Source organism: Amphiprion ocellaris, chromosome 11 (genome assembly GCF_022539595.1).
Source record: "Amphiprion ocellaris isolate individual 3 ecotype Okinawa chromosome 11, ASM2253959v1, whole genome shotgun sequence".
Lineage (NCBI taxonomy): Eukaryota > Metazoa > Chordata > Actinopteri > Pomacentridae > Amphiprion > Amphiprion ocellaris.
Genome location: NC_072776.1, coordinates 980 through 145,158, shown reverse-complemented (window position 1 = coordinate 145,158; position 144,179 = coordinate 980). Strand labels below are relative to the sequence as shown.

General features: G+C 40.5%; 5 protein-coding genes across 10 annotated transcripts in view; all 5 read left to right on the top strand.

Annotated features, from left to right (window-relative positions):
* Positions 1-5,739, top strand: part of otc (ornithine transcarbamylase) — an 8,859-nt gene extending 3,120 nt beyond the window's left edge. Inside the window, exons 9-11 of one of the 2 annotated variants that reach the window (XR_008603133.1) lie at positions 234-371; positions 509-627; positions 4,748-5,739. Coding sequence is in view for 1 of the 2 variants with exons in the window: in XM_023294871.3 (XP_023150639.1) it covers positions 234-371; positions 509-568 (198 nt within the window). In the remaining variant the exon portion in view is untranslated. Of the gene's footprint in view, positions 1-233; positions 372-508; positions 1,954-4,747 lie in introns of those variants that run through there. The other variant, XM_023294871.3, reaches the window with a different exon arrangement.
* A 3,261-nt stretch (positions 5,740-9,000) lies between these two features.
* On the top strand, positions 9,001-34,432 carry rpgra (retinitis pigmentosa GTPase regulator a). The gene is made up of 16 exons (XM_035941343.2): positions 9,001-9,177; positions 9,287-9,379; positions 11,295-11,357; positions 11,459-11,617; positions 11,729-11,878; positions 11,994-12,152; positions 13,534-13,689; positions 14,340-14,464; positions 15,405-15,599; positions 16,090-16,696; positions 16,831-16,895; positions 18,465-23,514; positions 24,897-25,111; positions 32,365-32,421; positions 32,645-32,898; positions 33,005-34,432. Exons 1-12 carry the CDS (start codon positions 9,042-9,044, stop codon positions 21,540-21,542), a joined length of 4,986 nt encoding a protein of 1,661 aa, XP_035797236.2. The 5' UTR covers positions 9,001-9,041; the 3' UTR covers positions 21,543-23,514; positions 24,897-25,111; positions 32,365-32,421; positions 32,645-32,898; positions 33,005-34,432.
* On the top strand, positions 24,957-50,244 carry srpx (sushi-repeat containing protein X-linked). 3 transcript variants are annotated; one of them, XM_023294823.3, is made up of 11 exons: positions 24,990-25,111; positions 32,365-32,421; positions 34,812-35,000; positions 38,088-38,264; positions 39,458-39,584; positions 39,728-39,849; positions 41,871-42,050; positions 43,560-43,693; positions 43,830-43,881; positions 49,418-49,539; positions 49,634-50,244. In XM_023294823.3, exons 1-11 carry the CDS (start codon positions 25,051-25,053, stop codon positions 49,694-49,696), a joined length of 1,284 nt encoding a protein of 427 aa, XP_023150591.1. In that variant the 5' UTR covers positions 24,990-25,050; the 3' UTR covers positions 49,697-50,244. The 3 variants fall into 3 exon arrangements, with proteins under 3 accessions (XP_023150582.1, XP_023150591.1, XP_023150575.1); XM_023294807.3 differs by lacking the exon at positions 43,830-43,881 and having other exon boundaries at positions 24,999-25,111; XM_023294814.3 differs by lacking the exons at positions 32,365-32,421; positions 43,830-43,881 and having other exon boundaries at positions 24,957-25,111.
* A 154-nt stretch (positions 50,245-50,398) lies between these two features.
* LOC129350017 (uncharacterized) lies at positions 50,399-55,591 on the top strand. The gene is made up of 2 exons (XM_055015089.1): positions 50,399-52,351; positions 53,767-55,591. Exon 2 carries the CDS (start codon positions 54,123-54,125, stop codon positions 55,125-55,127), a length of 1,005 nt encoding a protein of 334 aa, XP_054871064.1. The 5' UTR covers positions 50,399-52,351; positions 53,767-54,122; the 3' UTR covers positions 55,128-55,591.
* A 16,929-nt stretch (positions 55,592-72,520) lies between these two features.
* Positions 72,521-141,656, top strand: sytl5 (synaptotagmin-like 5). Of its 3 annotated transcripts, none has more exons than XM_055015287.1 (18): positions 72,521-74,112; positions 108,511-108,860; positions 108,949-109,164; positions 111,408-111,520; positions 111,660-111,777; positions 114,289-114,420; positions 115,456-115,558; positions 115,659-115,782; positions 122,691-122,791; positions 123,385-123,480; positions 130,375-130,440; positions 131,956-132,134; positions 132,465-132,567; positions 132,667-132,828; positions 132,909-133,017; positions 136,296-136,434; positions 137,635-137,843; positions 140,773-141,656. In XM_055015287.1, the coding sequence occupies exons 2-18, from the start codon at positions 108,742-108,744 to the stop codon at positions 140,913-140,915; spliced, it is 2,232 nt and encodes a 743-aa protein (XP_054871262.1). In that variant the 5' UTR covers positions 72,521-74,112; positions 108,511-108,741; the 3' UTR covers positions 140,916-141,656. The 3 variants fall into 3 exon arrangements, with proteins under 3 accessions (XP_054871262.1, XP_054871261.1, XP_054871263.1); XM_055015286.1 differs by having other exon boundaries at positions 115,456-115,564; XM_055015288.1 differs by lacking the exon at positions 130,375-130,440 and having other exon boundaries at positions 72,522-74,112; positions 115,456-115,564.
* The last annotated feature ends 2,523 nt before the right edge of the window (positions 141,657-144,179 follow it).

Below are 144,179 nucleotides of genomic sequence, written 5' to 3'. Positions count from 1 at the left end.
ATGACCTGCAGCACCTGTTTGCAATGGAGTCTCCCAGTGGACTCCAGTGGAATAGAAAAACAGTAAAATAACAGCAACTACATATCGGTGTCTGAGTGTAATCCAGGCTGAGTGTGGCTCTATCCCTGGGTCAAGAAGCAAACATTTAATAGATTTTTGTGCCTCCCAGTGTCTCTCCATACGTTGCTGAAGCTGGTTTTAACTCCCATGATCTGGTTACTGGTCCATTTCAGACCGGAAGCATGGCCAAACCAGACTGGACCTTCCTGCACTGTCTGCCTCGGAAAATGGAGGAGGTGGATGATCACGTATTCTACTCATCTCGCTCCCTCGTCTTCCCCGAGGCTGAGAACAGGAAGTGGACCATCATGGTGGGTAATCGGCTGAAACATGAGTATTTAATGTTCAGTTTAACATGAGTGTAGGATTAAGTTCATCCTGCTGGAATAGTCTTTGCCTCCAGTTTGAATTTCTGTCTTCTAATTGTCTCAACTGTCTTCTCTTTCAGGGTCTAATGGTTTCTGTTCTGACAGACTACGCTCCACAGACACCTCTGATGAAGTTTTAACTTCATGTGTTTAAGGTGGAATTACGTTTGTGTGCTACGCAGCATGGCGGTCCCCCCAGGTACCTCTGATGTCTAGTGTTCACCCACTCATAAACACCACCGCCAGACTACATGAATTACCCCAAAGAAACTGTGTTTGCATTGTTTAGCTTTCTGATGCCATGGTTTTCTAGTCTGGCTGTTTAATAGGAGACTAGAACATGCTGTCATTAATCTGTTTACATCTCAGCGTGTCCTCTGATACACAGTGAGAATGAAGGAAAGCAGTGAAAGTATTGGTACTAGATGTGGTTGTGTTACTGTGTGTCTTCAACTTTTTTGAAAATACATCAGAAACTTGTAGGACAAAATGCAATCAGAACAACCTGACCAACCGCTGTTCTTCTGGCCTCTACATATCTATGTGGACATCTGAGGCATGCACGTTTGTGAGAAGGTTCACATCAGTTGTTTTACTTTAACACCTTCCTGCACAGTTACCAAATGCTTTGTCCACACCACACCGCTAAATGGACATGCCACTGGTTTGTCATATTTAAGCTAGAAATCATTTTGTGCTTTGCATTCATGCAGAATATCATCTATAATAGAATATGCAGTTTACATTTTGAATGAGGGCAGTAAGAAAATCAACTTTTTTCTTTTAATTCACATTAGTGGTATGGATGACCTGAAATCCATAGTTAGGATATGGTTGTATGCCAGGAGCATCCTTGGGATCTTGTCAAACTCACCCATGTTTCTGGCCTCTTTCTAATAAAGGCAAATGCAACCAAAAAAAAGGATCTTAGGATTGCATGACATATCATTTTTAGTGTAGTGTAGTGTAGTGTTTTTATTTATTGGTTTTTCTTTTGAAAAAGCAGCTTTATTTTAAATCACAAATCCTGCACTTCTGGTCTTCCATACATACCGTCAGAGTGGAGAAGGGAATGCTCACTTCCGGTCGCACATTTAGAGCATTTTTTATAAATTACCACAATCGATGATCACTAAAGTACACAAGTTACGGTTTAAATGCAGAACGTATGGCTTTAAAGGATGATTTCACTCAGAATATACTTAGAATTTTAATGTTTTTTTTCAAGGAGTGTTCCAGTAAGTTTGTCTACAGAGGCTGCACTTTCAGGACCACATCGAGTATTCCATACAAAGTACTACTTCATATCCTACCTAGGATTTTAAAGGTTTAATTCACCCAAATAGCACTAAAACTTGTGTTAGGCAACATGAAATTTATTCGCCTTTACTCGTGTTTCGAGCCATGCTTTTATTCTGAAGGAGATGTGCACCGATACACGGAAGTGAAGTATTCTGTGAGTGGCGGAAAATTGTTGGTTGTCGTTTGATGAAGTTCCTAATAAAGATGCGGTGGTTCTACTTGTTCCATGGAGAAGCCTGGAATTAATTCCTCAGCTTGCATTTGGACAGATATTGTAATTATCAGGTAAAATAATAATGCAATTATCTGTAATGGCCTTTGTGGTGGTGAGATCTCAAACAGGGTTGGTAAGAGGCGAAACATGGACAACTCTGGAGGCAGATATAGTTTTATATCATACAATATTAAATAAAAATAAAAGGTACATACACAAACACATGATAACTCTGGAGGCAGATATATAAAAATGAAAGTTAAGTACACAAACACGCAAGTAAATTAGCTCTATGACTCCCTGACATGCATTAATACAGATGTTTATAACGTTAAGCAAAACGTTATAAAACAAACAGCCCTCCGGCTTTGCAGACTCAGTATATATATATATATATATATATATATATATATATATATATATATATATATATATATATATATATATATATATATATATATATATATATATCTCACAGAGCTCCACATTGCTCTGTAATGAGCGTCAGGAGGCCCTGCATGGAGAACAATTAATTTAAAAAATCTCATTTCCGGTTCCGCTGGTATTTGAAAGCTTAAAATTGGTAAAAACGCACAGTTTTTTTCTTTCTCTTCTTTTTGTTTTTCAAATTTTTAAACGAAAAAACAAAAAACCCAAAACGATTGTTTGTTTTTTCTCATTTTATTTTGAAACGGAAAAACCAAAGAACGAACCATCACGGATTATTCTACTAGCTTTACTATCAGGGTAACCTCCTCTAATACCAGCTTTGAATTAAAATCTGATCAGCACTGTTTTTTGGAAGTTAATGTTTGATGTAATGAGAACTATAGTAATTATTAAAGTTATGTAAATAAGTTTTCTGACTGTTTTAATACGCTAAACTCAGTGGATAGAAAGCCTCTGTCTGCTCCTACAGGGGAAAAGAACACTTGTAATCAATCGTTTTAAATGATTCGGTAGGTATTAGAACTGTTAGAACAGTATGTTTTTAAAGAAGTAGGAATATAGTTTCACAGACTGCACTAGTTCCATTCTAATCCGCTGCAGCAGCTAGGGCAGCGTTCTGAACGGGATTTAAAAGTTTGTTTTGTTCTCGGAAACATTTCACTCAAATTTACTTTAACTGTAGTCATCACGGAACTAACCTGACTAGAAATCATTAAAGTATATAAAATACTCGTGGATAATAGGTTAGAAAGATAAAGTGATTTTTAATGACCGAATCACCGACCAAAGCTACAGGAACGTTTTGGCGGATTGATATTCACGTTATTAGGCCATAGGTGAATTTTTAATATTTTTAATGGGTCAGTTGTGATAAAAGAGCTTTAAACTATCCTTTCACCAATATGTTTTTATGTGTTTTGTAATTAATATGCTGCTCACCTTTAAATATTTTCCAAAATGAGTATTTCATGTATATTTGTTACCTGTCGATAACTAGCTAACGCCACAGGTAAGGCTAGGTAGCTTAGCTTCCTGCTGGGTCAGCCCGGTGAGGAGCAGCTGTCAGCGGGGTAACGGTGGAGATGACGGGGCAGACAGGTGCAGCCGGGTGGTAATTAGGAAATTACTGTAGGCAATCTTGCTTTGTTTTACTCTGGCTGTATGCTGTTGTGTGATTGGTTGTGAGTGTGTCTGGGTGGGTACTTTTGACCCGACGAAGTGACACTGAGGAGGTGCAGGTGTGCAGGAACGTTTTTCCTCGATGGTCTGTCGGCGGAGCAGGAGGCAGAGCGCGGCGGCGTGGACAGCGTGGGTTCTTTGTGGCTTGAGAAAAACCCAAGCACAGACTCAGCAGCCCCAAGCAGGAAGCTTAGAGAACGGGGCTGAGGACATATAAGCCCAGCTGCCAGATGGTGAGCAGGAGGACGGAGGACCGACTGCGGGAGCAGTTTATGATGAGTTCGATAGGAGGCTAGCGGGGCTAACGCTAGCCCGGCGGCTAGCATCCTTCGGATTGGAATGTTTCACCGCACTCAGTGTTTTGTGGACCAAACAGCGTTGCACCACGTTGTTGCTTCAGACTGCGGACGGGTTTCGGACGTACAGTAGTGCAATTGAAGTTTTCAGGATTGGTCAGAAATAATCCATGGACACTGGGTCTTCTTCTTGAGTCCAAATGGATGTAGGACATCTTCTCAGAGTGCCCTGCAGCGCCATCATTGTCCTTGGATGTGCAATAACAGAGTCAAAATAATCCCACACATCTGTGAAAGGAATGTTCTTCATAACAATGCTTATAACAATGCATCCATATGATTCAACATGCCATTTAGCACAAAACAATTATTTGTTTCCTTCTATAATGCTTGAGCACCTTCTACAATACCTTAAATAATGCAATGTGTGCTTTAGAAAGTATCAGGTCAATCTTATCTCCTATTTTGAAGAGTCTTTTATAGTGATCAGTGTGGTAATTAATAATCACCACACTGGTCAGCACACTGGTCAGCACGAATTACCACACTGGTCAGTTTGAAACCTTTAAAATATTGAAAACTTTTGACCAAATGAACCTTTTTGGACCCTTACCTCATTTTGTTGATGATAATATCCTTAATGATAGTTTATTTATCTTACACAACATGTTATTAATTTTTTTTTCTGAGAATGTGTACTTTGTTACAACTTTATTATGTATTTTTGATACTTTTGTGGTTTCAAATTTTTCCTGCCTGGTGACTGAGTCACTGCTGCCCTATTCCAATGTAAATGAGCAGATCTCAGCAGGAGGTCCATGTCTGTGTCCCGTCTAGAAAACGTTTCCTCTGAGTTAATCCCCTCTTCGTGTCTGCAGGTCCCTTTTCATGCCAGTCTGCCCAGAGGTGCCTTCATCCCGTCAACTCTTGATTAGGCATCTGTCTAAAGGTTAAGTTTCCATCTTCCCTCATGGACTGCTGAAGGACATGACCTCAGAGTTCTCCCAGAGTCTGTCTTACTGATTTGACCCCTCACTGCTTCCCTGCTCTCCAGTGACCACATGGACATCTACATTAGTTCCCTGTGTAAATCAATTCTAGAGTCTGTTGTGTTGGACAGTGCCCTCCAATTTAAAGCCACCATCCCAACGTCATAATTTCTTCAGATTGTCCAACTCAGTCTTTTGGTCATCACTGAAATCCTCATCCTATTCCAACTCTCCATTGATGGATGTCTCGACAGACTCGGGGACAGTTTTTACCCAGAGGCTGAGAGGCTGATGGACTCGAGGACTGTTAAAGCACAGTGCACTTTAAATAAGCACTTTACATACACTTTCAGAGCTTAAATTGCAGTATTTTATGGGCTGATTACGGGCAGGGATTGTTTTAAATTCTATTTATTGTACTTTTTATGTATTTAATGCTGCTGACCCAGGACCTGAGTACAGTGTTTCGTTTCTGGGTGTTATTTATACTGAAATGACAAACTTGAAACTTTGCAACACACTCCTTTAACACATTTTTCAACCCATTTTAAAATGCACCTGTTTATGGGTTTCGAATTGATAACTGCCGACCCCTTCAATAGTTTGTTTTCCTTATAACGTTCGCGCATCATGTTTTAATTGCAGGACGGCCTATGCGTGTTCTGTATTTTTTTTGTGTGCCTTCTATAGACAATCATTCTTAAGCAGTCAATGTTAAAATGAGATACATTGTAGCAGTGTGCTGTTATGAGGTTCACTGACCCTTTTTTTCTTGAACCCATATAAACATCCCATGTAAACATTTTGAGTAATAAAATGTTCAAGTATCTGTCTCAAATGAATATGTAATATGTGTAATAAAATATTGGTTATGCAGACAACATCTGCCTTTTGATCAGTGGTTACGAATTATCTTATTTGACCCTTTTCAAGTGTAATGACTGTGTAACTGCGTTAGAATAATAAAACAACAGTGAAATTCTCAAAGGTTTACTGAACAAGTTCACAAAAGGTATCACGCACGTTTGAAGTACAAGCATATTTTAAGCAGTATTTTAAGTTTAAAGGGACACAATGTAACTTTTTGGATTCTAATGTTGTCAGCACAAAACATGCTCTTCACAGCCAGGTAGACAGGTATTTCTGGAGTAGGTTATCAAAGAATGGATTTGGAAATTGTTATTAAAATCAATAAAATAAAATTAAAGTTATTAAAATCACTTATTCAGCTACCTTTAGTCTACATTGCCATGGTAATGAGCAATAGACGTACTCACTTGCAGTAAAGTTATTGTCTAGTGCAGGGATAGGGAACCTACGGCTTGAGAACTACGTACAGGTCTTTAGTCCTCAACGAGGAGCGGCTCAGGGGGACTGGGGAAAAGTTGCCGATTTAGGCCTTGCCTCCGAGCCTCAGCAGTGCTCGTCATGACGGCCTGCTGCCGGTTCACGGGCAAAGACGCATTAACAACACGAATAACGGGGAGTGACGTTACGGCAACAAAAAATGACAAGCTACAGTAAAAAAGACAAGAAGAAAAACGCTACAAACAATACGAATAACCAAAAAAAAAAGACAAACGCAGAATCATTTTAGGTAAGTAAAAGTTGGGACGGTAATAATCACTCGCCGGTAGATAAGTGCGCCAATAAATTCAAGCGGCTTCTTCTATCCTTATTAAAAGCCGCAGAGTTGGGCGGGACGAGCGAGGAGGCCCGAATCGTCACATCCTGCCCGTACCTGATTGGGAGTCTGCGGTCAGCTCGACCAATGAAGTTCGGAGTGTGCGGTCAGTGTGCCGTCCGCGTCCAATCATAATGCCTGACAGTCCGCGGTGACCCTAGACCGGGCCTATTCAATTGGCGGCCCGCGGGCCACATCCGGCCCGCGGGCCCCTCACAACTGGCCCACCCCCCAATGACCCCTTTCCAACCATCTAAAGCAGCCCTAGCGGCCCGCGGGCCACATGCGTCCCGAAAGCAACCCTCGAGACGACAAGTTCTTACAAAAATTCCAACATTATTGCGAACATTGAATGCAACACTTGCCGTAACCTAGCAACTAACCCACAATGCATTGTGTTGAGTAGACACGTTTGAAAAGTTAACATTAGCAGTTCTATACAGGCGAAAATAGCAGCATGTCTTTTTCTATCCTGAAACGATAAATCGGCGAGGAAAACCGTCGGTTTAATCCTGCGTGGACTGACAAGTATTTATTTATTTACCACCAAGTCCGAACGCCAAACCAATGCGTTTACTCTGCAACGAGTGCTTTGCAGCGCTGAAAGATTATAATGTCCGAAGACATCACGTTGGAAAAACATGCCGCGTTTCGGACAAACTTTCCCGAGGGATGTCATGAGAGAGCGGCTATAATTCAAAGTTTGACTGCATCTTACAACCGGAGCTGTACTACAATGAAGCGGACCTGCACAGCTCAGGAAAGGGCCACGAAAAAGAGGCTGTTCACAGACTCAGAAACTGTGAAGGACTGCATGTTGGTTGTCGTGGATGAAGTTTTAACGGACGATAAAGTTAAGACGAGTGTGACATCTGCTATCAAACAGGTCTGACACGTCAAACATTCTCGCCACAGATGTCTTCGAGACATGGTAAGTGCAACAAAGCAGCGTGCTGTAGCAGACACTAAAGGTAGTTTTATGTATTTATGTGACTATTTTCTGTTCACTTATTAGAAGTTTAATATTTAAGAAAGACGTTTTGTTTTGACAGTTATTTCACTTAGTTGCACTTTATTATGCACTTTGATGTCAGCTTTATTTCGTTTCAAAGGGATAGTAACTATCACTGTGCCTACTGTTTATTTTTTTTGATTATATGCACTGAAGATGTGACTGTCTCAGATGAGACCAAATATGGACAGGGACAAACTCTGTTTTTTGTTATTTCAAAAGAAGAAAAATGTCTCAAGTTCTGAAAAGTTACTGTTAACCAAGTTACTTTTTAATGCACTTTGAGATGTGACCAAAACAAAAGATGGTGTTTCTAAACGGCACTTAGTTTTTATGTTCATATGCACCTTAACATGTGCTTATATTTACCTATCAAAACGTGCTGAAGTTGTGTGTTTGAAATGTAAAATTTAAAGAAGCAGTATTTCAGCACAGGTTTAGTTTAAGTACTGCTTTTCTATTATGTTTATGTCCTTTTGGATGTGGCAATACGTTAGTAAACATCCAGTGTCTTTGTTATCTGTTTGTGTTTATTTTAAATGGTTAACTTTGCTCAGTGTCTGCTAAAAACATCCGGCCCAGCTCATGTTCTTAATCTGAAAATCCGGCCCCAGTGAATTTTTAATTGAATAGCCCTGCCCTAGACCTTTTGCACTACGGTAGACAGAACGGACGGTGAGTAGAGTTGTGTGTGTGTGTGTGTGTGTGTGTGTGTGTGTGTGTGTGTGTGTGTGTGTGTGTGTGTGTGTGTGTGTGTGTGTGTGTGTGTGTGTGAGTGTGTGAGTGTGTGTGTATGAGTGTGTGTGCAATCATGGAGCACAGATCGATGTTCTATTGTTCGGTGATTTTGTGGAGGGCAAACATTGAGACTGTGGGGTAAACTTAGGGGGAAATATTAGCGTTCATTGTTGGAGAAAGGGATTTAGTTTTAAAAGTAACAGCGGGACTTGTCATTAAGACCATCCGGGGACACCTATCGAACCAGACAATAATGTGGTTTTTGGGAAAGTTTATGTTACTTCTGTTATGTTTTTTGACCTTTTGGTGGTATATATATTTGTGTTGTATTAAATCCGGCCTCTCCTAATGTGGCTAAAAGGGAAAAACAAACTTCTCTGGGTCTCATTTTTATTTTGATATCTCTCTCTATATATTATTTCATTTAGCTTTACGAACCCGAGCACCCACCATTCTCGGGGTAATTACCTCAACAGAGTGGCTGCATACGGGTGCTACACAGGTGTCGACATACCTGGTGAGGATCCTTCTTTCACTACTGCTAGCTTATAGCCTGGAGTTTCATGATTTCTTACCTGTACTTACCTGTCTTACCTTCTGATAACGGTTTCACATATGTGTGCGGTAGAGCTGTTGCTATTTCTGTCTTCTTGTAAATGGCTTGAGGTGTGACAGCAGGTTGGGGTTTATCCGGTGTTAAGTTGGAGCTCTGAGCAGCTGGTTCCTGTCCAGGTAAAGATCAACCACAGATGTCTCCAGAAACAGGAGCTATCTTCACGTTTGGAAAGAGCAGTTTTGCTGATAATGTGCCGAGCAAGTTCTGGTTGAAGAATGACCGTCCACTGCACCTGTCCTGTGGAGGAGAGCACACTGCAGTCATCACAGGTACACACACCTGCAGGTTTTAACGAGGAATGCTTACTTTATTTACCGATGGATGGAGTGTAAATTATTTCTAGCCCAGTCAAACTTACTCCTCTGGAATGATTTACAGAAAATGGGAGGCTGCTCGTGTTTGGTGGGAATAATTTGGGCCAACTGGGGCTGAGACTGAAGTCGGCTGCCAGCAGACCTTCTTCTGTGAAAGGTAGGGAGCTTTACACTGAGGATGACCTGGGGCCTCATTTATAAAGCTTGCGTACGCACAAAACGGGGCTAGAAAGTTACGTACGCCACTTCCAACGCAAAGGTTGTGATTTATAAAAATAAACGTGGTGTGAGAATATGCGCACCGCTGCGCCAACTTTGATGCTTGCTTACGGACATTTTGGAGACAGAGGGAACGGCAGTGCCAGACGGTGAGGTGGTGAATTGAAGCCAGATTGATCCCAAACCTTTATTGTCATCACATATTACACTTGTAGAGCCGGGGTGTTATGCAGCGTTTACAATAAGACCAAAAGTACGTTTAATTTTTTTTTTTTAACAAGATCTTTAATAGACGCGGCAATGTCAGACAGGACCTCACACATGTTGTTCATTACTGTGCGTATTTGCTGGAGCTCATCCCGCACTTCATTTATGGCACCGATGGTGTCCCTTTGTGATTGTAGGACTCTGTCTGTCAGGATCCAACCACTTCTGGGTGTGCCATGGTCTCGGGATGTACTTGTACTGGGGACAGCCAGGCTTCATGTACGCTGACAGGACACGCTGTGGTCGGAACCTCCTCGTCAGCCAGCGTTTCCAACTCTAGAGTGACGAAGGACAAAAAGCATAAGTCCACTGCCTTTTTACAAGTCCCTTTAAATATTTAATACATTTAATAAACAGATAAAACTGTACTTTACCGGTCTCCTCTGTGGGCTCTGCCAAATCGGTGTCTCCTTCCTTCTCTGACATGATTCCACACCCGCTGGCCGTCCCGAGGATGGATGCTATCCTGCTGTCCAGAGGTGTGGGCTCGGGTTTGCCTCTATCCCCACCTGTAGCAGACATGCTTTGGTGATAGCATGTCACTCTCTTCTTGGCCTCCACCTTCAAATCAGACCACTTCTTTTTCACCTCTGCCACAGTTCTCTCTGTGGAACTCACACTGTTGACAGAGGTGACAACGTGCTGCCACTCAGTGCCTTTTCTTTTGTTAGTGATGCCACTACTATGACCACCAAACAAAATACTCTTCCTGGCCTCCATCTCATCCACAAGCACCTCCATCTCGGTCTCCGAAACATTTCGTTTTCTTTTTCTGCCATGACTGAGCGTAAAATGCTGTGGATCAGCAGCTTGTTTATATGGAAATACATTCATGAGTTACTTTGCATTGACCATTCATGGTAAAATGTGGGTGTGTCGTGGGCGGGATGTGAGGTGGATCCACCTACGCAATCTTCCAGCTGGAGTGTGATTTATAAATGGGAAATTGCGTGCAGTTGTGCGTACGCACGGTTTTATAAATCAGGGTATTTTTTGGCGTACGCCTATTTCAGGTTTTCGGCGTAGTCAAACTTTTAGTGTGGATCCTACGCAATGTTTTATAAATGAGGCCCCAGCTCATTATTTTTACTGCGTCATTATCTTTTAGAGCTAATTCTATATGCTTGTGATTATTGTTTGGTCTAATCAATGAACTGTTTCAGCTCTTCTCTGCAGGGTGGGCCATAAGTTTCCATACATAGGAATGATAAACATTTTCTGTTGGACATCCGTTTTTATTTCCATAATGTGCTCTATATGATTACCATAGTTTGGAAAACACATATTAATACGTGTTTTCCAGTGTTGATGAACTTGTATCAGCACAGTTGAAGTTCTGCTTGTAATGGCGTTGGTGAAACGTTCCTGGAGATGATTTATGTCTCGTATCTCCACCTGGTCTTCAAGTGCCCCCAAAGATAGCATCAGACACATCTTCTAGGGTATCTGAATCATAAACAAATATACATTATACATTTTCCTGTGTATGGAAACTTATGGCCCACCATGTAGACTGAAAGAGCTGTAATTTGGTTATTTTGGGGGTAAATCTTAGCTGCTGTAATAACTATTTATTTCTTCTTCAGCCTTGAAGTCTGAGAAGGTGAAGCTTGTGGCTTGTGGGAGAGATCACACCATTGTCTGCTCATGTAAGATGATGAATAATGTTAAAGGTGACAGATTTTCACAGAACAGTAGTCCCCAGGCTGCTTGTTCTTGTTCTATTTAACCAGGTGTAGTGTGTTTCTAGGTGGGGGCGTTGTGTATAGTGCTGGCAGTAACCAAACCGGGCAGCTCGGTTTGGGGCACTGCAACAACACTACATCCTTTCACCTGCTGCAGCCGTTCTGTGACTGGGCTCCAATCAAAATGCTTTCTGCAGGATGCAACACCTCAGCTGCCTTAACAGGTCTGAACAACCAGAATGTAATAACTTTCCCATCCTAGCCATGATTCTGTGGAAACGCTCATATTATATCTGTATGATTTTAGCGTGTCTGTACTCTGTGTGTTTTGGTAGAGGATGGGAGGCTGTTCATGTGGGGAGACAACTCTGTGGGTCAGATCGGTTTAGGGGACGAGGGATTTGCAGCAGAACCCAGAGAGGTGATGGTTGGAGAACAGGTGATGTGGGTCTCCTGTGGGAACCGCCACTCAGCCTTCATCACAGGTAAACACAGTCCAGCCAGGAGACACACACCCAGTCTGAGTGTTCATTTCACAGATCTTCACATACCATTCATGGAATTTATTGTGCTGGGAATATTGTCTGGGCTTTGTTCCAGTGCACGGCGATCTCTACACATTCGGTGAGAGTGCAAATGGAAGACTTGGCCTCCAGGTGGAGCAGCTGTCCAATCACAGAGTCCCTCAGCAGGTGCAAGGCATTCTGGGTCGAGTCATTCAGGTGTCCTGTGGAGGGGAGCACACTGTGGCACTGACAGGTACATCAGCAGGATAAAAACACAGCAAATGACTTTTAGTTTTACATGTTTTATATCCTCTAATTTTCACTAAACATGTTTAATCTGCAGTAGTGGAAGAAGAATTCAGATAGTCTCTCACAGGTTGACCTGGACAGGTAACAATCTGTCACAGATTGACCTGGACAGGTAACAATCTATCACAGGTTGATCTGGACAGGTAACAGTCTATCACAGGTTGATCTGGACAGGTAACAGTCTATCACAGGTTGATCTGGACAGGTAACAGTCTATCACAGGTTGATCTGGACAGGTAACAGTCTATCACAGGTTCACCTGGACAGGTAACAGTCTATCACAGATTGACCTGGACAGGTAACAGTCTATCACAGGTTGATCTGGACAGGTAACAGTCTATCACAGGTTCACCTGGACAAGTAACAGTCTATCACAGGTTGATCTGGACAGGTAACAGTCTATCACAGGTTGATCTGGACAGGTAACAGTCTATCACAGGTTCACCTGGACAAGTAACAGTCTATCACAGGTTGATCTGGACAGGTAACAGTCTATCACAGGTTGATCTGGACAGGTAACAGTCTATCACAGGTTCACCTGGACAAGTAACAGTCTATCACAGGTTGATCTGGACAGGTAACAGTCTATCACAGGTTCACCTGGACAAGTAACAGTCTATCACAGGGCTACACATAGAGACAAACATTCACACCTACAGACAGTTTAGAATCACCAGTTGACCTCAGCATGTTTGTGGACTGTGGGAGGAAGCTGGAGAACCTGGAGAAAACCCACATATGTACAGGAGAACATGGAGACTCCATGCAGGAAGATCCCAGGAAGGCTGGGACACGGACTGGAGATCTTCTAGCTGTGAGGCGACAGAGCTGACCACTGAGCAGCCGCAATGGGAAGCAGCTAATGTAAAAATACTCATTAAACCTCTGCCTTCTACGTTGTCAGGGAGATGTCATCAAATATCAGAAGTACAGATCCACATAATGCCTTGAGCATTAACCCACTGGTGAGCTAATGGTAGCGCTAAATTTAAGCATTTTACATGGTGATCTCATGGAGTTTCTCTCTGAAAAAAGAATGAAGAAAACATTATTTCAATCCACAGAAATCAACTTTTTAATAGAAATGAGTGGGAGAATCCTGAAAGACACAATAAGGGATCACTGCTTTCAATCAAGGAACAATGCCACCATGTAAGGAACTGTTATGAAGTAGGTCTTTTTTCTCTTAAATTTAGGACAAACTTACAGAAGTAGAACATAGAGTTGAGTACAAGTACTTCAAGCTTCAGTACAGTAGCTGAATAAATGTGCTGCTAACTGTGGTTAATGTGGTAATCTGTTTCGCTGTGTGTTTTCTGTGCCAGGGGATGACGTGTACACGTTTGGCAGAGGTCAACACGGTCAGCTCGGACACGGAACGTTCCTGTTTGAAGTTCATTCACCAAAACCGCTGGAGCACTTTAGTAGCAGCAGCATCAAACACGTCTCCTGTGGAGAGAACCACACCGCTGTGATCACAGGTAAGACATCTGTGAAGTTCTCTCTAGTCATTGCCATAGTTAATAAAAAGTGTAATGCATGTAGCTGTGCAGGTTTTCTATGCTTCAGATGTAAAGAAGGCATCAGAATGTGTTTTGTATTTGAATGGATTAAACTATAGCTTCTTCTTCAGATCCCCAGTGGAAATCCACCTGCAGTCGTCTGCTGTTTCTTAGCCAGTCAAGAAAACCCTTTTTTTGGTTTATTAGTTAACTGTTTAGTCTAAATGTAAGATGTAAGGAAAAAGTACAAGTTTTCCAAGAAATTTTGTTCAAGTTGTGAGCCAAAACTGACTTAACAACAAAAGCAATCCAAAGATGTGATCAATGAAGTTACAGTCAGTTGACATTAATTAGGTACTACTCATTTAAGCAGAACAGCAGAACAAACCCTCATTCCTGCTTCAGTATTTCACAGTTCAAAGGTTTTATTATTTTGTATTTGCTCAAACAGCGTGCAATAAAGTGCAGCATGAAGAATAAAATAAAAAAGCATAAATATACATAACTTTTAAATGCTAAAATGTGTTCTCCTGGAGTTGGTGGGTTTTTAGTTTACAGAAAGGGAAATGTTGGAGGAATGATTGAATGTCTTGCACTCTGAATGCATTTATCCTTTTCCTCCTCCTCAGACAGCGGGCTGCTCTACACATTTGGTGATGGCCGTCATGGAAAACTGGGGTTAGGGGAGGAGAACTTCATCAACCGGTTCAGCCCGACACTCTGCACTCGTTTTCTGCAGCTCAGTGTTCAGACAGTAAGTGGAGGTGATGATCAGAGGATGTCTGTCAGCCACAGTTTAGGTTTTAATCTCTTTGATATCAACGTGTCTCAGAAGGTCTTCAGAAGCAACCACCTCCTGGCTTTAAAACGTATTAAAAATTATTTTCTTTCTGTAAATGTTAGGTATTTTTACTATCCCCTGCCTATGTTAAACAGTAACATTCGTTTTTTTGTGGTTTTTTTGTATGTGGTTCCGAGCTGTTGGGAGAAATCGGACTTTATACTCGTATGAACAACACGTGCGACCGGTGGGACTTTTTGTAGGGTTTTCTAGGAGTTTCAGTGTTGCTCAGATCTGTAGTAGAAGTCACTGACTCACAATCGACAAGTTACAGTTTTAGCAAAGACTTCTTTTAATTTATAATAACCAGTGTTTTTGTAATTTGTTAGTCCAGTCATCAGTTTTCAGCCACTAGGCCCAGGTTGGTAATTTATCATTATATTTACTTAATCAAATCAATCAGAAACTGTTGTTGAGTACAGGTGGGAAGTAATGGCAAAAATCTCATAAATATCCACACATTTATGTTTTTAATCAATAATTTTAGGATATATGCTGCCAGTCAGAAGTTTGGACACACCTTTTCATTCAGTCTTTTTCTTTTAGTTATTTTCTACATTCCAGATTAATTATGAAGATGTCAAAATTATAAAAGAAAACAAATGGAACTATGTTAAACAAAATGGTGTTAATCTTCAGTATTAATCTACAATGTAGAAAATAATAAAGAAAGAGCATAGAATGAGAAGGTGAGTCCAGACTGTTGATTGGTTGTAGATTTCCTTCTGGTTTTATGTTTAATTGGGAGATCAACAACAACAGTCCACGTACCAACACTCAGTCAGTGATGAAAGAGCGTGTGAATAAATCAGTACAGACTAATCCAGATGTTTTCTTGTGTCCTTCTCTTTAGGTGTCCTGTGGTGGTCATCACATGCTGGTCCTGGCTGCTCCCAGACCACCACAGAGTGAACTAATGGGACCAGAGAAAGGTGCAGTAAGCACAGACAACTTTCTGGAGTCCAGCTATAAAGACACTTTGATGATTGATCTAACTCCACTGGTCCCATCCTTATCTTGCTCTGCTCGAGCCCGGCACAGGGAAAAGGTGAGCACCTGCACATTTTTTTATCTTTTGTCTGATGACAAACTGTGGGAATCAATAATAATTTTATGAAAATCTTACTATGAAAATTATTTATGTTGTAAATGTTATGGGTTAAACCCTTCATCTATCAAGTTGCAGCAATAGAATTAATTGTCATTAGACATTTTTGTAAAATGCTGCTCAGAAATAATGAAAATGTGATATAGTCCCTGGTTTTCTACATGTTTTCCTTTGACTATGAAGCTATTATTAAATTGTGACACCAGAACCACTCTATGGTTAAAAAAGTATAACTTGTAAATACTTGGTTCCCGTTTCTTGGCCTTGCTTTAGATAAGTATAATTACTGTTTAACTCCAATAGGGAGCAGCGTTTCACCAAACTGAAGCTCTACTGCAGTACCACTGGGTAACATGGTGATGGCGTTCTATTGATACGTTTCAATCATGTGACTCAGTGATGCTTCTGCTGTTTTTCTCTTGTCTTTCAGGGGAGTTCTGTGGAGCTGTTTGGGGAGATGTTTCAGAACCTCCCACGTCTAAATTCTGCCTTCCTCAACACTTCTCAGCACACATCCACAAATATCCCATCCCTGAAAAAGCTTTCAAAGGATGTCTTTACTCCTTCATCTTCCCCCAAACCCCAATCAGAAGCAACAGCAAGCCCACTTCTCTCCCCCAGATCTCCTCTCTCCCCTCAGAGCCCAGCCTTCTCCTCTAAACCATCAAGCCCACATTCACAGTCATCATTTATTCTTCAGAAAAAAGCCTCCAGCACGTCTTCCAAAGAGTCCAAAGAATCCAAATCCAAAGAGTTGCCTTCTCCTTTACTGTCACCAAAGTCTATAACTAAATTAAAGCCCAAACTTTCTGTGTCTGCTAAAAAGTTAGCAAAAAACAGAGTACACCAAGCAGGAACCTCCAAAAAGGCCTTAAATAGTAAAGCGTCGTCTCCTTTACCCCCTAAAGAAAAGGCCTTCAATAGCAAAATGTCGTCTCCTTTACCCCCTAAAGAGCCCTGCAGCCCCACTAGACCCCCCACTCATGCCTCCATGAAGAGTCTCAGAGAGGAAGAGCATCCCGCCTCGCCACAAACAGGTATTTAGAACCCGTAATTTTAACCAGTGACTGGAATGTCTGTTGCTGCCGGTGTTGGTGAAGATGTGGAGATAGATGCTTAGAGAGGGATAGAAGCAGTTAAAACAAGTCTTATATATTATCTGTTCTTTCAGAGCAACAAACTGTGACTGACGATGTGGAAGAAAAAGAAGTTGATTCCAAGTTTTTGGCAAATACGGTGAGAGAAGTGATATTTAATGGTTCATTATGAAATGCTATCATTTTGATAGAGTTCATAAACACAATACGTCATCCACAAAGTCATAAACACAGTCAGCCGAGTGTCATTTTCCTCTTCAGACTTTTTACTGCTCTAGATTTTACGCGCTCCAGGGCAGGAAGTAGCAGCGTTGAACACTCACTGACTTTTCCAGGAAATGTGCATACCTCAGCATACATGGAGCGCATGCGTGTGGAAGTTTTCCACTCACTAAAACACTGAGGGGGGGATCATGAAATTAAAGTTGGTGTTTTGGTCTCTCAGTTTTTTAACATTAATTTCCTTTTTTCCAAGAATGTCTGTTAATGAATCTCTTCTGCTGTTACACAAATGTGTCTGGATGCTAGCCCTCAGATACACAAACACACACAGATACATACAACGCGCTGGGAAAGTTGGCAGCAATCTCGCCACATCTCATCAGCGTTTCCACATCCAGAGATGAAGCCAACCGTAGAGGAGTCTCCTACGGGTTCCTGCGACATGTCAGAAAGAATGAGTTACTGAATCTGCATTTGAATACCTCATAATAATAGTAATAGTCTTCTTTCTAGAGCACCATTCAACAAGGTTACAAAGTGCTTTACAACAAATTCCATTAAATATAAATAAAATAAAATCAGACAAATAATGAAATTAAATTCAATCAAATACATCAAATTCTAAGCATGCAATATAACAAGATAAATTTAAGTCAAGTTTTTCATTTATTTATATATCCATAAAACCACTTCAAGACAGCAGCAGTTGCATCAAAGTGCCATCCAGTAAAAAGCATCCTGATTGGTGTTAAAGGAACCCAACAAGTGCCATTTATGGTTTGGATATTCAGGATTAAGCCCTCAAAAAGTTACTTGAAATGCTCTTTTACGTGACTATAATACTTAATGTAGGTGAGACCCTGCAGTGTTTTTAATTATGGAGAACAAACTAACTGATGTAATATTATAGTTTAGACCCTACAGTATATAAATAACTAAACCTGAAGCCAGAATAACTGCTGTAGGATTAAATAACACCTCAGTGACCCCCAATTAACTGCCATCTGTTTATCTCCAGAAAAGAAAGAAAAATAAGAACTTCTCATTGTTTCTCAGTACTTTTATTCACCTTCTGCCTACATCTGTGCATCAAACTCACTGATTTCTTACACCTTGCCATATGTCTCATGATATTCTTGGTTTTACCATTAAAATCTACACAGTCATTTTCCATCTGCCTTAAGAAAAATGTATATGAATGTTTGAAATTATGCTGTGCAGGAATGTACATAAACGTGTAAATATATCTTATGAATAGTATCTACACTTTAAAGCATACATCTAAACAGATTAGATAGGAAGGTAAGATGAGGGTTAAAGAAGAACAGAACACATCCTCATTACGTTTGCTGCCACACTGACTGCAGGTCTGCTTTGCATGTACAACTTATCTTTTTTTAATAACAAAGTGCCATCAGACATTGACCATTTTCTGCCAGTTTTTTTCTTTTTACATCCAACCATGTCTTTCTGTGATTTACTACAGGAAAAGAAAAAGGGCAGAGCTCTTAGACAAACAGCTAAAGAGGCAGAGGCGTTCCACTCCAATGGGAAGACGGACCAGAAATCTCCTCAGGCCTTACCCTCAGAGAAAGAAGTGTCTCCACAGAGGAGTACAGAGAAAAAACAGAAAATCACATCTAAAGGCAAAGAGAATATTTCCAGTGAGTCAGTTAAAATCAAAACTCCAGAAGACAAGCAAAAGGTCTCCAATATCAAGTCACCAAAACACAATAAGAGCAAACTTTCAGAATATAGCCCAAAAGCTCAACAATCGGTCTGGAAGACACTGACCGACGCACAGCAGAAACGGCCTGAAGTGAAGGAAGCTACCAGGAAAAACAGAAATCTGAAAGCAAGTAATGTAAACCAGAAAGATGAGAAAGACGGCTCTTTAAAGAATTATGTAATCAGGACCCCAAAAAGAGACAAAGTGACATCATTAGCTTTAGACAAGACCTCTCCTGTTTATACAGGAGATGAAACAACCAGTTCAGTGTCCATAGAAAATGCAGTAGAAGAGGATGCATTAATGCAGTGTGAAAGTTCTGACATCACACCTTTTGAAATGGAGGTGCAGCCTATCAAATCAACTCCAACAAAAGATCTGCAGGTTAAATCTACACAAGGAAAAGGTGAAAGGACAGCAGTGGATGTTAAGTCATTACCAGCTAGAAAAGAAACTGGTCCTGTCACCGCACCTTCTCAGATCAAAACTAATAACTCTGTAGGTGTGAAAACTAGACCTGCAAGACTACAAGGGAAATCACAAGAGCTCAAATCCACACCTCCACACAATGATCAAAGTCAGCATGCAGAAAATCCCCTCATTGAATGCAAAGGAACAGAAGAAGGTGGAGAAACTGGGTTAAACACAGCTCAGAAAGTGAAAGGTAGAACTGCAGATAAGCAAAAGTTACTTAAAGTAAAAGACAAAAAGAAGGCTGAAGAATCCAAGACTGAACTGAAGGCAAAAACAAAACCACAGGGAGAAGAAGGAGAGCAAATCAAACGTGGAGAGGATGTTGACTATATAATGCAAGATACCACGGAGGCCAAGCTAAGGAGGAAGACTGAAGCTTCCAGCCTGCAGGCATCACAGTGGGATGCATCTACTAAAGCCATAAATAACCCCAGTTCCTCTCAAAGCCCAAAGAGAACAGAGCTGGTTTCTGTCAGCGGTGCAGAATCCCAGCAAGGCTCTGCACCTGTTGGTTCTGAAACCGACAGAGAGGATGATCAAGGCCTGACTGAGGAGAAACCCAGGTGGAGGGAAGTTCTCAGTAATGCAGCATCTTATCTTCCAGCTGTTGGGATGGCAGGAGCAGCTGTGGCAGTGCTTAGTGAGGCAGGAACACAAGTCAGAGGATTCCAGCCTGACAGTGATGAAGTTATCGCTACACCACCTAAAACACCGGGTATAGGGAGACGGTTCACCAAGCAGAGTGCAGTTACGCAATCTTCCTTCTCCTCCACATCGTCCCAAGAAGCATCAGATGAAGTAAAAGATGGTGCAAAGGACGAACTAAGTGTCTTATCAGAGTCAGGAAAAGCAGCACAAGAAGAAGAAAATAATGATACTACTCATAGTCTATCAGAACAAGAGATGGTGAAAAGTGTCACATCTGATCAGATCAGGGGTGAAGACGATGAAACTTCCCAGCAGGAACACGGAGAAGAGGATGAAGATGAGAAAACCTATAAGGCTTCAGAAGAGCCTGAAGATATGCTGTCAGACAAAGCAGATACTGAGGATGAGGAGCCGAAGGGAGATGAAGAAGGAGAGAGTGGAAGTGAAATTAGCAGTAACAAAGAGGCTGAAGAAGAGAGTGTTTCAGGAGAGGGTGAGGACGAGAAGGATAATGAATTTGAGGATGATGAGGAAAAAAGCTCCAGTAGTGGGGAAGAAGATGAAGGAAGCAATACAAGTGATGCTACAGAATCTGAAGGTGAAGAAAAAGACAGTAGGAAGGCAGCAAGTGAAGCAGGGAGTGGCTCTGAGGTTGATGAAACAGCGGAGGACGGTGAAAGTGAAGAAGAGGATAAGGAGGAAGAAGACAAAAGTGAGGAGGAATCAGAGAGTGCTGACAGTAAAGAGTCGGGAGAAGAGGAGGACAAAGAGGGAAGTGACTCTGCAGAGTCGGCAAAGAGTGAAGAAGAAGAAAATGAGGCTGAAGAAGAGGCTGAAAATGAGGAACAGAAAGTTAATCAAGACTCCGCCAAAAGTGAAGATGAGGAGGAAGGCTCAGAAGAAGATGAAGAGAGTGAAGGAGAGGAAGATGGTGATGAAGAACAAGATAGTGAGGCTCATGAACAGGAGGAAGAGCAAGGTAGAAAAAGTGATGAAGATAATGAAGAGGAGGGTGAAGAAGAGGAAGAAGACAAAGAGGAGGAGGAGGAGGAAGAAGATGATAAGGGAGAGACTGGAGAAGAGGAGGGTGAAGATGAAGATAAGGGAGAGACTGCTGAAGAGGAAGAGGAGGATGGTATGGGGGATGAGGAAGAAGAGGCTCAGGAAGATGTTGCTGAGGAGGAAGGTGAAGATGAAGAGGAGGAAAGTGAAGGTGAGGAGGAAGAAAAATCTCAAAGAAAAGATAAAGGTAAGGTGACTACCAAAAAGGTGGTGACAGAGAGTGAGGAGGAGGAAGAAGAGGAGGAGGAGGAAGTTGAAGATACAAAAATGACACAGAAAACAGAGACAAGACTTAAAAATCTGAAAGAAGAACAAAAAAGGGGAGAAAGTGAAAAAGATGAGGAAAGTGAGGAGGAGGAGGAGGCTAATGAAGGGGAATATGAGGTGAGTGAGGAAGAGGAAAATAGGGAAAAAGGAAAGGAGAGTGAGGAAGAAGAGGATGAGGAGGAAGAAGTCAAATCAACCAGAACAAGAAAGACTGAAAAGCAGAAGTTTCCTCTTAAAGCTGCTCCTCCACAAAGAGAAGACAAACGGAAAGACGCTCCCAGACCAGTGCCGAGGACGAAGCAGAGGACTACTGGGGAGAAGAAACCTGAAGACTCTCAGCAGTTCTGGAACGATGTCCTGCCTCAGTACCTGGACCTGCAGTGACGTCACAAAAAGGTTTAAAGCTTCAGTCTGGTGTTAATCCATAAATTATCAAAGGTCAACAAAACACCTGAAAACACAGAAGCACTCGGAGCACTTTTTAACCTCAGTGTTTGTGACGCTCCATTCATTTAAAATGAAGAGTTTTAAAAGCAAATGCATCCAGTTTAATTTTTGAAAAGCTCAGTAATCTCAAAACAGCCAGATACTGCAGTTTTTAGCAAATGTTACTCATGCAAGAGACAAAACATTTATCTGGGACTATTTTCAACTGCGGAGTAATTTGGAGCTCTATGGAGTATGACAGCGGAGTCATGCATTTTGGATAGACTTTAGATTTTGGGTATAAGTCTGATATTTCTGCCACGTATTTCACACAGCAGATTTTTTGATAAAATTTTTTGATAAACATTTACAAAATGAAAAGATTCTAAACTAAAGAATTGATCAAGCAGAACCTGATGTGTTCTTTTTTCTATGCACACTTTCTTCTTCCTTGTTAAAAAGGGTTACAGATTTAGGTGTATTGTGCCGGTAAAGGCTGGTAAAGCTTTAATCTACTGATCGTCAGGTGGTTCTTGTTAGTAAAATACATTCACTGGCTTTTCATGGGATTTGTTGACAGAAAACACTGAATATAACCAGACAGGTGCTTTAAAAATGTAAATGGGATTCAAAGTGTGATTGTCAAACAGATTTGTTCTCCCAGTGAGTTATTCAATCGCTATCTATCATCTGATGTTTTCTTTTCATCTGTAGACTTCATGGCTTTTTAGTTCATCTCTTTATCTGTTCCAATGCCAAAATGTTTCATAATGTGTTCATATCACTTGTTTTTGCCTAGATAATGATAAATTATAACCCATGATTCAGGTTTATTTTACACCTTTGAGACTTTAAAGTGAGTAGCAGTGAAATCTTCATTCTGCATCAGAGCAAACCTCACTAATGTGTTTGTGTGATTTTCTGCCTTCATAGTGACTCTTCCTGCAGTAATGACAGACTTTGTGTTTGGCTTTTAGAGTTCTCTTGAGCTGGATCAGCAACGGTACTTTTAAATGTGAAGAAATTCTTAAACTTATATTCAATGAAAATGGCATCTAAGTGTAAACAGCAGTTAAAGACTAAATCCAGACAGTTTCATTGGCTGTAACCACCAACCCCCCAAGCCACTTAACGGTTTCCTGACCTGACAGGTGTGTTTCAGCCCAGTCAGGCGTAACGCTTGGCTGGACCCACCTGTAATTACAGCTCTGGAGATTCTCTTCCTGTTCCCCATCAAGACAAAAAGTATCTCAGCACCTTCATGTGTGGACTCGCCTCGTCAAACGTCACAGGCTCTGGAATCAACCGGAAAATTAAACATCAATTAGTCTTTCAACAAATCTGTACTTTCACCCGCTTTTCCTGCTGTGTGTGTGTGTGTGTGTGTGTGCGCGCGCGTGCGTGTGTGATGAAACACAGTGTTAATGCAGTCTAGAAGACTGTCCTGTAAATGTCATACCAGAGATGATTGATTGGTACTCTGCTAAAACAAATCTATACACCAACACTCCTACCACATCTGTCTCTGCTATAGAAAACAACAGGCTGTGATTACAGTATGGCTGCTGTAGAATAGTGTTGCTAGGAAACAACTTGAATCCAACTTCACTTCAGGTAAAACGCTCACATCATTAGGAAACTTGTGCAGCGTTTTGAGTGAACCTCTGCTGTTGCTGCAGCTTTCCAGTGGTGATGTGTGGTGAATTAAGGTTACTATGGAGTGAAAAGGTTGAGTTTGAGTTTAGAAACAGATGCAACTAATACTAAAGCTACTAATTCTAGTGCATTGTTGTAATTGCTGAAAACTGACCCATTGTTCATGTGACATTAGTTTAACTTGTATATTTTCAGCTGTGACAAAATCTGGGTATGAGAAAGAAAGGAGCTCTGTGATGTCAAGCTTCGTTCCTCTGCCTTCTAATGGATGGGAGTAAGTTTTATCCATTTCTTGCAATGCAGTACAGATAAAAAGTGTGTTTGATCGTTTTGGACAATCTGGCTGGTTGAAGTCTGTTTTTAATGAGTAGCCTACTAGTTGTAAATTCAGGATACAACAGACTTTCTTAATCATGCTGTTTAAACTACCTTGTTTTTGCAGAACATACACAGCTTTATTGGCCAGAGGAAAATATTTTATGGTCATATGAAATATCGAACACACAAAGACTTTAATGTTGGCTAAATTAATATGAGAATCAAAAGTTCTGAATTCACAAAGGTACCAAAGTATTATATCATGTACATGTAGCATCAAAAATTAAAGCAGAAGCAACAGGGAGGCCCTGATGCATTCATTACAATTCTAAGGTTATTTTAACATCTTTATATGGTGTTAAATGGTTTATTTCATGCCTTTTTATATCAGTTTAAATAAAGTCCTGCCTGGCTGCCAGAAGAAGCATGTAGGGCTGTTAGTAAAAGTACAAATACAACATTATTTATATGCTTTATTGAAAGGACAATATCTGCATTCAAAGCCCAGGTTGAGTAAAAATACTGTGGTGTTATGAACAAGATGTTCAAAGTTGCAAAAAAGGATTATTTGATTGTTTTTGTGTTTTTACCCCAAAGGCAACAAGCAAAGGAATCTGTTAATGCACTGAAGTCGTAGATTTATTTATATCAACGGGTTTAAAAGTGCATAAAAATATATTTCCTGTAGCTCGAGGCACAAGCCTTTACGAGTTTTCTCCTCAAAAAATATGAAAATGTAGATTTTTAAAAGATTTTAACCAAAGGCATTGAGAATATAAACTAGCTGTAACATTCTCATTCTTATATAATTTGCTGGTAGTTTCTCCTCTTATACAGTAAGACAGTGGGACTAAAATTAGCCAATTATCACATTTTTGTGCAGTCTGCTTAATTATGCATCAGTCGTGTGTGCAAAGTATCATAATTCTACTATGGTAATGAGACCAATCTATGAGAGTCAAAAAGTTATTCTGAAATGTAGTGGAATTGTAGAAATATGAAAAGCCAGTCTGACATAAATAAATAGGTCATTTTTCTGCTCTTAAACAAGTGGACACAAGCAGGTCAACCCAAACAGAATAAGAGCTTTTTGTGTTTTAAAGTGTTTCATTTGTTGGATTTTTAAAAGTCTGAAGAGTTGAAATTATTCAGCACTACTTTGTCCCTCTGCAAATAGACTTTTAAAGAAGAACTATACCTGATCTTTGAGGTCAGTGGGGGTTTTCCATGCTGAGTTCTGTGTTATTGATGCTACTTATGTACTGTACAGAGCATATGAGGGAGAATGATGTTTTTAATAACTAGGTTGGTTTGTTTCCCTTGTGCTGATCCTGTCAGGAGCTGGCTCTGTCTCCCCGTCTGGCTCCCTCATGCCTGCCTGTATTAGGAGATTCCTCTCTTGTTTCTGGAGCAAGAGGCGGGCCTTTGGAAAGCAGGAATGCTCTGGAAGTTTTCCTGTGAGCTCCCCTTCACATGTTGAAGAGCGTCTGATATGGACATGTGGCCGCTGGTGCTCCTGTTGGTCCAGCTCTGCGTCTGCTCCGGGTATGAAGGTAAGGACTGATCCAGCATTAATATTATAAATATTATTATCATGAATCCTGCTGGGATTAGGAATCTCACCATGGAGCAGCTCCTCTGCAGACTGTGGAGGTGGACAGAGTCTGTATCAGTGGTTTTCTGGCTGCAGATCAGGCTCTTTTTTTTACTTTAACTGCAGTGTTTGAGGTTTCTTGCTGCTCGGTGAACCATGATTGTGTTTCCATGGAGGGGGAGGACAGCGGGGGGAGTGCAGTGTGCATCTGGGGGACGTTTCTGTGCTCAGAGCTCTAATGAAAGCCCTACAGCTGCTGCTCACTGCAACTTTAATCTGCAGTTTTTCTTGCCTCCACGCTTTATTCCCTGCTAACAGGCTGAAAACGACGCATTCATCAGCTCTTTGAATTAAACTGTTGCAGAAGACTTTCATGTTCTGTGGCTGTGGGTCTGTCTGGAAGTATGAACTGTACTTTATTAATGAGTTTCTGTCCTGGTTTTGACTCACCGGTTTGAATACAGCTGTAACAGTTGGTCGATTAAGCCAAACGACCGCTAGAAAATTAATTACCTACTAATCATTTCATGTTGCTAAAAAACAAAATAGAACAAAACAACTTTCTCCTGTTGCAGCATTTTCAAAATGAGCTTTTCTATGTGGACATTGATTATTACTGCATTTTGGACCTTTGATTAAATTAAAGAACCCCTTTATTAATGGGTTTTAGTCCTTCTGTTGACTTACACACAGGCAGCTGCAACAACTAGTCGATTAATCAAGCTTACTGCCAGAAAATTAATTACCAACCGGTCATTTCTTCTTGCAAAACAAATTTTCTCTTTGTGCAGCTTTTCTAAAGTGAATTTTTTGCTTAATGGACCTTGACTTTCATTGAACAAGACAAAACAAGACATTATACTTGATCAATTCCTTTCTGTGCTAGTGTTGAAATTGAGTACAGCAACTGGTTGATTAATTACATCAACTACCAGTCTGTGTGAACACTGATTATCATTAGATTTTGGACCTTTGATTGCACGAAACAAGATATTTTCAGCTAGTTTCTCACCTTTTATAGAGACGATCGCTCAGTAATGCAGGATGGTACATAAGAAAACATCCTGGCTGTCCAAAGAGACACACAGTCTGCAGCCTGCAGTGAGGATCTGAAAGGACTTCAGATCTCCAGTGTGGATGGAGGAGTATTAAATGTGTGTGTAGTCAGTAGATGGTTGGAGAGTGTTAACCACCACCGCTGGATGATCATACAGGCTGAAACATGAACACAAGCTGCAGAGCAGATTTATGCTGACAGACTAAAAGCTCCCTGTGGAGCTGACAGTCAGGACTCTGGTCTGGACTTGTGTGTGTGTTTGTGAGGAGTTTATTTTACAGGGGTCTGTTTGTGTTTGTTCTGGTGGTCAGTTAGCCTCTTTATTCCTGGAGGAATGCTAACATTGGCTGGCTGGCGGTGCGCCAGATTGAAATACTGCAGATATGGAGCTGCTTTTTCTCCTTTTTTTTTAAAGTAGGTGGATTTTTGAGTTTGTCCTCTGTTCTGCATCTCTCCTTACAGTTAAACCCATTTAGAAGAAGCATTTGTAAAAGCCTGATCATATTTTCCATGAGGATTCTTGTGCTGAAGTGGGAGGAAGATTCTCCTCACACAGGGAGCTACCTGGATAAATGCCAGCTGAATGAAGGAAGGAAGCCCTTTATGCTCAGGATAATCCTGAATAATTACACAACTGTGCCTGAGGGCCAAATCAAAGCCAAATGAACTGTTAATTAATTCAATTCAATTTTATTTATATAGCGTCAAATTGTCTCAAGACGCTTTACAGAACCCATATGCCTGAACCCCCAGAGCAGCCCTAAGGCGACAGTGGCAGGAAAACACCCTTTTAACAGGGAAAAAAACCTCGAGCAGAACCCGGCTCTAATGTGGGGGAACCATCTGCTGCTGGCCGGGTGGGTTGAGAGGGATAGAAGAGGTAGAGAGGTAGAGATAGAGGGATAGAGGTAGAGGGATAAAGATAGAGGGGAAGAGGTAGAGGGATAGAGGTAGAGGGGTGGGGGGGACACACAAGCACCATAAAACACACATTTTGGGTTAGGGTAAATTACCGCCTTAGACCGTCAGGAACTAAAGCTGCATGAATTGGAGGTAAAAGAACATGGGTGGTAAATAACTGACGTTTTGTCACTACATAAAGTTGCTTTTCAACAGTGTTAGCAAACAGATTTACTCCTCCAGCAAACACAAACAACCTTTAAGAGTTTTTTAACTTGTGTAGTTGGATTGTTGCTGCACTTTTAGCACTGTTTTGGTCCCCACCGCTGCCTGAGGAAAATATGTTATTCTTTAGCTGCTAACTTTGTCTGTTTGCTGTTTGGTGCTGAACAGATCCAGCTGTTTCTCTGAGAACAGCGGTTTGTGGACTGCAGTCTACTTCAGTTTCAAGCTCAGAACCTTGTTGGTCCAAAGAAACCGTGTTCCTCACAACACCACCGCCACTAGAATTAGAAATAAAGTTTTCACTAACAGGCACCACTAAAATTAGAAATAGCGTTTTCACTAACCACCGCCAGAAGAATTAGAAATGATGTTTTCACTCACAGGCCGAAACCCAGAGTCCCATTTTGTTTGCAGAGCACTCTGGCAGTCACAAAACAATACAAACATGCAAAAAAAAGCAAATATTACCTCCACGTAGCACAAAGTGTGGTCAAATTCATCAGTTTTTTCAATCAATCATTACATCATAAACAACTAAATATAACCCAGCGTGTGTTTGTGTCTTTGTGTTTGCAGGTAAAGTGTGTGCCATAAAGACAATCAAGCATATCACATCATGAATTGTATTTTTTTTGCCCTCAGAGATAGAGATGAAAAATCCTGCTGCTCTCTTTAACTTTTACACCTTCTTCATACAGTAAAAGCAGTTAAACCTTCATTATAGTGCAGTTTATAATCTGCATTCTTTCCTCACCAAAGAAACTAAGAAACAGTTTGACCCTAAATACTCTTGAGACAAAAATTTCATTACATGCACCAGATTTTTCCATGTCATTCTGTTCTTATTTCTGTTCATTCTTTTCCTATTCAGAAATGTTGAGTACTGTAAATACGAGTCGACATGCAGGTCAGCTCCTTTGCCGTGGCCTCTGACTCTCCTTCCTTTCGATTGCAAACAGCCACATAAAGGTGGCTTTTCTTTATTTTATAAGTGGAAAAGGCCCGATTGGAGTTTCACACTTTGGTGATTCATAATTATGCAAGTAATTTCTCTTAGCCGTGAATAGATGTTGTCCTTTTGATTAACACTGTTAGTCCAACAGAGATTTGAGCCTCTCTGTTTGGAGGGAGTGTGTGAAAAATGTGTGAAACCATTGAAAGAGTGTTTACCCATTTGCAAGAGAAGATGTCTGCTGTGCTACAAAGGTGATGATGAAGATCAAGTGGATCCCAGTTTTATTACTCATGTTTTAGCTGTTAAAAAAACTAATGCAGAAATATTAATAAGCTCACCTTTAAGTACAGACAGATAGATAGTGTGAAATGATAAATCTAAATGAAGCAGGCTGACCCCTACACATTGTGTGTCTCTCAGGTAATGCAATGCTTCATCCTACTCAGCTGATTAGCAGCTACAGAGACTTCACTAGGAATAAACAATAATTATTTAATGAAAAACTGAAAAAACAGATTGATTATTTCATTAAAGACACATATGCATTACAGCATGGTTAACATTAAGCCACACATTACTTCAGTGTATAACTGTATGTTTAGAAAACTCATCCCAGTTTTCATCAGTGAGCTTTAGGTCCTTCAGAAGAAGCTGCTGTACCTTTTTGAAAGTGCTAATGAAGAAAAACAGTGGTGCAGTATTGTTCCTCGGGGCCAGAAGCTGCTGAAGTGATTCTGAAAGTGTCAGTATAGAGCATAAACAAGGCAGAAATCATTAGTGCACAACAGGAATTATTTAAGTCTGTACTCATGGCGTGTTGAGCTGAGCGATAAAGAAATGACATCCTTTTAATTTCTGCTCTCCTGCTTTGTTCGCCTGTAGCTCCAACATTCACACAGAGTCTGTGGATGTTCTCAGTCATCCAGGTCATGATAAGTCTCAAGCAAGCATAAGTTATGGCAACTGGGCTAACCTCGTGTGAGTCGAGAACGTTTCACCTCTCATCCAAGAGGCTTCTTCAGTTCTGAAAGCCTGGTGGGGAGTACCAGATATTTATCCACCAGGAGGGTGGTGGCAAAAACAAGTGGACAAAGACCCGAAACCAACAGACTCGTTAGATGTAAATGTGAGTCGTTAGCCTTTGATGGGCGGTCGTTACCCCTCCCAGCCCTCTAGGAGGGTGGTTGGGGGTCACCTGACTGCAGGTGGGACAGATGGCTGCACCTCCTTGGGAGGGCTCTAAGAACGGCGTTGTAAGTGGGAGACAAGTGGTGTCTGAGGCCCCTTCCTCTGTTCAAAGATGGCCGTTCTAGTTTGACATGAATGGCTTCTTTTACCCCTCTCTCAGGGAGGATAAGAAAGACGAGGACCACAAAAAGAGAAACAACATTGTCATCCCCTATGTGGCAGGAATTTCAGAGAAACTCAGGAGGATCTTTAACACCCACCAGATCCCAGTACACTTCAAGCCCAGCAACACTCTGAGGCAAAAGCTGGTCCATCCCAAGGACAAAATTCCAAGGGAGAAACAGAGCAATGTGGTGTACGCAGTGCAGTGCAATGAGGAATGCTCTGACCTGTACATTGGAGAGACTAAGCAACCATTACACAAGCGCATGGCACAACACAGGAGGGCCACGACCACAGGCCAGGACTCAGCAGTCCACCTCCACCTCAAGGAGAAGGGGCACTCCTTTGATGACCACAAGGTGCGCATTCTAGCCAGAGAGGACAGATGGTTTGAGAGATGGTTTTGTATTTGTGACCCCCTAAGTTTCAAAAACATTTATTATTATTATTATTATTATTATTATTATTATTATTATTATTATTATTATTATTATTATTATTATTATTATTATTATTATTATTATTATTATTATATTTTTTCTTCTGGTCTTACAAGCCTCTTACAAGCAAAGGATTGGACTCAGCTGATGTGAAGCAGCCAAAGAAGAGACAGAAATATAAACCAGAAAAGACTTGGTTCAGATGACTTTATCTAGCTCTGTTTGACTTCCCAGCAACAAACCCACTAGTGTGCATCAGTGCCTTCTTTCAAGTGGATGTGATGTGGATGTGGAACCTCACTGGTTCAGCAGCACAGTGTTTGTTTTAATTTACATAATTACTGAGTGTTTGTTCACCTGGAGAAAGTTATCAAATTCTATACTTCAGTAAAATCACACTTTGCATGTTCTGCATGAAAAATGTAGCTTAAAGTATGTAAGTATAATCAGGTAAATGTAGTATGGTAGTAAAAGTAAAAGAACAAAACAAGTCCTCTGACTGTTGTTCTATAATGCAGTACACCGTATCATTAGTTTTTTTTATTTCTCATGCAGTCCATTCCCAACCCCACATCCATAAACAGTCCCTGAGCAGTGACTTTTCCTCACATGGCCAATTGTTGTACTTGTTTACAGCAGGGAAATTCTAAATAATGTTGTTTGAATAAAGAAGTAAGTGAATTATTGGCCATTTCCCATCATTAGCAGATTTTATGTTGTGCACAGTGCAGGTTGTTTTCCACAGCATCAAGCATCTCACTGTAGCTTACCCCCAAACAAATGAAAACACGTCCACTAATGGGTTAACATTTTTAGTTTTGCAGCTGAAAGCAGCGATAAATATAATGCAGCTCCTGGACTGTTTCAGAATGAAAGCCATCCCAATATTTTTCCAGTTGAATGTTTTCAGTGTGAAGCAGCAGCAGCAGCAGAATTGTGTTTCTGCATTACCACTCTGATACCGTACAAAGTGAGGAAAAGTAAACACCAAGGCTCTTATCGATGGATTAAGTGCATCATTCACTTGTTGTGAGTTCTTTGTGTGTGTCAAAGCTTAAATCCTGAGTGGGAATGCCATGCTCTGCTAACAACGCTGAAAACTTCTTTTTGCGATGTAAATTCTTAGATCCTGTTTGCCTGGAGTAGGGGCAGATTCTTCCAGAGCTGATCCTGTTCTCTGCTGCATGTGGGTCTAACTAATGTTACCGGGACAAACACACCCAAACACACCAACACTTCATCTGTAATTAGTTTCCATACATTGCTCTGCTTCCCTGCATTGCCCCATTAGCAGCAGAAACTACAGTTTTCCCATTAGACAGCTCAGTCTGACTCAGTACGTGGGTTTGCTCCGTTGAAGTGTGATCTGACTGCTGAAACCTCAAAGCTTGGTGCGTGCGTGCGTGCGTGCGTGCGTGCGTGCGTGCGTGCGTGCGTGCGTGCGTGCGTGCGTGCGTGCGTGCGTGCGCACGCTTGGTCCAGATAGCTTTTATTTCACTGACAGAAAAGCCTTGATGAGGTATGGAGACGGGAGATTTGCTCTCAGTCTCGGCATGTTGACCAACATTCAGGCTGAACACTCGTCCCTTGTGGATCCTGAACAGAGGACGCATTCACACCAGGGTTCAGAACATCCAGGGCCCAAGGTTGAACACCCTTCCCCCCCTCTTTAACCCCTTCTTTGCTCATTTCCTTCTGGGTTTATTACCTGCAGCCCTGCTCTGTCTCCCCCCATCCTCTTCTTCTTCTTTCCTAAAATAATCCTCCTCGCTCATCATTATTCCCCTCACATTTGTCTCTTAGCAGTGTCAGTCAGCTGTGTCCTCCACCAGCTCTGCAGCCACTTCTCAGGACTATTTCAGCTCTCTGGAAGCCTTATGGTCTGAATATCTCTGCTCTGTTTGATGTGTTCACTGATAAGGGATGGCTATCTGTGGTAGGTAAATCTTTGGGAACTGATTTGGAATGAAACGTTCCAAAACAGTTGTACTCCTTCCATTTTACCCAAAAGCTACAGAGGGCCACAGAGTGAATCTCTGTGTTAAACAGATTCATTCTTTCCAAACCAGCTGGAAAAAGGGCATCTTTTGAGATTTATTCCAGAAGATCCACATCAACCCCTGAAGTCTGGTTCAAATGAAAAGTTAAGCAATGTTTTAAGCTTGTTCTGCAGAAAAACGGCCCCACAGGTCAGCCGAGGACAATGCTCTCAAACATTGCCTAACAGCTTGGAACATAGCTCTTCATTGTATTAGTTGCTTTTTCTTGTTTTCTTTCACCCCCAGGGTCAGGACAGTACGCCTACGGAGACGATGAGGACTGGTATTCCCGTAGATATAAAGGTGACTGCACTTGGTTTGTCATTGCCAAAACACACGTGCATATAAATACAACACAGATAGTTTCAGTTTAGTAGGTGTTTATGTTGCAATCAAACTAAATCTATTTTCATATTACTGGACCTGGGTTGACATTACCCCATACAGAGCTACACCCATCAGCCTCAGCATTAAAGCCATCTGTCCACTTTCTTCCATTTATCTTGTTTTGTGATGGTGGCAGCAGACTGAGCAGGTCATTCCAGACTTCTCACCCCTCTAGCAACACTTTCCAGTTTCTCCTGGGCGGTGCAGTGGGTTCCTAGACCAGAAGAGATATGTGATCCCTCCAGCGGGTTTCTGATTAACACCGGGGTCTCCTGCCAGTCGGACGTGCCTGGAAAACCCCAAGGAGTCATCTCAAGTAGAAGAACAAACCACCTCAGCTGGCTGTCATTCTTTCATTCTGTCTTACGGTCACTACAGAGTTTATGACTATAGGTGAGAGCTGGAAATGAACTAGTTAATTAGTTTGGCCTCTGGCTCAGCTCACTCTCACCAATCCATCTGTCCATCTCACGCTCCATTGTCCTGTCATTCTTGATAGATCTCAGGATCTCAGGTGGCTTGAATAACACTGATCATCTCTTTACAATGGAGTGATCCTGTGGGAGTGGCAGTAATGTGGATGTTTCTATGAGATCCACCTGAACAACCATCAACTCCAGTAGGACCTGTCACATCAGGAATGACTTGAGGAACACAACCAAGACCTCAAGGCCTCCAAGCTCCCCAGAACCCAATCTGATTAGACTTCTATGGGATCACTGAACCTTCTGATCCATGGAGGCCCCACCCTGCAACCCACAGGACTCAGAAGATCCACTGCTGCTCTTCTGGTGTCAGGAACCACAGGAAACCCTCAGAGCTGCTTTTGGTGGCTGAAGGATGACCTACACAGTATTTAACAAGAACTTTTAATGTTGTGGCTCATCCATATTGGTCTGTCAAGTCTAACAAATTTCATCTATTCATGTACATTTTAGTATTTTACAGACAGGCAAAAATAATCAAAAATAGATTTTGACATTGTTTTGGAATCTAACATAAGTTAGCTGAATAATTACTTCAGGGATGCTGGATTAGAGCCAGAAATAGTATTTTTGTATTTTGCCTTGTCTTTAAAAAAAATCATAATTGAACACCAGGTAGTTGAGCCAGTTTTGCAGACAGACACGGTTACGTCAAAGTGGCTTCCAGCTTTAAATTCAGAGTCAGTTCGACATGGAACATTATTATCGAGGCCAAACCAAACTCTGCTCTTGTGTAAAAGCTCAAATATAGTATTATTTTCTTTTACTCGGTGGCTGTGGAAACTTTGCACACACAGAGAGAGAGGGAGCTGTGTAATGAATGCTCATTTTATTCCAACTGGAAATCAGCCTGAGCTTGTGTGTATCTTCCTCTCCAAGTGTGTTCATCCTGAGCCAGCAGGAAGTAAACTGCAGATTTTGATTTCCCTGAATTGGAATAAGAACCTTGGGGCCCCTGAAACTTGGCATCAGACAAGGAACTTTTAGACAAGCGTTGTAGAGATGGGCAGCGATCCAGGCTTAAAGGACACAAGTTGAAAGGTCTTAAAGGACCAGTTTGACATTTTCTGGAATTACGCTTTTCTGCTTTTTTGCTGAGAGTTTAATTAAAAGTCTGATATCATTTTCATCTTTTGTGATAAATGTGAAGCTACTGCCAACAATCTATCTGCAGAGATTACCTTTGGAAAGCTAGCTGTTTATCCCTGTTTTCTGTATTCAGGGTCAGTTAGTCGAACTGTCTGGAGCTTCATACTTTAACGTACACCGTCAGTCATCGCATTTAATTCCACAAAGAATGCAGAAACGTGCATTTTCTGAAATTTCAAGCTGTTTTTTATTAGAGCACCATTATTCTCGTCTAAAACAGATCTTTCTGTGGTCAAGCTGAGAAAGGAAATGGAAATGGATCCAGTGGACAATAAACAGAGATGATAGCTAAATCACTAGTGTGATAACTATCAGTAAAGAGCTTCACTCTCAAAGCAGGCTTTTATCTGTGATGACTTTCACACTCTGTAGCACTCCCTACACATAATTATCTGTCTTCTCAAGTGTAGCTATCTTCTTTTCCTCCTGAGACACTGTTGGATTGTGGAAAGTCGCAGATAAGGTAATGAAAAATCCACCATATCTGCCTGTGCTCGAGGTGATGGGTGGCTTTTTCCATTTTCACACTAATAAAGTCTTTCTAGCCTTCTGTAGTCTTCAGGTAAGTGGTTATTATTCAACCTTTCCTACTCCAGGACCACCGTAAAGTATATGAACTTGCACCGAAGCTGTAAATTAAAGGTCAGTGCTGTTCTCTGCCTCGGTTTTCAGGAACCCCGTGGTGCGCACCCATTAAGCTGAAACATGGAGCCGTGAGCTGCCGCACGCCCAGAGGAGACCACCACAGGAACGTGATGGGAACTCGCTGTAAAATCCGCTGTAACCAGGGATACGAATCCCAGAGCTCAGAGGTGGTGTGTATGGCTAGCAAGCACTGGTCCTCTAACTATGCCTGCCGAGGTGAGAACCAACCTGAACGCACATCAGATCTCGGTTTAAATACACCTGTATGTTAACAAACACATCGAAATCAGAAGCCTGAAGACGAACACTTCTGTTGTGTTGGCTTCATGAGAACCCTAAAAGTCCCAATGACAGGTTTACTAGATGAGAACCATCCATCATCTATCCACTGTTTAATCCTCATCAGGGTCATGGGGGCTGGAGTCTATCCCAGCTGACACCTGGACAGGTAACAGTCTATCACAGGTTCACCTGGACAGGTAACAGCCTATCACAGGGCTACACATAGAGACAAACATTCACACCCACGAACAATTTAGAATCACCAGTTAACCTCAGCATGTTTGTGGACTGTGGGAGGAAGCTGGAGAACCTGGAGAAAACTCACATGTACAGGAGAACATGGAGACTCCATGCAGGAAGATCCCAGGAAGGCTGGGACACGGACTGGGGATCTTCTAGCTGTGAGGCGACAGTGCTAACCACCATGCCACTGTGCAGCCCAGATGTGAACCAGCATTTATGTATTTTATCAAAACAGACTTAACATTGATAGTGGCATTGATGCATAAGTACGCCCAAGATTGCAAAATATTGACTATCAAATCTCATGCATGCAGCAAATATTGCATTATATTATTATATTATTATACACTATATTGCCAAAAGTATTGGCTCAGCCATCCAAATAATCAGAATCAGGTGTTCCAATCACTTCCATGTCCACAGGTGTATAAAATCAAGCACCTAGGCTGCAGACTGCTTTTACAAACATTTGTGAAAGAATGGCTCGCTCTCAGGAGCTCAGTGAATTCCAGCGTGGAACTGTGATAGGATGCCTCCTGTGCAACAAATCCAGTCGTGACATTTCCTGGCTCCTAAATATTCCACAGTCAACTGTCAGCTGTATTATAAGAAAGTGGAAGTTTGTGGGAACGACAGCAACTCAGCCACCAAGTGGTAGGACACGTAAACTGACAGATACTGAGGAGCATAGTGCCAAGAGGTGGCCAACTTTCTGCAGAGTCAATCGCTACAGACCTTCAAACTTCATGTGGCCTTCAGATTAGCTCCAGAACAGTGCTTCAGCAGAGAGCTTCATGGAATGGGTTTCCATGGCCGAGCAGCTGCATCCAAGCCATACCCCATAGAACACCTCTGGGATGAATTAGAGTGGAGACTGAGAGCCAGACCTTCTGGTCCAACATCAGTGTGTGACCTCACAAATGCACTTCTGGAAGAATGGTCAAAAATTCCCATAAACACACTCCTAAACCTTGTGGACAGCCTTCCCAGAAGAGTTGAAGCTGTTCTAGCTGCAAAGGGTGGACCCACGTCATATTGAACCCTATGGATTAGGAATGGGATGTCACTTATGTTCATATGCGAGTCAAGGCAGGTAAGCGAATACTTTTGGCAATATAGTGTATCTATATGTATAGAAGTACTTATGCAAATGAAATATTTATAAAAGTTTTTCTTTTCCTGATAGTGTCTACATTATTTTGGCTGACTCTGACTCTGTGAACTTAATGAGAACAAAACTGTCATTTAATTGTTGCTCTGAAAGCTTCTTTAGTGAAAACCGGCTGGTGTTCTGCTTTGAAACAAACTCAGGAATGGGATGTCACTTACGTTCATATGCGAGTCAAGGCAGGTGAGCGAATACTTGTGGCAATATAGTGTATTTGTACCAGGGCTCATTCCATCACTATAGTGGATTCATCTGAATCCAGCCATAAAGAACATTAAGCTTTGTCTGAACAACAGAATACTGTCCCCTCTAGAGATCAAACCAGCAGCGTTATGTCTGAACAGGGTGTCAGACTGGATATAAACTCTGACAGAGCGAGACCGGTCAGCAAGTTTGAAGCTCAGAGTTGCAGCTTGTGTTTGGCACATGTTTTCTGTTTGGAGCAAGCTCTTTCCATATAAAGCAGTCAGCAGATTTTCCATCACGCTGTGGAAACACGCCTCAGGCTGTCAATCAGTGCCTTCCATAAGCTATCCAGTCTCATTAATGGAGCAATAATTAACACAGTGAGACACCAAGACACTTAAAAGGAGTTGAAAAGTTGATGCTCTACAAACGAGATTCATCTGGGTCTAGCTACTAGCGGCCTCCAGTGACCTCCTTGCTTTAAGGTACTTCCACAACAGCCTGAGCATAAAGCCGAGTTAGTAACTACCTGAGTTACTACCTAGAAACTACTAATTATAATCCATTCTTAATCCTCATTTTCCTCAGTTTCCAACCTCATCACACTGTCTTCATCAGGAGATGTATTTGTAAGTTTTTTCATGGCATCAGAATCCAACATTTTAATTAAAGCGGTCTGTGGCTGGTGTTCAGGACTCTTAAAAGAGAGTTACTCTCTCTATACAACACATTTTGCAAATAATTACATGAATCTATTAGTTTTCCTCGAAGCCTGGACTTGACAGAGTGTGAAAACCTCCTTGGAAACAGACCATAGGACACTAAATTATTCCACAGTAACTCAGGATATGAATGGATCTTACTGCTTCCACGGTGGTTTGTGTTATTTTTGCTGAGTGAAGGGTCACGCTAAAAGGTGTGATGAAAAACCAGATGTTACAGAAATGACCTAGACAAGATAATTGTCTGAATATGGAGCTACCAGGGCACATTTTTAGTCAATATCTCCTTGACAGCATCTATAGTGTTGCACCTATTGTATGTGCAAAAGGAGACAGAAGTCTGAGAATCGATTTCAGAAAGGTTGCAAAAGTTGCAGCAGCAATTCCAAAGTTGGAGATTGTCGGGGGACAGAGATGCTGAGGCTAGTCGACCATCAAACAAGCATTTCTTTAAAAGTATCCTGACCTCTTCAGTCTGTACTTTAGAATACTGATGGGCTATGTGTGTGACTCTTTACCACTGCTGCTCTGAAATCAGTTTGCTTAAGGCAACTGTGTTACTAAAAACAGTGCATCTATTTCAATGTATGAAATAAGACCATGTTTTATCAGTAACTAAATTCAGCAGACTAGATTTATGATGTGCATCTGAGCATTTTTAACCCAAACCATGCATTAACACTAATCGTTGTCTCCTGACAGAGATCCGTTGTCCCAAGCTGGACATGCCCGTGAACGGCGGTTATAAGTGTTCGGACGGCTCCGACTTCAACTCCCGCTGCCAGTTCTTCTGCTCCCCTGGATTCAGTCTGAAGGGCCAGAAGACGGCAACCTGCCAGCACACCTCAGTGTGGAGCGTTGGAGTCCCCACCTGTGTCGGTACGACTGATTGTGTTGTTCTTTTGTGCACAGTTTAGTGTCGCACAGAGGACTGGAACCTGCAGGTTGCTAACAAGTAATTATTGCTTTAGGCACAATGTCAGCTCCTGCTAGTCTACAACAAAGCATGTTCCTTATAATACAAGCTTTTATGATTGATGTTTGGTAGAAATATTATACACACACATACACCAGTACTCTGTGATTTGTTGAAAATGATGTTTTTCTCTTCTCAGCCTGAGCTGAAAACAACATGAGAAGCTAAGACAGACAACCTGCACTTGGATGATCACATAAACAGTAGAATACTCTCCTCCAGCAGAGAATCACAGGTTTTTGTAGTTACAGACTCATTCAGTCATCACTGCCAGCACATCCTCCCCGAGCTTTTTGTGAAATGACTCCATCTGTTTGAAAGAGGACTCACTGAAGATTCAGTTGTTTCCTCAGGGATGATTCATTGTACTTTTCCTATCACACTGACAGATTTCTAGACATCTGATTCTTTCACTGTCTTTCAATGTTTCGGTCCCTGCCTTGTTGTTCATGTCTTATTGGTGGTACACTGTTCCACAGGTTTGAAGTGTGTAGCTAAAGACAACCTTGTGACTTTTTTGTCTGTTATCCCATCAACACAATGGTAATTTAAGGCACCCTGACAACACAGGTGCAGGTCGTAATGGGTTAAGTATTTGTTAAAGACAACATTAATATGTTAAGACAAAATGACTTTTTTCTGATAATCATGACATCATTCACAGGTTGTAGTTTGCCATCACCATCTTAGCAGCACCTGACTCCACCAAACTCCCAGCTATTCCAAAACTGAGCAAAGAGCTGATTCAAACATACAAAGGTCTTATTTTGCTCAACTTTAAGCCTTAATACAATTTAAAGAGTGTATTTCTATAAAAATCCACCCCCTGTATGATTGTAATGAGAGGGAAATTGACTACAGAGACCAAAACTGTGTCATGTAGCAGGCTGTAATCATGTTCATTCCTGCTGTGAAATTGGACATTTTAAATGGGGGTCTATTAGGACTTACTCGCTTCTGGAGCCAGCCTCAAGTGGTCATTAGAGGAACTGCATTTTTTGGCATTTCTACATGGATTTTATTTCTCATCCTCAGGTTACAGCTTGGTTTGTTCTTCCTTTATTACAGTTTTGAAACTTTTGTTTTCTCTCTGTAGACTTGGATCCTCCAAAAATCAAGTGCCCTACTCTGAAGGATAAGTGGGCCGAGCCCAGAAAGCTGACAGCCAGGGTGACCTGGGACACACCGGAGGGTGTCGACACAGCAGACGGCATCCTGACAGAGTCAGTCTGATCTCAGACACCCTTTTAAGCTTATCTCCTCTTTCACTTCAGCAGCGCCCTAAGTCTGTTCTAGTCTTGTTCAGTATTTCACTATAAAGGGGGAGATAACAATGAAAGATTAAGAGTGTGGATGTCTTCTGCAGTGTTATCCTAAAAGGAAAACTGTCAAAGTCTGACTTCCCAGAGGGGCTCCATAAGATGTCTTACACGGTGTTTGACCGGGCCGGGAACAAAGGGTCCTGTCGCTTCACTGTCAGAGTCAGAGGTGAGTCTCTAAAAGCACTGAAAGAGATTCTGATCATTCATGTGGAGCAGGATTCTTGGTCACACTTTATATTATGGGGTTGATTTTAAAAATGAAGACTCCCTTCAATTGTTGCACTTCTATAAATGCAAAAAATTAATTCCGTCAGTCCCAGTTAATTTATATAACACAAGTGTTTTGCGTCTGACAAAACATAGGAGAGTAAAATGGATGTAGAGAACAAAACACACCAAAGACAAGATAATTTTATAAGACAAAATAAGAGATTTGTACTTGAGATAATAAATTAATAAATTAAAGGTAATACAAGCAATAATTTTTTTTAAAAAGGAATGATTTCTGACAATAAATTGAATAGTAAAACAGTTAAAAGTTAATAAGATAAAATATAAAGTAAATTAGTATGATAAAACATAAAATAAATATAAATACTAAAACCATAAAATTACAAAGCACTACATAAGAAAAATTGCTTATGTAATCAGCAGCAAGTTAACTGTACAGACAAGAAATATCAGTTATTTGGATATAAAATCCAGATGTATGAGTCTATTTGTTCAGCTGACCTTCAGCAGAAACTAAAGGTTTATGAGAATAAATCATATAAACTGATATGACAATCACTGTATACAGTTGAACTTACATTTAGAAAAACATTTCAGGAGTAAAGTCACATTTACTTGGGGGCTTAATGGCATTTCCTTCACGGAAACTCAATTTTCTAATAAATAGCAAATTTACTCGTTTCTTTTTGGGTTTTTTGCATGAAGCAGCACTGGATTATCTGAACTGATTTCTATTAGAAACTGATTTGTCACCAGGAGGTTAATGTCTGTTCCTCCTCCACAGATCAGACGGTCAGAGTTCAGAGTTTTTAGGACAGTTTGGGACATTTTCCAATCAGACAATTATCCAAGAGTGAAGCAGATTAATGGAAAACATATCCATGTACCACCACTGGGTTTCCATCATCCCTCAGGGGCGTTTTTTTCCCTTCATGTGCTGCAGCTAGCAGGAATCTATGGCCTCTGAACCCAATATCCAGCAAATACTGTACTGCGTGTTCATGTGAAATCTGACTGCTTTAGTAACTTTGAAATGAGGCCTTGTCAACCCGTTCTGATGCATTTGGTCCATCTGCCGCTAAATTACAGCAGTAATAGCTGGAGTCTGTCTCCTTTCTTTTTATTGCTCATTGAAACACATAAAAGATGTTTTTAGAGCAAAATAAAATGAACAAATACCTACAAAGGATCAGATATTCTACTTTCGTTCTCCACTGATGGACACGTTTGTTCACAGATGACGTAGAAAAATTAAATAAAAATAAAATAAGTGATGGCTGATTTCCATTTATCTGCTTACTGAGACACATAAACTGAATCATAATATTGGACATATAGAATTAATAAGACTTTCTAATATGACAAGTTATAATGTTGGTTGTGATAAAAGCCTGTAATTTAGGTCAGGGAGCTTTTATTTTTTGCATGCAGTCAGAGTTTACAGACACAGATTGCTGCTTATTACAGATAATATTTGAAATATTAGCAATTTCATGACTTGAAATCTCCCTTAAACACTTAAATCTTAGTTTATGTATTAAATACTTATCAGCAACAATACAATTTCAGTACAATTTAAAGCTGAAAGTTATATTTAAAAAACCCTGAGTTATTAGTAGGAGTTTAACTCTCAACAGATCAGGTTAACTCCTTTATTAGAGTTATATGAGCACAGTTTGATGCAATTTAACTGGCAGTGCTGAAAACACAAGCAGACAAACCCAAGACTATCATCATATTTTGATTCAAATGTTTCTAAATCTTGATTAAAACTGTTATCTTGTTTTCAACTATAAGATCTGGCAGAAAATAGTTATTTACTGCAGAACCTCAGCACTCAAAATGAGAAGCTGAAGGGAAAAAATGTCAGTTTTGCTGGTTAAATGTTTTATTTCTTACATGAGATCTGTTGAAAAATCAGTTAATTTGTGTTTCCGTGTGTCGTGTTTGTGTGAGTTCGCCGCTGCAGCCCGCTGTTTCCTCCAGACAACGGTTATATGAAGTGTGACGGCGACAAAGACAACTACGGTGCTTCCTGTGAATTCAAATGCACGGGAGGCTTCGAGCTGCAGGGCAGCGCTGCCAGAGTGTGTCAGTACGGACTCACCTGGTCTGGTTCAGACACTACTTGTGCACGTATGTACGGCTTGTAGACATACACACATCAACTTCTTACCTCACAAACACAACAAACTTTTAATTTAAGCTTAGTATTTATTTACACTACCAGTCAACAGTTTTGGACACTCCTTCTCATTCTATTCTTTTTATTTACTTGTATTATTTTCTACATTGTAGATTAATACTGAAGATCAACACTTTTTTGTTTACTACATAATTCCATATGTATTCTTTTATAGTTTGGATGTCTTCAGTACTAATCTACAGTGTAGAAAACAGTTAAATGGAAACCATAGAACGAGAAGGTGTGTCCAAACTTTTGACTGGTAGTGTATTTCTAGCACCTTTACATTGATCTCAAATGTAAATCACATTATAAATCAGTGTATCAATCTATTGCAAAGTAAAGAACCATTACTGCTGGTGCTGGTACTTTAAATCAAGTATTCTATGAGGCTTTGTGCTTTCAAGCAAGGATTTAGAACAGTCAATTCTTTTCAGAATACCGTGGCAGAATTGTCCCCCAGCCTATATTCAGTGTTGAGGGGTTCATTGCTTTTAGTTTGTAAAAGTCAGCTTAATTATGAAGCCGTAGTAGTAAAACAACAAACAAAAAAAAAGAATCTTGAATAAAAAGAGAGATTAATCATGAGTAGACAATAAGAGTGGATCTATGGGGCTCCCAGATAGCTCAGCAGGTTGAGCCATCAACAGAGGCTCTAGTCCCTGAGGCAGTGGCCTGGCTTTGATTCCATTCTTCTCCCTGCTTTCCTGTCTCCTCTCGACCTGCCTATTGAATAAAGCCAACAAAAGGCCAAAAAAATAACTTACAAAAAAGAGTCGATCTATGAAAAATAGCAGACCTACTAATGTAATGACACACTCATTTATTCCACCCTCACCTTGTTTTATATCCCTCAGATGGCTGTTTTCTGTCCTCTGGAACATGTGTTGTTGCTATAAAATATGAATGTCTGCAGAAATGTAATTTTAAAATTTTTGAGATTATTCTGCTTGAGACAAGGCAAAAAAAACCATACAAATAGTTTGCAGTTTGTTGACCACACATCCTCCAGCAGGGTTCTGTTAGTTCTCATTAAATTGATTTTAAATTTTTTTAAACCACTTGTGGTATTATTTTTCAATAACATTTGTTGATAATGTTCAAATATTATTCTTTGCATCAGAAATTACAGGGGCATCCTTAAATATTTTTTCCATCAACTCAGAAACCACTTTTTATATGACAAGGTGGTCTGTGATCATTTAGATCATTTAGTAATTTGTGGTGTCGGTCAGTTGAAGCGTCTTTATCTCATGTGAGAAACTTGGTGGAGGAGAAAATGGCCGCCTCTCTATTAAACCTCTCTGTCTGTCAGACTGGACAAAGTGAGCTGCAGCTCACGTCCAGTTCATCTGTATTCAGCTACTGAGCCACAGTGTAATTATGCAGCATCTCTCAGTGATACCGTGTTGTCCTGTGCGTCATATCTCGCTGTAATTGTACATTCAACGTCTTCACAGCCATGAACATTAACGTGGGAGTGCGCTCAGCTGCTGCACTGCTGGACCAGTTCTACGAGAAGCGACGACTCCTCATTATCTCAGCGCCAACGGCCGCCAATCACAATTACCGCTTTCAGATGACTAACTTACAGGTGAGGCATGACTCAGAGAGAATATGAGCTGAATGTGGATGACCGAGATGATCTGTATCCGTTCTGATGCTACTCACTGAGAGAAACTTGCTGTGTTTGGTTCTCTTTCTTGCTTTGCTGCCTATGTTGGACAAAGCCAAATAACAGGAGGAATGGTGTCGGGGTGACAAAGAGAAAATGTCATGGCGGTGAGTAAATGATGGTGACACCGGCTCTGATAAGGCTATTCTGGGACGTATGTTTTCCCAGCCTGTCAGAAACCATTAAGTCAGACCTGTCTTTAAATGCCTGACCTTTCAAAGCGACAAACTTATCAAACCAGCGTTGGTTTGTGAACAAGCTGAGAGATCCACATGTTTGGTTATCACGAGTCGTTGACAAAACTTTACATTTTTCAAACCACCTAAAAATGAGGACTTGCAGTGAGATCAAGAAACTTGAACAGTTGGTCAGAAACATAGACTGTATATAAAGATGGACGTAGCGCCTGGCTCCAAAAATGAAGCCTACTCGGAAGTGTCAAAAACTTGCAATATCACACCGTCCGCTAGGGCTGGCTCCAAAAAGCTCCATAGACCCCAGTTCATCACGGGAAAAACTAAAATTTGATAGACTGCTTTTCTGCAGCTCAGGATTTTTTTCCCATTAGCTGTTATGGTCAAAACAAGAGATCAGGTCACCGATATTAAAATATATCAATACTGAATTTTATATAGAGCGTTCAAGTTTTGTGGAGCCAGGGGGCGTGGCTACTTCACTGACAGTCCGGTCTGGCTTGATTGACAGGTCCTATGGAGGAGGGAGCCCAGACGCTCATTCACTGTAAACTCTATTCTTGTTTGGATTAATTCTGATATGATCATTGTTGACTTATTTATCGGTGCAGTAGCAGAACCTTTTCCACAGACAGTTTTCCTGCCCGTTGGCTTGTTTTAACCAGTTTTCTGCCTTCGGCTGATTCTACCAGCAGACACTGAAAGGACTCTGATAGTTCGGTAAATGTTTATTTTTGTATTGGTGCCGCTTTTAATGCACTTTATATGCAGCTTTAGTGTCAGATATAATGTGTGCCATGCACTCCAGATGTTGGTGGAGTTTATTTCTGTGTGTGTTGACCAGAGAAGAGAGTTACCATCTGGTAAATATTAGTTTTAATATTAGCGATGCTAACCAAGCTAGCTGCTCAGTCGTAGGTTTGGCTCGACTTTTGGATGCTACCATTGTTAGCAGCAGAGCCGGTAAACAGCAGATCCGGTAGATATAGGCGGGACAGAGAGTCCTCGGCTCTCAGTCAGTCTGACCAATCACTGCTCTCCGGTTCCGCCCTTGTTGTCGTCACTGGCTCCAAAAATCCAAGATGTCAACCAGGAAGTAGTAAAATCCAGGCTTCATTTTCTCAGTGCAGAAACCAACGGGTGACGTCGCGAGTGCTACGTCCATCTTTATATACAATCTATGTTCAGAAAAAGTTGAAATTTTCATCTTAATCTGGGATATAATCATCATTTACAGTATGAAAACTGCAATACGATTACAAGTAAGAGAGCAAGACAGTCCAAAGTTGTTCAAATCAATCCACTTGGACTTTAAGAAGGTTCCTTGAAGACGTTTCACCTCTCATCCAAGAGGCTTCTTCAGTTCTGGTGGTGGTTGATGTTGCCTCAGCTTATAACCTCTGTGAGGTGTGGTCAGTGTTATTCACATTCTGACGACCGTTGCCAAGGCCCACCTGGCTCCTCAACGATGGTCGTTGGGAGCCAGGGAGTGACAAAGGGGGTCGTTGAAATGCGAGTTTCACTGAGCCCTCGTATGCTAATGGTGGTCATTAGCATGAGCCACATGAGTCACCAGAACTGAAGAAGCCTCTTGCATGAGAGGTGAAACGTCTTCAAGGAACCTCCTTAAAGTCCAGTTGGATTGATTTAAACAACTTTGGATAACCATGACCTGGATGAATGAGAACCTACACAGACAACAGCAAGACATCAAGCTAACTGTCAGTACAGCCACTATGTCCTAGCAGTGGTTTGAAATAAAGTTCCTGTCATAGCAGTGGAAGAAAATCTGTAAAATTCTGGACACAGCTTCCAACAACACTGTCTTGAAATGAGGATGTTTTTAATTCTGAGCACACAGTGGATGCTGATATTTTCCCTTTGGACTCAATAAAGTCTGTCAGCTTATATTTATTATATTCATTTATTAATTCTTCCTGTCCTGTGTCCCTGGTCAAACAGCACAGACTGATGCTGTAGCTGTGAATGAACGGATTAGGGTTAGGGTTAGCTGTGAATGAATGGGTTAGGGTTAGTTGTGAATGAACAGATTAGGGTTAGGGTTAGCTGTGAATGAACGGATTAGGGTTAGGGTTAGCTGTGAATGAATGGGTTAGGGTTAGTTGTGAATGAACGGATTAGGGTTAGGGTTAGCTGTGAATGAACAGATTAGGGTTAGGGTTAGCTGTGAATGAATGGGTTAGGGTTAGTTGTGGATGAACGGATTAGGGTTCGGGTTAGCTGTGAATGAACAGATTAGGGTTAGGGTTAGCTGTGAATGAATGGGTTAGGGTTAGTTGTGGATGAACGGGTTAGAGTTAGGGTTAGCTGTGGATGAACGGGTTAGGATTAGGTTTAGCTGTGCATGAACGGACATGAGCGCCTGTTGAAGCACTGTGGGGCAGCTTTGTTAATTTGAAAAAACAGAAATCGTGATTTCTTATGAATAAATATCCACATATTTGCATTTAGAAGAAAAATAAGCTCAGAAAGAGGATGAGGCTTAGTTTAGTGCATAAACTCTCTGAAGCCCAAAACCTGCAGAGGTCATATAAAAAAAGAAAATGTAAGAAAAATCACCAAATGTACACCTTTTATCAGAGCAAGAAACAATAAAACAGGAAGAACCATCATTAAGGTTCAGATTTGTAATGAAGTGCTTCATCAGAAAACTTAACCAAATCTAAGCTAACCCTAACCCTCTAAGCTTAAAATCATGATATTTCATTAAAATCACTTTAGTCTACTCAGCTCATTTAAATATTTGCCAAAAAGTTGTTTCTTCTACCAAGATTCTGTAAAAAATCAAAAAAATTCTGCATTCCTCAGTGCAGCTGTGATGCCATTAATGATTTAGCTGCAACCAACAGTCACAAGACAAAAGTTCAGGGAGTTTTTTACCTGAACTAGGCTGAACTGTAGACAACTGTGAGACGAGTATGGAAACAAATAGTAAAATACATAAAGCATGTAGGTCAGTGATGGTGATACCTCTGGACACGGGAAACTGTAGTGCAGGTGGAGTCCACGTTTTTCCCCCAATTTCGCAAAAATGATTGATCTGGGAAATTCTTCTTTAGTTTTTCCATTCTAAGTTTGTTAAATTCTACTTTAGTTTTTCCACTCTAGGTTTGTTCTGCACTTTGTGTAGAACTTTATGTTGCAGTGAAAAATGAGCCCACGCTGAATACAGGAGTAATTCCAGACATACAGTATGCCTTGTAGGAAAAGATGCTGGAACAATACACTCTTATATGTAAATAGTACTATTAAAAAGAGTTCTGTTTCTGATCATGTAGTTATAGAGACATGTTGAATTTGAGATGTGTTCATAAAAGGGTGCTTTAGTTCATGTGATGGAGCTGCAGGGGGACAGCAAACTGCTGAGCATCATATATGATATGATATGTATGTAACATATATATATATATATATATATATATATATATATATATATATATATATATAAGGATTCTTTATGGGACACCATCTCACAGCAGAGATGATATGACGTGTAATAAAACCAACCCTGAGACCCCATACAATGTTGTTCATATTAGAAATATTCTGCAACAGATAAAATAAACTTCCCACTAAAGGGTTGTTTGCTGGAGTGTTTCTACACTCAGAGGTGTTCTGGAGCCACAGTGGAGAAGTACCCAGTAATACATAGGCTTAAATGTGCTTTTAATGTTGAAGCTGATCAATATATGGAGACAAAACAAGCTTGAATGCTGTGAGTTTGATGCTTGGAGGCAACAGAGATAATAGGTAGCGATTTTTCTTGTAATTAGATCTTGTGTGAACCTTAGAGATTTTCTTCAACATCTTACAATTTTCATACAGAAAAAGTTCAGTTGCCTGGTTAGGGAATTTATTTCAGAATTTACTCTTATTCCCTCACTGAAGGATCCAGAATCTGTGCAATCAAGTTTTAATTCAGGATGAAGATGACCTGCTTCAAGTCTTTGTGCAGGTTCAAGTTCTGACATTGCTCTTACATAAGATGCATCTTTCATATGACTGTCTTCAAACTGGCTGCACAGTGGGTCAGTGGTTAGCACTGTCGCTTCACAGCTAGAAGATCCCCAGTCCGTGTCCCGGCCTTCCTGGGATCTTCCTGCATGGAGTCTCCATGTTCTCCTGTACATGTGTGGGTTTTCTCCAGGTTCTCCAGCTTCCTCCCACAGTCCACAAACATGCTGAGGTTAACTGGTGATTCTAAACTGTCCGTAGGTGTGAATGTGAGTGTGAATGTTTGTCTCTATGTGTAGCTCTGTGACAGACTGTTACCTGTCCAGGTGAACCTGTGATAGACTGTTACCTGTCCAGGTGAACCTGTCATTAGACTGTTACCTGTCCAGGTGAACCTGTGATAGACTGTTACCTGTCCAGGTGAACCTGTGATAGACTGTTACCTGTCCAGGTGAACCTGTCATTAGACTGTTACCTGTCCAGGTGAACCTGTCATAGACTGTTACCTGTCCAGGTGAACCTGTCATAGACTGTTACCTGTCCAGGTGAACCTGTCATTAGACTGTTACCTGTCCAGGTGAACCTGTCATAGACTGTTACCTGTCCAGGTGAACCTGACATAGACTGTTACCTGTCCAGGTGAACCTGTCATTAGACTGTTACCTGTCCAGGTGAACCTGTCATAGACTGTTACCTGTCCAGGTGAACCTGTCATTAGACTGTTACCTGTCCAGGTGAACCTGTGATAGACTGTTACCTGTCCAGGTGAACCTGTCATAGACTGTTACCTGTCCAGGTGAACCTGTCATAGACTGTTACCTGTCCAGGTGGACCTGTCATTAGACTGTTACCTGTCCAGGTGAACCTGTGATAGACTGTTACCTGTCCAGGTGAACCTGTCATTAGACTGTTACCTGTCCAGGTGAACCTGTCATTAGACTGTTACCTGTCCGGGTGAACCTGTGATAGACTGTTACCTGTCCGGGTGAACCTGTGATAGACTGTTACCTGTCCAGGTGAACCTGTGATAGACTGTTACCTGTCCAGGTGAACCTGTGATAGGCTGTTACCTGTCCAGGTGAACCTGTCATTAGACTGTTACCTGTCCAGGTGTCAGCTGGGATAGACTCCAGCCAATCATGACCCTGATGAGGGTTAAACGGTGTACAGATAATGGATGGATGTCTTCAAACTACTCAGCTGCAGCATCACAACATTATTGCTGTGTTTTGTGTATTTCATGTGTTCAGATTTAAGCTGCGCAAAAATGAAAACAGTTAAAAAAGTAAACAACAATAAAGGAGCACATTATTGAATGGAGGTGAACTGATATTATTGTTGATGTTTGCTGCAGCCCCGGTGGTTCAGTAGATCTGTGTCTGAGCTGTGTCCAGGTTTCTTTAGTCTCCACAGGAATCGATAACAAAGCTGTAAACATCTCTCTGTCTCTGTGTCTGTCTGTGTCTGGGAGCAGCATGCTCAGTGTGGTCTGGACCTGAGACACGTCACCGTCATCGAGCTGGTCGGGACTTACCCAGCACAAGTCGGCCGAATCCGTCACAGACTGTTAACTCCAGCGCTGGCTCTGCAGCTCAGGTACTAAAACACACTCAGACACACACACTCAGACACACACCATAACACAGAGGCGTTTTGAGGAACTTCAGTAACTGGTGTGACCTCTCTCTAGGATTCTGCTCCGGATTCCCCAGAGGTCTTTCTACATGGTGCTGGTAGACAAGCAGGGCATTGACAAGCAGCGCTACCCGTTCCCCATCACAACGGCTGAATTATTCACCACCATTGACACCTTCCCCCTCCGTAAGGACGAGATGGAGCTGCAGCAGGAGGCGGGCCAGAGCTGTCAATCATAAAACACCCTCAGCTGTGATCCTTCATCAGACACCCACTCAGATCTGCAGCTTCCAGACACATCACACACTCCTACCTGAACCCATTCTGTCCTGTTTCCTCAACGTGTGTGTGTGTGTGTGTGTGTGTGTGTGCGTGCGTGCGTGCGTGCGTGCGTGCGTGCGTGTGTGCTGATCTGAGGCTGATCTACATTGAATGGATCACACACTACATTACAGTGATATTGATTCCTGTGTCTTGTCTCGCTGTTTTTTTTAATTATTATTTCCAAAGCAGAAATATGTTTTACTATTTTGTACAAAAAAAAGTCCTTTTACTGTATGAACTGGGAACTTTCCACCTGTCTAGAATTGATGTCTCATTTTTCCGTTAATGATGAACTCTGTCTCTATACAGCCACGAAAACACTGATTAAAGGCGCTGAGTGGAGGACGTTTTCTTCTGTGTGTCAGATCATCTGAGGGCAAGAAAAGAGAGAAACTAAAGAAGTAAATAGAGTCAAAAAATAAAGTCAGAAATACTAATACAATTTAAAAATATTCTTGCTGTCATTAAAATTCAACCTTTTTCACGTATAAACATCTAATTTAAAGCAGTCTCTAGTCGGTTTGCTTTGCTTCAAAGGGGGCAAACAGAAATAAAGAAGCTGCAGATGGAGAGTTTTAATTTAGCTTAGTTTTAGTCATGGCTCTGTGGACATTAGTCAGTTCATCACTTTGGTTTAGATTTAACACTCTTCGTGTGGCTGTCTTTTCAATCCGTGTATGGTTCGCTCATTCGTTTTTCCATTTCAAAATAAAATGAGAAAAAACAAATAATCACTTTTTTGTTTTTCGTTTAAAACCAGCTCTAAACTGTTCTTCCTCGGCGACTTCCGGTGTTGCTACAAAATAAAACTGCAGCTGTATTTTGTATTTCAGTTTTAATAAGCTAGAGCAAAAACACTGTGTTTTTTCATTAGTTAAATAATGCATCTCTACATTTAGGTTTTAAAAACGGAAAAACAAAAAACATCGTGGTTTATTGTTTTTTTTTGTTTTATTTTGAAACGGAAAAACGAATGAGCGAACCATCACGGATTTTTTCGGTCCATGTTTATTTTAGTAATTGGATTTTCCGTTCTGAAACAGGTATTGAAAAACAAAAAACGAGTGGTTATTTGATTTTCATTTTAAAATGCAAAAAATAAAGTTGAAATACAAGGCGTTTTTCCTTTTCATGATCAAAAAGGGATATACGAAATTTTTAAAATGCTTTGATTTTCATTTTATATTTAGAATAACAAAAAAATAACATCAGCAAGAGACAGAAACGAACAAAGGTCCGTTTTTTCATTTTCTGAGACCGGAAGTGGTCATCAGCAAGTGTGGAGCCAAACGACAGCAAGATGCTCAGAGGGCGGAGCCAGAGAGCAGTGATTGGTCAGACTATAGATGTATATAGAAGACAGCGCTAGCGGATCTAGTCTATATATATCTATGATCAGCTCGTCTGCTAGCATCTCTGGCTGCTGTTGACCTTGTTTTTGGAGTAAAACACGGTAAGAAGATAAATACTTCTAACCAGTAGCGTTGTTTTGTTGTACGTTAAGTCAGCGACTTGTGAAGAGTTGTGTTTTGTCGTGTTTGAGCAGTTGGTCCGGACACGTTAGCTAGCTAAGCGGCTAAGTTAGCTAGCGGGCTAATTAACACAGGTGGCTAACTTACCGCTGAACACCTGTGTTAGTTGCTGCTGCAGCTGCCCTCATTATTAGAACGAACTCCTCAACCTGTATTTCTCTGCTGTGTATTTAGCTTTTAAAAAAGTTATTTTACTTTAAGGTTAACTGAAACCCGTTCAGCTGCACTGAAGTTTAACATTCAGCTGCTTTGAATTAAATCAAGCTTAACTTAACATTGCACATTACCTCTGAATCTTCATTATTTCATTAAATTCCTTCTCTCTTCCACTGCTCAAGTTCAATCCAGTATATAAAGTGACATTAATAGTGAATAAACTAACAACCAGCCATTGTATTTATTTATTATTGCATGTATTTGTAGTAAAACACGAGTTGAAACGTCCTACTTTTGGATCTAGAACTGCACAAGAAGTTCATTTTCAGTCACCTGACGAGTTAAACTCCCCTTTTTATGTGAGGTTGAAGCAGAAAGTCTGAGTTAACAAAGAAAGTTGTTTATAATTTGTGATACCTGTTATCTCTGACTGAGGCTTTAGTTTCTGTTGAGGTGATTTACACGTAGAAACTTTGTTCAGGAAGATTTCTCAGTAGCTCAGAGGACAGGCTGCTTTTTACACAACCTTGTAAGAGAATGTCTGTCAATGCTTTCAGCAGAATTTAGAAACACAACACTTCCTAAACAGATATTTTGAGGCTGTGAGGTTGAACGTTTGAGAGTATATCAGTGTGTTTGTTTGTGGTCTTTCTGTTTCTAGGTGGAAGCTGAATTAGTGAGGATGACTCCTGCTCCTGTCATCTCTAAGCTCCTCCCACATCTTTACCTGCACATGAGGAAATCACTCCTGTAGAATGCAGGTATGTTTGTCATTATTATAAAAAGATGTTGCCTGGTGACCTGTCAGAAAACCATTATACAGAGTCAGCCAGAATAATGTTTACACACATCAGGAAAAGAAAAACTTCCATCAATATTTCAATACCAAATTTATTCAGACATCACCAGATTAATAAAAGTTATCTTTGGCCTCTACAATTACAAGAGGTGCTCAAAGTGGTGGCCACTGGCTTCCAGACATCTCTGTTGTGTTGTCGACGTCACTTGTTGATGCTCCATTCATGAGGGTAGCGCCATCTGTTGGGAAAACATCGTACAACAGGACAGAGTTATCGTGATTTGATCAAACTTAGAAAGAGGAATCTATATGTATAGAAGTACTTATACAAATGAAATATCTATAAAAGTTTTACTTTTCCTGATGTGTGTCTACATTATTTTGGCTGACTCTGACTCTGAACTTAATGAGAACAAAACTGTCATTTAATTGTTGCTCTGAAAGCTTCTTTAGTGAAAACCGGCAGGTGGTGTGCTTTGAAACAAACTGCTGTTGAGGTCTGTGTTTTTAGGTTTAACCCCACAGTTTCTGAATGAACAGTTGTAGTTTGTCCTGCTGAGGGTGGCAGCTGGCATCAAGGACTGCTGTTGCCATGGAGACTAGGGGGTTGTTTGTCCTGCAGTGTTTAGGTGGTGGTACATGTCAAACATCCACATGAATGTCAAGGTTTCCCACCAGAACATTGCATTAGAACAAGATGATGGATGTTTTTCTCTTCAGCTGTCAGTGGTCAGAATGTTGTGGCTGATCGGTGGATCTGTCTGCCTTTATTCTGACATCCAGAGTTATACAAAAGTGTAGAATGTGTGCAGTGCAGAAGAGATTTACTTTATTGGATGCAGTTTTAGTGGTTCCATCAGAGAAAATCATATCCATATACAGATTTTTATTAATTCCAGGGCTGGTTCAGTAAACATTATAATAATAACTACATCAGATAATTCTTTGTCGCAGCTGGAATTTTGCAGACTGAGAGATGGTTGAGAAGGTTTCAGTTCTTGTTTTAGCAAAATATGTTATAATAGAAGATCTTTATTGTCATTGTACATGAAATTATCTGCAAACCACCAAAGTGCATCAGTCTGAGGTATCTAAAAATAAATAAGTAAAGAAAAATGCTTCTAAAGCCAATAATAAACAGAATATTTTGAGGGAACATTCTAAAAAGGAAAGAAAAGCTCCATTCTCACTCCTCTCAGGATAAACTGTCATTAAAATTGACTTTAAATTTAGCTTCAACACGAGATAAAAACATTTACTTTAATTACTGATGTCAAGTTTTAATAAAGTTCATGCTACTTTTATAAAATGATGAAAGTGAATGAATTGTATTTGTGTGATCTGTGTTTGATTTCTGTCTTTTCTCCTGTCATCCAGATGTTCAGAGGGAGATGATGCCACATCTGGTCCAGCTGATGGAAGGTCTTGAAGTTCTCTGACTGGCCTGGACTGAAGATGGTCGTCTCACTGGATTTAAGGTTCAGATGCTCAGTAACAAACTCCACCAATGAGCCAACAGGGAAGTTTTAGGTTTATTAAATGTTGCTATGAAGGTATCACTGTTTTTCTTTGTGAATGCAATGTGCTCCAACTGAAACTTGAATTAAAACTTAGAAGTAAATGGTTCCATCTGAAAGGATTTAGTTGCATTAATAAGCTCATAATATTCTAATTTTTATTCCAGTCTTGGTTGGAAATAGAATCTTAAACATCACTCCTGCTTCAAGAACCCTATGATCGCTTCCACCTTGTCTGCTTGGTGGAAAGCACTGGAAACCACAGGCTCCCAATTAAAACCCAGTATACTCTCCCCAATCTGGCACAACCCTGATTTTGCAAACAACAAAATAGCTCTTTATTTCAGCACATGGGCAGAGAGAGGAGTCACTCACCTCCATCACCTTCTGGATGATAACACATTTAGGACATATATAAACTTATTCCAAACATTTGAAATAAGAAATGGAAATTTTCTTCAGTACCTACAGGTAAAGAAGACGATTACAAGTAGAATTCCATCGCTTCAGACTACTTTACAGCCAACGGATTTACAGCCACCTGAATTTGTCGACTACATTGTGAAACTCTCTCCAAGAAATAAGAAGAATCTCTCAAAAATTTATGGTTTACTCTCAAAGACACACTCTATACACCTACCAACTCAAAAATGGGAAAACGACGTATCCAAATCTTTTGACTCTGATTTTTGGACCCAAATCTGTGAAAACACATTTAAAATGACTAAAAACACCAACTTACAATTGATCCAATTTAAGGTGCTTCACAGAACGCATATAACGCAATATAAACTGTATAAAATGGGCTTCTCACGCTCAGACACATGTACGCAATGCACCCAAAACATGACTGACACTTACTTTCACGCTCTGTGGCTTTGTACACCCGTCTATCAATTCTGGGTAACAATCACGCAGAAACTCTCCAAAATTTTGGACTGCGGGATTCCACATTCCCCGAACGTTTGCCTAATTGGTGATCTAACGCAAACAGCCCTTCCAGACATTCATATCCAACCCACACTTGCAGCTATCGCCATTGCCAAAAAGACAATTTTAGTTAACTGGAAAGATAAGAAAGCCCTCAACATCATCCATTGGCTGAACCTCCTCACAGAACACATTTCACTTGAGAGAATATCTGCTATCAGAAAAAACCAATTGGACTCCTTCAAAGAAAAATGGTCTCCATTTATTAAATCGATAAATATTAATCTATAGCCTCCGCTTGTATGTGGGCGTATGCCATTTCCCTCATAAAATTGTAATTATTATTCTGTCTGTGTGTATGGTCTGACTTCTCTCTGCTTTATTTCAGTTTATTAACCCTCTACCTTTTTAAGTAGGATGGCACCATGGACTTCAAGCCTGTGTGCATGCACTAGTGGTGTCCCTTCCCTATTGCTCTTGGGGTCGCTCTCTGGCTCTGCGGGGCCGGCGTGGCTCGGGCCCCTCTGCCTGGGGGTGGGTGTCCCCGGTGTCTCTCCCTTCGAGCCCTGGGTCTGCTGGGTCTATGCGCTCTCCCGGGGCCTTGGGGGTGGCGGCGGCTGGTCTCTTCTGGGGCGCCCTGGCTGGCCCTGGGGTTTGGGGTGGGTCGGCCCTCCGGTCGCTCCCCTGTCCTTTCCTGCTCTGCTTCCCTCCTCCTCCCTCCTCTCCTGCCTGGCCGCTCGTCCTCATCCCTCTCCCTCCCCTGGGGGGCTGGGGGCCCTCCGCTGCCTGGGGGTCTGGCATGGGGGCCGGGTGGTCTCTCTGGGGGGGTGGCTCTGGCTCATCCTGGCACAGGCCTTGGTACTTGCCTGTGTGCCGCCACTGGAGATAAATTTCTGCTGGCTGGGGGCTTCTGTCCGGGCCCGGTGCTGTCCTGGGGAGTAGTGGGGTGGGTGGGGTCTCGGTGGTGCTGCGGGGTGGGCGCCCTGCATCCTGGACGTGCCGGCTCCGGGGTGGGCGTGGGGGCTCATGGCCCTTGCTTCCTGGTGATGCGGCCTGGTCCTCCCTCCGGGGCAGGGTGCTGCATGCGGCTGGCCCATGGTGGGGCTGTGGCGCCTACCGGGGCGCTGGTCGAGTGCTGCGACTTCTGGGGGTTTCGGTGCTGGCCGGGCCGGTCGGGTTCGTGTGGGCTCACCTTGGCCTCTTGCCTCCGGGCTCTGGGGGCCCTCTGCATCAGTACCGGTGGTCTTACTACCTGTCTCCCCCGCTGCTCTCTCCTCATGGGCCGGATCCACACCAGACTGCCTCTTACTGTGCACTTCACACACTCCACACGTCACTGTATATAGTTAGTCTTAGGCACATATAGGGACACAACAGCTAGGGCCCCGAGAGCAGGTGGGGGCAGGAGTGATGGGCTCTGTGGTGGGGCGGATGGCAGGGCTCTACGGCCTTGTCTCTTCCCCATCACCCTCTTGCTTGCCTCCCCTGCTCTCTAATTTCTTTTTAATGCACCACACACACTCACACCTTGGGGGTAGGTCTGGGACGGCTCGGGGAACTTGGGCCAGGGTAGGCTGCAGAGTAGCCATCCTCTGTGGTCCTCTGGCCTGCCCCCTGGACGCCTCGCCCAGCCTCCCCACTTTTAATGCACCACATGACACTCAGGGTTACACTATCACGGTGCAGGGATAATGTCTCCAGTCTGGGATCGGGAGACATATTAACAGGGAGTAATGGGGGGATCTCACTAATATGGCCTCACTGGTGGGACCCGGCCCCCTTATGGCTATGGGGTGGCGGGGGTGGACCATCATCCGTGTTGCTGTGGCTGGGGGGTCCCCGGGACCTGGGGGCTGTGGTCGGGGGGGGTTCTCCTGCGTGCCCGACGGGTCCGGGCAGGTGCGATGGCTCTTGGTGGGCTGCGGGGGCTGGATTGGCCGTCCTGGTGGGCGCTGTGGCTGTACTGCGGACTGATGGCGTGTGGTGGCTCTGTCCTGGTGGGTTGTCAGGGCGCATTGCGGGGAGTGGGGGCCCTGGGTGTACTGCGCTCACCTGGGGCCTGGTGCGGGGGGTATGCGGGGTGCCTCCCTGTTGGCGTCGCCGGGCCCCACCACACTGTCCATTTTTACCCTCTGGACTCACATCGGGTCCCGGCTCCGATTTCCTCTGGCCGGCTCCCGGTGGCGGCCTGCCTTGTGATGGGCTGGTTGCCATCCCTTCGGTGGGCCGCTCGGCCCCTGTGTCTGGCTTCCTGGCTGTGTGGGGCCGTTGGCCCCCTTGGGGGAGGGAGGGGGGGTGGGGGTGGGCGGGTCGGGTGGTGGGGTGGGGGGTTTGGTGGGGACTGGGGTGGGCGGGGTTAGGGTTTGGGTGGCGGGTGGGTCCTCGTGCCCCGGGCCACCTGGGTCGGTCTGGGCGCGCAGGGGGTGTCAGTAGCTGCTCCCTCTTGTTCTCCGGGTTCGCGTCGTTCACGGTGGCCCCGGTGGCTCTCTGGGGGTGCCGCCCTGTGGCTCCTACGGCCCGGGGGGAGGGATGCCCTGTTGACTTGGCCCTGCCTTGCCGTGACTGCTGTTCTGGGCTTCGGGGTTCTTCACACTTGCATGTTTGATCAGGTCTTGCCAGCTACTGCCGAGTCCCATTTCAGCGATTGATGGGTCCCGCCATAATGTGCTGAGAATTTCTCCAGTCTCTACCCTAAACTCATTCTCTCTCGCACTAGTATCCTTTTCTGGCCTATTCTATTCTATTCTATACTATCAAGACACCCACAATTATGGTGCTCAGTACCATTTGTTCATTTATTATTGAATCTCTTTTTCTTTTGTGTTGGTTTGGTTTTCTTTTCTTTTTTCAAATTTTTATTTATTTATTTTTTTTATTGATGGGCAGTTAGTAGTTGGGCATAACACACCACCTTACAATCTTTAATTGCAATAGCAACGCCTGTTATTTTCTATCCCTGTTCATCCTGTTCATCCTGTTCGTCCTGTCCAGTCTTTGTTTCCCCTGCACATCACTGAGGTGTAGCACTGCCCTCCCTGGCTCATAATAGGGAATTCTAATAAAGAATATCTGCTTAGCTTTCAGGGAGGGCCGGTGATGGTCACACACATGCACTAAATATTAAAATATTTGGCTGCAAGACTAAAATATGCATCAATCTCATATAATGTTGACTCCCCTTTTGTGGAGTTAAACAATGAGAACAAATGCAGACAAAAAAAAAAAAAAAAAAAAAAAAAGGAAATAGAATCTTTGTATTGATTCAGGTAAAAACTGAACTTCACAGCATGTTGGAGCAAAACAACCAGATGAAAACTGTGATGGTGTTGGATTGTCAGACTGTAATGTTGCAGCTCAAAGCAGCTTTTCCATCTCAGTTCATTCTGACATTCAGCTATGAATCAACACAGCAGATGGTGATCCATGCTGTGGAAGTCTCACATCTCCTGATTTAATGGAGCTACTTTGCACTTTTTACACTGTTTATTCACCAACACTTTATTTAATAAAAGTCCCATCTAGTTTTTATGAGGAATGTGATGTTTTAATTTCTCTGAATAACTGCAGTCTAATGGAACAGCTGGAACTGTAACATCTGTCCTGATCTTGATCATGAATTATTTATCAGAATACTTATGGTTAGCAGTCATCCCTGAAGTTTTACATTAAAATCTCTACTTGTGTTGTGAACTTTGGTAAGAAGCAGAAACTTTAGCGTTGCCATGGATACATGAGTGTTAAATTCTGTCCATGTTTCCATTTTGGGAAATTCAGTCCAGCAGATGAGTTTGTTTTTACTGCCAGCTACATTCAGTTTGAGATATTAAGAATAAATAAATGTGCATAATGTGGAAATGAACAGATTCTATTTTTATTTATTCCTACAGCTTTTGCAGGGAAAGTTCCAGAATGTGGAGGAATTTAGTCTCACAATCACAGACAATAAATATTATCTGAAAGTCAGGTTATTTTTGTTTATCAGCACAATACAAAAAGATTCATGTTAGAAATATTCCAGTTAAGACTCTAGAATATCATGATTTATGTAAATTTACCTCAATAATATGAATGTTCAGGTTAAGATTGTGCAGTGATATTTGTTATGTAAGTTTAGCTGATTAAAGTTTATGACTCTGCACTACAATATTATTTATTATTTAAATTTACATCATTATTATAATATTTAGGGTCAGACCTTACAGTATTGAGATTAAGAAATCAAATATTCTATAAAATGTAAATAGACTGAACTCATTTGGAGATATTTAAGTGAGACTCTACAATATTATTTGACACAAATCTATCTAAATCAACATTTTAATCATTTTTACTCCCAACATTTACTGGACTGATTTAAATATTAAAATCACTCCTTTCTAATCCTCTGCTGTACGTTCAAACCTGATGCCTTAAATAGAAACAAGTATCTGATTGAAGGAACTTCTGCAGAGTCCTGGTTCCAGAACATGATGATAGAATTATAGACAAACTTTAACAAAAGCTGCCTGAGAGTTTACAGGTTTTTATGTTAGATTTCTTCAGTAATTTAATGAGAGTTATCAGCAATAATCAGGTGTTCATTTGATGAACTTCATTTCCTGCAACATCCAGAATTGGAGCTCATATCTTTGGCAGCTGTAAAGTTTCTGTTCCTTCAAAGTTCACAACACAATGAATGAATTCCTAAAACACTCTTAATGCTGGAGAGCGTTTGTGATGCTGAAGCAGTGATCAGTTTTTCTGTTTCTTCTCTGGAGATGCATAATGAGGGACGTCTGCAGAGACTGAGAAAGAGTCTTACCACATCCTGACATGAGGAAAAAGACTTTATTGAAGACTACAATGAGAAAAACTATCAGACAGCAGACGGCTGCATTCAAGATGAGCTCTGAACATTTGATCTGGAACAGGAATTCAATAACGGCAGCATGAGCTTCATTTCAGTCTGTAGCTGCTGAATTCATGGATGAATCATCTGGCACTAGAGAGGAAGACCATCAAACATCCACGTCAGCTGATGGAGGTCCAAGAGTCTCACCCAACAAACAACCTACAGAGTGAAGACCTCCAATCTGATTGGACGGCCTCCTATTCAGCCACACGTGTGAACAAATGCCTCTAAGCTGATTTGTTTTCTAAAATAAATCTAGTTTGAGTCCTAATCTATGCCTGTGTGTTTGTTTCTTTACACGGCTGTTAACAGTTTAGGCTGTTAAATTGTTCCAGATAAGACAAGTACAAGATTGTTCAGAGCCGTTCTACCACGAGCCTGACAGGAAGAACTCCAACAGCTACTGAATGTTCCTGTGGTTCCCTCAAGGCTACAGGAGGAGTCCTACGAGGACAAGCCGGTCCAGCTGATGACGGCCAGTCGCTGCGGTTCAAAGCCAACACCGACTACGTGGACTTCTACTGGACCACATGGAGGCCTTCAAACCGGACCAACAAGTTCAGCGACTCCCCGACTCGTGGGTCTGAGGACGCCGCCGAGCCTCGGTCCAGCCGGCCTCCTGTCTGTGGGTGTTTGAGTGCTGAGAGGTTTGTGGATGCATGTGAACGTTCTGTGTTGAAACAGCAGCTTTGGACTCAGTAACGCCGGGAAAAACCAAGAGCTCCTTTATTTGTGACTTCCACTGAAAAAACTGATGAAAATAAGTTTGCCAGGGTTCTGACTGATAACAGATTATTAAATAAGGAAAATAATCCTTTAAATATTCCTTTAAACAATCCTTTTAGGTCTACATTTCCTTTACACTGACTTCTTGGTATATGTACCAGTATTTTGGGTGGAATATACCATTAAGCCCAATGTTCAAGGGTTCTTCTGGGAATTTACCATTAAACCAACCTTTTAGGTAAATGTTCCAGGATGTTGGGTAGAATATACCATCAGATCAACCTTTTAGGTCTACATTGGAAGATTTTAGAGTAGATTATTACTCCAAACCATCCTTTAGGTCTACATTTAAGGTGGAATACTCCTTTACACCAAGATTTTTTGGTCTACATTGAAGGATTTTAGGTGGAATATTCCTTTGAACGAACTTTTTAAGTTTATGTTTTAGAATATACCATCAGACCAACCTCCAAGGTCTACAGTAGTGAATTTTAGGTGGAATATACCATTAAACTCACCTTTTAGGTCTACATTGGAGGATTTTAGGTGGAATTTTCATCCAAATCGTCTTTTAGTCTACATGTAAGGATGTTTAGGATGGTATATTCTTCCAAACCAACTTCTCAGGTCTACATTTCAGGTGGAATATTCCTTCATACTAACTTTTTTGGTCTACATTGAAGGATTTTTTCTAAACCAACCTTTGGGGTCTACATTTGAGGTTTTAGGTGGAATATTCCTTTTAACCAGCCCCTCAGGTCTCTGAGGATTTTGGATGGAATACTCAGTTAAACCAACATTTTAGGTGCATGTCCAAGGATTTTTGGTGGAATGTTCCTTTAAAGTGGATGTGTGAGGACCTTGTAGGTGGAATACTTCCTGAAACCAACCTTTTAGGTCAACATTCAAAGATTTAAAGTGGAATATTCCTTTAAACCAACCTAAATTTCATGTTTTGATCATTATCAAGTGAGAAACCTCAATCCAGACTCCTCATAATGACGTTTGAGATTTATGCTGCTGTTATTTGTTTATTCCAGACTAAATGACAGAAATCCACAACTGTAATTTTATTTCAGGACTCGGTTATTAAATGTCAAAACAATCCATGTGACTCTAAAAACTCAACAGCTTTATAAACTCTAAGATTAAACTCTCCACAAGGATCCAAAATAAGTTGGACTTTTACATGAGAGCTTTAATTATTCTTCATCTACTTCCTGAAAAGTTTGGTCAATAAAAAAGACAAAAAATAATATTTTCAGCTGAACTAAAGACAGACTTTGTGATTTTTCAGCTCACATGTTGTGTTGTTGTAAACTTACTCTTTCAAATAAATATCCTCCTAACCCCCTGGAAACCAGCGTTTGTCCTGTTTTTGTGTTGCTCCTCTGCGACCGTAGACAGCCGGGTCCTAATGTTTTTTGAGCAACACACAACACTATGACGTTTTTACAATGATGGTTCTACTATGGAAACAGTTTGACATGTTCAGGTGTTCTCTGTGTGAAAACTCAGAGATTTCAGGGATCAGAAGGTGGTTTTCAACTTTCTTTGTTAACTTTCTGCTTCAACTTTAAACTAAATTTCCTTCACTAAGCCAGCCCTCTGGACTTCCAGTAAGCTGTGTTCCTATTGGCTGTCCAGGTGGCTGATTGGTGTTATCAGGAACACCTGAGGAGTGTCTTCCTGCTTTGTTTAGCTGCAGACAAACATTTCCTCTCTTTCTCTTCACCACTGAACCGGGTTTGGCTCTGTTGCTTTAGTTTGTTTTTTAGGCGTTGGCTTGCAGCTTCCAGCAGTAAAATAGACTTTAATGTGTTTCTTGGTGTGTTTTAGGGCTTTGTACTGGATAGTTGTCTTGGTAAATGTGGTTCTTTAGCCACAGTTAGCACATGGTGCCAATGTGTGCAGTGATTAGTGGATTTGGTGCAGGTGAGTTGTGTCTTTATCTTGGCTGTAGTGAGTCTTCAGAGGTTTTTGGTCAGACACATTCTGTATTCTTGTTTGTGAACCAACGTTGGTTGTCCAGAAGGTAAGAGTTCCTGTCCTGATTCTCTGTTCTCAGAGGTTCTCTGGTAGGCTGCAGGAGACTTTAGCGTTTGGGTTGTACTAGTTTGGTTTTTGTATGGTTTCATTTGGACGACTATCTTGAGGCCCCTCCGTGTGGTTTAGTGAGGTTTTCTGGAACAGTTCTACAAAGCAACCTGCAGCAGTAGAGACTTTGAGAGTTTTTAGGAAGTTCTGGAGACCAGACTTTAGAGCAGCAGAAACATTTGTCAGCAGTTTGAGCAGGAGAAGGTGAGCTTCAGAGTAGAAATGAGATGGAAACCTTCTTGACCCGTGTGGTGAGGTCCTGTACCAAGAGTTTGAGCAGGTTGTGAAGAGTCTGTAGTTCTTTGGTCTGAAAGCACAAGAAGAGTCGACTCATTAAAGGAGAAAACAGGAGATATTGTTTGTTCTGTCGCTCTGCAGTTTCCTTAGACTGAATATCAAGTTTATATTTTAAATGATTTACCATGTGAGCCCAAGAAGACTTCAATAAACTCCCTCCATCCCCTGGACACAACAGATTTTATTACCATGTTAAATCTTTTTTTAAAAAAATATGTTTTTGAGTTTTAGTCATAGTTTTAGCAGTTTTTTCTCTTTGCTTGTTTAGTTTTGTAATCTGTGTGAAAGGTGTTAAACAAATAAAGCTGAATTGATAAACTGAATAATTGACTAACTCATGATTGTGACAACAGAAGTATTTTCATTGTGATTTAAGGGTTTGTTTCATTTTTAAGGTTGGGGTTAAAATCTTGACAGAAAAAAAAGATTAAAGAAATAAACTACGTTTAAAAAAGCAAGTAAATCAAAGGAGAAAAACATTTAATACAATAAAACTTTTTTAAAAAATTAAACATTAAATACAATTAAATTACATTAAATGGACAAAAAATTTAATTAGAAAATTAAACAGAAGATATATAACATGTAATTATGAAATGAAACAAACATTTTTAAACAAGAATATTAAACATGAAAGATGAAATATTTTTGACAAACATTTAAAAAATACAATTAAACAAGAATGTTAAACATTTTAAAAAATACGAAACATTTAATTAGATTATTAAACCTTTAAAAAGACAAAACATTTATTTAAAAAAATTAAATGTTTAATTAGAAAATTAAATCTTAAACTTTAAATAGGAATTAAACAGAAAATACAACGAAGAATTTAAAAAGAAAATTAAACATTAAAAGGTGGTAAAACATTTAAAAAGAAAAACCTTAAAGATTTAATCAAAAAATTAAACACTGGGAAAGAAAAGGAAAATTTTCAAACAAGCCAATAAAACATTTGAAAAAAAAAAAAACATTAAAAAGACAAAACATTTGGAAATCAAATCAGACATTAGAAAAGAATAAAAGGCGAGAAAAGAGCAAAACTAAACATTTAAGAAGAATCAAACTAAAGACAAAACATTTTAAAAGACACCAGTTAAACTTTAGAAGATCAAATTAAACAGAAGAAACAATAAAACGATCAAAAAGAGCAAAAACAGATAAAGGTCTAAAACCTTTTTCTAGTCTGAAATGAAAACATCAAGTTGTTTCTTCAAACATTTCCTCTTTCTATGTTCTTGGTTTGATTGTGGACAGATTTACTAAGAACTCATTTCAGAAAACTGCTTTCCAGATAAAGTCTACTAATAGTTGAAGGCATTTATCAAACTAATGTTACCTTCTGATCTCCACAAACTTTACTGTTCAGTGAGGAGAATCAAAGTTTGTTGAGGATTTCTAAAAAACCCACAGGTGAAGGTCTGAGAAGAACTCAGATGGATGGTCTAAATGTGAAATCAAGACTCATGGTCACAAGTTTTAAGGCTTCTGTTAACCAGAAAGTTCAAACTAACAGAGAAGTACTGAGAAACTTTTAAAACTTCAGTCTTCAGACTGTCTAAAGGTTCAAACTAACAGAGAAGTACTGAGAAACTTTTAAAACTTCAGTCCTCAGAGTGTCTGAAGGTTCAAACTAACAGAGAAGTACTGAGAAACTTTTAAAACTTCAGTCCTCAGAGTGTCTGAAGGTTCAAACTAACAGAGAAGTACTGAGAAACTTTTAAAACTTCAGTCCTCAGACTGTCTAAAGGTTCAAACTAACAGAGAACTACTCAGGAACTTAGAAGATATCAGTCCTTGGACTGTCTGAAAGTTAAATCTAACAGAACTACTGTGGGACTTAGAAAATTTCAGCCCTCAGACTGTGTGAACGCTCAGGTCCTGAGGACTCGGGAGGTGTGGAGGCTTTGGAAAGTCTTGGAACTGAGGGTTCAACCCTCCAGCACAAAGGCTGAAGTCCAACCTCCTGAGAGAAACGGTCAAGTCGAGACTCAAGTTAAAAAAAAAACTTGAAAACCCCAAAAAAATAGATGATAAATGCGCAAAAAAAAGAAGAATTAGTATCTGAGCGAATAGCTCAGGGGATAAGAAGATGGACTACCAAGTGGAAGGTAGCTGGTTCAAGACCCACCACCGGCCTTTTTCTTTCTTTGTCTTTGTCAGGATTTTGAGAAAATTTAAGAAGGGTCTGGTCTTGAACCAGCGACCTGCAGCTCCACAGGCGAATCCTTAACTCACTGAGCTACAGATCAGACAAAAAAATGTTATTTCGTCGTCCCTTTGTCATCGTAGTTTCCAAGTGACCACATGGGTGGAGCCAAGGCGGAGTCTGGGTGGAGTCAGGGCGGAGAGTAGGTGGGGAGGTGGGTGGCGGCCTCCCCCCTCTACTCCCCCACCGCCCACCACACCTTCCCCCGCCCCACGAGTTCTTCGAGTCTCCACGAGTTCTTCGAGTCTCCACAGGTTTTCCCGAGTTTCTGGAGTTTCCACCAGGTCGGAGGCAGAACAAGTTGTCATGAAGAGGTGTTGAAGTCGGCCAGGATGGACTGACTTTTTACAGCGACTAGAAGGAAGACCACTAGAAGAGCAGGTCTTTAACCACCATCCATAAAATCCATGGAGTCGCTCCAGAGAAATGAAAGAAGGTCAACTTTTATCAACCACCATCCAGATGTTCAACTTGATATCTTTACTTTGACATTTTTAGCACCACAAACCTTTAGTATCACACTTTATTATAATTTATTAGGACTTTCATGGGGTTTTGTTGACAAACTTTATTCTTGTCATCGTGGGACTGCAGTATTTAAAACTGTTCCTTCTATTTGACCTCATGTTTATTAGTTTTAGTGGAGAAAGTTTGAATTGTGAATTAGTCTCTTAAAAACGAAATAATAAATTGGATTAGTGAAGAGCTTTAAATTTCTTACTTTATCACATTTTAAATATGACAAATAATATAAAAATAAAGCGTCTTGAGACAATTTGACCTGTAATTGGCATTATATAAATAAAATTGAATTAAAATTGTATGTATCTTGTAATGTTGGAGTAATTCAGACATATATGTTGGAAAACACATTTTCTTTGTCATTAATCTGTCATTTTCTCCAGTAATTCATCTTGTTTTGGTTTATAAAATGTCAAACCCAAATATATTCAGTTTACTGTCATAAAAACCAAAAAGATTTACATTCATGATGCAGGAATCAGACAGTTTTTCACTTTTTATCTTAGTTTAGTCAGAAAGATAGTTGATAATGTGTGAATTGTTGCAGCTTGTGAGCCGTAGAAGGTTTTAATCTTTGGGGCCGAGCGTCAGAAAACATTTAGAAACCAACATCAACAAAACACTCAACAAAGATTTGAACATCATTAAAGGGGAATTCAACTTTTGCATGACAATGTCTAATTAAAGGACATTTATTTCCAACGTAAATGTGTGATATTCATCCTCTGGAGCTTTCTCTTCACATCGTCTTCCAACTGGACTGGTTTGGTCGGGAGCATGTGCAACAAACATTTGAAAAACTGCACTTTAACATCAATGAATGACACTGAAGTTTAATCTCTACATAAATGAGACTGAGTCTGGATGTGCTGCTCTGTCATTAACTCCTAAGTTTAGGGAAAGTTCAAACAAAAGAGGACAGTTCAGATAAGACTTGAGAATGAGCTTATTTTGAACAAACATCTCAGACTTTCTGAGCTTCAGCACCTCTAGCAAGATATTTTAACAACAAGCAACTCCAGAGATCCAGAAGTTGGAGAGAGTTAGCTTTAGCTGAGCCAAAGAACATGTGGGATGCTGACGTCTGACGTTACGGTGAGCGTATTGCGTCACTTCCTGTTGTAGCGCTGTGTTGTGTTCTGTGACTGTTGTAGCTTATCCACTGCATCTAATTTGATATTCATTAAATCTGTGTGTAACGGTAATATTTGAATCGTAACATACACTCGTTTTCTTCACGCACCCTCTCAGTACTTAATTCTAAGTTAATCTGTTATCTCTGTCCGCTAGCCTAGCACTTAGCAGTTAGCATGGCTTCTCCCTCTTCCTCTCCTTCTCTTTCCTGCTCAGTGTGTCACATGTTTAGTTACTCCTCTGCCTCCTTTAGTGATAATGATACCTGTAATAAATGCAGTCTGTTTGTAGCTTTGGAGGCGAGGCTCTCTGAATTGGAAGCGCGGCTCCGCACCATGGAAAACACCCCGCTAGCTGTTAGCCAGGCTCCCTTAGCCGGTGCGGACCGCAATAATATAGCTGCTAGTGTAGCTTCTGCTAGCCGTACCCTAGCAGCTCCCGAGCAGCCGGGAAGTCAGGGTAGCTGGGTGACAGTTCGTAGGAAACGTAGTCCTAAGCTCAAGCCCGCTGTCCCGGCACACCACAAACCGCTTCACGTTTCTAATCGTTTTTCCCCACTCAATGACACACCCGCTGAGAAACCAACTCTGATCATTGGCAGCTCCGTAGTCAGAAACGTGAAGCTAGCGACACCAGCGACCATAGTAAAATGCCTCCCAGGGGCCAGAGCGGGCGACATAGAAGCAAATTTGAAACTGCTGGCTAAAGATAATCGTAAATACAGTAAGATTGTTATTCATGTCGGCGGTAATGACACCCGGTTACGCCAATCGGAGGTCACCAAAGTTAGTGTGGCATCGGTGTGTAACTTTGCCAAAACCATGTCGGACTCCGTAGTTTTCTCTGGACCCCTGCCTGATCTGACAAGCGATGATATGTTTAGCCGTATGGCATCATTTCGCCGCTGGTCGTCTACGTGGTGTACTGCAAACGACGTTGGCTTTATAGACAATTGGAGCTCTTTCTGGGGAAAACCTGGTCTGATTAGGAGAGACGGCATCCATCCCACTTTGGCTGGTGCAGCTCTCATTTCTAGAAATATGGCTGATTTTATTAGAACTCCTAAAGCATGACAACCCAGAGTTCAGACCAGGATGCAGAGTTGTAGTCTTCCACACCTCTCTGCAGTTTCCTCTCAGCTGTCACCCTCCAGGAATTCAGTTAGCTTTATTGAGACTGTGTCTGTCCCCCGACCACCAAAATTCAATAAATTAAGCAAATCAAAAATAAACAAAAGACATAGTAACCATAAAAATCTAATTAAAATTAATACCACTATTTCAACTGAGCGAAGAAACAGGACAATTAAATGTGGTCTGTTAAATATTAGATCTCTCTCGTCTAAATCTCTGTTAGTAAATGATTTGATAACTGATAACCAGATTGATTTGTTCTGTTTGACTGAAACCTGGTTGCAGCAGGAAGAATATGTTAGTCTAAATGAATCAACTCCTACTAGTCATACTAACTGTCATGTTCCTCGAATCACGGGCCGAGGAGGAGGAGTGGCAGCAATTTACCTCTCTAGCTTAAAAATGAACCAGAGACCTAAACCTAGTTACAGTTCATTTGAAAATCTTACTCTCAGTCTCTCTCATCCAGATTTAAAAGCTCAGAAACCAGTTTTATTTGTTGTTGTATATCGTCCTCCTGCTCCTTACTCTGAGTTTTTATCTCAATTCTCAGACTTTTTATCTGATTTAGTGCTCAGCTCAGATAAAGTCATTATTGTGGGTGACTTCAACATTCATGTTGACGTGGACAGTGACAGCCTTACGACTGCTTTTAATTCAATATTAGACTCAATTGGGTTTTCTCAACATGTAAATAAACCAACTCATAGTTTTAATCATACCCTTGACCTCGTTCTGACTTATGGCATAGAAATCAAACAGTTAACAGTATTTCCCCGGAACCCTCTTCTTTCTGACCATTTTATGATAACATTTCAATTTACAACAATAGATTGTATAGGAGTTAAGAATAAATATCATTACAGTAGATGTCTGTCTCACAATTCGGTGACTAAATTTAAGGAAATAATACCCTCTCTATTTAGTCCAGCACCACTTACTGATATAATGGAAGGGAAATATTATAATTTTACCCCCACAGAAGTGGATTATATTGTTAATAATGCTGCAGCCTCACTGCGTACAACACTTGATAGTGTTGCACCTGTAAAAAAGAAAGTTCTATCTCAGAGAGGACCTGCTCCTTGGTATAATTCCCAGCTGCGGACTTTAAAGCAGGCGTCCCGAAAGCTGGAAAGGAAGTGGTACTCCACTAATTTAGAGGAAGTTTATGTAGCTTGGAAAAAAAGTCTAGTAATTTATAAAAAAGCTCTTCGTAATGCCAGGACAACATATTATTCATCTTTAATAGAGGAAAACAAGAACAACCCCAGGTTTCTCTTCAGCACTGTAGCCAGGCTGACAAAGAGTCAGAGCTCTGTTGAAACTTGTATTCCTTTAGCTTTGAGCAGTAACAACTTCATGAGCTTCTTTACAAATAAAATTATTACGATTAGAAAAAAAATTAATCTGGCCCTTCCTGCAAATGTCACAGATGTATCATCGAGTACAGATACTTTAGAATTGGCTGTAAGACCAGATGGATATTTAGAATTTTTCACCCCATACATCTCTCTGAACTCATTTCAATAGTTTCTACATCCAAACCATCAACATGTCTTTTAGATCCTATCCCAACTAGACTGTTCAAGGAGGCTTTACCTTTAATTAATTCCTCAATGTTAGATCTGATTAATCTCTCTCTAGTAACAGGTTATGTACCACAGGCTTTTAAGGTTGCTGTAATCAAACCTTTACTTAAAAAGCCCACTCTAGATCCAGATGTTTTAGCCAACTATAGACCAATTTCCAACCTCCCATTTCTCTCTAAAATTCTGGAAAGAACAGTTGCAAATCAATTATATGAACATTTACAAAGGAATAGCCTGTTTGAAGAGTTTCAGTCAGGCTTCAGAGTGCATCATAGCACAGAAACAGCTCTGGTGAAAGTTACTAATGACCTTCTCATAGCGTCAGATAATGGACTGGTCTCTATACTTATTTTATTGGACCTTAGTGCAGCATTCGATACAATCGACCACAAACTTTTATTACAGCGACTAGAACATTCTATTGGCATTAAAGGGACAGCACTGGACTGGTTTAAATCCTACTTATCAGACAGGTTCCAGTTTGTGCATGTCAACAATGACTCTTCTGAGCATACTAGGGTTAATCATGGAGTTCCTCAGGGTTCTGTCTTAGGACCAATACTGTTCACATTATACATGCTTCCCTTAGGCAACATTATTAGGAAGCACTGTATTAATTTCCATTGTTATGCTGACGACACTCAATTGTATTTATCTATGAAGCCAAATGAAACTAATCAGCTAGCTAGACTGCAAGATTGTCTTAAGGACATAAAGACCTGGATGACCTATAATTTCTTACTACTAAATTCAGACAAGACTGAAGTCATTGTATTTGGCCCCAAACATCTTAGAGAATTGCTTTCAAAGCATATAGTTACTCTGGATGGCATTACATTGGCCTCCAGTACTACTGTGAGGAACCTCGGTGTTATCTTTGACCAGGACATGTCCTTTAACTCGCACATAAAACAAATCTGTAGGACTTCCTTTTTCCACCTGAGAAATATTGTGAAAATCAGGAACATCCTGTCTCAGAGTGATGCAGAAAAACTAGTCCATGCATTTGTTACTTCTAGGCTTGACTACTGTAATTCCTTATTATCAGGTTGTCCCAATAGCTCTCTGAAACATCTACAGCTGATCCAAAACGCTGCAGCCAGAGTACTGACGGGAGTTAGCAAGAGAGATCATATTTCTCCTATATTGGTTTCTCTTCATTGGCTCCCTGTTAAATCTAGAATAGAATTCAAAATCCTTCTTCTGACATATAAAGCTCTTAACAACCAATCTCCATCATATCTTAAAGACCTGATAGTACCATATTACCCTAGCAGAACTCTTCGCTCTCAGACTGCAGGCTTACTTGTTGTTCCTAGAATCTCTAAAAGTAGAATGGGAGGCAGAGCCTTCAGTTATCAGGCGCCTCTCCTGTGGAACCAGCTCCCAGTTTGGGTTCGGGAGGCAGACACCCTCTCTATTTTTAAGACCAGGCTTAAAACCTTCCTTTTCGACAAAGCTTATAGTTAGGGCTGACTGGGTGACCCTGATGGGGTGAGCTGGTGTTTTCATTTGCACAACTGACTTCCCCTCTTGACGTCCCTTTAGTTTGCCCCTAGTTATGCTGCTATAGGCCTAGGCTGCTGGGGAACCTCTCTGGATGCACTGAGCCCTTCTCTAACTACCTATGTATTTACTATATATACCATTATTGCATTACATTCACTCTGTTTCTTTCTGTGTCCTTTCTCCGAGTGTCCCTGGTCCCAGAGCTGGATGCTGGATGCTTCAGATGTGTGGCTGTGTTTTATGGTCCTTGTGTCCCACCCCCCACCTCTCTATCTCTACCCCTCTATCTGTATCCCTCTATCTCTACCTCTACCCCTCTATCTCTACCTCTCTACCTCTTCTGTCCCTCTCAACCCACCCGGCCAGCAGGCAGATGGTTCCCCCCACATTAGAGCCGGGTTCTGCTCGAGGTTTTTTTTCCCTGTTAAAAGGGTGTTTTCCTTGCCACTGTCGCCTTTTGGCTTGCTCTGGGGGTCAGGCATATGGGTTCTGTAAAGCGTCTCGAGACAATTTGACTGTAATTGGCGCTATATAAATAAAATTGAATTGAATTGAATTGAACACAGTACGTATTAGACATGTACCGAACCCGACAGAAACCGTTCACCGACACATAACTCTACACTGGATGACATATTTCAACTACTTGACAAATTATAACAGAAACTTCTAACATGACATTTCTATTTGTGCTTATGTACACGTTTTACTCACAGACAGTCTCCAACGCAGAAGCGCAGAAAAACATTAGCAACACCGTCGAATTAGCTCTGTTCGTTGCGCTGTCTGCGCTTCAGGAGATGTAACTAGCAAGACAGGAAGCAACTTCAAAGATAGGTCAGAACGAAGAGCGGTAAGAGCGCTCACGCTGTCGCCATTTCTGACACCGAACTAGAACAAAGAGCACTCACTCTGATGTTATTTCCGAAACCCAACTGGAAATCAACTCCTAACTCATTCACTCAACTTTAAAGACAGCACACCTACAGAAAATTTACTAAATATCTACACAACATCGACACAACAGCACAGAAGGAAAGGGGGAAAAGGAGGAAGGGCAAGAGCTAGAGCAGGGATCATGACACAAAATGACCAAAATAAGCCATAAAAACATGCAAAATGACCCCTAAAGTCACCAAAGTAACAATATGAGACAAAAAATGACCAAACTGAAGCAAAATAGCCATAAAAAGATGCAAACTGACCACAAAAAGTCAATAAATTAACATTACGAAACAAAATGAACCAAAAATAAACATAAAAAGATGCAAAATTACCACAAATCACTAAATTAACAGTATGCAGTGTTTCCTCTGCATCCATTCAGGCGCCGCTCCTTTAAATTCCTTTTTTTGTTTTTTTTGTTTTGTTTTTTTTTGTTGTTATTGTGGCAAATCCACCACCACCACATGTCTCCACCTTCACAGCAGAGTGCTGCACTGTGTCAGGTACTCGCAAGTACTAAGGTAAACTACAGGTAACTATCTCGTTTAGTATCTACTCTTTGATACGTCGGGTTAATATGACGTTTATTACTCGTCAGAGCGCGTCACGTCCAGCATGCAGGCAGCAGGTCACAGAGTCAGAGGAGTGTGGGCTTGGAAAATAAGACTGCGACTTACCAGAGAAAAGTTATTAGCTGAAGATAACTCATAATATATTTTACAAGTTAAACAGACATTCTCTAAATATTGATGTCCAGCTAACGTTACGTAGCATATCGGTAGCTTCAGTTAATTGGACCCGGTGCCAACTCAGTGTCGCTAACGTGAGTAAACTATTGATAGCATTAAGCTAATATCTGCACTCCCTGATGTAACAGCTGACTGCATTTTCAGATGAGCTTCTTCAAATATTTAAATGTATTTATTTTTTAACATTCAGCCTTTAAAAAGCCATTTTCAACTGGCCATTCAATAAATAGGTTGTACAAGAAAAATCTACAGTAAAGTGTCATTTGTTTACGTCGCCACGGCTCCCAGAGAGCCTGCCGCTGCTGCTGAAAAAAATCCTAGAGGAAACACCATGAGACATAAAATGACCAAAAACAAACAAAAAAATGTTACAAATAGATGTAAAACAGTCAAGATGAGGCACAAAATGACCAAACTGAAGCAAGAATAACCATAAAAAGATACAAAATGACCACTTAGGTCACTGAATGCACAATATGAGACAAAAAATGACCAAAATGAACCAATAATAGTAACAAATAGATGTACAACAGTCAAGATGAAGCACAAAATGACCAAACTGAAGCAAAAATAACCATAAAAAGATACAAAATGACCAGTAAACTCACTAAATTAATTTATCTATTATATATTAATTTATATTAATGTAAGTTAAATACATTAAAATGGTGTAATTTTGTTGTGAAGGATTGCTTTAAAAACTAATGAACATCTTTAAAATAATAATAGTAATAGTAATAACAATAATGTGGACGTTATTTACAGTTCTGTCTAGTTTTCTTTAGGGTTAACATGAAAATTAATACTTTTTTCTGTGATTTTACCAGATATTAGTGATCTTTATTTTAACAAAACATGGAATAGCTGTAAAATGTAAAAAACAGTCATTTATTTTAAAAAAGTAAAGTGTTTAGAGAAACCACAGCACAGATAATCAAGTTATAATCTGGTTAATATTGTGTCTCGTGTCAGATTTCTCTCTCTGTCTTTCCTGTTCCACATCATTAAAGTCTCTCTGCAGTGGACTTCATCACCACAGGAAGCAGGGAAATCCACAGCACATAAAAATAATAAATAATAATAATAAATGCACCAGCAGAGACACCAGAGCGTTAGAGGTTAACCCTAACCCTACTGAGCTGCAGGTTTGGACGGAATCCTCCTTTAATTGAACCATTCAGCTGCTTTTTTCGCAGAAACAATAAGAACGAGAACAAGTGTCACATTGTCAGAAATAAACCTATTTGTAAGGATCGCGCGCGCGCGCACACGCGCGCGCGCGCACACACACACACACACACACACACACCACGCCCCCTCCTGTCGGGAACACCCTGCTGGCTGTGGATCATCTCTGCCTTCAGACGGCGCTCAGACGCACCGACACGCCGGACCTCGGTGCCTGATCTCCGGACTGTGACTCCACCGGACCTCGGTGCCTCATTTCCGGACTGTGACTCCACCGCCTCCAGGTAAGACTCCATCGTTTCCCTCTTGGCATGTGGGGCTTGTTCGCTGATGTGTTTTATTTGCGGGAGGAGGGTAACGTCCGTCCACCATCACGACACCTCACGCACCAGTGGGACCAACACAGCCCACTTCGCAGCCGAAGTTAAGCGCGTTTGGACAGGTGCAATGCAGCAAAGAGCCCCTTCTACTCGACGCTCCGTTCACCTGCAGGTTCATTTAACAGTCTGCTGAGAAGATGATTAACCTGAGGGGCTGAAGCCTGACGATCAGAGCATGCTTAGAGCAGATCATCAGCAGGCTTTGAATCTTCAAAGACCAGAAGTGTCTCCTGTGTTGTCTTTGTCAGTCTTTGTGCTGAATGTTGTGTATGGAGCCACCAGGATATCCCAGCAGAGCTCCTCAGGGATCCAGAAAGGAGGTGACAGTGTTGAGATGCTGCTGGATGTCTGCAGGGTCGGCTGCTTTTCTGGCACAGTGTACTCTGGATGCACTGATGAAGAAACAGCCTAACCTCATTCCTGCTCCGAGGAGGGTTTTTTCATTTTAAATTTTTTTTTAGATTCAGATTGTGAGATTAAGAACTAAGGAAGCTGCTTTTTGGATGGTGGTAGAATGCTGTCAGCAGGAACCAGAATACATGAAGCATGCGGGGTTTTAGGGCTGTGTGGCTGCTTTAGTTTGATTCCATCACTTTAGGGGTTCAGCTCAGGACTCTTCCACTGTGATACATATATAATGTTCATTTGATTGATGAAATGTCAGAAAATTGTAAATATAGTGATAGTTTTATCCACCACACCCTCCAGTGTTCAGTTTTTCACATAAGAACACCACAAAATTTGAACCTTTGTAAATAGCTGATGAATCGTTTCAGCTAATTACAAAGGTTCAAATGTTTTGGTCATAAAGTTGTGGAAAATGACCACATTTCAAAGATTTATACAGGATTTTTTTTTGACATTTTGGGAAAATTCAGTGCTTTGTGCTGTTCTTCAAATCAGTATATTTCCATTATTGCAAAATAACTCCTTTACATGTATCACAGGTGATTTTTAGTTGAGTTTAGTTTAGTTTTGATTGTTTCAAGATTCAAGAAGTTTATCATCATAAAGAAAATGAGACAGTTAAACAGTACACTAATCCTCTTTAACCAAATGGGCATGATGTAAGAATGTAAAATTGATTATAATCCTGCATTATTTGGTGAAATCCTCATGTTTTGGAGCTCAGATTGAGCTCACTAAAACCTCCCTCAGGTTAAAACCATGCAGGCTTATACATGATTAATGTTATTTACTGTAGTTATTTAGCTGTTAGTCTGCAGCTAGCTGTAATGTGAAAATAAACTAGACTAATTCAGCTTTCCCAAGTGGCTGTTGGTCCTGTCAGCCCGCCTGGCTGCTGGCCAAAGTGGCTACTTAGACTGACGAAGTAGCTCCAGATGATGTTCAGCCACGTTGGTGTGTTTCAGACTGGAAGCAGCTGTAAATGAAGAGAGTAAAAATAACACTCAGGAGCTCATGTATTAGTTTCATTTTGAATCATTGAGTGGATTTAATAGCTCATGTTCTGGTGTTGAAGGCAAGAAAATGGAAATATTTCAACATCCCTGACAAATTTTTACACCTTTTTTTCCTGAACAAGCCTTTCCTGTGTCAGAAATCCTCACATAGTGTAATTTGTCACCGTGACGTTTCTCCAGATTGGTTCATTTGGCTGCTGAGAGCACTAGATGCAGTATCTGCTGAGGCTGTTTTATCATAGAGAATGCCTCCCTAATGATAATCAAGCCTTTCTACAGCACACACTGGAGGCTAGAGGGGAACAAATGGGCAGAAAGCAGCAGAGAGGCCAGAGAATGCAGGGATTCCCCGATTATCAGAGCTCATCCAGCGGAGCAGAAAGAAGCCCCGGGGGCTGCAGTCACACAGCATTAGAGCACTGCGACTCCAAGATCTGGCAAGACCAAATAGAAGCGTGTGCACGTGTGGATATACATCTATGCAACCGTGCATTATTATGGTGGACATTGCAGGCTGCAGCTCAGTGGACCAGAACGATGCCGTGTTGGAGAAACTTAAAACTCAAACTGCATATTTGGTCCAAACTGACTCAAGACAGACTTTTTGGTATCGTAAATAAAAATTATAGCAGAGAAATGTTTAATTACCATGAAAACAGCATGAGAGCAGCAGCAACGGCAAAGTATTTCTTGTATTATTTTATTTTTTCTTACATAACTGATAATTTGTACAAACACAGGATAGAGTTCATGTATTGTTCATAAATGTTATAAAGGTAGCGGTTTGCACAAATGAAGCATGATTTGAAGATATGACAGTTAATGATTTCCTAAAAATGTTAGAAGTGATAATTTGCACAAAAATCAAACTGGTGTGATTTTGAAGAAAAATGCTGCAAATATGCCGATTCATACAAAATTGCCAAGAAAAAATATTTACAAAAAATTCAGAGATCAGATACCTCTGACTTTCAAATGTCAGAACAGATTAACAGAAAAAAATAATGTTGCATGGTGATATATTCTGTTTCCTACCATCATTGTTATGGAAATCATTGTTAATTATTATTGCAAGGAAAAATTAACATAAATGTGATCAGTCTCTTTACATATTGTTATTATTATTATTATTATTACTATCATTATTAATATTATTAAAAGGTGTTGATGCAAGTTTGCTATTGAGGAAGTTTGTATCAAACAAGTTGCCCTTCGTACTACTCAGTACCCTTGAAGTTGCTCTCAGGTTCAAAAAGGTTGTTGACCCCTGTTCTAGATGTTCATAGGTGGAACATTCTTGTTTTTCTTTCAGCCAATACTTAGTTTTTGCTGTCAGAGTTTTTAAATCTGCTGACATATTAGTTTTGTTTGGTAATGTCTTCCAGATGTGACGGCTTTTGATTGAAAAGTCTGTCTGTCCAGATGTAGTTATTTTGCTTCTGTTGTTGGTGGATCTTCTGGTGATCCTGCTGCCGTCCTGTCTCTGATGGAATCCACAGAGTGATGCTGATTTATTGAGGCATTTGAAGATTAATTTGATGAAGCTTTCAAAACTCAATAAATTTTTTTTTTTTATAAATAAGACAGTGATGCCATCAAATAATTTTTTTATCTGTAATTTTCAGAGCTTGATTTTCTAGTGAACTTCTGTGTTTTATTGTAGATGCTTGAGCCCAAACTGTCAGACAGTAGAGATCTGGGAGAAGATCATAAAGTGCACGAGGAAGAATCTGGGGTGTCCATGAAATCACAATAAGACGAATAGCCTCCTTAAACCGTGTTCATTTTTGACAGTTTGGTCAATATTTCTTCAATACTTCTGTCACTGAAATAGGAAACACTCTTTTAAGATGCATTTTACATATACTTTTTTTGCACAAAGTTACTTTTTTAATGTTGAATACAATCTTTTTAATTTCCCCCTTATGGTTATCATCTCCTGCTGCCTGCTTAGGAGTGTAATTAGAAGTTCAGTTTTATTTAACTGTTTTTGAAATCTTTACGTGGAGGTTAAATTGAAGTTGAGGGTCTAATTCAACCCCAAGATACCTGAAGTGATTTCTTGGTTTTGTATAAAATCTGGTTGCAGACGGCTCAGATGAAGTGGTGGTTTCTGACTAGCTGCTGTTTCTCTTCTGTTCAATGCTGAGATCCAGTTTAGTTGAGGATCAAAGACGTGCAGGTTCCCCAGTGAAAAGTAAGATTGGAAACCTCTAATCTGAAAGGATGGGAGAGGTTTGCATATGTGATCCATGTAGGATGTATTAATTAAAGATGCAATAATCATTATTTATATGAATAATTACGTGCTAAATTAGATTTTTGATGGTTAGTGTAAAAAAAAAAAAAATCTGAAAAATTGTGTGTTTTCTGGAGTCCTGCATTGTCTGACACATATATAAAGGTCGATCACAAAATATAGTGTGTTAAATAACAGAAAAGCATAAAATTCTCACATCTAATGAGCTATTTTGAGCAAATGTGTTGCATTTTTGCTTACTGAATGACCTAAATGACTCAATTACCATCATTGTTAATCCGATGACTAAATAATTAAAGTGTGGTGTCATTGTTTAGACTGTAAATTATAAGTACTGTTTGTTAAAAATCAAGCCACGCAGCAATCACTGTACTTTGCCACAGTTTCTATTTATCAGGCCAACATCTAAATTAGTAAATTATACAGTTTTCTGTGTGTAGCAGTGAATCAGATACAGACAAGCAGCTTTACTCTGAAATGTGCTGGACTGATTGTTTTAGTGTTTATAGTGGATTTTATTTTTATGTTACTGCAAGCGATTTTGCAGTTTGTCAGCATTTTTGTAGATTTTAGTGAAATTTATGATATACTTAAAAGGCATTATTTATTTAGCAGAAATACATTTCCCTGCAAACAAATTCATTGAACTGAATATTAAAGCTGAAACAATCTATCTTGTCCTGCATTCTTCATGCATTTTTATGTAATTTGGGCTCTATATGGCAAAATATTTCACACATAAAACAACATTTTTATCTATAGAACAGTTTTCCAGAAAGCCTGAAAATATTTCAGTCTCTTCTTGTGTTTCCAGCTCTCTGCCTCGGAGCAGCACTGGAGGGAAACTCTTTGTCTCTCACATAAATCGTCTCTATATTGTTTCCCCTCCTTGTATTCGCACAAACACTGAGAACACTGGAGAGGAGTTATGGAGGTGCATGTACAGAATAATCTTCCTCTAAAACGTGAGCCGTGTCGAATATTAGCCTGTTAATGAACGATTTGATCCAGATTATCTCTGCTGACGGTCGGAGCTGCTCTTGCTAAGCTCATCTGTGCTGCTGCATGAATCCCGTCTGATCTCAGTAGTTGTGTGGGGTTTCCCTCCTTCCCACCCACTCACTGATGCCGCTCTGATCCACAGCTCTCATTTGGGATGCAGCCTGTAGCTCCATGTGGCCTCAGAGATGCATCGCGTCCCCGTTCAATCACGGTTGGAAGCAAGGCAATCAGTAGGAAACCTGTCCACAGAAATACCCTGCGGATGTGGGAGGGGGGACACATCACAAAATCACAAAGGCAGAAATGTAATTTGGAGGCAGCTGAGAGAAATGGCTCTGCTGAGTAATAGATTGCTGGTCAGAGAGCGAAGCCTCCAACGTGTGGACGCTTGACTCTGTGGGCTGCAGTGGATGATGGGATCCTTCAGCCCTAACATGGTGTGGATGCACTCAGAATGCCCCCTTCAGTTGAAGTTACATCATTATTTGGTATTTCACAGCACCGACCAGGCGGACCAGGATGTGGAAAAGTAAACAGAGCACAGTGCTCATCAAACACTGGCATTAATTACATCCATTGTTGGCAAGTTATGCGACTGAAGTGTTCAATCAATAAATATATTTCAGCGGATTAAAGGCAGCTGTAATGGCATTTCTTGTGAGGAATTAAACTATACCAGACGGTTGTGGAATAATTCCCAAAGCAATAACCTGAAATGACTGTGGAGTCATATGATGATGATAAATACTGTCCGCTGCACAAACCGGTGGTAAAAAACGTATTTAAACTACAACCACTACTGCAGTTAGCAGCCGGTAGGCTTGGCTTAGAATTAAGACTGGATAAAGGGTGGAAACAGGAAGTCAGGCTCTGTCCAAAGGTAGCAAAAATCAGGGTTTTGTACCAGACTTGAAGACAGAGTCAGATTAGCTTTTACCCAGTTTTTCCCAGTCTTAATGTTAAGCTAGGCTAACTTGTTTCTCTTTTTCCCAGTCTTAATGCTAAGCTAGGCTAACTTGTTTCTCTCTTTCCCAGTCTTAATGCTAAGCTAGGCTAACTTGTTTCTCTTTTTCCCAGTCTTAATGCTAAGCTAGGCTAACTTGTTTCTCTTTTTCCCAGTCTTAATGCTAAGCTAGGCTAACTTGTTTCTTTTTACACTCTTAATACTAGGCTGTCTTCCCTCCATTTCCAGTTTTAATTCTAGGCTATGCTAACCATTTTGCCCCTTTTCAGTCTAAATGCTAAGCTAGGCTAGGCTAATTGTTTCCCTCTGATTTTAGTGTTAATGCTAGACTAGGCCAACTTTATGACCCTTTTCTGATTTTAATGATACGATAGGCTAGTTGTTTGTAGTAGAATTGTATTTATTCATTATTCATTCTTCATTCTTGTATATCTTGTACATATTGTTATTATAATTATTATTTACTGTACACATGGTTAGTGCTGCTCTGAAAGATGTTTACTGCTGGAACTCTGGAAATTTCCCCTGACGTGGGGAGTAATAAAGGATCATCTTGTCTTAGTTCTTCCCACTTTTACAAAATCTTAATCAAACTAACTTGTTCACCTTTTTTCCAATCTTGAAGCTAAATCAGGCTAGCTGTTTGTCCCTTTTTCTATTCCTAATACTATGCTAGGCTAGCTGTTTGCCCTTACTCTATTCCTAATGCTAAGCTAGGTTAGCTGTTTGTCCATTTTTCCAGTCTTAATGCTAATCCAGACCAGCTTTTACCCTCTTTTCACTGTTGTAATGCTAAGCTAGGTTAGCTGTTTGCCTGTTTTTCCAGTCTTAGTGCTAATCCAGACCAGCTATTACCCTCTTTTTACTGTTTTAATGTTAGGCTAGCTGTTTGCTAGTTTTTCCAGTCTTAATGCCAATCCAGACCAGCTTTACCCTCTTTTTTACTGCTTTAATGCTAGGTTAGGCTAGCTGTTTTGGTGTGTTTTACTCAGATTGTCCACAGCTGTTGGAGTCGACAACCTGTCCCTGAACTTGAGGCTGTTGTTGAAGTTTTTTTTCTCCATGAACTCTTATCAGTCTGTGGAATGAGGTCACCTGTTTTGTTGTGTCATGCAGGTGAAGCCCTACAGTCAGGATCAAAATCTGTTACTCATTGTTGTTCTCAGTTTAATCACATTAGTTAGTTTCAGGTGAAATTCAGGTGGACCTCACATGTGTTTGTCCAGAGTCTGAGACTGAGTTGGTTTTCAGACACACGGGATCATTTTTCCTTATTAAGCCACAGAAGTTGTTTCTCTTTTGTCTTTGTGTCTGTCAGTAGTTTTCATCATTTACTTGCAGACTTAAAGGGCATTTAATTTATCTGAGGTCTTTAAAGTGGCTGCTTTGCTAGTGGATTCATAGAAATGTACTGCATTTAATCTATTCTGAGGTGAGTTCTCGTCCCGTCTATCACATCTAGTGTTGACACTGAAGGTTTATCTGCACACCCTGAGGTTTTACAGTCTAAAAAAAATCCTGAACAAAAAAGAAAATCTTGCAGCAAGTGTCCCAGAAAAAATACTGCGGAATACTGTAACATTGAAAATCTGTAAAAATGCTGAAAATAATATTTGTGGATTTAAATTCAGTAAAACTGTAATTTTATGGTATTGTAAAAATACAGATATTAATGTGGATGTTATGTAGAGTTTGAGTTGTTACTAACAGTCGACATGTAAGTTACTACTTTTTTCTGTGATTTTACTATTTATTATCCATCACTTAACCTGACTGGAAAAACCTGCAAAATAACAATAAAAAATATGGAATATTTTTCAGTCCCTAATATAAATAATTTTGCTTTCAAATAATGACAAATTCCTTGGAAAAAGTGTCATTATATTCATTAAAAGTTGTTTAATTGAATGATCAAACATATAACGACAAACTAAGATGTGTAAAAATACAGATATTTGATGTTGTTGCTGTTTTACAGTTTCGGCTTTTTTTTTTTTACCATTTACATGTAAATTAGTAGCTTTTGTCTGTGATTTTACTCACAATGAAATATACAATAATATTGGATGGCTATCGGTGCAAAGAGCATGTCTAAAATAAGTATAGTACTATTGCACTATAATATAGTGCAAATAGATGCATTTACAGAGAATAAAACACATTGTGATTATTGTAATGAAGCTCATTTATAAGCTTATAAATCTTTTATAAACTTATGGCAGGAAGGAGCTAATTGGAAGTTGTCGGAGCGTCTCTGAACTTTAAACAGACATTTTTTTCTCTGTGAGGATTCAGTAATTGCCTCTGTTTATACTGAAACCGACCTTTCTGTCAAAACATCCTGTGCTCTAAATATTAATTGCAGATTGTTTATTGGATGCAGTTGTTTTGGCTCTTAGCCTGGATTCTCGTCGACCGTGTGGGATGCTGAGAGCTGAAAGTGTTTTGTTGTTCACTTTTAGATGAATGAATGTTGTGGCCACCTGAAATCCACTTGCTGACAAGATCCACGACAAATAAACTCCTCTGACATCTGAAAAGAAGAAAAAGTGCAGATCAGTGTGGGAAAAGGTTGAAGTAGATGCTTTTAAAACAGGAACCCAGCAGTGGTTTAAAGCTGGAGGATTCAAGGCCCACCTGTCTGAAACAGCAGTTATGTCTTTGCTGAAACTGATCTTTATTCATCGATCTGCTGTGGAGCCTCTGAATGAATTTCATTGTGCATCTGTCTGGACATACTGATCCATTTGGCCAAGCGAGTGTAGCAGCACTGAAACAGAAAGGACAGAGGGCTACTGTTAAAAACACTCCTAATCTGTTATCATCTGCTCTGCTTTAAGTTGTTCCATTGTGATTAATGCTCCCAGAATGCAGGGTTCCCTTCTCTCTATTAAGTGCAGTACAATGTGGCAGGAATGGATGCTATGAAATATTCAGCCGCCATGTTGGTGAAGCTGCTCATAACCCCAGCGTCTCTCTCTGTGTGATGCAGAGACAGAAACTGGGTTAATAAGATCCTGCCTCCATTAAAAAGCTTTCATCTACGTTCTTTAAGTGCCAGCGCCTCTCAGATCTTTTGCATATCAGGCTGTGAAACAAAAGCAACTTTACTGTGAAGTTTCCCTGACAGGTGCTCGTTATACACAATAATCTCAGTTTCATATGTTGCATAAAGATTTGCTTTTATTTCCAGGCGCTGACAAATAGGAGAACTAAGATTTCAGATACTGTGCAATGAAAATGTTTGTTGATCCAACAAACAGACTTCTTGCGATGAGTTGTAAACAGCAGACGGCAGATTGTGGCTTCAAATGTGGACTTTTTGGCTGCAGTTTTGGAGAATAAATTGGTCAGTTTCACTGTGCAGACATGGGAAGGGCTGATTATACTGTGGACAGAAGGAGCAAAGGTCTCCTCTTGTCTCCTGTACTTCATGTAATTAACGAGATTAAGAAGCAAACAAGCAGAGTTCTTGAAGGTGCAGAGCCCATCATGCAGATGGAGTGGATTATTATTTTGATTCGTGTCAGAGGTCTGTGTTATTTTCACAAGTGTCTTTACAAAACTGCTTATTTATTTCTTGGTATCTCCAGGTTCACGAATACTGCCTTAAGATGATCATTAAATGTGACACACTGAGCTGAATATACTGCAACGTTGATGCTTTCTAGCAGCGTTACATCAGTCAGATAACACAGCTTCATAACTAAATGATAGACTGCCTTGAAATGTGGTGCACCACATTTATTTTCTCCACGGGCAGGATAAGTTTAACGCACAGTGGCATCCAAATAAATTGAGTATATTCAGGAATCTGATTGAGAGCAAATTTATTACAGAATGTGAAATATTCACTGTAAGCATCATTTTTAAGATGGCAATGGGCCAGAAAATGGGTCAAACCTATGAAGAATACTTTATCGACAACAAATGTATGATTAATCCAATCCCAGATGTTTATAAAATACTTGGTCACAGTTCATCTAAGACCCCAGGGCTGTTTGACTCTTTGTCTGATTGACCGTCCAACAATGCAGTGAGGATTCAATAAATCTGAATGCCCTCATGATCGTTGTTCATGATCGAGTCGAAATGCTCAATCTGATGGCCAAAGCATTGGTGCTAAACACAAAGGGCATTCCCATCAGCCTACTTTGTGTTTAGCACCAATATAGCAAATGTCAGCATGCTAACAAGCTACGCTATGATGAGAACACAATTAATATTATGCTGGTTAAGCATCAGCATTCTATAATTATCATTGTGAGCAATGCAGGATGTGATTTAGGCCCAAATTTGTTATTTGTTCAACTATTTTACATTCAGGTGTTGGTGTAATTTGATGGGGGTGTTTTTATTGTCAGAGAATTAGAGGCTAAATTCTGTTACGGCTTTAGGCTCGCAATTTTGACTTAATGGGTTATTTTTTTACTTGAGTATGCAGCATCAAAGCAATTTTCCTTAAAGTGACTATTAACATTTTGAGTATATTTAGGGAACTTTAGCTTAATACAACAACGATCATAACAGAGGAAGAAAAGTCTTTTTTGTTAGTTTTTCTCTCACATAGCTCCTTGTTTTAAGCTACACTTACATTAATGGTTCCATCTGGTGAAAAATCAGTCTGTTTTTATGGTGTTTTGTGGATGTTATAAACTTGGAGTAAATTAAAAGCTTTCAAGATACGACTAACCAATAGTCTTCTAGGGCAAACTGTGATTGGCAGCTGTGGCCGTCAGTCACAGATGCAGATCTGCAGACACATACTATTGCCTGAAGGGGGTGGGGACAGCAGCAGCAGCTTATTGGTTTCAGAGTAAAACAGTCACTTTGCATTTCACTGCACATACTGTATGACAGTGGTTCTCAAATTTTTTCTGTCGGGCCCCCCTTCGGAGGAAAAAAAACTTTCGTGCCCCCCCAATAACTTTGTGCGTATATATATATATATATATATATATATATATATATATATATATATATATATATATATATATATATATATATATATATATATAAAGATCATGGGTGTCAAACTCATTTTAGTCCAGGGACCACATAAACCCAATCTGATCTCCAGTGGGCCCCACCAGTAAAATCACAGCATAATAACCTATAAATAACCACAATTCCAACTTTTCCCCTTTGTTTTAGTTCAAAAATATTACATTCTGAAAATGTTCACATTTAATGAAGTATCTTTTTACAAAATATTATGAACCTGAAATTTCTTAAGGAAAACAAGTTCAATTTCAACAGTAGCCTATTATGCCTCAGTTCATCATTTACACATGCATTGTAACTGCCAGATAACAGTTTATCTACAAAAACACAAAACATTCAGTCACAGGTATCTGCAACTGAACAATCTAGTATTTTACTTCATGATCAGAACAACTTGTCAAGTTCTAGAAATTATTTTAAATTTACAATTTTACAAATTTACAATTTACAGTTAATGTTGTTGTAAATTTTATCATTTGTAAAGTCGTCCCACGGGCCGCAATGGACCGTCTGGTGGGCCGGTTTTGGCCCGCAGGCCGTATGTTTGACATTGCTGGTAAAACTAATCAGAGGAGATGAGCCGAGTATGTGACGTGATCGAGTACGCTGGTGTTCCGACTGCACATTAACGATGCGTTCTCCCGTTCTCAGGAGTCTGTACTTCGGAGTCTGAACAGCCAGTGCATATACCATAGGTATATACAGAAGATCATTATTATTATTATTTATATCTATGGCATATACAGTCTATGGGGTCAGCACAATTTCAGTATTGTTGTACGCCACGAAAAACAGGCCGACGTTAAAACAATAGTTCAGCTAACTAGTTCCGCGTTGAAGGACCTTTTCCTCCCAGTCTCCCGCGCCCCCCCTGACATGCCTCTGCGCCCCCCCAGGGGGGCGCGCCCCACTATTTGAGAAACACTGCTGTATGAGAACATGACAAATAAAAATTCTTGAATGTAAAACGGCACATTTAGAAAATCCCAGGGTTCTTACAGTTGTGGTTAAATGAACCATCTTTGCAGTGTTTGTGCTGAAAAACTAAAAGACACACTCTGGGGCCATGTGAGATTAATTTGCTGGAACCAATGCACAATATGGGGCCTTTAAAGTAATTGCTAAGGACGTGGTTTAAGTGTCTTTCTCCTTGAAGTCCAGATGGACTTTTTCTTTTCCTGGCAGTCTTTTATTCCACCACCAGTCATCATCCAAAGCAATCATCCATTTTCTGTTTCCGGCTCTGCACTTTCTCTGCTGGCTTGTTTGGTGGCAGCCTTTTCCTGAGCTCACGCTGCCCTTTCCTCTTAATTAGCGTCTGAAACACGGCACAAAAAACCCATCAATGCAAGGACAACAAGCAGCATTCAGATAAGGACGATGCCCAGAGTTCAGTGGAGGTGAAAAGAAACGATGTGGAGGAGGAGTGCTGAAACAGGGGGGTAAGGATAAGGTTTTTAGAGTTTTTTTTTCCTATTTTCCGCTCCATCAAGTCTGGCAGGGAGCTGTGGAGACCTGCAGGCTTGATAGGTCATTACTGAGGACATTGTAATGTTATAGTGGCTGTGACATGTGCGCTGCATGGCTGTAAGGGCAGCAGCAGCTTAAACCACTGGACAGGAATCATCTGAAACAACGGAGGCTTGTGTGCTACAACCCTGAAAGACAGCCATCTAGAAACTGTACTTAATAATAGCAATTATTAGAAAAATCTGCTCACAGCATCAGATTTAAATGTACTAATTGCAGTGAAGGGTCTCTTGGAGTGTTTTTCTGTTATTTATTATATTATCCAGTGAAAATCAAGTTGTTTTTATCTGTTTCTTACACGCTAGAAGACAAATCATAAGAGAAATAAGCTGTCCACACCGTGGCTGAGCATTTCCATGTAGAAAACTCTCAAAAACCAGAGAGCAATACAATCAGGTTTTCAAAAGTAAGAAATCTATTACTTCAAATTGCAGCGACAGACTTTCCATAACATTATAATTTGTCAGAATCAGTCCTTATTTGGAACATGTGTGGCTGAATTAATCCAATATTACAACTTTTAGCAGGTTTTACAGTGTTTGAGAGTTGAAGGTGAGCTGGTGTGCTTGAGTTGGAGATGGGTGGAAATAGAGGCAGGGACCAGTCAGCATATAGATATAGTCAAGGAGACAAAGGAATAGAGGGATAATGTTTATGGAAAAGTTTCTGACTATGTCCTTTAGGGGTTTAATCAATGACCAAAGAAATACTTTATATATATGGACACTTTTGACTGATTTGTCAAATATTTTCCAAGTTAGTTTTAGAAACTAAATTGCCTCTTGACCCACTTTCAGCACATTAAAATATGTTTAAACAACAATATCTCTGCAAATATTAAAGATAAATGCCTGACATTTTCACTGTTATTTCTCAACTTGCTGAACAAGTTGATCAAATCTTCTCTAATTATGGGTGATTTGAAGCATGAAAAAAATTCCAGCTGTCATGAAAAGTCCCATCTTTGAGCACACATTACCAAAAAAGCAAATGATAATACAGAAGTCAACTAGTGATACTTTCTGAGCCTTATGTAGTTGCACATCACAATATTACATCGCAAAACATGTTTTTATTAAATAGGTTGTTATTTAAATTATTATTAAAATAGGCATTGAGATTATGTAAAAAAAAAAAATATTTTTTTAAAAAAGAAAACGTTAATAGTTCCTGAGATATTGCCATCCAAACATAGCCTCAAATTTCAATGGATCAAAAAATGCGCTGAAAATGGGTCAACAGGCATTTTTTAAAATAAATTTATTTTGGAAAGCATTCAATATGTCAAGATAAAATGTCACAAATATCTTTATAAATATCCATGTTTTATGCTTTAACATTTTCAGGAAAATAGGAGATGGCTGAGCAGAAATTGTTCAAAAACATTTGATCATTTGAGATCATGTTTTTTTTTTTTTTTTACTCAGCTGCAATAAAACTCATCTTATGTTTTCTACGTAGCTAGAAACTAAAGGTGTCAAAAACAGTGTAGTGGAGTAAAAGTTTCCCTCTAAACCTAACTCCTCTTTAAAGTCCTCATATAAAGTGTACCTGCCCCTGTGTTCCATTTGCTTCAAACAAAGTGCTTGTCAAGTTACAGATCAGCTTCTGAATCCTCCTTTCACTTTTCAGATGTCAGAATCGGCTGAGCTGCAGATATCAGGATGATTGAAACAAACCAATTCATACAACTTGTTCTTCAACCACGTCTGAAAGCAAAAATGTTTATCGTTGTTCCAAGCAGCCAAAGAGGAGACATGTAATAATCACTTAAATAGGGACAAGAGCCCACATTTTAGACCAAGCTGAAAAGAGAGCTTGGACCCAGACATCTGCCAGTGGTTCCTGTCTGTTCACAAATGCTCTTTATTTGGAGTGTGTGGGAAAGACGAGTCAGAACGGAGTGGCAGCTCCAAACAGAAATATCAAATAGATGCATGAAATTTAGTGCAGATGTGTACCACTGGATGCATCTTTTTGAGATACAGTGTCTAGAACTGGTGACAGCTGTGATTTTTACCACAAAATTTGCTCAAAGCAAGCATCGCCTGAATCAAAATCACCTGCAAAGCTGCAACAAAACAGGCTAATTTAGGATTATTTATTGGTGTGAGTTCAAGGTTAGCCCTGAGGGGAAGCATCTTGGATTAATGAAGTTAGACTAAAGGAAGTAGAAAGCTTCAGGAGCTGCTTTCATAGAGAGGAAGAGACACGATGTTCATGCAGATAACTGCTGACATTCAGACAACATTTCCCTGAAGACCTTCGTCATATTGGACTCAGCTGTTTAGACAATTAGGAGAAAAAGTTCAAATCACTGACTCTTAAACAGGTGGACAGATCATCATCGTATGGTGGGGATTTTAGGTTGTAATTTTGAAGAAGTTACAGAAATTGTCAGATCTAGCTACTTCAGCAGTTCCACCTTTGGAAAGCTGGTCCTGGTGGGAGAGTTCAGAGGAAGCTAGAGGCAGCTTGAATTCCAACGATTTTCTGGAACAATCATTTTCACTTCACGCAGCAACTGATCAGCTGTGTGGAGACAAGACAGTGAACCTCTGTGTCTAGATTTAAACCTCTCTCAAGCTCATTTTTAGCCTCTTCTGTCACATTCTGTTTGCACAAATTCCTATGAATGTCTTTGAGGAGAGACTGTCAGAAAGTGTGTGATGTTTTCCCTTTTTGGGCGATTATCTCTCCTGTCTCCAGGCTTTCCTCCAAATGCACCGTCGGAAGCAACACTTTTGACCTCAGATGGGGACTGTTTTTCTTCCAGTCCTTCTCTCCTCATCCTCAGTCCAAGCATGTACATTTGTAGACAGCCAATTAAGGAATCAGACCACAAAGATTGACTTTAGTTCAGTTTCCTCCCAGCAGACTTATAATCAGAGACAAAAGGCCAAATCTGGCGAGGAACAGAATGCTAGTCACTTTTCTGCACGTGTCAGGCTTGATGGAGGTGAGTTATTCATGTCAGTTCCAAGTACCAAGTAACCAAGTAATTTGGATTCTGATTGACAAACATATTATGGGCTGCAGAGTTATTGACGTGCAGAAAGCTCTGGAGGATGAAGGAGCGACGACCGCAGGTCCTCACTGATTGGCAGCGACAGCAGCGTCTGTCTGATGATGGTCATTAGTGCACTGCAGCGAGGCAGATATGTTATCTGTGTGTGTGTGTGTGTGTGTGTGTGTGTGTGTGTCAGAGAAGTAAGTGAAAGGCAGGGATGGTTTGTATCACTGAATGTGGTTGCTTCCTCACACCAACGAACCTCCTCCAGCCTCCGTATCTCATCTAGAGCTGACTGGGAGGATGAGGGGTGTCTACTGATTCCACACAGGTCCACTTCCGACCTGCAGGAAGTGGATTGTGGATTTCATGCAGAGAGATACCCGGCTGAGATAGCAGGATTAATCTTATTTCCTTCGTTTCTTTAAAGTTGAGATAAGCTGCAAAGCATTCTGGACACTGATGTTTGTCAGAATCTGCATGAAGCTTGAGAAAGACACTACTTGGTAGCTGCTTTACAAAGAAAGTTCTTTAGCTGCAGGTTCACTGCAGGTAAAATGACTCTGGAGTGTTTTGTGCTTCATCTCTTCTGTTTCTTAGAAAAGGAACTGGGTTTTACGTCCGTTGTTGCGATATTTCCCTCAGGAGTTGTTCCTTCAAGAAGAACGTTCGTCTATTTAACACCACTTCAGCAGAATAGAACTTCTTGTAGGTGTTTTGCATAATTGTCCACCAGTCTCTGGTGTTTTTTGACTGCTCTTCTCTGCAAAATTCCCTCAGTTGCAAGACATCTGGGGGTTTTCTTTCATTTACTGCCCGTTTCAAATCCCTCCACAACATTTCAAATAGGATTTAAACCTGGGCTTTGACTATAACCCTCCATTTCTTCCTTTTGAGCTGCTCCTTGGTGGATTCGCTAGTGTTTTTTAGGATCATTATCCTGTTTAAAAGGTCCACATGGCTTCATATCATCTTCAAGCACTCTTTCATATGATGCAGAATTCAGGGTGAAATCAATAACTGCAAGCTGTCCAGTTCCTGAGACCATAATATTTCCACTAACATGGTTTGCAGCTGGTATGAGGTTCATCTGTCCAGATCACATTATTCCTAAACTCCTGCTCTTTGCTTGTATGTTCACTGGCACTCTGTACTTTTGCTATAATGTTCTTTTCAGGCAGAAAAGCTTTTTGCTGGAATCCCCTGCAGGTCAGTTTTATAAAACCTCTTTCTGTAGATGCAGCACTTTGATACCAACAGCTGCAGGAGTTAGCTGCAGATCCTGTGATGAAATTTTGGGGTTCTTTGATTATCTGGGCTGAATTTGCTGAGCCAGTCCTGGACAAATTTGCAGAAAATTGAAATCTAGACCCCTTGCTGATAACTTACTTTACCTTACTTTTTATTTCAGATGGTTTGGAGATCTTTTTAAGCCCCCTGCCAGATGTATTTCCATCCACAGCCTTTTTCTGATGGCCTTAGAGAGCTCTTCAGATCTTCAATAGCAAAGAGAAGAGTCAACCCAAATGTCAGAGGTTTAAAAATGACAGGTTTCCAGCTGTCAGTCCCTAAAGACATCCTAATCATTCACACCCAGTCTGGAACCCCCAATCCCAATCCCATGGATTCGAAATCTAGACGTCTACTTACTTTTCCCTTAAATTATGAAAATGATTGTAACACGTCTTAATACTGCCCATTGTGCATCACTTGTTTGAGTATCTACGTCATTGATGGGCACTATTTCAAGAGGATAAAGAGTTTGTTTGTTCAAATGTGTTTCTATGTGATGTACTTATTCACATAACAGGATCGTTGGGAGCAGCTGCAGTCTAATGCTGTGTTTACGTCGTGTAGATTTCCATTCTGAAGAGTCAAGTTGGTTCAGAGTTGGTAGCATGAGGTCTACAAACTCTGTTTATTGATAATGTGAGACTATAATAATTGAATTTGTGTGTAATTATCTTGAAAGAGACTTTTGCTGATGGTATTCTTCTATATTTGTTGCAACCCAAGAATAATTTTTGTGTTAAATCTCAATTAATTGATAAATAGTTCTATGCTGCAGGGTTTTGTGCTTTTCTGTCCCCCTTATTTACACATACGGAAAACTATTAAATTACATAATAGAGTGCATCAACACAATAAAAATACTGTATTTAGCTGGATTTATTTCAGTTTCTTAAAATGATAAATAAGGCACAAACAATCAGAAAATTAATAATACTGCATGAATGCAGACAAAACAGTGACAATAAATCCATAGAAAATACAAAAATAAGGGTGAATTATGTCAGTTTTCAAAGCCACATAGGAAAATAGTCATCCAAAGAGCTTTCGTTAAGATAAATGACTTAAACTTTACTCTTTCTTTTTTCTGGTGCACAAAAATCTATTTGTCCAGTTGTAATTATGACTCAGATATTGGTTTACGGGTCAGAAATGTGCTGTTCCAGCTTATGTATGGATGTCAGGTGGTGGTTCAAGAAGTGAAGATTTGTGACTGTAGCAGGATGCAGCCCAGAAAATACAGAGATGTTCTATGACAGCATATATTGTGTTCAGTCAGAATCAGTGTAAACAGCTGTGAAGTGTTATTGTTGACCTTTACTGATGAATAATTCATGTTTCCTGCACTAACAGGAAGGCTACCATTGTGCATGTTGTCTTCTATGTTTGTCTTCTATGTAAAACGCTGTGTTGGCGGCCTCTGCAGCCAGCAAAAGTAGTCAAGCTTTACCTCTAAAATGCTCAACATCGCTGATGATTGTGTTGCATGAATGATTCAGCATCCTGTGAATTACCACAAGGAGTTTTAGGAGCCGTGCATTAAAACCAAACCATTCTGAGGAAAGCCACACAGACAGAATGTTGGTTAACTAAAGCAGCCATCTGATACATGGAACTATCACAGTATAATTTATTAATGATCTAGACTCACAGCTCTGTGAGCATCTGTATTGTAGATCCTTAATGCCAGGGGATGCTGTTTGGAAAAAACACTCAACCCTAAGTTGATGAAGGAGCTGCTGTGTTATTTCTTTATAAAAGACGTACTCGCTGCTCCTCTCTCCAACAACAAGGCTAAAGCTATACGCCAAAACTGACAGTTTTTCAGTCTGAAGGGAACGAGCCGCATTTCTGCAAAACAAAACACCACATGATGCTCTCTCGACCTCGCTCTTCCCACTTGAACGTTCTGGCAGAAATGTTTTGTAGCTGGATTGGCACGGAGCAGAGAGGTACGTGATAATTCAGCACTTGTACATCAAGTGGATTTCGCTGTCCTGCTGCTGAGATCACACTCAGGTTCAAATGTTTGCAGTTGGCCAGTCTTTTCTTCAGGAGGAAATGACATCATGTGGAGCAGATCACGTGATCTGGAATTAACACACTTCCTGGAGAGGTGTTTTAATTACAAGGTGGTTGGTCTTAAATTCAGACGGTTATTTAGTTGACATTTTAGTGATATCCAGTCATTTATTATTAATAACTGATTGTTTCCATAATAAACAATTCTAGAATTTGTAAAGACATGATCATACTGAACATAAAAACATTATTTTTTTACTTTTAATATAAATGTATGCAGATATATCCCATGGACTTCAAAAGTCCCTCAATTTGAGTCACATCAAGCTCTAATTAAAAACACAAAGATGGGGACTCAAGATGGCGGCGTAGAGAGTGGTTGACTTTTTCTGAGCTCTGCACCACCGCATTGATATTTCATACAAAACTCCGCCCTGCTCAATATTTGCATTAACTTTCACGTCGTATACTTCAACATGAATATTGATGACTATTTTTTGAGATCCCGGGACAAGATACCATCAAAAGAGGATCGTAATCCGGTCAAGACGAGCGAGCCAGAAGCTTCTGCTAGCATGCCTAACTCTCCCCTAGAGGAAGAGCAGCAACAGGTACAAGCTAACACCGAAGTTGTCCTTGACGCCTCTTTTCGCCAAACTATTCAAGAAATAACGGCAAACATAACTAAGGTGATTGATGAAAAGCTTGGGCCGTTATCTCAAACGATACTGGTGCACGCTGAGCAACTGAAAAAGATCGAGGAACGAACCACTGAGGCCGAGAACAGGATCGCTGCGGCTGAACACACCTGCGAGGATGTGGATACACGGGTTCACGAGCTTGAAAAGCAGATACAAAGCATGGCTGAGCATATCGACGACCTCGAGAATAGAGGTAGGAGGAAAAATGTCCGGGTTATTGGTTTACCAGAAGACACGGAGGGGAGCAACTCAACAAAGTTTTTTGAGAGCTGGATACCCAACGTGCTCGGGATGGAGACGAAAGCAGGCCGCGTCAAAATTGAAAGAGCTCACCGTACCCTAGCGCCGAAGCCGGGACCGAACCAGCGACCACGACCCGTCGTGATCAGATTTCACAACTTCGCTGACAAACAGAGGGTGTTCGACGCCGCAAGACGCAGCGGGACCGTGAAGTACCGGGAATCCCCATCATGTTTTTCCAGGATCTGTCAGCCGCGGTGCTACGCAAACGAAAAGCTTTTGATGATGTGAAGAAACATCTGCGGGATATGGGTGTCAAGTACATGATGCTCTACCCGGCTACACTGAAAATAATCCACGGTGGGGAGGCTAAAAGCTTCGACTCCCCCGCCAGAGCAGTGACTTTTGTGGACTCTCTCAAGTGAACTGCACGTGAGTCACCAACCGATCCGTTTATGTTTATGGGCAGGTTAATGATCTTAATAATGAGAGTAAGTTGTTTTGTTCTGAATTTATTTGGGGGTAGTCTATACATTTACCTTATGTGATTAATGATGATGGCTCATAAAGTCAAAATTGAGCAATTTCAAGTGATATTCTTTGCCCTACCATCCTATGTTTACGGTAATCTTGGGTGACTGGTAATGTGAAGTGTAAACCAATATCTCAGAGAGTGTGCTATGCTAATTTGTTTCTTCTTTTTTTTCCTCTTTCAAAGCAAGAGGGCAACTGCCCATTCTCATTTTTATCTGAGGGTGGATATTATCATTTAGATGGTGTTATTTGAGTTTGGAGAAGTTAACCAAGTTAGAGTTGAGTATTGGAAGAGGAGAAGGTTAAGGTAATCCCCTGGTTATCATGTGGGGAAGGTTCCTCCCACAGTGCTGTTTGCACATCTGTTGTTTGTAATTTGTGTGTTTTGTTTTTTGTCTCTCAGCTGGGTTATAGTCGGGTGCAGGATCTACATGGAGAGTGCAGTGCATTTGGAAGCTTAAATATTTTCAGTAAAAAATGTCATGACCTGTAACACTTTGAGGCTGTGGGCTTGGAATATTAAGGGAAGCCACTCCCCCATCAAAAGGAAAAAAATATTATCTTTAAAGAAAGAAAAGGTTGATATTGCTATGTTGCAAGAAACACACCTCAATAACAAGGAACATTTAAAGCTGCAACAGTGCGGTTTTGACCAAGTCTATTTTTCGTCATTCACCTCCAAAAGCAGAGGCGTGGCAATACTCATTAGGAAAAATTTACCAGTTAAGGTGTCAAAATGTATTAATGATAAATATGGACGGTTTGTACTGATTTCAGCCTCATTACATGGGGAGGAGTTTGCTCTCTTAAACGTATATTGCCCGCCAGGTCATCCACTTAACTTTTTGACGGAGGCTTTTGCTAAATTATCTGATTTTGCAGTGGAAAATACTATTGTAGGAGGTGATTTTAATTGCCTTCTGAATCCTTTGATGGACAGGTTTCCCCTAGGTGCTTTAGCTCTTTCAAAACAATCACAACAAATCGCTGGTCTTTGTGAGGATTTTGGCTATGTGGATGTTTATAGGACACTTCACCCTGCGGATAAGGAATTTACCTTTTTCTCAAACCCTCATAAGTGTTACACAAGAATAGATTATTTTTTTGCTCCAAAACAGCTTATAGAATCTGTCGTCTCCTGTTCAATTGGAAACATCATAATATCAGATCACGCTGCATTGTATATGAATGTTACATTTAAAAAACTTTCCAAGAAGCCTATGGGTTGGAGAATGGATACATCAATCTTAAAAGATCACAAATTTATATCATACTTCTCTAAAGAATTCAGGCAGTTTCTTGCCATCAACACTCCCTCTGTTGTCGATTCATCACTGCTCTGGGAGACCTCCAAGGCTTATGCCAGGGGGTTGATCATATCCTATACTGCTACCAAAAGGCGTAAAATTTTGGAGCAACAAGTTTTATTGGAAAAAAGGTTAAATATATCGGAGAAGGAATATATAAAGAGACCTACAGCAGCTAAACTGAAGGAAGTTACCACAATTCGCTCCACATTAGACTCCTTACTAACAAAAAAGGCAGGGGAGAAATTAGGATATGCAAAACAAAAACTATTTGAACACGGGGACAAATCAGGAAGACATTTAGCCAATTTAGCAAAAAAGCGTAGGGCCTCTCAAATTATTGAGTCAATTCTAGATGAGTCAGGGACTTGCTCCTCTGATTCTAAAATAATTAACAACACTTTTCGAAATTTCTATTCTAAATTATATCAGTCAGAACAAGCTAACAATGTTAGGACTCTAATGGAAACTTTCTTCTCTGAACTTGATCTCCCAGTTATATCAGAAGATCAGAAATCCAATCTCAGCGTCTGAACTGCGTGAGGCCATTCACACTCTTCACTCAGGCAAAGCACCAGGCAGTGACGGTCTCGGCAGCGAATTCTATAAAGAATTTCAAAATATTTTATTAGAACCTATGATGAATATGTTTAATCATTCTTTTGAATGTGGCACTCTCCCACCATCACTAAGAGAAGCCAGTATTTCACTGATTCTTAAAAAAGGGAAATGTCCTGAGAATTGTGCCTCATATAGGCCAATCTCGCTGCTGAATGTGGACTTAAAGATCCTGTCTAAAGTCTTGGCAAGACGCTTGGAGGGCCTCTTACCAATCATAGTGAAGGAGGATCAAACTGGCTTTATTAAGGGCCGTAATTCTTACAATAACATTAGAAGATTGCTAAATATTATTCAGTTATCTGAACAGCAGGAAATAAACGGTCTTGTGATTTCCCTAGATGCGGAAAAGGCCTTCGACCGTGTTGAATGGTCTTATTTGTTTTTTACACTTGATCGGTTTGGCTTGGGTGATGACTTTGTCAGATGGGTGAAGGTCCTATATATGGAGCCAATGGCTGCAGTTCTAACCAATGGACTTAGGTCCACAAATTTTGCAATCCAGAGAGGCAGCAGACAGGGCTGTCCTCTGTCACCACTTTTATTCGCAATGGCTATTGAGCCTTTAGCGGAAGCTATCAGACGAGACCCTTTAATAACTGGACTGGATGTGGGAGAAAAAGCTCATAAAATTTCATTATATGCAGATGATGTGCTGTTATTTATGTTAAACCCTTCTGTATCAGTCCCTCGTCTTATCCAGGTTGTTGATCAGTATGCTGCCTTTTCTGGATATAGAGTTAATTTTTCCAAATCAGAGGCAATGCCTCTAGGTAATTTAAAACATCTGCCAGTTATTCAGAACTCTCTTCGATTCAAATGGTCCCCCTCTGGATTTATATACTTAGGTATATATATTACACCTAAATTTAATCAGTTGTTTCAAGCAAACTTTATTCCTCTAATAAGATAAAACAAGATTTGGAGAGATGGAATGATCTTCCCATTTCATGGCTGGGACGAACCTCGCTTCTGAAAATGAATGTTCTCCCGTGCCAGCTCTATCCAATACAAATGATTCCCATTTTATTCAATCATAAGATAGTGAAAAAACTCAGTGGTTGGTTTAGCTCATTTATTTGGGGTAAACGAAGACCACGGATTAGAATATCAGTGTTACAGTCATCCAGTGCTAGGGGCGGGCTGGACCTCCCAGACATCAAGAGATATCAACTGAGTGCCCACTTAAGATATATAGCTGATTGGGTCAAAGATGATGCCTCCTCAACCTGGCTTGATATCGAGAAGTACTTATCCAACTGCCCTTTAAAGAATCTACTCTTTATTGATAAATTGAAATGTTTTAAAAACTTTGCAGCAACCCAGTTACAATTAATACTGTTAGAGCATGGAGGATCACACAGCATATGGAAGGCAGGTCAAGGCTTACATCAGTCTTCACCCCGATCACTGATAATCCTGATTTTCTCCCGGGGACCTTAGATGGTGCATTCAAACACTGGACTGCTAAGGGAATTGTTTCCCTGGGTGATCTCTTTGTCGGCCCTACCCTCATGACTTTCAGTCAGGTTATGGAAAAATACGACATATCAAGAAATGATCTCTTTCGTTACTTTCAGGTCAGAGATTTTATTATTAAAGATACATCTTTGCCTGCTGATATGAAGGTCACACAAATAGAGAAACAAGTACTTCTCTCGCAGGGAAAGGCTGCCATTAGAACCTTCTATGCCTGTCTGGGAGATTGCACAGGTTTGGGCGATCGGTCGTTGAGGGAGGCCTGGGAGAGGGAGCTGGGTGTTGTGATAACAGAGGAAATGTGGGACGACATTTGGGATAATTCAAAGAAATTAACTGTCTGTAACCGGACAAGAGCGATGCAATTAAAGATTCTGCATAGAGCACATGTTGCCCCCAACCGTCTCTCTAAATATAGGAAGGATATCTCTCCGGTTTGTCTTAAATGTAAGACAGAAATTGGTGATCTCACTCACTGCTATTGGTCCTGTGTTAAAATACAGAAATATTGGAATGATATCTTGTCTGAAATACAGAAGATTTTGAAAAAGCAGTTTGACTTCAACCCGGTTTCCCTCCTCCTGGGTCTTTCAAATGATCGTGTTAATGACAAATATCAGAAAAGACTGTATAATGTCCTGACTTTTTGTGCCCGGAAAAACATTCTTATGCACTGGATCATAGATAAGATCCCCTCACTGTCGGGATGGCACAGGACAATAATGGAATACATACCTCTGGACTTTCTAACTTGTCTTTTGCACTCCAAAACTGATGTTTTCGAACAAACATGGAAGCCATTTCTTGACTACATTAATGAAAATGTTTCTGCTATTCTGACGAGAGCATTTGCATAAATAACAGTATTCATTACTTTCTCCTTGTGTAGTTTTCACTGTATTGCACTCTATTTTGCATGATGTACCTGTCACATTCACCCGGAACTGATTTGTATTGATTTTTGCGTCGCTATTCCCAGCTTCTTGTTGTTGTTGTTGTTTTTGTTGTTGTATGGTATTTTTGCTTTGCTTTGTTTTGTTTTTCTTTGTCTGGTCCTGTCTTTTGTATGTTTGTATATGAAGAAAATTAATAAAAAAACAAAAAACAAACAAAAAAAACCCACAAAGATAAAATGACTATTTGATTGATTTTCAATGATCAGTAGGTAGTTAATAATGTTATATTCAATTTCTGTGACAGTAAAGAGTCAGTGTAAAATATAAGACAAAAACAGTAATATTTTAGGAGCTAAAAAATAGAACAATAAATGAAAGTAACCATCCCATACAGACGCAGTAATTTTTCGTAAGTCAGATGCATTATCTAGTCTTAATTTTACATTAGATATTTTTTAGTTTTTTTATGTGAGAAAACACTAAAGAAATTACACAAATTGTAACTTTTGATAGATATTTATGGTATTAAACTTATATTATATAAGTATATAATATATTATATTATAAACTTTATATTTGTTTCATATGTTCAATAAAATGTTTGAAAGTTTACAGTGAATGTATTAATATATATTTTTGTGAAAAAGCATTACTTTTTTGTCATTTTATTGATATGAAAATCACATCAAAAATATAGGGACAAAATCTATTTTAAAAAAAAAAGAAAAAAGAAAACGAGGGGGGATTATTTTTTGTGTTTTTTTGTGCAGTGTTCTGTTTTCTGGTAGCAGCTGTTTATCAAAAGTTTCATATTGTCACTTTAAAGTTTATATACATAATAAATAATGCATGTAATCTGACTTTAGTTCATTGCTTTAAATGTACATTTTATTGAGCTTTAACAGGTGAACATAGTGGAATATTTAGCTGCTAATGAAATAGAAGTTGACAGAAACTTAAACTGTTTCCAGATACATGATTTATAACACATTCATTTTCCTGCATCTTTACTTTATGCCTGAATAAACCTTCATCTTTCATTGAAGTTTTAAGTTTATTCTCTCATTCATTCAAGTTATTTTCAGTTTATAGAAGTCACATGTTTAAAGTACATAGTACAGACTTATTATACAATAACTATGAGATATTAATGGACAAATGGACTTCACCCTGTGGGGATCATTTGGATCTCAGTTGTAAAACCTTTTAATATGATATTTCATCATAGTGCTCTCCACTAAAATCCATGACAGGACTGCAGACAGAGAAAAAACTGTTTATGTCTCCTTGGAGAACTCATGTGAGTTGTTCCATTCGTCTCATAAAATCAATTTGAAGTTCAGTCCTGCCTGCAGATAGAGCAGAAACAGCTGCTGTTCTGGAGCTTTCTATCATATATCATTATCTTCAGCAGAGGGAGTTTCCCCAGTTATGATCACAGAGAAATAACGTCTTCCTTTCATTCAAGTTATTGTTCAGTCTTCTGTTCTTGAAGATTGTGTGAAATGATTGAGCAGCTACTGAATGAGCCGAGAGGTGATAAGTTGGTGATTAAATAGTGGTGCAACTAACAGATTTTTTTTATTAGCAATTATTCTGTAAAATTAATGAACGTATTTACTACTAATTACTAGGTCTTGTTTTGTCCACAACCCAAAATATTCAATTTTCATTCTCCAGACACCAGAAAATATTCAAATTTAAGAAGCTGAAATCAGAAAATTGCTACTTTTTAGTAAAAAATACTCAAAACAATGAACTGATTATCAAAATAATTGGTGATTAATCACTGACCACTAATTGATGAACCAATCATTTTAACATCTGTACCTCCATGACAGCTGTGTCGTTGATAAGACTGTTTTCTCATCCGTTGTATTATTTTATACACTCTTGGTATAGATTTGCTTTTCTGTAAATAACTGTCCAAACTGACATGATGATTTCAGTCAGTTTTGTCTTAAATGACTGTATTTTTTCGCTTTTTTCCCCATCTTTTCTTCCGTTTAAAGAGGACGTTCATATTTCTCTCACTTGCTGCTTTGTGACTTGGCCGTGATGTGGGTGTACACTCATACACTCAAATATTGTGTTATTTCCTGCTTATTGCTCAACTAACCAAATTACATCCGTAAAATGTTCCAGTTAGACGAATACAGTCCACAGAATTCCAGTTAGCAGCTTATTACATCTTCAAACATTTCACCATCACTGATTGCATTTAGTTAAATTACATTTTCTGCAAAACCCAAAGCAACAAACACCTTGAGAGAACAGATGTTTGCAGTTTTAAACACAGCAGCACAGATGAGCAGAACAATGTGGCCGGAGGGCAGAATAAACATGATAAAGAAGACGTGAAAACAGTGAGATCCTCTGGCTGTAATATTTCAGGCTTCCTAACATTTTCTGTGTAGACTGATTTCCTCTGAAGATATAAATCTGTAAAATCATTCACAAACACAGAGGTTTGCTTTTAACAAGACTAATACAAAGATCTGTGCTTTCATAAAACATAATGCTGAGTAAATAACACATTCGTTTATGACTTTTTTCTGCCTCTAATTTGAGTTGTGAGTATTTGCTGCAGCAGGACGCTCTAAGTGAAGATAAACTACAGCAAATGTCTCCATCTTAATGCAGAAACTCATCACAGTGCAGCTGATTGGTTTCTATTTTTTTCTTTCACCCAACAGTGGAGCTCTGTGACAGAGAAATAAGCTGCATTATATCTGACTTCGGCTACACTTGTTTGGGAGGATCAGTTCTTTGTTGGTTTTTGTCTTCAGAGGGGATTTGGTGACAGTAAAAAAAATATATAAAATAGATTTATCCTCCAAAGCCCTTCAGAGCTGCTGTTTGCTGAGTGATTCTATCCAAAGCCGAACATCAGCTGCTGTGTGAAGCACAAACCAGGACCGCTTTGCAAAGCCAGAACTTTAAATACAATAATATGTGTCCTTTTATACTGTTCCCCCCTTTGAATGTATTTACAGTCGAAGATAAGATCAACTTTATTAATCCCAGAGGAAATAGTTCTGCCAGAGTACAATAAACAATGAAGGTTAGTGAGATATACACAATTACACAGAGGTTGGTAAAAAAAAAGAACTCAAAAACAATACAACTAACTGCAAAGTGTCAAAGCGTTTGTGTGAAGTGTCTAATGGTGCTTTTCTACCAGCACCTACTCGGCTCGACTCTACAGGGTTTGTGAGGTTTTCCATTAGGACTAGTACCTGGTACCAGGAACTATTTTAGTTCCTACTGGGCCGGGGTTCCCAGCGAGCTGAGTGGAGCCGATTCCGCGACGTCTACAGAGTGCAGGCCACTGATTGGACAGGGAGTGACGACACACCAGAGCGACTCCTTCGCCAAAACCAAACCCACCATTTAAAAAAACACTGGCAACAGCGATGGTTTGCTTTGCTCTTCATGGAACTTGGGAAAATGTGAATATGGCCACCAGAGGTGTACCGTGGGCGAATGAAGAGACTTTTCTGTCTTTGGTGGCGGACCAAAGAATCCAGAGGGAGCTGGACGGAGAAAGTTTTTCAGGAGGTCTCTGAGCGGACGGACGCCCACGGATACAGCAGGACAATGAAGCCGTGTAGGGAAAAGCTGAAAAAGCTCATAAGTCTATTTTGTGCTTGCTGTTTCTTACATGTGCTATGACAACTCCAACCGGGATGAGGTGGTACTCAATTTTAATGGAAAACTACCTAAACCAAGTCGAGTCGAGTTGAGTAGGTGCTGGTGGAAAAACGCCGTAAGTGTGTGAAGCATCAAGTGATAAGGAATAGTGTCTGAAGAAAAAAATTAATAAAAATAAAATAACACAAGTACAAAATGTAAACTGTAGACTAATAACAAGAAAGAGATTAACAGAAAATGAACTGAAAGTAAACAGATACAGTGCGCCAGAAATCTTGCACTCCAACAATAATCCTACAGATAGTGAGACTTTTAAGGAAAAGTCTGGTAGTTTTGCACATGAACATGAGTCTGATGGTCATGTATCCCTCCGGCAGACAGGGGAGGAATTGTACAGTCTAATTACCACAGGTAGGAAGGACCTCCTGTGGCGTTCTGTGGTTTTGGACGAGTCCTCTGTCTCCTGAAGTCCGTTGAGCTGCAGGTGGTTCAGTCCACACCACTCCACAGACCACCGCCCTCCTTCGTCCCTACTGATACAGTAGTGGACGGTATCAGAAGGGACATCAGTGGCAGAGCCCCGATGTCCCTTCTGGAAGGACAGTTTATTATCTGACAGCTCACTAGAATATGGAAGCAGTGAAGCTGCTTGCTTGTTCTCTGACTTTGAGGCTCTTCTGTCCTGCTGCTGAATGCCAATTAGTAACTATATTTTATGTTTGTCCATCTCTCACTGTGTCTGTTTGGCTTCTTCTGAGCTCACCTGTGCTCTTTAATTGGCAGATTGATTCTGTCGTCTGGAAGCTCGACCACCTGCAAAAAACTGCAGAGTAACCAAACCCCAGGAGTAGAGCTTTTTGTGTGGCTTTGTAGGACAGATATCGCTGATGTTGCCCAGACTTGCTGACATCCCTTACATGCTTGAACAGCAGGAACTGTGAGTGGTGGGAAAGATGAAAACCTGCACCGTGCTGAGAAAGCGATGAGTCACCGCTCTCCTCTGAGCAGCTTTATTAGACTGCAGTAAGTGTGTTTCCTCCATGATGAAGCCAAACTTTTACTGCCTCCTCTCCTGTTTACTGAAGGCAGAGCAAGCGGCGGCAGGAATGTCGTTTGTGTACTCAGGGAGGGTTAGCTCACAGCTCCACTGCAATATGATCAGATCAATATTAGTTTTGCTTTATTGATGTTGTTGACTGAGAGTTGGACATGTAGGCCGAGCAGGTCATGAGAATCATGAGGCGCAGGATGACAGAAATGCATTTGTTGTTCTAATCTGTACTTTTTACTTCCCGCTTTGTCTTTTAATTGTCCAACATAGTCAAATAAAACAACCCTGAAATAAATCCTGCCTTCACGCTTCATGCTGGTATTCTGGCCATCCTGAATTTGACTTAGGACTTACTAAATCTGTTTCTGGCAAAATACAGTGGTGGAAAAAAAATCTTTGGATGCCCTTAAAATTTTACACAATCTCAATTATCATGAAATATTTGTAGAAAAATCTTTTTTGTGTTTCTAAAGGTGTGGCTGCATTAGACAGACAAGAACAAATACAATTTTTTTGTTTATTGTTTACAAGAAAAACTAACAAAACTAAATTCTACCAAAAGGACGCAATCCTCAAAATGTCTAATTTTTATGGAAACAATTAATTTAAAGTTTTTAATGGCTTTAAAAATAAAATATTAGTCCACTACTTGGCTTTATGACCAAACACGTGCAATTCTGGAAGTCCCTAACTTATTAAACACAAGTTGACACATGCTAGTATGCCAACTCTTGCAGTGGTGGTAGGTAAATAAGTGTATTTACAAGTACTACTGTATACTTCGGTACATGTTTGAGATGCTCCTATTTTAATGTTACTTAATGCTTCTACTGCATTTCATTTTAGGAGAAAATGCTGCACTTTTTTCAGTCCGCTGTATTTATTTGACAGCTCTAGTTGCTTGTTTAGATGAAGATTTTACACAATAAGCTTTTTCCTAAAAGCAGTTTGTATTGAGGGTCACATTTCAGATGGTATTAGTTGTTAACACCTCCACCAAATAATATATTTTCCCTCTAAATGTCTGTGTAGTTTCTCATTCATCCAGGTCGTGGTTATCCAAAGTTGTTTAAATCAATCCAACTGGACTTTAAGAAAGTTATAAGCTGAGGCAACATCAACCACCACCAGAACTGAAGAAGCCTCTTGGATGAGAGGTGAGACGTCTTCAAGGAACCTTCTTAAAGTCCAGTTGTATTGATTTAAACAACTTTGGATTTCCCTCTAAACTTCTCACATAGTTTATTTTCAGTAAATATTCAAATTATCCAATATCGCAACAAAAATCTAAGTTTAGAGAAAAAGTCCAAAAGTTTAAAACATATTTGTGTAGAAGAACTTTATTTTTTTACCTTCCCTGTGTCTGTGACATTCAGATATACACTATATTGCCAAAAGTATTCGCTCACCTGCCTTGACTCACATATGAATGTAAGTGACATCCCGTTCCTAATCCATAGGGTTCAATATGACGTTGGTCAACCCTTTGCAGCTAGAACAGCTTCAACTCTTCTGGGAAGGCTGTCCACAAGGTTTAGGAGTGTGTTTATGGGAATTTTTGACCATTCTTCCAGAAGCACATTTGTGACGTCACACACTGATGTTGGACCAGAAGGTCTGGCTCTCAGTCTCCACTCTAATTCATCCCAAAGGTGTTCTATGGGGTTGAGGTCAGGACTCTGTGCAGGCCAGTCAAGTTCATCCACACCAGACTCTGTCATCCATGTCTTTATGGACCTTGCTTTGTGCACTGGTGCACAGTCATGTTGGAAGAGGAAGGGACCAGCTCCAAACTGTTCCCACAAAGTTGGGAGCATGGAATTGTCCAAAATGTCTTGGTATGCTGAAGCATTCAGAGTTCCTTTCACTGGAACTAAGGGTCCAAGCCCAGCTCCTGAAAAACAAGCCCACACCATAATCCCCCCTCCACCAAACTTTACACTTGGCACAATGCAGTCCCACAAGTATCGTTCTCCTGGCAACCGCCAAACCCAGACTGGTCCATCAGATTGCCAGATGGAGAAGCGTGATTGGTCACTCCAGAGAAGGTGTCTCCACTGCTCTAGAGTCCAGTGGTGGCTGCTTTACACCACTGCATCCCACACTTTGCATTGCACTTGGTGATGTATGGCTTGGATGCAGCTGCTCAGCCATGGAAACCCATTCCATGAAGCTCTCTGCTGAAGCACTGTTCTGGAGCTAATCTGAAGGCCACATGAAGTTTGAAGGTCTGTAGCGATTGACTCTGCAGAAAGTTGGCCACCTCTTGGCACTATGCTCCTCAGTATCTGTCAGTTTACGTGTCCTACCACTTGGTGGCTGAGTTGCTGTCGTTCCCACAAACTTCCACTTTCTTATAATACAGCTGACAGTTGACTGTGGAATATTTAGGAGCCAGGAAATGTCACAACTGGATTTGTTGCACAGGTGGCATCCTATCACAGTTCCACGCTGGAATTCACTGAGCTCCTGAGAGCGACCCATTCTTTCACAAATGTTTGTAAAAGCAGTCTGCATGCAGAGGTGCTTGATTTTATACACCTGTGGCCATGGAAGTGATTGGAACACCTGATTCTGATTATTTGGATGGGTGAGCAAATACTTTTGGCAATATAGTGTATCTGCTGTCCTGTAAGTAAAACTGTATATAAAGTAGTTTAAACTAGCTCCAGCTTCCCTGTTAGTAATCTAATTATGTCATACATAATAATATATCAGTCAAAGGAGCCATAACAGTACTTTTACGTCATTACTTTAACTGCATTTTGCTGCTAATATGTCTGAAATACAGTATATTTTCATTGCTGTATTGAAGGATCTAATGCCCCTTTTTAACCACTGAGTGTTTGTTTTCAGAGTGACTGCAGACTACATTAGTCTTGTTCCAAAAGAAGTCACCATAACTGAATAAGTGTGAAAAGCATGTCTGTATTCATCACTAAACACAAAGGCATCTTTATGATTTCCTCTGTTAAATCCTCACCTCACGTCTAACAGCTGAAGAAAGATCTCTTCTTTGGCTGTAGTTCAGCTTCAGATGCTAGAATAACTGATGTCACGATGTTCTTCGGGCTGCAAATGGAGCTGCGATGATGTCTGCCGGTTCATTAGTGCTAATTCATGTAAAGTGCAGGGAAGAGGCGAGAGAAGAAAGGACGGGGATGAAAGAGACGGTACTGAATAAGGACTGAAGGAGGCTGGTGTGAGCTTATTCAGATCCCTCCACTCCATTCAGTTTTTATTCCCCAACTTCATTTTACTGGAGCGCTGGCAGAGTTTTGTCCCTGTGCTCGGGGCCTCATATCAGCCAGCCGTCTCTGATCTTCATGCTGGGTTTATTGACAGAGTGCTGGAAAACTGATTTCTGTGCAAATCATTCTCAGCAGTTTATTTGATCAGGCGCTGCAGCTCAATGGAGAATATTGCCAATGTGTGCTCATTTACAGCACTGAAAGCACATCAGAGCCACTCAGCTTTTCCACAGTGCAGGAAGGACTGACATTTGCTTTACATTGTTCCCTGTGGAACATTTTTCATAATCAGGACTGCCGTAGCTCTGATGATACGACCATCAATCGAAGGGTCAGTGCTTCGACCCCAACTCCTCCTCTTCCTGTCCACATGTCATAGTTTTGGAGCTGAACTCCAAACTTTAAGCTAATTCCACGTCAGCAGCTCTTTGAGGCTGCATGCCAACACACAGGAGTGCTTTGAGATTCATGTTAACACCAGGATGTTTAGGTGCAAAGGGAATGATGTTTACCATGCTAAGTATCTTCATCTTTGCTAATTACACTTCAGGAAGATGAAAAAGGATACAGGAAGATTAGTTGGAGCCATAGTCAAGAGGTAAGGAATGAGCCATAATACCACTAATCAGAGCTGCACGTCCTAAAATGACACAACAGACCGTGAACAATCTAGCTCTGAGAAACAGGGAAGCATTTCAGACTTGACGCAGGGAATATCAGTTGAAAGTTCAGTGGGGGCATCCTCTTTGGTCAGATGGGACCAAGATAAACTCATTTGACTCAGATATTGTCCAGCATGTCTGATGTAAACCTGACCAGGACTACCACAGTGGAAGATAGTCCTGACAGTGAAGCACGGAGGTGGGAGTGTGATGGTATGAGGCTGCATTCATGCAAAAGATGTGGAGAAGATGGCATTTGCAGAAGATCTAAGCAGCTAGTTTGTATTTTTATAAAAGAGAAAATACCCTACTGTTCAAGTTGAAAGTAATGCAACTACTGTAGGCTGATGCAAGTTTGAATAATTTGACATTTAAGCAGTCAAGCACAAAAACACAAGTTTAAAGTTCCAAAAAAAGATGGATTTATTTTCCAAAAAAAGTAGCTTTTACAAAGCAACTGACTAAAGGTAATGAAATCAAAGTTATAGGGCCCTTAAAGGAGGTCAACAAAATATAACTCTACTGAAAATAAGGTTGACTAAAACTAGACACCAGCTCAACTAACAGACCTGCCGGAGTGACTCTGGGGCAACAGAGTTAGTGGTTGATCAGACCACATTTAGCACACAGGGGGAAACTATACACAATAATTACAACTGACTACCCCCCCCCCCCCCCACCCACCCACACACACACACACACACACACACACACACACACACACACACACACACACACACACACACACACACACACACACACACACCCATGATGTTAGAGCTCTTGGTCTGGTCCATGGGAGGGATTTCAACATAAGCCTTGCTCCGCCCTCAGCCCCATCTTTTCTCCTAACAGGTAAACCAGGTAACTTAAACAAAGCAGAAATTAGTATAGACAAATAGCAAAATGAGAAACAATGTGTCATGGACTGCGTGTGTTATTCCTGGTGCTAGATTAAAAATGTATAAATAAACATTTATCCTGGACTGACTTGAACTTTGAAAAACTAAACAACAGGGATTAGAACCTTTTCGTTTAGTGTTTGGTCCCAGCATTACCGTCCTTACAGCCAGGAAGTCATTCTCCTTTTACAGAAGCAGCTGCTGGTGTGTAGCTGTGAGCTTTGCAAATGGAAGCTGAGAAATGTGGGTGCGGTTCTCTGATTGTCAGCCTCAGAGCCTAATTGGGAGGTTGTTAAGCCACTGTGGAGCTGTCAAATGACCTCCAACTACTTGTGCTTGATACTGAAAATCATTGTCTTTAATTAATGCTCTTTAAGCTGGCTGGAAGGCAGGTCACATTAACTGGAATTAACCACAACTTCTACCTGCAGCCCATGGATATCTTTTATTAATGTCAGACGTGTGTAATTGATTTTTTTGTGTCTCTTTGACCTCGTCTAGGGTTCCTGAGAGCTTCTTGTTGGCTTGACCAAGAAACAGAAGATTAGAAGAGAAAACATTGGAGAACACTGGGAGATAATTCCAACTCGGCCAACGCTAACAGAACAACCGGCCAAACATTAGGAGAGCATCACAGAAACATGAGTACTTGGCAGCCTGATGTAGTTCTTGTTCTTCATGTAACATATTTGCTTGGCTAATTTCACCGGCTGTGTCTAGACTGAGAGCCAGATGGAGCAGGTCAGGGAGGATCTTAACCTCTCCTTTCTGCTGGAAAATGAAAGAGAAATGATCCTGAAGGTGCTGCAGAAAGACGAGAAGCTGAGGAAGCGAGAGGAGAAAAGGATACGGTGAGAACTTTAGCATCAGTGTTTAATCTCATGTTCACCTCAGTCACTTTTTTACTATGCTGTGTTCATCTCGTGTCTCTTTCTGCAGGAAGCTGAAGAATGAGCTGCTGGACATCAAACGGAAAGGTTCCCGTCGGCAGCAGGATCTGGGGGAGCGACAGTGCGCTCGCTGCCTCAAGACTTTGGGGCTGATCTTCGATCGTGGAGATCTGTGCGAGGAGTGCCAGCTACGAGTCTGCAACGAGTGCCGAGTTATGCATCCCAAATCAAGGCAGTGGAGGTGCAACGTTTGTGCCAAGATCTCGTAAGTGTGACGCCTGCAGGGACCAGAGCAGTGTTTGGAGGAGGAATGGATTCCAGATGGTTTATTTAGGGGATAAGTGGCACCACATCTGTCTATCTGTGAGTGCTTCAGGTGTTTAACTGCTGTGATCTTCAGGGATTTTTTTCTCACACAATCCCACCATGCTCTACATGCAGTAATTAGTTCCTCTAAATACATACAGTCATGGAAAAAATGATGTTTTCCTCAGTTTCTGGTTAATTTTAATGGAACCACTTTGTTTTGACAAATATAATAACAAAAAAATAGCTGATTAGAGTTTAATTTCAGAGCTGATATCAGACATTTTCCATGGTTTTCTGGATAATAATCTAAATCCCTTCAGTTCTTCCATCAATATCTATGGCATTGTTCTGCCAAAAACAGCTTTTAGGATTCCATGTTTTCTTTTCTGTCTGTTTTAGTCCCATGATCCACGCAGGAGTTAGTACTGATTCATAACCATTGTTTCTGACGACTGCAGCCATGTGTCTTGGATGTTCTCCACCAGCTTCTGACATTGTTCTGCTGTCACAGCAGCCCATTCCTGTTGCACTAATTCTAACTAATCTGCTTTGTGGTTCTCCATTTAGTGTTTGATGATTTTCCACAGGTTTTCAGTTGGATTTAGATCTGGTGATTGAGCAACCAAGGCATGGTTCCAATGTTCTGGTTCTCCATCCAGGCTTTAACTGACCTTGTCTTGTTGGAAAATCCAGTCATTGGAGGCAGGAAAGAGTTTTCCAGCTGATGGAAGAAGACCGTTTTCAACAGTAGCCCCAAACATGACCTGGTTCATTCATCCTGTTCCATCCAGACTGAAACTACCCCAGATGGTCCCTGATCCACCCCCATGTTTTACTGTAGGAGCAGACAGTCTGGTTTGTAGCTTCTCCAGGCTTCCTCCTAACCAGGAAGTTGGCTGGAGTGGTTCCAGGCATTAACAGGAACAAGAAATTGAAGAAGACAAGGGTGGTCTAATAATTTTTTCCATGACTATATGAGGATTATCCAGGACATTGCTTGAAGTACTCTGATGTCCCTTAAACTTACTCGACACTATTGTCACATTTTACAGTTTTTCTTGCTTTTCTTCTCCATGAAAAGATGCAAGCCACATCATTTTCACCATCTCATTTTTTTCCCTCTGCCCGCGTCAGGCTGTGGTTTATCAGAGTTTCTCTGAGCTCCACTTACAACGATAAATCTTTGCATCACTGCTCTGACACTCGCTGTTTGTAACTGTTGTGCTTCTGGACAGAGTAAAGTCAGGATGACAGGGAACAACTGAGCTGCTATGTAAAGCATTCTGATACTGGGTTTGTGTTATGGTTTATATGCAATGTAATATTGAAGAAAAGTTAATGTAATCTGTGTTTGTGTGATGGAAAGCGCCATCACACTCGATTTAGGAACCACTTGGTTGACAGTTTATTAGGTACACCTTATTAAAAGTAATGCAGTCTAATATATACTCACACATTTACAGTTATTTTGTCCAACCCATTTAATTCAGGATGGTGAACTAAAAATGTATTTATTCTTACTGTTGTTTGGAACTGCTTCAGTTTGAGTCTTAAGTATTCCAGACCAAGAAGTAATGTAAGAAACAGAGCTCTGCTTCAGTTGGGTTTATTAGGAACAAACAAAACCATTAGATATTGAATCATGGATTTCATTTGTAAGTCTCTCCACTTCATAATTTATAGAATTGATATTGTTTTTAGCTGTCGTTCCCCAGGGTCATCTTCAAATCTCATGGAAAACAAGGACATGCAATGTTTTATTAAATGAGAATTGTACAAGGTTTTGCTTTCTCTAATAATGCTATTGTCTGTAGTCGCTCGAAAAGACCCGCAATGGAACATAGTTTTTTTTCTGATCCACTTCAGGTTTAATTTGCTGCTGAAGTAAACTCAACTCTTTCCTCCGTGTTTCGATCGTCAGGGTTTTGGTGTCAATTCCACACTGACTTACTTTCAAAAATCGATCCCAGAAATGAGTAGAGCTGCCAAGTTCTTCACCGGTTAGTCTGAATAATTACACCAAGGCCAAAAGGTGAAGTCTGTGAGGAGGGAAACTTTCTCAGCTGCTGCCTACATGTGTAACCCACTGCAGAAGTTTACATGCAAAAAAGTGATTAGTTTTATTTTTTCCTCCTAACTGATGGTGTAAAAACAGTGTGAGCTGAGGTCTGAATGCTCACTAATGTATTTGTCCAACAGGGAGCTGAAGGTGGTGACTGGAGAGTGGTTCCTGGAAGAACGGTCCAAGCGTTTTGAGCAAGGAGTGCTGAGTAGCGACGTGATAAAACAGACAATCCTGAGCAGCCCGACAAGTGAGCCTCAACGTTAATGCACTTTAAACTGAAAGGCTGTAACCCAAACCTCAATGAATACTGTGGAAATAGCGGGCGAGGTGGTGGAGGAGAATAGGAAATGTGCTGATTTTATTAATCAATTACTGGTGCTTTTAAGCCACAGAAAAAAAGTCTACAGAGAACCTGCCGGCCCCTCCTCAGCCTGAGAAATCCAGCTCTCCAAGATCCAACAGAAGTGCAGCACTCAACGTGGTGGATGGAGCCAAGAGGAAAGGGTAAGAAGGGAAGCTGTCTGCTTAATGAAATTTCACAACATGAAAGCATGAAACAAGCAGGACATGCAGTATGTGGATGGGATAAAATCATCTCTCGCTGAATGTGCAGAGTGTGGAGTGCGCACTTCAGCACGAAAAGCATTAGAAAAGATCAAGTGGGTGCTCATTTGATTTTTCAGAGACTCTGAATGCATTTTAAACTACATTTGGAAGAGCTGCAAAGCCATAATTGGATTGTGCCGTCTAACATCACTCCTCATCTTCGCTGCACTCTAATGTTTCTTGAAGGCATCACAGAACACCAGACAGACGAGAAGCACGCCGGCTCTGTTTGACAATTCATGTTAGGGATGCTCTGGTAGCACCAAATTCACTCAGATGCTTCAGTTCCAACATCACAGCGAGCTGCAAGCAGTCATCGCTTACTGTATAATTCATCGCTTGCAGTCAGCAACAAAAGTATTTAGACAGTTACACAATTTTGTTATCTATAAAATATAATTTAAATTTATCTCCTCAGTGAGTATCCCACATTTTATGGCAGTCCATCCAACAGCTGCTGAGTTCATCTTCTGGGGACCATCGTTCCCAGAATATGATGAAGGTCATTAATTTTGTGCAAAGCTTTTATGGATAAAAGTTCTGGATCTCCACCATCACTTAATTCCAAAAATGTGTTGCTTTTCTTGTCATTTTCTGCACAAAATCAACCCAGTGGCCATTTTTCTCTGCAGAAAAGATATTGATATAAGCTAAGATCACTGGTGAAAAGATGTTCAGCACAAGTTCAGGAATGAAAGTTTTGTCACCGACTTTGTGAAGATGTTGATTGGACCTTCACATTCAGACCGTAGTTCAATAGGATTGCAAAAGTGAAAGTTTTCATCCTGCAAGATCTGAGCAGAGTTGGTAGCCAGAGCCTAGATATGTCCATCACACTAAACTAGTAAAATAACTAGCTGTTGCAGAAAAGAATATATGCCACAGACTGCTTACATTGGAGGGGCAGAAGTAATTGAAGCTGTAACTCCTAAGTAGTTGTGTAGTTAAGCTCTTATTTTAGACACAACAATGCCCTGTAAACTTCTTGTTGGCAGCATGCAGCCTATATAGTTCCATGTTTATGGGACACACAAATTTAGCAATAAGACTCCTACTTTGTGCAGACCTCCATGACTCCATGGCAGAAACAAATGATCAGAGTGATTCAACAGATTTGTGTTTTAGCACACGTTGATCTTGTTACTGCATTTCAGGTGGTTATAGAAAGAGTGAAGAGAAGTCTTAGACATTCAGACTGAATATTAACCATTGTTCAACCAGGAATCAATATTGATATCCAGGTGTTGTGCCAAAAAGCAAAAATCGGCCAAAACCAGTTTGGGAGCTTTGTGATTATTGCTCAGGTTAATAACTGTGATTTAAAATGTCAACATGCTTTGAAACATTCACATTTTATAGCATAATTATGGCTGACTTTTAGTATTAATATAGGCAGTGCTGGGCTGCTCAGTGGTCAGCTCTGTCGCCTCACAGCTAGTAAATCCCCAGTTCACGTCCCGGCCTTCCTGGGATCTTCCTGCATGGAGTCTCCATGTTCTCCTGTACATGTGTGGGTTTTCTCCAGGTTCTCCAGCTTCCTCCCACAGTCCAGAAACATGCTGAGGTTAATTGGTGATTCTAAATTGTTCGTGGGTGTGAATGTTTGTCTCTATGTGTAGCCCTGTGATAGACTGTTACCTGTCCAGGTGAACCTGTGATAGGCTGTTACCTGTCCAGGTGAACCTGTGATAGGCTGTTACCTGTCCAGGTGAACCTGTGATAGACTGTTACATGTCCAGGTGAACCTGTGATAGGCTGTTACCTGTCCAGGTGAACCTGTGATAGACTGTTACCTGTCCAGGTGAACCTGTGATAGACTGTTACATGTCCAGGTGAACCTGTGATAGACTGCTACCTGTCCAGGTGAACCTGTGATAGACTGTTACCTGTCCAGATGAACCTGTGATAGGCTGTTACCTGTCCAGGTGAACCTGTGATAGGCTGTTACCTGTCCAGGTGACCCTGTGATAGACTGTTACATGTCCAGGTGAACCTGTGATAGACTGCTACCTGTCCAGGTGCCCCCTAGCTTCACCCTCAGTCAGCTGGGATAGACTCCAGCCCCCCATGGATGGATGGATGATGGATAATAACAGGTAAAATGATGCAGAGACATTAGAGGATAGTTGCTCCCATAGATGGCAATCATTTTTTGGTAAATGATCCCTTTTTGGCACAACAGCAGGTTCTGCTCACTGGGAATCAATGTGGTGAAAATAATTGAAATGTAATAATGTACCAGGGTCGATCCTCCCTAATTACAGTTTATTTCCTCTGCAGGATGCAAAATGAGTGACTGAGATGTTCCTGATAAAATCAAGGCTGATGCAGTGTGATAGCTCTGCAATAATGACTGAATACAGTCATCAGACTCCCAGTGTGTGTGTTTGTGTGTGTTTGTGTGCGCAGAAGGATGAAGATGGATAAAAAAGGCAGCCGGCCCACCCAGAAGCCAGAGAATGGAGTCGTCAGCATCAAGTCTGGTTCAGATGGAGATGCTCAAAGCGTCCGAAGCACCCGCTCTGCTGCATATTCAAACAGGTATTTATCTTCACTCAGCTGTTTAATGTGAGATCACTCATTTAGAATTTTATCATCAAAATGCAATAACAGAAGTGTCTACATCATATCAAAGCTGCAGGAGAGTTCACACAAACAAGGCTTTGGGTTTTCTATTAGCACTGCTGCAGCTTTGTGTCGGTATCTACAAGGAAACACCAACATGTGAAGGAAAATGTTCAGGCGACTAAATAGATTTTTGTTAGGGAAATTCTGCGATGTCGAGGTTTACTGATGTCAGGAGAAGCGATACAACAAAGCAGCACATTCAGGTGAGCCAGCATCAGTTCTGAGGATTCTCTCTGATCTTCTGGTAAATATTGTAGTTGGGAGAAGGTCAGATTTAGATTACAGACTGATATGACGACAACTCATCTGCTTAGTCATGTCAGAAATAGACAATCTACCCCAGACCATAGCAGAGAACCTGAGCATATCGTCCTCCTACAGCGTCTGCCCGTCTGAAGGTAATTTAGGATGATGTCAGCTAACAGCCACCAGAAATACCTCAGTGGAGGAGGAAGTGAGGGCAAAGGAAGTCATTTTTCCCTCCTTTTTGATCATAAGATCAAATCAAAACATTAATTCAAAAGGGAAAATTACTGCAAGGGGACCCCTGGTCAGAGAATCCTGGAACTGATCCTGTAACAGGGTTAGGGCTAACTTTCCTACCACTCCCATATAAGTTTGGAAATGGATGGACTAAACCAAATTCATGGAGCGGCGATCCTAGAGATCTGCAGATTTATTATTATTCAAATGATTATCACAAAGCAGACATACACTCAGGCACACCTAATGATTATAATCACAAAGTTCATGCATGTGATCTAGATGTGGGTGAAACAGCAACATGTGAAGAAAGACTTTTAGGCGTCTAGATAGACTTTCAGCTTAAGAAACAAGTGTTGAAGAAAAATCTGATGGCTGAGGTGGTTAATAAAGCCCCCGTCTTTATGGATTTGCCTCAGGAGTTTAACACACAATAAAACTCTGCTGGTTTCTCTCTGGTTTCAGGAGCAGTGCAGTGGCGTTGGAGTCCTCAGGGATGCCCACAGTACCCAACAACCTGCGTTCCCAAAATCTGGACAAATCATCCACTCCCAGCGACAACCGGAGGGTCAGGGTCAGCGACCAGAACACACACACAGCAGCACTTTGAGGGAAGCAGAACAGGTTTAAATGTTCTCCTAACAGCTTCGGTTTGTGTTTTCACACAGCCTGACGGAGCAGAGAGCGTCGTCAGTTTGCACTCCAGCGACGGTGAGAAGAAATCCACCGGATATCACAGGACAAACTCCGGCACTCCGACCATTTCTGTGTCCAGGGCTTCCGTCTCATCAGGTACCTTCATCACAAGCTCCTCATTTTGTCTTTTTCATTTTCTCTCCTCATTGCCACGACTTCACGGCTCACACACAAACATTTCGACGACTGAGTCACAGTCTGAAGACGTGTTAAAGGCAGCAGATTGCATCAGAGGTGAAATGTGACAGTGTAACATCACCTCCGTGGGTTGATGCTAAAACACTCAGCTGCTCTCCAACTACAGAGGATAAAATTACTCCTTCTGTTGGGAGCAGATGTCACGTCTGCACAAAAGACACTATTAACTTACACTCACTCATCACCAACTGATGCTCTTCTTTATGTGGTGAACTTCCCTCTTATTTAGGTATAATCTCCTCCACTTTGTCTCACACGCTGTCAGACACTTTATCTCTGCTCTGAACTGCTGCTAAGATGTGTGTCAAGACTTTAAAAATGGCTGTGATTAGTGTCATTAGTCATTAAAGAGCTTCTGGAAAATCTCAGACTATATATCAGCAGTGTAGATGCAATTTAAGGATAGATTTTTTTAAGATCCGTGTACTTTTCTATCATTTTATTCCTCGGCTTGTGTCTGACTGTAAGGTCGATAAGGACAGTTTTTCCCCGGAGGAGTCCTCAAATGTTGGCTTTGGTTCAAAATCTCAGACAAGAACTTGTGGTAGAGCTGCCTCCAGTGGCTTCACACCAAGTTTTGCAGTTTGGTCTGCTAGAAGTTTGTTTACATTTTATAAAATTCAAAAAATAAGTCAACTTTTCTTGGTCTATTTTTCCACATTTAAAGGAATACTTACTGAGTTGAGATGATATCAGTCTCATGTCTGTGTTTTAATAAGAGGGAAGAACAGTTCAAAAATATACCTTCCAGCTCTGAAGCTTAACAGAGAACTTCTCATTTGTTTAATCCGTACGCCAACAGTCTTTTTTACCAAAACGCAAGCTCCAAAGGGCATATCTGCTCCTACCGTTGGGTACAAGAGTTTGGCCCACTTCTCAGCACATCAATATCAAAATAAAAATGGGAAAAAATAATAATTATTATTATAGTAATTGTGGAACATGTCTTAGGAAGTCATTAACTTGTTCAGCCTTAATTAACTCATTAGTACTTGTGAGAAAAGGTTAATCACACTTCCGGAGCTCATTAATCTTCTGTCTCTTTAAATCTTCTTGTAACACTCAACAACTGACTGCAGATCGAAAAAGACACTAACTGATGCCAAGAACGCAGGAGCCAGATATAAAAAGATATTTTTTCTGGCTTGCAGCTTCCACCGTCCAAAATGTCATTAAGAAAGATTAGGGAAAGTGTGGAAGTCAAGATAAGATCAGGAAGTAAACTTTCAATAAAGCTCCCGGGTGCTGGGCAGAAAAGCAAAGAAAAAAACAACGTATGAGAGGAGCTGCAGAAAACAGCAGACGTGGTCGAGCACTGATGCACAAACATGAACGAGTGAGAAGGAAACCTGCCAATTATTCTAAATTATTCTAAAAAGAAAATGAGCAGAGTCACTTTAGGTTTATTCTAACTATGCAGAGTGTAGAAACAAACTGAGCTGGTCTCCAGAGCAACTAACTGAAGTCACAGATGTCATCGACACACCAGTCTATTATGATATAATATAATGTGACGTGACGTAACATTATATAATATATAATCGTCTAATTCTGCCCTCATGCCAGCTGCTGTTCAGCCTCTTATGTGAACATTGTGGTGAAATGACGAAACAGTAAATTTATCTCAGCTGCTGCAGAAAGTTCAAGCATGGACCTTTTTTAATATATAATTATATTATAATATATTTTTTATGCATATTAATTTCATGTAAAAATGTCAAGCAGCTTCATTTTTTTACGCTTGATTACTGTAGTGTATTTACGAGGCGGACACGCGTTCATTCATTCCGTGCTCTTTACTGCCATGCTTCCTTCATAACAACAACGGTGTGCATGCGCAACGCAGCAAACCTGAACTCTACGGTGTTCACAGTAGTACAAAAAGCTTCTGCGCCCATAACATCATTCAACCGCTATGTGGTCAATACACCACATCATTCCCCTCTTTAGCTGTGGAACAGTAACTAAAATGATTCCATTAAACAGCTGAAAATGTTAATGAACACACTGTCCTAACAGAATAGCAGTTTCCTGATAATCCATAACAAAAGTGTTATGTAGCCTCAGTCTATTTCTGAAAACATGTTAACAACCAACATTGTCAAGTATAACCTTCAGTGTTTTAAACTGCATTAGTACATTCATATGAATACAGTGCACTTTAGGCGTACAGTTTCAAGGTATGAATCTCGCAGGTGGATTAACCACTCGTTTTGAGCATCTCAGAACCACTGGTTTAGGTCCCAGAGACCCTGGAGTCAGGCTAGCAGTGCTTGCATCCTCCTGTGCGCTGCTACAGCCTTCACCAACAGATAGTTCAGTCTGTAAGTCAGTATCACCTTTATCAGGGTCAGCAGCGACTCGAGGCCGCATCTGATCTCCGTGGCGTCTGTGTACTGTGTCAGAATCACGTTCTCGGACCTCATACGACACAGGACCAGTCTGTCTTAAAACATGTCCAGGAATCCACTTATGTCCTCCCCCCACAGTGCTGTGTAGATACACCGCCTCATCCGCTTCAAAAGAACGGTCAACAGCGCTGCGGTCATGAATATCCTTCTGTCGATACGGTTTCCTGCGTACCGTCCTGGTGATGGAGGGCTTGAGGAAATCCAGTCTCGAGTGAACATGCCTGTGAAGAAACAGATCAGCAGGGGACTGTCCCGTAGTGCAGTTAGGCGTCGTCCGGTACTGCAACAGGAACAATGAAATCTTGTCCTCAATGTTATGTTCGCTAGCCTTTTCAAACCCACTTTGAAAGTTTGCTGGGTGACCTGGAGCACTGGTGGTGTGCAGGATTCCAATCAGCTTGACAAAAGTCTGAAACTCACCAGATGTGACTGTAGTAGCATTATCTGTCACGATTTGCTCTGGCAACCCATAAGAGGCAAAAAGTCTCCTCAGCCTTGTGATGGTTGCTTGAGATGTGATTTGTGACATGCGAAACACTTCCAACCATTTAGTGTAAGCATCCACAACTATCATGAACATGTTCAAAAAAGGTCCTCCAAAGTCAATATGTAATCTTTTCCAGGATTCTCCTGGAAACTCCCATGGGTGCAGAGGAACCTGCTGTGGCATTTTCTGCTCTAGCTGACAGATCTCACATTCCTTACAGATCCGCTCCACGTCTGAGTCAAGGTTTGGCCACCATACATATTTTCTAGCAAGAGCTTTTGTTTTCACTATGCCTTGATGGGCAGTGTGGATCTCTTGTAACACTGCTTTTCTCATTTTTGAGGGTACGACGACTCTGGTGCCCCATAAAACACAACCTTGCTCTGTGGATAATTAATTCCTTTTGGTAGCAAACTGTTTTAAGTTTTCGTCGACTTGGTCGGGCCAGCCTTCCATGACAAACTTATACACTCGGGATACGTCACTGTCTGTGCGTGTTGCCCTGGCAACTTGGATTGCGTTGAGCGGTGCTCCCTGTAGATGTTCCGTTAGCAGTGAGTGGACTGTGGCAGCTGTCACAGCTGTTCCAGTGTCACTAGTTTCAGGCAAAGGACATCGAGAAAGTCCATCAGCGTTGCTGTGATCCTCTGACTTACAATAAACAATGTGATAGTCATAAGCTGATAAGATAATGGCCCAACGCTGGATGTGGGCTGCGGCAAGTGTCGGCAAACTCTTATGCTCGCCAAACAGCGTCAATAGGGGACGATGGTCTGTAACTAGAGTAAAGTGTCTGCCCCATAAGTACTGGTGAAACTTTTTAACACCATATATCAGTCCAAGTGCTTCCTTCTCTATTTGAGAATATTTCTTCTCTGCTGGAGATAACGTTCGGGAAGCGTAGGCTATTGGCCGCTCCTCACCATTTGGCATAATGTGTTGGATAACTGCTCCAATACCATAAACAGAAGCATGACATGCTAAGATGAACGGTACAGAGGTGTCATAGTGAGCCAACACTTGGTCACTAGTCAGTAGCTCTTTACACTTTGTAAAAGCGTTCTGTTCAACCTCAGACCATTTCCATGTTACCTGTCCCTTTAACAGTCTATATAGTGGTGCCAACACCGTGCTTTGCTGTGGCACAAATCGCCCATAATAATTTACAAGACCCAAGAAAGCTTGAAGCTCCTTGATGTTGGTTGGAGCTGGAGCCTCCTGTATTGCTCTCACCTTGTCTCTTGAAGGGTGAATGCCCTGTTCATCCAAAACATGACCCAGATACTCTATGCGAGTTTTACTGAACTCACACTTTGAGCGTTTCACTCATAGCCCATTGTCTTGGAGGCGTTGTAGGACATCCTGTAGGTTTTTGAGGTGTTCCACCTCTGAGCGTCCCATGATCAGCAGGTCATCCAGGAATACGACTACTGGTAGGTCTTTCATCAAATTTTCCATTATCCTCTGGAAAATGGAAGGAGCAGAGCTTATTCCAAATGGAAGTCTGTTGTACACAAACAATCCTCTGTGGGTGCTGATTGTGGTGTACTTCTTTGAGTCCTCATCTAACAGCACTTGTTGGTAAGCTGTTGCTAAATCTATTTTGGAGAAAACTTTCCCTCCACTCAAGGTTGCTAACAGCTCCTCTAACCTAGGTAGGGGATAGGTGTCTGTTTCAACTGCCTGATTTACTGACACTTTATAATCTCCACAAAAGCGTAGTGACTTATCTCTCTTTTCCACTGGCACTATTGGCACTGCCCACTCACTATGTTTCACCGGAGAGATAATCTTTGCTTCTTCCAGCCTCTTTAGCTCTTCTTCTACTACTCTTTCTTTCATAGCAAATGGGAGGGGTCTATGCTTGCTAAACTTTGGGGTTATCTCTGGTTTAACAATAGTAGAAGCCCTAGTGTCTCTAAGGGTTCCCAACTCCTCCTTAAATACTTCTGAATATTTATCTAGCACTGCCTTAAGTGTCCCACACCTTTGCTCCTGTAAATACTTAATCTGGTCCCAGTTAAGTTTAAGTTTCCTGAGCCAATTTCCGCCACACAGTGTTGCACCTTGCCCTTTAACAACTAACAGTGGCAAGTTCTGAACTTGTTCCCCATAGACTACTGTAGCTGTAATCTGCCCCAAAACAGGGATACAACCTCCATTATAAGCTTTAAGCTTAACTGGTGTTTTTTGTATTGGCAGGTGTGCAAACTTCTGTTTGTATGTTTTCTGTGATATAATACTCCTAGCTGCCCCTGTGTAGATTTCCATCTCTAAATCAACATCAGCTACTGTAAATGTCCCTCTGTACAGTTCAGCATCCATACTAGTGACTGTCAAAATGGTAAAAACACCTAAATCTGTGTCTTCTTCTGCTTCCACATATTTTGTGTTTTTCTGCTGTCCTCTCTGCTGTGTACCTTTTCCCCCTTCAGTCTGTGATTGTGCACGACATGCCTTTTTTATGTGTCCAATCTTGCCACATTTGTGGCATTTAGTCTCTTTAAAATGACACTCATTTGCAAGATGATTTTTTCCTTTGCATCTGTAGCAGGTCTTTGCTCCACCTTGTGAACGCTGACTGCTCCGCTGTTCTCATTATCCACGCCTCTCAGTTGACGTGCATCTCTGTCAGCCGTCTCCATGTTGAGAGCGATCTCTGAAGCTTTAGCGAATGTCAGGTCGTTTTCCGAGAGTAATCTCCTCTGGCAGGCTTCGTTCCGTATCCCACTGACGAAACAATCTCTTAAAGATGAATCCAGATTCGTTCCGAACTCACAGTTCACGGCACACTGCTTTAACTCGGCCGCATACAGCGTCACTGGCTGATTAGCCTTCTGGTTACATCGATTAAAACGGAATCTTTCCGCCACCAACAAGGGTTTCGGTTCAAAATATCCTTTAAGGATAGCCACTATTTCGTCAAAAGTCTAGTCTTTTGGCTTATCTGGCTTCACCAAGTTTCTTTAAAGTCCATAAGTAGATGCGCCCATTACACTTAGCAAAGTGGCGACAGGCTTCCCTGCGGCTATGTCGTTAGCTTCGAAAAACTGTTCAAGCCGCTCAATTTCTGGCTTGAACTCATCGATTCTTCCAAACAGGGCCATTGTACTCACTAGTACCGACACCGTGTGTCTCCTTTCCCCGCGGAAAACGTGAGGTTTTTTTACCCTCGTCGCCAATGTAGTGTATTTACGAGGCGGACACACGCGTTCATTCATTCCGTGCTCTTTACTGCCATGCTTCCTTCATAGTAACAACGGTGTGCATGCGCAACGCAGCAAACCTGAACTCTACGGTGTTCACAGTAGTACAAAAAGCTTCTGCGCCCATAACATCATTCAACCGCTATGTGGTCAATACACCACAATTACGATTTTCCTCTTCACAGAAGACCACATCTAAAGTATACCGAGAAACATTTGGATTAATTTAGGAAGTTTTGGACAGATAAAGTTCAAATTAAGTTTGCACACAATCCAAGTCACTGAAAAACCACAAGTACATTTGCATCATGCCAACTGTTCAGCATGGGGTGGACAGTATTCTGCTTTGGGTTTGGGTGGCAGCCAGTGGAGCAGAAAATAAACTCTGGATGCAGTCAGTCAAGAAAGTAAAACTGAAATATGCAGGCTTCAATAAATAGGACAAAGATCCAGAACAGACTTGAAGATTGTTCAAAAACCTGTAGGTAGATGTTAAACCAGCTGCATGAACAAAACATCCTCAGATGTGTCAGAATTTAGAGTGAGTGGGTGAAAAAATCCTCAATCAGGAGCAGAAAGACTCTTTAAAAAACATCTTACAAGCTCTGAAATCTATTAAATTTTGATATATTAGGATTGCCAAGCTTTCTGTCTGCTTCTATTTCTTGGTGTTTAACTTCCTCCCTTTCCTCCCTGCACCAGATCACAGCCGCTCAGAAATGGACCTGTCGGCTCCCGGTTCTGATCCCAGTGACGATGCTCTCAGCCTCAGAAGCCGCTCGGTTCCTGGACTCAACGAAACAGTAAGCAGCATCAACCCAACCCTCCTCCTCCTTTCTCCATCACTACACACTGATCCCTCATTCAATTTCTGCAGCTAATCACAGCAAAAAGCTCTGAGCGTGAAATTAACAGCCTGATTCTTCAGTCCATGCTCCTTTTGTTGAAATCCACACCATGCTGTAAAGTAGAACCGCATCCAGCCCGGGATCTGTGGGCCGATGAACTCAACGCGATGCGTCAGATGTGGGCCTGAATGTTAATTCCACTTCAAAGAGCCTGACAAGCATCTAAACAGATGTAGGCTGAGCAGGTGGAGGATGTGACGGTCAGTATAGAGCTGCTCTGTGTGAAATCCTGCATTCAAAGCAGTTCACCAAAACACAAATGATGTTTTTCTTCCATTCATGTGCACAAGTTTATGATAATCCCAGTGACACTGATTTTATTTTATTTTTTTCACGTGAAAATCAAATTACCACACTCTGTCCAGACTTGTCTCATTGAATTTCTGGAAGCTGCTGCCCACACAGCTGCTACGTGGAGCACAGAGATGCTCTGGACACAGATGTCATCTTCTTCTTTTTCCATTAAATCTGAACGCTGTCATCCACAGGAGTTTTCTGATGAGGACGCAGAAGAAGACATCGACGCCCTGATGTCGGCCCACAACAAGACTGTCAGCCGGCGCCTCAGCAACGCAGTGTCAACGGTAACACCCGTGTTCAAAAAAACTGATTCTGGGAAGTCTAGTGTGCTTACATGCAGGGCAAACATGCTCACATACAGTCAGAGTCAGGTGTGCATGTTCCAGTGTTGACCGTGTAAACAGAGCGAGCTGTGGGGCCGTGATCGCCTTCCATGCTTAGGAGGTCGTGCTGCATTTACATAAACCAACTCCACTCAGTCCTGTGATCGTGTGAAGCTGCTGCTGCTCTGTGTGTGAGAATAACATGCATGGCTGACCCATGTTTTTGTGCAGATTAATGGAGTGTACCTGTGGTCTTTGATCCTGATGGATGGATGGATGGATGGGTAGGTGGCTAGGTAGGTAGATGGGTAGATGGATAGGTAGGTAGAATATCTGCCTCTTCCTCCTCCTAAAAGTTGAGATAAACATGTGTTCATATCAATGCAAAGTTGTCTTTGAAGCTTCACTTATCAATACTTTGAATTAGTGATGAATCAACTGACTGTAACTCAAAAATAGTTTTTATGATGCAGGTCTAAAAAGGCATCTTAGGGTTAGGGCTAACCCTAACCCTAGGGAATTTCACTCAAGTTGCAGATGTGCAAACCTGTCGCTGTTTCTTTTTGTGAGAAATCAGGATTTATAACTAGTTATTCAAACTTATGACATTTTATTTAACACCAGCGTCTCTTTTTAGAAACCGTCCGTGTTGCTCTCAATAATCCACATACCTTGTTGTCAACAGTTTTTACTGTGACTGCAGGAGTAATAGCGGTTCAGGAAGGACATGAGCCTACGGTTAGGGTTAGGGTTAACCCTATAACCCTAACCCTATTTAAATGCAGTTTCCTGATGCCCTTACTCCCACACTGAACTGAAATCTGACGTGTTGAGCTGGAGGCAGAGAGGATGGAGATCTGCCAACATGATGGGCACATAAAACCAAAGCCATCTCATTGTTTAATTTGATGTTATCACACATATTAAATTGGAACCCTCATTTTTATTAGACTTGATTTCCCGTGTTTGCTCTTGACTTGGTCATGAGTTTTCATTTCTCTGGGAGAATCCCTCACGGCCAGCTGTAAAGCAGATAATCCAGTTATTCAAATTACCTCAATGGCGCTTCGTGACTCTGTCCAGGTCCACTGTTCTGCTCGCCTGTCGCTGTAATTTGAGAGCTGTGGAGGTAAACAGATGCTGCTTGTTTGATATCTTTCTACTATGACGGCCGTCACTGAGCCGCTGTTTCACTGTATGAATGGAAGTGAAAGGAGGTGATGAGGGACATTATGCAGATAGCTGAGTGTGTCACCGAGTCCAGCTCTAATGTACTCTTCCTGCTGTTATATGATTCACTCCATGGAGTGACTTCGTGATAATGACAGCACCAATGAGCTCATGTAAATGGCATTTACACATGGGTGACGAATTAAAAGAAAACTCCGCATAAGTTGTCTTATTATTGTTGGACCACCATGTGCCTCCAAATATTACTACTACTAATAATAATAAACTTTATTTCTATAGCGCTTTACAGTAAAATATAAGACGTAAACATTATTCATGTAAAATACAATTAAAGTGTGATGTATGTATGAAATATAATATATACATATATACACACATACATATACATCCATACATACATGCACACATACACATAAATATACATAGATGCACACAGACATGCAGTCATAGAAATAGTGATCAGACCACCTAGTGTTCTTCTATTTCTAGTTCATTTTAATGCCTGGAACCACTAAAGGTCCATTTATTTGGATAAATATAATGATAACAACAAAAATAGCTGATTAGAGTTTAATTTCAGAGCTGATATAAGACATTTTCTATGGTTTTCTTGATAATAATCTAAATCCCTTCAGTTCTTCCATCAGTAGCTATGGGATTGTGCTGCCAGAAACAGTTTTTAGGATTCCATGTTTTCTTTTCTGTCTGTTTTAGTCCCATGATCCACACAGGAGTTAGTACTGATTCATAACCATTGTTTCTCATGACTGCAGCCATGTGTCTTGGATGTTCTCCACCAGCTTCTGACATTGTTCTGCTGTCACAGCAGCCCATTCCTGTTCACTAATTCTAACTAATCTGCTTTGTTTTTGGGTTTGTGGTTCTCCATTTAGCGTTTGATGATTTTCCACAGGTTTTCAGTTGGATTTAGATCTGGTGATTGAGCAACCAAGGCATGGTTCCAATGTTCTGGTTCTCCATCCAGGATTTAACTGACCTTGTCTTGTTGGAAAATCCAGTCATTGGAGGCAGGAAAGCGTTTTCTAGCTGATTGAAGAAGACTGTTTTCTAGAATAGCCCCAAACATGACCTGGTTCATCTGCCCTGTTCCACCCAGACTGAAACTACCCCAGATGGTCACTGATCCACCCCCATGTTTTACTGTAGGGGCAGACAGTCTGGTTTGTAGCTTCTCCAGGCTTCCTCCTAATCAGTAAGTTGGCTGGAGTGGACATCAACTGAAAACTGGATTCATCCCTGAAGAGAACCTCAGCCCAGTCATCAACAGTCCAATCCTTGTGATCCCAGCAAAGAGTAACCAGCTTTCCTCTGCCTTTCCTTGATGAAGGGCTTCTTCCTGTCCTGTGGGACTTCAGACCAGCTTCAACAAATCGCTTTCCAACTGTCCTTGTCCAACAAGTCCCATTTCTCCAGTGTCCACTCATTTTTAAGGTCCCTGGAGGTCTGAGGACGATTCCTGACAGGAATGGATGAGTGATGGTCATCTGGTGGGTAGAAAGATGTTTCCTGACCAGCTAGCAGTTTGGTAGAACCATGTTGGGCTGTTTTTTTCTTGGTGGAATGAACGTCTGTCTTGGAGATCTTCAGTCTTCTATGAATGGAGGCATTGTTATCCTTGAAGAGACTGATTCCACAAGGACAGAAATTTTTCATCATCTCACACAACGTGAAACTGCAAACATCCCTCTTGTGGATCTATAGCTGCACCAGCCATGAATTACAAAAAAAGAGAGAGCCTGTAGTAAATCATCTCAAAGAAAAGAAAAGAAATATATATATATAGCTGTCCAAATACACATTTTTAACATTTCAAATCAGGTAAAACAGCTTCAACTGATCAAAAATATTATAATGCTGGACCGAGCTGGACAATAGACCTAGAAATATTAGGACCAGCTTAGATTCCTTTCTTCACCTCTTACCGTTATTTTCTGTTGAGCCTTTTCCATGATGCTGCTGTAGATGGAGGAGTGAGGAGGACTCTGATGTTCTGACTCTCCCTCAGTCCTTTCAGAGGAATTAACCTCTAAACTTTGTATTGATTGGAACTGACCCTTCCTTTGCCTACAAAGGGACAAGTGGATCCAAACAAAACCAGCAAAATGCCCCCAATAAAATACCCGAACCACTGGTTCGTTTCACTGTAGGGTTCAAAGCTTCAGCTTTTTCATTTAATGCAAGCTCCACAGAAATATTTGCTTTTATTTCTTTCTGTCTTTTTTCAGTTTTACTTACTAATCAAAATGAGCTACATGTACAGACACTTCAGAGATTTCTGGGAAGCATTGAGGTTAGTTTGAACAAGACGAATAAATCTACCGCCAAGTTAAATTCTGCATGTGGGTCAATGTATAACTGCAGGACTTTTTGTATCATAGTTGATATTTTTGCTGTTTTCAGGCCTAAAATCAACATGAGCGCCTATAACCAAACACCACATGGCATTTTAGAGAAAGGTTCTTCTAAATATTATATATACACCTGATTTCTACAGATATTGTAGTAAACCTGTTGACTACTTTATATTAAATAAGTCAGAAAGCCTTGGAGTCTGGCCAGTCTTTGCTTCAGGAGGAAATGACATCATGTGGAGCAGGTCATGTGATCTGGAATTAACACACTTCCTGGAGAGGTGTTTTTGTAACGGGAAACTTAGTGGAAAGGGATTTAATAAGTTATTTTTCATATAAAATGTGATATATTGCCAAAAAAGAAATATCTGTCATGATTATCTAAACTTAATAAAAGAACACAATCCAAACTATTTCTGAATCAGCTCATTTTATTATTGTTTAGCTCATTAGAAGGTGGTCGGTATTAAATTCAGATGGTTATTTAGTTGAAATTTTAGTGATATTCAGTCATTCTTTTATTATTAAGTGATTGTTTCCATAATAAATAATGAAGGAGTTTGTAAAGACATGATCATAATGAACATAAAAACATTAGTTTTTCACTTTTAATGAAAATGTATGCAGATATATCCCATGGACTTCAAAAGTCCCTCAGTTATAGACTGACCCTTTTGTTTTTTGAAGAGAATTGTCGTTCTCGTTTGAAAGCACAAAGCCTCACAGTTTAAATCATGTAACAGCTTAGGATGTCAATAACACAGCAACACTAGTTCTTTACTTTAGAAAAGGGTTCAAATAAGGCCTCAAATCACAATTTGAAACAGTGTCATTAGTAAATCCCAAAGGTTGCAACTTAGGATATACAAGGTGTGATGATTAAATAGTGATAGTGATGCTGTAATTCACTTTAATTTGAACAGATAAGATAAGATAAGATAAAGTTCTTTATTTCTCCCCACTCCAGGGGAAATTTACATTGTTACAGCAGCAGATTGGAACCTTTTCGACTTGTCCATTGATCAGTGTTCACTGCATGGTTCAGGCTGCAAACTGTGCTTAGACTGACTAAGCCCAGTTATTTCATAGGTACACCCTGTGCATTTTGCTATGTGTCTCACTGGAGCTGCAGCAATTATAACTAATTCGTTATCAACAGGGATGTCCAATATTAGCTTTTTTGCCAATAACCAATATTCCGACATTGTCCAACTCTCAATTTCCGATTCCCGATGCCCCATTGGATGCATTCTCAGATGCAACACAGCTTTCAGATGTAAACATTGTCTGTACAGAATAAGAAAACTACTTCAACTGAAGTTATGGAAAAAAAGGCCATATTTATGCCATTTTTTAAAAACTGTCTCAAACAACAGTTCACACTCTCCCTCTCTCTGAGTCGGTAAATGCCGGCGAAATCCAGGCATTATTTTATTGGTTTTCACGATAGGCAAAAAACCTGATAACGATAATGACCGATACTACATTTTTATGCAGATATCGGGCCAACATCCCTAATTGTCAACTATTAAATTAATTAGCAACTATTTTGATAAATCACTTTACATATTTTTTGAGAAAAAAAACATAGAAATAATTTTATTCCAGCCTCTTAAATTTGGTTTAAGAAGCTGGAATTTTCCGGTTTCTTCATTCCTCTGTGATTGAAAAGAGAACTTATTTGGGTTGTGGATGAAACGAGGTATTTCAGGACTTAGGTTTTGGGAAACACTGATTAACTGAGAAAATAACTGACAGATTATTCAACAATAAAAAGAATCATCGGGTGCAGCTTTTTGTCTGAGCCAGGATTTAAACTGTATCAGTGGTTTTACAGAATCATCCAGGTGTGACCAACACACTGCTGTGTTAATGTTCAATCACATCTATTACACAGTGAATTTTTTTAACTTAAGTAGAACTTTAAAGAATTATATCACAAATCTAATCGCAATATCTGTCAGAAAAATTACAACTACAATTGTTTTCTCCAAATAGTTCAGCCCTGTTTGGTAGATTAAGAGTGTGCACAGCAAAATGTTAGTTTCCTACGTTTTCTGTTATTTCTAAGGATAAATAGCTGCTGAGGCTTTATGTACTGCAGGCTGTTTTCACTGCATGCAAACAAGATGCTCTCAAGGTTTGAGTCTGCTTTAGTGACAAAGGAGGTGGATGTAAAAGGCTTTAACAGAAAATGAGACTGTAGGTTGGAGATAAATGGAACTTCAGAGTGGCAGCAGGTTTGGACACCATGTAGGAATAATGGCACAGCTGATGAGAAATATCAATCCAATGGGGTCACCAAGGTTTTTCCAGATTATTCTGAGGGGATCAGGAGTGTCTGTCCAAAATATCACAGCTAATCATCCAATATTTACTCAGGAATTTCACTCAAGCTGCAAATGTGCAAACCTGTCGCTGTTTCTTTGTATTAGAAATCATGATTTATAACTAGTTATTCAAAGTTACGACATATTTTTGCTCTCATTCTTGTCATTTTCACCTTCATGTCAGCTGAGTAGAGGGTCCAGGCTTTTAAAAATTCAGATTAATCTCAATAAAACCCTTTAAGGATGATCTGGGTTATTATAGCTGGAGTATTATTAGCGTTTCTATCAGTTAAAACAACACTGTCTGCTCCACATTTGACCCAGAGAGACTTCTGATCACCCATTTTAAACAGTTTCACAGATTTTTCAAGCAAACAGCTGAACTTAATCAAATTTTGAAAACTTCCGATTGGCATTTAGACTAAATAATGTCTTTTTAATTGATAAATTAGATGCATTAACACTGGATCTCTGACTTGTGAGGAACAGACGACTCAGGAAGGGAACTGAGTTTTGTGTCTGTTTCAGCTGAATGTTGAAGTTCATTTGATTTGAAGTATTTCATTCTGTACCACTATGAACAGAAGTTGTTCATTCCAGCTGAAATTGGGACTCTTTTGAGAAGCAGAAGGTTCAGTTTAATGGTGCTATGGCAGAGGAAAGTCCATGAAAGTGAACATGAAGCGTTTCTCAGTAGAACCGTTCACCAGAAGAGCATTTCACTTCATGTCTCTCTCTCTGCTTGTGTGTCCCGTTCATCTGTACTGATTTCACGGCTGATTCCAGATGAGTTGGGATGTCTGTGGTCTTATCATCTGATAATCACCATGGTAACCAAGTGTAATGGGGTTTCCTGGTTGTGCTGCTGGAGTCGGGGTCTCTATCTCTGACACATCAAACAGCTCTCTGCTTTCTTTTCCTTCCTCCTTCTCTTTCTCTCTCTGCCTCCTAAATAAATCCAGTCTTCCACTCCCTGCTCTGAGAGGCGATGGGGTTACCTCAGTGTCCCCGACTCGGATGCCGAGACTGTAAGTCTCCCCTTCGACGTTAAGTGCATGCATTTATATTCACCTCTACATAACAGAAGAGTAAAGATGCAGCAGCATGAATATTACATGCAACATTCAATAATATATACACCACCATATTCTGAATATATCTGCATGTTCGGTGTGTGTTTATGCTCATCCTTGTCTTTTTATTAATGTGATGGTGGCTTAAATTCTCAGCTCCTGGCATTAAACTCGTCAATTATCATCCGGCTTCCTGCAGGAAATAAATGAGGGAGAAAATTCACACTGTGGCTCAATTCTGGCTTTTTGACTTTTGTGCTGCTCGGGCAGCAGCATCATTATTATCAGTGGATTATGGTAGTTTTTTATTTTCCTGCCCGCAGCTTCAGCCGTCATGTTTGCTGCAGCCCAAGAAATGTTCCAGACATAATTACCTGCTGCAGGTTTGGACTCTTTTCTTTGTGAAATAGGTTTTAAAGGTACACAATGTGAGGGAGGAAAATGCAGCTTGTGGCAAAATAATTTCATGTTTTTGTAAAATGTGGAGCCTCACTGGTCAAAGTTAGCTTTCTGGATAATAATAGTAATAGAGACACAAGTTTAACAGCTTTCACTCTTTCTGTATTTTACTGGGTTGTTCTCTGCACTCTGTGATTTTTTCATGTTTATTATCTTTATTCTTCTGATTATATACATACATAAATACGTCTGCTTCGTTCTCATTATTATTTCATGGTCTTTGTTTTTTATGGTTTGCAATTAGAGCCACAGCAGTTACGGATTAGTTGAGTCATTTTCAGACAACAATTAGGACGTTCTACATTCTCACATGTTTTCTTGTGTGCAGTTTTTAAGCAGTTTTTTGGAGTTTGGATAGTTTTAACAAAGATTTTTTACTACTTTCCAGCATTTTAAAGATTATCATTAGATTAATTAAGTAATAATCAGGTTGATTGATAGATGTGAATAGTTTTTGTAGTTTTTATGAATTTGCAGTATAAGCAACATGTCAACTACACAAATGAGATGGGTGCAGCTTTTCTAGTTTAAAATGGACTTTTCTTTAAAAACTACCTTCTAAAACTATAAAAGTGTAAATCCGTGTCACTAATCACCTCGTCCTTCTGATCATCTTCACTTATTTCTAATAGAACTAATGTTTTACTGATGTAAATCTGCTCTGCTATGCTTCCTTTCATATGTGATCAAACTTCTAAATTCATTTTCCTTACTCTAGTTCCAGAAACACAGACCCACTGAACCTTATTTTCTTTTTACTACCTCAGTACATGCAAGTCCTGAATCTTTCCAGTCTGTGTAAACTTCCAGTGGTACTGATGTGTAGTTGTTTATGACACAAGCCTCGCTCTGCCTCAGATTTATTCCATTCATGTTCACATTTCTGCTGCATTTCATCAGCTGTCTTTCACACTGTAGATGCTGTTGTTGTGTTCCCGTTTCTTGCATCACCTGCTGCTCTGTTTGTCCCCCTTTCCTCTCCGTTAACCTTCCTAACTCCTCCTCTCACAGAGCAGCATTAACAGCATGATGAGCATGTACAGCGAGACCGGTGACTATGGCAACGCCAGGGTGAGCGGCGAGATCCTGCTGAACATCAGCTACAGCTACAAAACCGGAGTGCTCAACATCCTGGTGAAGGAGTGTCACAACCTGGCAACCGGAGATGACAGGAGGCAACGCACGGATGCGTAAGAGGAAGCAGATAATAAGCGTTTAGAGATGACGGATTAAATTAGCTGATAGTGTGTTCATGGAGGATACGTGTCCTTATAGGTGTATGAGGAGAAAAATATAAAAACAGGGCAGAAGTGACACTGACAGACATTTCATGTGATGTGTTTCTATGTACATTTCAGACATAACTTTTATTAAGGGAATATATTTATTCCTAGATTATTAATCAGCCTCCAGAGTCCTGTTTGTTTGTTATTTTTTTATTCCAGGGACTTAAAGCACTTAAACCGGTGTATATTTCCACTCCTGTAGAGCATGACTGAGTCTGTGTCTTTGTCTTGCAGCTATGTGAAGACTTACCTGCTGCCAGATACGTCACGACAGAGCAAGAGGAAGACGAGCATCAAGGCCAACACCATTAACCCTGTTTTCAATGAGAATCTGAGGGTTGGTGGCAGGAAATAAGCTCAGATGAATCTCTCTTTCATAGCTTTCATCACGAGGTCGGGTTGAGCTGATGGATTTTCTCCTGTTGTTGTTTGTTAGTATGTGATCAGCCACTCGCAGCTGGAGACTCGAACCCTTCAGGTGTCCGTTTGGCATCACGACCGCTTCGGACACAACAGCTTCCTGGGAGAGGTGGAGCTCACCTTTGACTCCTGGGAGTTTGATTCCCAGATAGAGGAGTGGTACTCTCTGCAGCCTAAAGTAAGAGCCGGGATCAGAAAAGTGTTGTCTTCTCGATGCTTCTTGTCCAAGTGTTTGATGGGTTTGTTTTCCTTGTGTAGGTGGAGAGCAGCATGGACTGTACGATGCAGTATAAAGGAGAGCTGACTGTGGTGTTGAAGTACATACCAGCAGAGAAGAACCTCATGCTGCCTCTGGACCAAGTACAAGGTACATTTATAACAGTGATGACCATTATTCTACATATTATCACCTTAAAATGATAAACAGTATTGAATTCATGTTATTCCATGCAGTCTATCAGTGTTAAATTCAGTGTCTTCTTAGAGTAGCTCTTGAAGAGAACCTTTCAAATCCATGTTTGCCACTTTGGAAACTTTGGGATCATCTCTAAATCCTAAAATAAAGTTCTTTGCATAATGTTTGGCTGCACAGCTGGAGTTTATGATAATGAGTGACCACTAGTGATCGTTAACGAGGGTAAATATATCTGTTCCCAACCCAGTTATATCTACAATTAAAGGCTTCCTATGCCCATCTGACCTGAAAAAGTTGTTTATTTGCTAACAACCCCCAGATTTCCCCTGATTTTATCTCCAATTATCGGGCTGTTGCTACACTACTGTCCAAATGGAAAACAAAAAAGCCGTTGATGTTGTTTTGGTCCTTTGGAAAGGAAAGGGAAGGTTCTTCATGCACTGAAATCCTGCTTGTTATCAAATCCAAAATATTGCTACTTGTGCATAAAGCTCTGCATGGTTTCTCACCAACTAATAGATGTGTTTGTCCTCCAAGGTTAGCTGAGCCACAAGACACACACGTGGACAAAATTGTTGGTACCCCTCAGTTAATGAAAGAAAAACCCACATTGGTCACAGAAATAATTAGAATCTGACAAAAGCAATAATAAATAAAAATTCTATGAAAATGAACCAACAAAAATCAGACATTGCTTTTGAACCGTGGTTCAACAGAATTATGTTAAAAAATAAACTCATGAAACAGGCCTGGACAAAAATGATGGTATCCTTAACTTAATATTTTGTTGCACAACCTTTTGAGGCAATCACTGCAATCCAACCATTTGTGTAACTGTCAGTGAGACTCTGCACCTCTCAGCAGGTATTCTGGTCCACTCCTCATCAGCAGACTGCTCCAGTTGTCTCAGGTTTGAAGGTTCCTTCTCCAGACGCCATGTTTCAGCTCCTTCCACAGATGTTCAATAGGATTTAGATCAGGGCTCATAGAAGACCACTTCAGAATAGTCCAATGTTTTCCTCTTAGCCATTCTTGGCTGTTTTTAGCTGTGTGTTTTGGCTCATTATCCTGTTGCAAGACCCATGACCTGCAACTGAGACCAAGCTTTCTGAGAGGCCATGAGATGATTAACAGGATGGAAAAAAAGCAAAAAAAAAGAGATATTGTTCATATTTTGGCTAGTTTTTGTGCAACTTTCTAATCTTACCCCTATTGCAAAGATGCTGCAAGTTGTAACTAATGAAAACTGACGATGTGATGACGACAATCCTTCAGATTAAATCAGATGATGTTTAGATACAGACATGATGATTCATTAGAAGTGAGTAACCCACGGCTGTTCTTTAGCCCCAACCAGTTTCTGGGTGTTTTTGTTCCTGTCTAATTTTTTCTCACCGTGGGCTCATTTTTCACTGCAGTATAAAGTCCTGCACCTCTATGAAAACAAAACAATCATGGCTGGAAGTAGAGAGAACTCAAACATGTTTTAGTGCTGAATGACATGGCTATAAACCCAAAACACAAGCAAATTGGAATTAACATGTACAGGGTCAGTCTATAACTGAGGGACATTTGAATTCCATGGGATATATCTGCATACATTTTTATTAAAAGTAAAAAAAAATATGTTTTTATGTTCATTATGATCATGTCTTTACAAATTCCATACTTATTTATTATGGAAACAATCACTTATTAATTAAAAATGACTGGATATCACTAAAATGTCAATTAAATAACTGTCTGAATTTAATACCAACCACCTTCTAATGAGCTAAACAATAATAAAATGAGCTGATTCAGAAATAGTTTGGATTGTGTTCTTTTTATTAAGTTGAGATAATCATGACAGATATTTCTTTTTTGGCAATAAATCACATTTTATGTGGAAAATAACAAATGAAATAACAATTAAATCCTCATTCCAAAAACACCTCTCCAGGAAGTGTGTTAATTCCAGATCACATGACCTGCTCCACATGATGTCATTTCCTCCTGAAGAAAAGACTGGCCAGACTCCAAGGCTTTCTGAGTTATTTAATAGAAGGTAGTCAACAGGTTTACTACAATATCTGTAGAAATCAGTTGTATATCTAATATTTAGAAGAATCTTTCTCTAAAATGCCGTGTGGTGTTTGGTTATAGGCGGTCAGGTTGATTTTAGGCCTGAAAACAGCAAAAATGTTGACTATGATACAAGAAGTCCTGCAGTTTTATATTGACCCACTAAGTTAATAAGTAAATGCTGCTTATATGATAAAACAGTGAATCACAATGAACATAAAACATTGTTTGTTTGTTTTTTACTTTAATATAAATGTATGCAGATTTCTCCACAGTTATAGGCTGACCCCATTAATGGTTGAAACTTGTGAACTCTTTGTGCCTTCTTAGAAAACGTTTTTCTTGTGAATCACTGGATAATTTCACCATCTCAGGCTTCTAGAAATGATTCAGCAGACTGTTTTGAAATTTAAAACATCCTCCTCCTAAATGAAAAGTTCAGACTGGACTCTCTGATGGGGGCAGATTCTGTTCTTGTCTGACCATCCTGTCCACTCCAGATCACGGCTGCATCCTGAGTGCTGCTAAAACCAGCTCAGTCTGATTTATTCACGCAGGCAGCGCTCACACTCAGCTCTATGAGTTATAGAAGAAGCTCATCACAGGCATCTAGAGGGAATATCTGCGTTTTCATTTAGGTTTTCTGAGAAATTCAGAGCTATGAACCACTTCACCAGGAGAGATAACCCGAACCCTGCTCCTTTAAACTTCCCCAGCTATTATTTCTAACCGTATTTGTGGCCATGTGAGACGTCTGAGTGAATTATTTTCATTGTCATCTTGCATTAACATGTTTTGTTCTCGAGGTCTGTTAGTGCATCCTCCCTCTGGTCAAAAGCACATCCTATTTTTATTTTTTTACAATTTTCCTGCCTATTTTTAATGGTCCTACACACACTTCTAAGTGATTTCATTTTTGATTTGTGTGAATTTTATTTGCTGATTTATGTCTATTATGTTAGATTTTCTGTTTGTTGACACTTGAAAGTAGGTCAGCGTTCTTTGTTTAAAAAAATTCACATCCAAATCATGTGTTTGCACGTCTGTGTACATACAAGCTGCATGCGTGTGTGTCACTAGAAACTTGTTTCGTTTCTGGAGTGTTAAATAGCTGAAGTTGAACTTGCACACTAATGAGCGTTTATTCTGCCTCCTCCCCCGAACAGTGAAGAAAAGTTTCCTGAAAGGCAAAAAGACGAGCAGCTTCACTCTGCCTAAAGGAGGCATGGTTGAGCTGCTGGTCAAAGGAGCCAAAAATCTCACCGCCGTCAAGTCTGGAGGCAGCTCGGATCCGTTTGTGAAAGGGTGAGTCGCTGCCCTCAGGATGAAAACGGCTGAGTGGACATGTCTGGGTGGCCAGAAGTGTTCTGAAGGGCGACACGTTTGTAAAAACTCTCTTAAAACTAAGTCCTGTTTCGTTGCTATAATAAATGAATATTAGTAACTATTTGGAGTAACTGAAATACTGAATGTTATTGGCGAGCTGCTGATTGTGATTTCGAGACTTAGATTACAGAACAGACATTAAATATCCTCCAACCAGACAACTACACACAACTGCATAATTTCAAACTGTTTTCTGTTCATTTTAAATCACTTTACAGACATTTTGCTTCACTTTCTAATCATATTGCATCTCTTTGTGGTAGTTTTGTGTCTGTTTGTAGTCATTTTTGTGCCTCTTTTTACCCATACTGCAGCTCTTTTTGATCATTTTGCATCTCTGTTGTTTTGTCTCTTTTGTAGTTGTTTTGTGGCTTTTTTTAAAACTCATTTTGCATCTATTTGTAATGATTTTGTGAGCATTTGTAGTTGTTGGTATGTGTTTATGGTATTTTTTGTTTGTGATTGTTTTGTATTTCTTTGTAGTTGTTTGTATGTGTTTGTAGTGCTATTGTGTGTCTTCTTGTGAGTGTTTTGTGTCTCTTTGTAGTTGTTTGCATCTCTTTATAGCCATTTTGTAATGTGTGTGTTTAATGATTCTTTGGTTCACTTTATTTTCATCTTAATTTTAATTTTCTGTATTCATTTTGTGTTAGTTTTGTGTCTGTTTTGTCATCATTTTTATGCCTCTATGCAGTCATTTGAGGTCTATCTTTGTAGCTATTGTGTAGCTAGTTGTGGTTATTTTTGCATCTCACTGTGACTATTTTTTCTCTTTGCATTTTTTTGCATCTCTATCATAGCCCTTTGCCACTCTTTGTAGATATTCTTTTGGCTCTTTGTGATTGTTGTGCATCTCTATATTGTCATTTTTACTCTATACATTTTATGACTTGCTTTTTGTAATTGTTCTTTGTCATTTTTGTGCCTTTCTGTATTCATTTCTGACACTTTGCAGCTTTTTGTGTTCATTGTGTGTCTCCTGATTTTATTGACTTTCCAGCTAGAAATGTTAACACTCTCTCCACAAGGTTAGGGTCTCTGGTCCAGAGTAGTTGTTCATGAATCCATCCATGATTTGAAGCTTGAACACTGCAGTGAAACTGTGTCCTTCCTCCCCAGATACCTCCTCCCTGACAGCAACAAGTCGACCAAACACAAGACGGCGGTGGAGCGACGCACCGTGAACCCTCACTGGAACCACACCTTCACCTACTGTGGCCTGCAGCCCGGAGATCTGAACAACGTCTGTCTGGAGCTCACCGTCTGGGACAAGGAGGCTTTGGCCAGCAACGTGTTCCTGGGAGGCGTCAGGCTGGGAGCTGGCACCGGTAGGAAAAGAAAAGCACCTGTAGACATTGTTGGTGTGCGAGAGAAAACATTTCCACATATTTTTCCTCTTACAAGTCAAAGATACGCACAGAATTTCAAAGCAGGTGGTAAAACCGCTGAAATGAGGCTTGATGGGCTCAAAAGCTTTACTCAGACTGAGAGGAGTCTGATGTTTGGATATCCTCCAGAATAATTCAATGTGGTTTGGTTACCATCTCCATTTGAGTTTTATTGCAAGTTTGAGGACAAATAACATTTAACCCAAACTATACATGTACAGCGTTCACATTAAACAAAAGTCCCTTTAGAAAGCCAAATATCTGCAGTTGAACAGCTAAAAGTTGATATTCATTCTCTGGATACTGAGGCTGAAAAATATTCAGAGGAAAAACAGACTGTGTGAGTTAGGATTAGTGTAACGACTGGCTTTTTTTCTGATCTTTTGTATATCTTAAGAGTTTTGAGGTCATTTTTCCATCAAATGAATCACAAAACCCTTAAACATTCAGCTGTGCAGATGATCAAAATAGAGAGATTTTTTATATTAAATTTTGTGAAACAATGTTATTAGTAAAAAGCAATTTAGGATATACTTTATGCAGCATGTCTGACCCAGTGTCATGGGGCGTGTGGAATTTTGAACCCAAGTGAGATCACCAGAGGAGTCGGTAGGCCGTCAAACAGAATTTAGTGTACAAATAATAAAAATCCAACTACGACCAGCACTCACTAGCTGGAAACGGAGAAGAGTCAGGCTCCAGGGGAGCGGCAGTCCGAGGGGAAAAGTCCACGTTCTCTCTCTCTGGAGGAAGGCGGGGAATCCACGTCCTCGGTCCGGAGGACGGCTGGGGGGGAAGCAGGCTGCTCCATCGGTCACAGGGTCTCCCTGATACTGGCACGTCCCGGTGTCTCGCAGTGACTGAGGCAGTACGAACCCATGTCCACCGCCGTGTGAAGCCGGTCTTTATAGCAGCTGATGGGATGAGCTGCATGTGTGAGACTCTCGCAGCTGCATCTAATCCACTAATCAGCAGCTGCACTTAATCCGCAGATCAGCAGCTGCATCTAATCCACCAATCAGCAGCTGCATCTAACCCACTAATCAGCAGCTGCACTTAATCCACTAATCAGCAGCTGCATCTAATCCACCGATCAGCAGCTGCATCTGATCCACCAATCAGCAGCTGCACTTAATCCACTAATCAGCAGCTGCACTTAATCCACCGATCAGCAGCTGCACTTAATCCACAGATCAGCAGCTGCATCTAATCCACAGATCAGCAGCTGCATCTAATCCACCAATCAGCAGCTGCATCTAACCCACTAATCAGCAGCTGCACTTAATCCACTAATCAGCAGCTGCATCTAATCCACTGATCAGCAGCTGCATCTGATCCACCAATCAGCAGCTGCACTTAATCCACTAATCAGCAGCTGCACTTAATCCACCAATCAACAGCTGCATCTAATCCACCAATCAACAGCTGCATCTAATCCACCAATCAGCAGCTGCATCTAATCCACCGATCAGCAACTGCACTTAATCCACCGATCAGCAGCTGCATCTAATCCACCGATCAGCAGCTGCATCTAATCCACTGATCAGCAGCTGCATCTAATCCACCGATCAGCAGCTGCATCTAATCCACCGATCAGCAACTGCACTTAATCCACCGATCAGCAGCTGCATCTAATCCACCGATCAGCAGCTGCATCTAATCCACCGATCAGCAGCTGCATCTAATCCACCGATCAGCAGCTGCATCTAATCCACTGATCAGCAGCTGCATCTAATCCACCGATCAGCAACTGCACTTAATCCACCGATCAGCAGCTGCATCTAATCCACCGATCAGCAGCTGCATCTAATCCACCGATCAGCAGCTGCATCTAATCCACCGATCAGCAACTGCACTTAATCCACCGATCAGCAGCTGCATCTAATCCACCGATCAGCAGCTGCATCTAATCCACCGATCAGCAGCTGCATCTAATCCACCGATCAGCAGCTGCAGAGCCTCACAGACTGGAGCCCATAAACTCTTTATATACAGTCTATGCCGGAGACACACCGGCAGGGGAGTGGATGGCCAGAAGGCAGCGAGGCTAGGCAACGCACGTGAAGTGAAGGTATCGCTAAATGTAATATTTGTGAACAAAATGGCAATTAGATATTTTCCCCAAATCACAACAACATTCAGCTGCAAGTCGGTAATTTTTTAGAAATATGTTTATTTGATTGTTATTCTTTCAGAGAGATCAATGAGGAAACTGATACCTTCCTTTGGCTTAGCATGGAGACTCAAAGATGAATAAAATAAAAATAAAACAAGAATCAGCTCATTTTAATGCAACATGTTAATATGCAACAAAGAAACAACAACCTCCAGAAACGTCCTGCAGGCAGCCTAGAGATAGTGCACGGAATTAATTTTTAATAATTTTTTCTTAGGGATTTCTGTATTTTTACTGTATGCAAACACAGAAGTTAAATATTTATTTTGATTATTGTAGTTTTTATCCATTGCGCATTCATGAGCAGTGTTTAAGCATTTTAAAAATCAGAAATACTTGATAATGTGTAGTATTTGTGCACATTCTAGCATCTGACATTACAATTATACGTTAGTTTTTTAGCTTCATCAGGTACAATAAATCTATTCTGCATTGTTCAGTAGATAATAAATGATTACAGCATTTGCTGTGTTCCTGATTTTGCTGTATTATGTTTCATTATCTGCTTGCACAACAGTGATCATGTATTCGTGCCCAATTTATTACACTTTTTCTGATGTCTAAATGCTTTTTCTTCATCTTCAAATTCATCAGTTCAGTTCATGGAGAGTAAATGTCCTCAGGTCTGTCTGGTCTTTCTAACAAACTGAAACAAATGTTTGAGTTTTAAGCTTTGCCTCTTCTCCCCTCAAGGCCAGAGCTACGGGAACGAGGTGGACTGGATGGACTCGTATGGGGAGGAGCAGTGGGTTTGGCAGCGCATGATCGAAAACCCAGAAGTCCCTCAGGAGTGTACGCTGATGCTGCGGTCCAGCATGCGGAAGTTCAACACATGAGGCCGGAAGGACAGACCGAGAGGACAGAAGAGAGTGATGGAGGGGAAGAAAGAGAAGGAGAGAGCTGGAAAATAAAACAAAAAAAACAACAAAAAAAAGAGCATGAAGGAGCAGAGACGGTCGCTCTTCCTGCTTCTCCTACCGTCCACTACATGCCTTACACTATGACATTTTTTTTTTTCACATTTTGGACGACATACTGAACTATACTGTTTTGTCCAATTTTGGACGACATACTAAACTATGAGGTTTTAGTGACATTTTGGACGACATAATAAACTATGACGTTTCAGTCAAATTTTAGTCATCTTCAGGAGAGGATATCCCCTCATCTGTCATCATTTATCTCTAAAATATTCTTTAAGAACATTCACATAAAAAAGAAAAACACAAGAAAAACCCACAATGGTCACAGAAATAATTTTAATCTGACAAAAGTAATTCTATGAAAATTAACTAATGAAAATCAGAACCGTGGTTCAACAGAATTATTTTAAAAAATAAACTCATGAAACAGACCTGGACAAAAATGATGGTACCCTTAACTTAATATTTTATTGGACAACCTTTTGAGGCAATCACTGCAATCAAACCATTTCTGTAACTGTAAGAAAAGAAAAGAAAAAAAGACAAAAACTAACATTTTCAGCTGAACTAAAGACAGACTTTGTGACTTTTCTGCTCACATGTTGTGTTGTAAACTTCCTCTTTCAAATAAATATCCTCCTAACCCCCTGGAAACCAGCGTTTGTCCTGTTTTTGTGTTGCTCCTCTAAGACCCTAGACAGCCGGGTCCTAATATTTTTTGAGCAACACACCATACTATGACGTTTTTACAATGAGGGTTCTACTATGGAACCAGTTTGACATGTTCAGACGTTCTTTGTGTGAAAACTCAGAGATTTCAGGTATCAGAAGGTGGTTTTCAACTTTCTTTGTTAACTTTCTGCTTCAACTTTAAACTAAATTTCCTTCACTAAGCCAGCCCTCTGGACTTCCAGTAAGCTGTGTTCCTATTGGCTGTCCAGGTGGCTGATTGGTGTTATCAGGAACACCTGAGCAGCTCAGTGTCTTCCTGCTTTGTTTAGCTGCAGACAAACATTTCCTCTGTTTCTCTTCACCAGTGAACCGGGTCTGGCTCTGTTACTTTAGTTTGTTCTTTAGGTGTTGCCTTGCAGCTTCCAGCAGTAAAATCGTCTTTAATGTGTTTCTTGGTGTGTTTTAGGGCTTTGTACTGGATAGTTGTCTTTGTAAATGTGGTTCTTTAGCCACAGTTAGCACATGGTGCTAATGTGTGCAGTGATTAGTGGATTTGTTGCAGCTGAGTTGTGTCTTTATCTTGGCTGTAGTGAGTCTTCAGAGGTTTCTGGTCAGACACATTCTGTATTCTTGTTTATGAACCAACGTTGGTTGTCCAGAAGGTAAGAGTTCCTGTCCTGATTCTCTGTTCTCAGAGGTTCTCTGGTAGGCTGCAGGAGACTTTAGTGTTTGGGTTGTGCTAGTTTGGTTTTTGTATGGTTTCATTTGGACGACTATCTTGAGGCCCCTCCATGTGGTTTAGTGAGGTTTTCTGGAACAGTTCTACAAAGCAACCTGCAGCAGAAGAGACTTTGAGAGTTTTTAGGAAGTTCTGGAGAGCAGACTTTAGAGCAGCAGAAACATTTGTCAGCAGTTTGAGCAGGAGAAGGTGAGCTTCAGAGTAGAAATGAGACAGAAACCTTCTTGACCCGTGTGGTGAGGTCCTGTATCAAGAGTTTGAGCAGGTTCTGAAGAGTCTGTAGTTCTTTGGTCTGAAAGCACAAGAAGAGTCGACTCATTAAAGGAGAAAACAGGAGATATTGTTGCTTCTTCTGTCGCTCTGCAGTTTTCTTAGACTGAATATCAAGTTTATATTTTAAATGATTTCCCATGTGAGCCCAAAAAGACTTCAATAAACTCCATCCATCCCCTGGACACAACACATTTTATTATCATGTTAAATCTTTATTTTTAAATATATTTTTGAGTTTTAATCATAGTTTTAAAGAAAACCTTTCTGGAGTGTTTCTCACGGCCTCCTTTACATTATTTCATCACATGACACGTTTTTACAACATGTTTGAAAAATCTCATATTCTTTCGACATAGTATAGTAAGGGTTTTTTTTTCGCCAAAATTCATGATGATTTTTTTTTTCAAAGAAAACCTTTCTGGAGTGTTTTTCACGCCCTCCTTTACATTATTTCATCATATGGCACGTTTTTACAACACGTTTGAAAAATGACCTTTTTCGACATAGTATAGTAAGGCGTTTTTTTTGCGCCAAAATTCATGATTTTTTTTTTCAAAGAAAACCTTTCTGGAGTGTTTTTCACGCCCTCCTTTACATTATTTCATCATATGGCACGTTTTTACAACATGTTTGAAAAATGGCATTTTTTTTCGACATAGTATAGTAAGGCATTTTTTTGCACCAAAATTCATGATGATTTTTTTTTTCAAAGAAAACCTTTCTGGAGTGTTTTTCACAGCCTCCTTTACATTATTTCATCATATGGCACATTTTTACAACATGTTTGAAAAATGGCATTTTTTTTCGACATAGTATAGTAAGGCGTTTTTTTTGCACCAAAATTCATGATTTTTTTTTCAGGAAAACCTTTCTGGAGTGTTTTTCACGCCCTCCTTTACATTATTTCATCATATGGCACGTTTTTACAACATGTTTGAAAAATGGCATTTTTTTCGACATAGTATAGTAAGGCGTTTTTTTGCACCAAAATTCATGATTTTTTTTTTCAAAGAAAACCTTTCTGGAGTGTTTCTCACGGCCTCCTTTACATTATTTCATCACATGACACGTTTTTACAACATGTTTGAAAAATCTCATATTCTTTCGACATAGTATAGTAAGGGTTTTTTTTTCGCCAAAATTCATGATGATTTTTTTTTTTCAAAGAAAACCTTTCTGGAGTGTTTTTCACGCCCTCCTTTACATTATTTCATCATATGGCACATTTTTATAACATGTTTGAAAAATGGCATTTTTTTCGACATAGTATAGTAAGGCGTTTTTTTGCACCAAAATTCATGATTTTTTTTTTCAAGAAAACCTTTCTGGAGTGTTTTTCACGCCCTCCTTTACATTATTTCATCATATGACACGTTTTTACAACATGTTTGAAAAATCTCATATTCTTTCGACATAGTATAGTAAGGGTTTTTTTTTCGCCAAAATTCATGATGATCTTTTTTTTTCAAAGAAAACCTTTCTAGAGTGTTTTT

Excerpts from the sequence above, each read along its gene's own strand:
- LOC129350017 (XM_055015089.1), top strand. The coding sequence starts at position 54,123 with ATGATCGCTTCCACCTTGTCTGCTTGGTGGAAAGCACTGGAAACCACA.
- rpgra (XM_035941343.2), top strand. The coding sequence starts at position 9,042 with ATGTCTCCAGAAACAGGAGCTATCTTCACGTTTGGAAAGAGCAGTTTT. Across the intron at positions 11,618-11,728 it reads CACCTCAGCTGCCTTAACAG|AGGATGGGAGGCTGTTCATG; the intron begins GTCTGAACAACC and ends GTGTTTTGGTAG. Across the intron at positions 14,465-15,404 it reads TGCAGCTCAGTGTTCAGACA|GTGTCCTGTGGTGGTCATCA; the intron begins GTAAGTGGAGGT and ends CCTTCTCTTTAG.
- srpx (XM_023294807.3), top strand. The coding sequence starts at position 25,051 with ATGGACATGTGGCCGCTGGTGCTCCTGTTGGTCCAGCTCTGCGTCTGC. Across the intron at positions 38,265-39,457 it reads TGGAGTCCCCACCTGTGTCG|ACTTGGATCCTCCAAAAATC; the intron begins GTACGACTGATT and ends TTCTCTCTGTAG. Across the intron at positions 42,051-43,559 it reads TTCAGACACTACTTGTGCAC|CCATGAACATTAACGTGGGA; the intron begins GTATGTACGGCT and ends ACGTCTTCACAG.
- sytl5 (XM_055015286.1), top strand. The coding sequence starts at position 108,742 with ATGGAGCAGGTCAGGGAGGATCTTAACCTCTCCTTTCTGCTGGAAAAT. Across the intron at positions 108,861-108,948 it reads CGAGAGGAGAAAAGGATACG|GAAGCTGAAGAATGAGCTGC; the intron begins GTGAGAACTTTA and ends CTCTTTCTGCAG. Across the intron at positions 115,783-122,690 it reads CAGGGCTTCCGTCTCATCAG|ATCACAGCCGCTCAGAAATG; the intron begins GTACCTTCATCA and ends TCCCTGCACCAG.